General features: G+C 44.0%; 1 protein-coding gene and 1 long non-coding RNA gene across 5 annotated transcripts; one reads left to right on the top strand and one right to left on the bottom strand.

Moving 5' to 3' along the window:
- Window positions 1–5,431: 5,431 nt before the first annotated feature.
- Window positions 5,432–18,796, top strand: LOC119144965. The gene is made up of 3 exons (XR_005103260.1): window positions 5,432–5,604; window positions 15,948–16,084; window positions 18,159–18,796. It is a non-coding gene; the product is annotated as an uncharacterized LOC119144965 (long non-coding RNA).
- A 7,485-nt stretch (window positions 18,797–26,281) lies between these two features.
- RNF152 (ring finger protein 152) lies at window positions 26,282–71,754 on the bottom strand. Of its 4 annotated transcripts, XM_037381567.1 has the most exons (3): window positions 71,201–71,514; window positions 30,110–30,913; window positions 26,282–29,088 (listed from the first exon to the last, which is right to left on the bottom strand). In XM_037381567.1, the coding sequence occupies exon 2, from the start codon at window positions 30,720–30,722 to the stop codon at window positions 30,111–30,113; it is 612 nt and encodes a 203-aa protein (XP_037237464.1). In that variant the 5' UTR covers window positions 30,723–30,913; window positions 71,201–71,514; the 3' UTR covers window positions 26,282–29,088; window position 30,110. The 4 variants fall into 4 exon arrangements, with proteins under 4 accessions (XP_037237464.1, XP_037237461.1, XP_037237463.1 ...); XM_037381564.1 differs by lacking the exon at window positions 71,201–71,514 and adding an exon at window positions 71,700–71,754 and having other exon boundaries at window positions 26,282–30,913; XM_037381566.1 differs by lacking the exon at window positions 71,201–71,514 and adding an exon at window positions 39,565–39,802 and having other exon boundaries at window positions 26,282–30,913.
- Window positions 71,755–118,866: the final 47,112 nt, after the last annotated feature.

Consider the following 118,866-nt stretch of genomic DNA (forward strand, 5'->3'; position numbering starts at 1 on the left):
GCTCCTCTCTGGTGACTCACCAGCTCTGAGGTCAAGGACTCACGGAGGGCTGGTCATCTGAATCACTCCAAGCAATTTGGGCCCTAAGGTGCTGTAACAGGGATAGCACTAAGTTCAGATCTGCTGTGTCCAGTTCTGGGCTCCCCAGTCTGAGAAAAATATGAACATACTGGAGAGAGTCCAGTGAAGGTCTACTGAGATGAAGGGACTGGAGCACCTCTCCTACAAGGAAAGTCAGAGAGCTGGGGCTGCCGAGCCTGGAGAAGAGCAGGCTCAGGGGACATGTCATGAATGTGTATGGATACCTGAAGAGAGAGCACAAAGAGAATGGAGCCAGGCTCTTCTCAGTGGTGCCCTCTGACAGGCCCAGAGGCAACAGGCACAAGCTGGAACACAGGGTGCTCTCTCTGAATGTCAGGAAACACTTTTCTTCTGTGAGGGTGACAGAGCACCGGCACAGGTTGCTCAGAGGGGTTGTGGAGTCTCCATCCCTGGAGATATTCAAAAGCTGTCTGGACATAGCCCAGGACTACCTGCTGTAGATGGTTCTGCTTGAGCAGGGGTTGTTGGCCAAGATGACCTCCAGGGGTCCCTTCCAACCTCAATCATGCTGGTCTTGCCTGTCTGTACTACATAACAGGCTGCATCTGCACTGCACATTAGAGGCCATGTCTTACCTGGGGCACAAGGGACCTTGCTCCAGCTGCACCTTGCCTTCATATCTGAGTGAGAACTGGGCATAGAGGAGCTTCCCTGTGCCTGCATTTCTCTTGGATGGAAACCCCAGAGGACTTGCAACATGCTAGGCCAACCTCCAGCCAGGGTCAGTGGGAGAGAAGGTAAAATTCACTGGTTAGTGTCATTGTAGCTGGTGGTGCCATTTCACTTATGGTTTCCGAATACTATGCCGGCACTGAAAGAACTGACAACATGAGTGCTTCATGTCAGCCATGCTTAAGCCACCTAATAAATTAGCTCATTCTGCTGAGCACACAAGCCCACACAGGTGACACGTCCAATCTTCCAGCCAATATGTCATCATTACTTTTAAAATATACTTTCCAGTTCATAATAATAGATGGAATAGGCTTTCAAAATAGAAAGAGGTAGCTGAGGAAAAGAGACACTCATATATTAAATGCACACAAGTATTTGGGTGCCTCTAAGACAGAAGTAATACTTCAGGCAATATAGAAAAAACTTTGGATATTCTTTGTATCTTAGTATACTGGAAGTCTTGGTCAAAAAAGTATAGTGCTTTTCCCAGAAAATTTAACATTAAGACCTGGAAAAAAAGAAAGAATAATCTATCCTTTTGTAGGCGGGTTTTAATTTAATTTTTAATCCAGACAGAATGGAATTATACATGCTGCTTTTTTTTTTTTTTTTTTTACATTAACACAATCTAAAATGTACCAAAGGTATCAAAGGGAATATGACATTGTAAAAAGAAGGCTTCTCCAGTGGAGAAAAAAACACGGAGGAAGTTGGTGCCCACCCAGTGAAAGGTTAAAGGCTTGCCATTTGAGGAATTCATATTGTTTACACGACCATGTATTCCTTTGGTTAGGACAGTACTTTCTTCCTATCTCTGTGCTCAAGGTCTAATAATATAAATAGAATTAGAGGTAAATATCATTTTTATGCTTATTTCTCATCTCTGAGAAGTCTACAAAATGATCTCTAGATAAAGTTTCAGGGGTAAAATAGTTTCACACACTTTGCAATAAGTCTAGATGGGCTGCAGAAGTAGTTATATTAAAATGTCATTTAATTCTAGAAAATAAACACTTCCTATCCAGACCCCGTACCAATAGCCTGTGGTCCATCTTTTTACCTTAAAGAGAAAATCCCAGAGTTCAGACAATAGATATTCGCAGACTGGACCCTTCCTGCGGCAGTGGGCTTGGAAGGCGGCTTCACATCACACATCAGTATTTCTAGTGGTTGCCTTGAGCAGAGGGAGAGAGAATTACACACCATGGCTGCAAAGGATACGTCGTGTTGGCTCTTTGTACTTTGCTTTTTGCATTTACATAGGACTCTCCACAATTTCAGACAGGAATAAATTGGTGCCGTTGAGTCAATGTTTTTAAAAAGGGAATGACACCTGCTGCAGTCTCCCAGGTCACTAACAAGCAGGGCTGACACCACCATTTCATTACTACTGTCAGAATTACAGTGAGTGACAGCCAGAAAATTAAGTATTTCAGCAGGGTTGCAGTAGAGCTCCGATTAATATTTAAGCACCTATGTTTGCAGAAGCAACATTTTTATTTGCTTTAAAAGTACTTCTGATTACTGTGTAGTCTAGCGTTCAGAAGGCAAAATACAGGCATGTGGCATTTATGAATAATCCTATGCTTTGTTTTGTTGTTTGAGAGATTTTTCATAACCATATGGAAAGTATCTCAACAATTCACACTGTAATTGAACTGGAACTGCTGGATTAAGACAATTCTCCATTTTTGATGCCTACCTGCTGAACCAATTTACTTCAGGACTTATCTCTTAATGGAATACTATGGAAATTGAAAATTTTATGATTGCAGCTACTGGCTGCAGGTGCTAGAATAGCAGGAGAATGTGCTCCGTTCATGAGTTTCTTGTGTTTCTGACTGTTATTGTCACAAGGCAGACCAACCTTGGGAAAAAAAAAAAAAAAAAAGCTCCTAAAATCTTGAATTATATCTCTCTCTGTAACAACAACAAAACAATCTGACGTGCAGGTATGGAAAGGTATTGAAAACAGAGTTATTTCCTTGGTTTGGGTATGAGTTCCTGGAATTCGAACAAGCTGAAGTGAACCCTTCTCAAAATGGTAAACAGTCTGAGCCCAGATGTGGAAAATCGCAGACGTGAAGTATTGGTCTGAAAGAAAATACATGAGCTGCTGAAGGGAGATTGGAGCAGAGCTTAGAACGAGCAGGGCTCTTCCTCACCGGTACCTGTGCAGTAAATCTCTAATGCTATCAACTGTTTCAGAAACCTTGGAAGTCTTTCTGGCAAGCCGTACGAGTTACAGAAAGCAACCTTAAAGACAATGACGAATTTTCACCATCAGTGCCAAGATGGTTGCATTTCTAATCACTGACAAAACACAAAAAGCAAGGAAATGACTTCTTCAAATCAGTGCTGATATTAGCTATGTTATGGATAAAATCCTGGAAATTAAAACGTGGTGAAATCTAACGGACATTCCAGTGCCAAGTCAGGTCAATGTCAGGTAAGGTCTGTGTGCATGTAGAAATGAAACGCTTTAGGAGTGTTGCAAGCTCATATATTTATTTTGTAATTGGAAAGGACTCAGAGTTTGGTGACCCTAGATGAACTTCAGAGAGGTAACACATTAAAGCCCAATTGTTTCTGATGAGCAGTATTTTTAACCAAAATTTAGAGATGTCATTTCTGATGTGGGGCTATAAGGATCTCCATTCAAAATTAATGCAATTACATATGCATGCTCTGAAGAAAGACTTTGCAACTAATATGGGGGAATAGACTTGGTATATAACCACACATCATCTTGTGTATCAATAGGAAGATGTTCATTTACATCAGCTGAATTTTGGAATGAAGGTCTGCAAAGTATTTTCACAAAAGGGTTTGAAAGATGAACCTCCTTAATAAAAGGGTAGATTTACTTATGATGGGTTTTATCTGCTTTACTTTCCTGCTACTAGTAAATCTGTCAGATGGGTTTTCAAAGTAGTCTCTAAATTCATCCCTCCAGGAACCTAAAGATGATTTCATGTATCTTAAAGCACTGTGCATTACTACTAAAGCGGTAGATGAAGCTATAAACAAAATTCAAACAATTTTGAAAACACCATCATTTGTCTTAAAACTACCTCTAGAGCACAGGAGAGAACGTTTCTACTAAACCACACATGGCATCATGCAAAGGGTTTTTTTAATAATAAAAATATTTAAATGCTACCAGTGAGTATAAACCAGAATACTATGGATCAGCTCTTGATGGAAATACAAAGCAGAGTGAACTCTGTGCTGGGAAACATTCCATGAATGAGTCCGACATAGTAATTTCATTTGATAAAGGAGAGGTCAGTCTTTAATTCATAAGGCACTTCAGTTCTGTGAGCATTGAAACCTGGGCCAGCTCAAAAGATTGTATATATTAAGGTCCTGGTCCCTCAGTCAGGCAAAATAAAATATTTTGTCTTGGTCAAGGAAAAGCTTTGCCTTGAAGCCTTCTAGACTGGATTGTAAGGGGGAAATACTTCCCTCTCCTCAGGCAGTAAAAGCCTGTCATTCAGCGAGCCAGTATGCTTCTCAGGTATGAATATCACAGGATTTCTGCGCAAGGAGTATGCAAAGCCATTTTGGAGATGAATCTGCACACCAACTAGAGTCTGAGAAGGGGACTCTCCTCAGTGACGGTGCAAACTCCACTTTAACTGTAAGACTCCCCTTTGCCTAAGTGCCCTTTTCAAGCTTTGTTTTGAAAGGTAATTCATAAAGACTGTTCACATACGACTAACAGCGTGGGGTTGCTGCCTTCACGGACCCTTGAAATGTAATCACTTGAAACTATAAAATAGCTTCTGCTGAGGAGAATGGATTTGTCTGAGGGGAGACAGTTTGCACACCAGGGTCACTTATCAACACCTCAAGCCAGCATAAGTTTAAACCCTTCAGAAGCAGCCATGATGTCCCCTGTCGGCAGCCTACTGAGTGGCCAGAAGAGGTATCTACTGAATCTGGTCAGAGCATGTGAGCACAAAAGATTTTGCCTTTATCCTCAGAGAAGTTAGGAAGCAGCCACTCAAAGAAAAGCAACGGTGCTGTTCCACCTGACCCTTCTCCTGTCATATAAACTTGTGCAAAAAGACTTTAATTTACAGACGATGTGTGGATGTAATAGTGAAACTGTCTTTAACGAACCTACACAAAATCAGCTATGAGTACTAGTTTTCTAGAAAAAGATAGGTCTTTCTGGACTCAAAGAGAGGTTTTACATCACAGAAAGTGCTTCTTGCTCCACTACCTGCATTGATTTGCAAGGACCGACAGAGCTGGTACGGAGCCGATACAGACTGCTACTGAACTGGGAGGCACCTTCACGTGTTCAATTCAGAAAACAATCCAATGAGAAGGACCGTTCCACAGAAAAATACATTTCTGCTGCCCCCCAAAGATAGATACTTACCCAGAGCATGCTTTAATCTATGTATTGAGGGAGGCTGAGCAGCAAATAATCAAGATACAAATCCACATTTAGCCAACAGGGAGATAAAGGGCAGCCCGCTTGCCCTGGACTTTCTGGGCTGACTTTCATGCAGTATCCCAGCCTCTGTGAGTGAGAGCAGGGGACTTACAAGTTTGTTGTGAGGTCAAAACAGATCTCTTGGGGCGGGGCGGGGGGGGGAAATATGCAGTGCTTAGCTACTATGGCATGAGACCCATACAGGGAGATTAGCTGCAGTAATCTCAGTATTTCCAATGCCTGTGGGTTTTAAACAATAATTTTTGAAAAAGAAACTCATCAAGCAGTCATCCTCTCCCAAGCTGTCCTGCAAAGCTGAGGACACATGACCAAGGCTTTCATATTGTAGGAAGACTCTACTATTCCGGAATATACAGGTAGGTTTATTTTTTAACTGTATTGAACACTAACTGTAACACAACAAACATTTCTATGACTAATAGTATTTCAGGTAATAGTGTATGCTAAAAATAGAACATACTGAGAAAGACACAAGGAACTCTACCATGGAATTTCTTTCTGTGTTTCCTCTTTCAAATGTTAGAGGCAATTTCAGAGAGCTAAGATGATAATGAGGAGTGAGACTGCAGAATATCAGCCTCAAGTATGTTTAGTCTTAGTGGAGAAGGTAAAATCTGGGCTTGAAGAAAAAACAAGCTTCAGTCTTAGCTAAAGTGAAGCTACTTTCCTTCCATCACCAATTTTGAAAATACTAAAGGATTTCCTCCTCTGGTCCCCAGAGTGGCCTATTCCAGTTAATTGTGCTCATGCTGGAATTGGGTTCTAGTGGACATAATCCTACAAGTTACAAAAAGCCTCTGACATTGTGTTACTTTAAAAACTTTTTCTTCATGATTTAGCTGTGAAATACCAAGCTACTTGGTATTTCTATCTACGTGTCAGTACTGTGATATGGTTTTCCTCACAACTTTTCAGTAAATTGCTCCTGTTCCACAATAGCTACTTAGCAGGATATAAACTGAGTCAATCCCATATACAAACCCTTTTTTCTAGTGATTTTCCAAAGCCATTAAGTGCAGTATTTTTGTTATCACTAAAACTGAATGCATTGCTATCCCCAAAAGGTTTAAGTGGAAGGGATAATAAATAAGAATAATTCCCCTGATTTTATATATATATAAAGTGATGACTTAAAAGGATCACAACATGATTTGTTGTTTAGTAGGTATTACAGGCCAGATTTAAGCTGTGTTATAATCAATGGAAATTTTTCCTTTGGGCTCAAATTGGCTCTGTAACAAGACACACACACAGATTCCCTCCTCCTTCCCAGTACATCAGAAATCTCCCAGATGAAATGTATGAGCTCTGTTACACCAGTTACTGTACCTTCCTAATTTAAAGAAGGGAGATGGAAGTGGCACGACTCAAGCAATACAATGCTGTAAAGTCACAGATGCCTGCTTTCTGGGAAAAGGGCACACAGAAATGGAGAAAACATGTTATATCCCACATACACAAACTGCTTTAAAAGAGCTGCTGTCACGCTGTAAAATGAGGCAGCCAAAGCAGCCCATGACAAAACCAGGAGTGCTTGCACATCCTCAGTAGTCTTCATCAGCTCAGTGTCACCGTGTTCACAGCGCTGCTCTGCACCCTGAGTGGTGCCCACTCCATCCATGCAACTCTGAGGTCTCTGCATGCTCCTCCCTGCATTTCCAGCTCAAGGCTTCGAACCAGGCAGCTCCCACCTGCCTGCACCTCCTGGTGCTCGGGATTACTGCAAGAGCAGTGGCTGCACAGCCAGGCTACTACCTTCACGAGGCTCCTTTATATAGACACCACTTGAATTGACTTGACCACTCTTGCTTTAGTGCATGGCCAGTGCCATGTTCATCCCAGCAGACAAAAAAAAGCAGTTATATGAAATGCCCTGACCCCTCAAATCTGCGGTTCTGTGTTCTGATTTCATTCCTCGCATCTTGCTCTTCATGCTTGTATCCTCTTCCCACTCACCTCCTGTTGCCAAAATGCCTGTTTCCTCTACCTGCCTCTGGCCAAGACTTCTCCTACAGCACCCTGATCAGAAAACCCTGGTACACTAATTCCTCCACATCTTCCTCTGTGAGGATGAAATTACTGGATTTCACTTTGGAGTAGAACATGTGATAAATGGCCAAACCTGAGACCAGAACACCTTTGCCCCTGTGATTAACTTCCAGCATGCCAGGGAAAGAGCATCTCTATCCCACACCCATCTAGAAGGAAAAATTCCCAGACTCCCCTCTAAATTCCAAAACCAAAGACCAGCTAAGTAAGTGTAACACCTATTTTGTGCTCCCCTTACACTTTTAGCCACTGTTTTCATCTTTTTACATCTAGAATTTCAAATGCTGTTTCCCAGTCTTTACAGTATCGCTCCTCATAAACAGGTAAATAATAGCAATGAAGGAATACAGTTCAGAAATGAGACGTATTTTTTCCCCTCTAAGAGAAACTGTAATATAGAAATGAGTTTGTATTCTACAAAATATGACTGCTCATTTTGTGCCAGAAATGTTCACATTATATTCATTAACCACAGGACAATGATGCCTCAAGGTTAGTGCCCAGGGTCTGGAAGTTTAGAACTTCGATGACAGCAAATGCATGAGCCATGAAAAAGACCACAGTCAGTTAAGCACTGTTTAACATGCTGCCTATGTCTGCCTGGCAGAAATGATGGCATTATGTCCAAATTCTGTGATAACATCCACATCTAAAACTGAAATCCTACATTTAAATTATAAGACAGTGATTAAAGTTACAGACTGCATGACAAAGCAGCATCCGCAATCTCAGTCCTAAACTCTGAGCTGGTGGGAGAGACACCTGAATGCTAAAGGAACAAGGAGAGTATCTATCATTTTTATATCCTACATTCATGACACAGAGGGAAGATACTACATCTGAACAAATAATACAGAATGATCCTGATCTCTGAATATTTTGTGATTGAAAGGAGTGAGTGTAATACATTGACAGAGCTGAAGGCCACAAAAAGCAATAATTAATTGATCCAGTATGGTGCTCTATTTTAAAAGTGATTAACACTCACCTACCTAGTCTTGTACTGGAACCAGTGCCTTGTACTTGAAGTACACTTTCCAAAGAGGTGACACAAACATTAGGAAGATGGGGGAAAAAAATCTGTGGCGTTTTTGTTCCATTGTTATGCAGAGCTCCTAGTTCAAAACCTGTGCTTTATTTGCTGTCTCCACTAGTGTAATTTTAGCTTCCAGCTACAAGATCATGTCACACGCTTGTCTAGACCTCATTACTCTCTCTCCTTGAAGGAACTTCTGCACTGTAAACCTGTCACTTCTTGATTCTCATTGCTGATAAAATAAACTGAGATACTTAAGTTTTGTTTCAACACCAGATTCCCAAGGCCTCGAAAAACATTCGCTCTCATCTCCTCTATGTTTCCTTTTTAGTTTTTCAAAATCCTTTTGAAACAGCAGGCACCAGAAGACTCTAACAATTTCACTGTGGCTATTTGTGGCATAGGTCACAAACTGTTACCTAATCAGTAAATTAGTCACAAGTGTTCTCTATATTTCACCACTCAAAGTAAAAACAACTCCTGCTTCCTTTATATCCTCCTTCTCTCTCCTTCCTCACCCGCTCTGAAAGTGGTTCCAATTTCTGAATTCCAGTGGTTTTTCAAGACTAGTGCTCTACTCCACTAAAGCCTGCTTATACCTTTAATTGTAACTTACTAAAACCAAAAAAGTCCCAGTTTTCAACAGTATTAAGACACCACAAGTTTGACACCTGTTTCACCTATGTTTGCAGGATTTTAGTCACTTCCACTCCCATCTTTCACTTTTTTGTATAACAAACTTTGCTCTTTACCAGCCAATTGTATTACTCTGGACTTACCTTCATATCAATGAACCGTACCATGTCCCAGGAAAGCTCGTGAACTTTTCTGATCGCACTTCTGAGGACAGTTTTCTTCTAGATTCCAAACTTAAACTCCTTTTCCAGATATTACACTAAAAAAAGCACCATTTTTATGTCACAGCCTGGAATGTTCTGCATGACAACAATAACTACTGTATATAATAAAGCACTTGGTAATCTCTATTATGATATCTATTGAGATTCATTATGTCTCAAAAGTCTTAGCCTTCGCCATAGTATTTTGCAGCTCTATAAATCTTGATGTTGACTTCAGCAGTAGTCAGTGGCCTTGATTGAGGCCTTGATTGCATGGATACAGAATATGACTGAAATTAAAAGACAGCTGAGTAGATCTAGTAAAACAGATGGCACACTGGGGCAGTATTTGCACATTAATATGTGGAAGATAAAAATTAAGACTAGTCTTTGGTTATTCCTTTTTGGTGATATGTGTCAAAAGTAGTCATGTATCTGGATTTGGAATATTGGTCTGAATGAACAACAAATAATTCAGATCATAAATTGAAGTTTGTAGGTTGAATTCTACCATTGAGGAGTGAATTTTGCCATTAATTTTAATTATCTTAATAACACACATTTTGGAACTTCTTGAAATAGCAAAATTAAAGTGGCAGCATTCTCATGGTTTACAACATTTCCAGTGTCCAGCTCATCCCCCTCTTTTCATGCCTGCATACCACCTCTGCTCTGTTGCGTGGGTTTGGTGGATTTTTTTGTGAAAATTGTGTGTAGCAAACTGCCCTTTCCAAAAAACCTCCCTCACAAGCCTAAAAACTGAAACTCATACACTTCATGCAACAGAAGGAAGCAAAGACGTAAGATCAATGAGAAGAAAGACTTTGAAGAAGCAGCTGACCCCACTCAAGACCAAAAGCTCCTTGCCATTTTCTACTGACTTTGCTAAGCAGGACAAAGCAATTCAGATATAAGAGCTCATTTATAATGTCATCCTCCAGGTCAGTCCCAGACAAACAGAGCAAAGCAAAAGCACTTTTCTGTTCAATGAATCATGTTGTGGGTTTTGAATATGGAATGCGAATGAGCTTGTTGCTGAAGGAGAGCAATGGGCAGGAGCCTGAAGTGTCAACAAATGGAGAAGTAGGTATGAAAAATGAGGTTGTTTGTGAGCCTGGTGAATGGAGGATGAATGGTCAGCAGGATGAGAACAAACAAAAGTGAGAGATCACTTGGCAAAGAAGTGGAATTATTTTCTATAAAAAGCCAAGATGAATATCTGAAGAGTAATCTACTATCTCTTCTCCCCGACAGCCACAAACTAGGTGGGCTTAAATTATTAAGTTGCAGAAAGCTGCAACTAAATCCAATATCACTATGGGAAGAAGGGGCAACTGCCACCATTTTGGGCTAGGGAAGGTGAAACATTCCAATGGGCAGACATCTCAAGGGCTTGGAGGCTCAGCAGTTTCTGAAAACAGGATCCATTTAACCCATCCCAGTCAGAGCACCGAAACAACAAGGCTTTGTTCCTGCTGGCAGACAAAAACAATCAGTCAGGGATAAGGGAACAAACACAAAACAAAGCAAACCTCCCATTTCCACAAAGCTATTTTTAGGTGCAGAATTCAACATAAGTGGCATACAGCCAGTTTTCCATAGATGAGTGCATGAACAAATACACACACACAGGTAGCCACCCTGATCCTGGAGGAACTTCCCCTGAACTTCGCTAAGGGCAGAAACAGACAATAAAGGCTGATTCTGTGGCCTGAATTCTTCCAGTTCTCTGAGCAGCTGCATTGATTTGACCTGTGAAGTAGGGTGCTGCTGGAGGTGAGAAAGAATATCATCAACCAGCCCCGAGGATTTTGTGAACTCATCTGACTCTGAAAGAACAAAGATACAAACATTTTCCAAGCTCTGACCATATAACAGACCCTTGTAAAGCTGTCAGTGCAGAAGCCTGACAGACAGCAGTTGAAAGGTCATAAAATCAATACACAGAAAGTCAGCTCACAGAAAAGCTAATAGGAGAGTAACTGCCCTTTGGCTCAAAACAGGAGAGAAAGGTACACATCCCTGACAGTTTCTAGGTGGCTGCTTCTCTGCTGCTTTGAAAGGCCAGAGGAGTGTTTTTGTTTTTCTACATACAGCTTATTTTTGCAATCAGTCCGATCTGTAGACACCCTAATAAGAACAGATCTTAAGTCTGGAGGTAAACACTATCTTTCCTGGATGATTTACGAGTAAGGAACGGGAGGTGTTATCTGATCCTTGAGCTTTCTGGATGGGCTCTAAGCACAGCTCCTCTGCTCAAACTACAAAAGGAACAGAGTTCAGGTGCCTGTGGCTGAAAACAAGCTGTGCAGCTCCAGCTGGCAGGGGCAAAACCATACAGGCTGCAAGCACAGCTCAAATAAGCCCTGCACAGCACTGCTTTGGAGAAGACCAGTGTTCATTCACTCCCACCCCACAGCCATGGAATGTTTTCAGGACTCTGCCCAAACCCTCCCAAGGAACAAACACAGCTGCATAGCACTTTCCCAATTGACAATCTCTGTTCTGGAAATTGTCAGTGGAAGGAAGCCTATCCTCTAACTTACAAGCGTTTTTCAGTCTCGATCTGGACAATTTTGCTCAGTGGTCAAAACTTCATGGGCAGGTTTACCCTGGAAATGATGTATTTTCTTCTCCTGCATGAGATGGCAACCATAAGCATAGAAAAATAAACCGTTGCACTGCAGGTGAGGGGAAAAAAGCGAAAGACCCACAGAGAGGAAGACGAAAGATATGACACATAGCTTGCTATATTGGAAGAAATCCTAGCAATTCAGTTTAGATTACGTGCACATGCGTGTGATGCCAGGGGCATTTACTCCAGTGCACTTTTCCAAGGAACCTCCCTGTCTCCAAGTCCCATGGCCTAATTTCTGTCACCTGCTAACACCCCAGCATAGGGTCTCCCATAGAACGGTTTGCACATTTTCAGAACCCAGCTCAAATTTATGCGATTTATCTGGACATACAAATTATTCCTCTGCAGTGTTTCTAGTGCTTTTGATGGGTTATGGACTGTAAGTGTGAACGTGTGGTGCTCTAGCAGCAGCTGGACTTTGGAGAAGCTTGAAATAAGAAAGTCCAGGAAGTGTTGCAGCAAAACAGGAAGGTCTCATTAATCAACAGAACAACCAGAAAAGGGCAAGAGCCTCACTTGTCTTCAGCTGCCAGTGGAAACACACTGGAAACTACCCCGGTTGCTCTGTAAACTGGGTAATGAACTCAGGAGTGTCCACTTGTGTTTGCTTCCTTCAAATGCTTAAAGGAATAGCAGCAAAACCAACCATCTTAAGAGTGCAGTGACAACAAATGCATTTTTTATTTTGAATTAAAAAAAAAAAAAAAGAAAGAAAACTAATCAGCAAAAAGAAACCAGATCCATATGATCTCCATCGATCCACAGTTCACTGTACTTTTGGCTTTTACATCCCTCTAAATATTTTCCTCATGACTACTGGGCAAAAAAGTATGGTTGAGAACACACTGGCCTACTCCCAGGCAATATGTGGTCTACTATAATGTCCACCCAACTTCGCTGTGAGGCGTTTCTCCAGTTTTTCACATGCCTATATTACATCAGTGTATAATATAGATCAATTTGCATAGGAAATTCACATCACAGAGAACGCTCCTTGCAAAACTGAAAAGCTGCATGTTGAGGTACAATGTACAGAAGAGTAAAATCTCCAACCTTATTATTATTTTAGCTGAAATATTTTTGCAAGCTTTTCCTTATGAGTTTTCTATAAGCTTATAAAAACATATTCTGTGCTCCCAAGGCTTCTTAGGGAATGACATGTGAAATTTTATGATATAAATATGGTTAAACAAACACACACACACATATATATATGCACACACATACATGTGTATATATACACAAGCACAGTTAAACAATATGCTTCAGCTTGCACTATTTCTGAATTTACATATAGATCTTGGATAAATGTGAAGGAGCACCTGACTGTGCCTTTTTATTATTATTATTTCACAGAAACTTTCAAGGAATAGTTGTTAACAATCCAGTTCTGATATGATACCTCCATCATACCTGCTGTTTGACTAAAACCATACACGCATACAAGAGGAACAGTTCATTAATACCAATACCTACATTACCAAAGGACAAAACCATGTTTGTCTGAAATTTTTATTTTTGTTTGCCTTTGAACTTATCAACCATTACATAATTTCCAAACCAATGAAAGGGTTGGTTTAATTCTTAGTGTACAGTTTTGATTTTGATACATTAATATACAATTCAATTTCATATCTGTTTTCATATAAACCATATTCTAAAATGTCTTTCTGCATTAAATAATGCATGGCAATATTTTAAACAAGTTTTAAGCAGTACATTTTGAATTCAGCCATGTATTCTCAAGTGATCAAGGTCAAAGCCTTCATTTAAAAACAAGACCTGAACATATTTTTAAAAAGGTATTTTAAAATAGTTGCTGCACAAGGTCTGCAGGAGGTGTAATCTAGAGGATTGGTAGTGGGATTTTTTTTCTTTTAGGTGCACAGAAGTAGCCTATGCTACATCTCAAAAAATACAGTATTATAGAACTTAAAGGTAGCAGGGATCACTAGAGCATCTAGCCTGATTCCCAGTCTCATGCAAATATCCTAATGCTACAGGTATGCATCACTCCTCCAAAAGCCGAATCATGGGGCACTTGTAAAAAGCCAGAAGGAGGTATCATCACCTGACAGGTCTCTGGTGTCTGAGCCTGTCTGGCAGATGTGTGCAGGTGATGCCGGCAGCTGAACCTCTCTGCCCATAAAAAGATGGAACACCAACACCCATCTGACCCTGCAGGGAAATTTTCTGTCTGCCCTCAACTTTGTTGACTGCCAGGGCCTAAAGCGTGTGAGCAGAGCACGGAAATCAGGCATCTCAGAGGGTGCTCGGCACCAGCAGCGAGCTGTTCCATTCAACATTCTGCCTATAGGCACTGGAAAATGCCGTGTGTTTATCAGCGAGGTCAAAAAATAGTGCTGCTGTTAGCTTCCCTACTGTGTTCAGGTGCCTGCATATGTTAAAGAAGTCACCTCCTAATCTCCAAGCAGGCCAGCAGAGGAAGTTCAGATCTTCACCCTCCCCTCAGAACTGACTCTCAACACAGGCAAAGCAATACTTTTTTAGGGCAGAAGATTGTCAGCCACAGAAAAACACCTACAGCCCGATTTTCTGCTTTGCTTCTACCAAACTGCTGGTAAAACACACCAGCTTCTGGGGTGGAAGAGGACAAGTCAAGGGTCCTAACTGAAGTTCTCCTGCACTGGCAGTTGCCTCCACGCTCCCTTTGCTTTGGCTGTAGCACACCCAACACCCCAGCCCTGCTCCCTCCGCCCAAACACTCTGCCAAGCAGACGTAGGACTTCCCAGTTCTGGGAGAAAAGATAAGAGCCTCCCTTGCACGGCGTGGCAGGAGGCTAACAGAGAGCTGCTCACAGGAGGCCAGGGAGAAGCACAGAGATCTACTCCTAAAGGAAAGCCAGGCATCGGGAAAGGAGTTTGTTCTCAGACCCAACACTAAAATGGCCCCTGGTGAGCAGCACATCAAGGAGAGTAGCCAAAGCAGGGCTGGCAGTGGAGCTGTGAGACAGGACAAGGCTGGAGGGATCTGACCAAGGGGTAGATGTGGTTTCACCTATGGAGAGGGATGAAGCTAGAGCAGCCACATCAGCAGCTGCTGCCCCAGTAAAACCAGACACAACACGAGGGGATTTGGTCCTACTGGGGTCGCTCCACTCTGCTGCACACGCCTGCAATGCAGCCTTGGGACCGGCTGTCTGCCTGCAGGCTGCCTTCAGTAACCCATGCCAAAGGGGATCTGCCTTAATGTAATAGCACACAACTGTTTTGGTTTCAACAAGGTCCTGCTCAGTATGTCCCAGGGGAATCTGGCCTTGTTTCAGGCTACATTGTGCTTATTCTAGCTCTTCCTGGAGAGGGAACTCCTAACTAAACCACTGTAATTTTGTTTTCTTGCCTAGGTACATTTGTACTTCAAACCCAGCTGAAGACAGTAATAGGTTAAATATAGCCTTAAGCTTTAATGGCTGAACTCCACCCAAGTGCTTTTATTTTACTGTGCTACTCAGACCTTATCCATCCTTCGTTCTGTGTGTAAATTTCTCTCATCAATATTTGAATACACACAGACAAAAGAAAAAGCAAACAAAACAAACATAATTGGAGACAAGAATCTCAGGGTGTAAGCAGAGGAAAACAATTTTAGATAAGTGCTTGGCACAGTGTGCTAATCTGCTGTTCAGTAATACTTACTCATGCTGAGAGTATTTTACCCACCCTTAGCCCCTGTGCTTCAAACATCTCTCCTTACAAGCCATCTTACTCCGTGAGAATAGAGGTGGCAGAACTGGGCCTTCATGATTTATCCCCCCTTCTTGTAGAGCCACCACAAAAGGCTGCACAAGTTGCATTGTTCCCCTTATGTAGGCATGACTGGGACTGGTCAAAAGTGATACATTGGAGCAATTAATGTGCCCATCTGCACCTGTGACCGATTAATTAGGCTGAGGACATGAAGGAGCTGAACAGTAGCTTGGGAGCTGCTTGCCTGCCACAGACAATTGTCCTGCCTTTCTAACCAGGGCAGCAATGGATGAAAACATTGGTTTGTTTACTTATTTGTGTGTTTTGATTCCGCTGAATATGACCCAAGTTACAGCCCCTGTTTTATATATTTTTTAAAGTTATTTTTTTATTATCATAATTTGTTCATGTATTTCTTCCCAAATACAGGTAGGATGCAGAGGTGGCTCACTGACTCTGGAGGAGATGTCTCATTTGATGAAATCTGGGGATTCTAGTCTGTCCTGGACACATCAGAGTTGAAGACAGTACCAAGTGTTCTGGTGCCTCAGCAGTGAAAGCTATATGTAAGGATGATAAAAGGCTCAAATTAATTCATATGAGTTAGGAGACTTGATACTCGGTGGTAAAAAATAGACTCAGAGTGAAAACCACTGCATATCCATTGTCAGCTATGCCCCTGTATTTATACTACTAATACATTTTTCAGATGTGCTAGGGTATGCAACCAACAACCTTCCACTCAGTAAGGTTTCCTGAAGGATTAATTTAACCCCTTGCATTTTGCAATCAGCCCCTGCCCTGAAAGCCTTCTGCCTGTTGCTCCACAGCTCTCAGCCTGTGGCAGGTGACAGAAGCACACACACACAAAAAGATGTAACTGATAACCCCAGATCAGGATAGCACTGGCAATAATCTCTGTTGACTAAACCCAGCTCAGGGTATGTATTTGCTTAATGCTGACAGCAAAAGCAAATCAGCTAGTCAGTACTACGCCTTCCAGTTAGGCCTTGACAAGCTCATTTGCAATCACTCCTCTGACCCATTTGCTTCGTTTCACCTTCCCTAGTGCCGTAGAGAGCCTTACGTTACACCTTCACAGACCACACAGCCTACCATAGCAACAAAGCATCGCAGCCTTACTGCTCCTACCACAAGGTCAACTTCACGAGCATGCCCGTTCAAAGGCGCAGAGGGAACTCACCCTAAGGTAGCTGCAAGGGAAACTAATTAACAGGCTCTTGGCTGGGTACACTGTTACAGTATCATCATCAAGCCCAGCAAAAGAAGAAAGCAATGCAATGAACAGCATCAAGGTTAGGAAGGCTGTATTCTGGCATTAAACACACAAAGCAATATACTTACTTGGGTGAAGCTTAAAAATGCCACAGATAACAAACAGCAGGTAGCAAATCAGTCCTTTAGATAGCAGGAGAAACTTTTGAAAAGCAGTCATTAATTTGGCTACCATGATGAATTCCTCTGTGGTGAAAGCAACAACCCACTTCACTGCTTCACAGATTCATTGCCTAGGAGGCCATGAGGAACACTGTGATTATTTAACCTGTCTTCCTGCATAAGACTTGAGCTACCAGCAATCTTTTATAATGCCTTCAGCTGGCAGTAAAGGGGTGGTTTTGATGAGACAACATCTTTCATACCTTTGTGTGCTGCTGTTGCCTTACTCCACATCTTGTTGGGAGCCTCCTCCCAACTTCCTACATGGGCAACACAGAGAAATCCCAGCAGCAGAATTGCTACAGGTGGCCCCATTTTGCTGGTACTCTGAAAAGTATGGAAACATCACACCAAAAGGCATACTCAGCAGAGTATCCCACACCACATGGTCTCCCTGCGTGCCCCATACAAGGACTGTTACACAAGTAGCTGAGCAGGTTACTGCTGTCCAAATGCTCATCAGCATTTCATGGCGCCATGTATGACTCTCACATTAAAGATGCAGCCCTGGGTTGCAGCAGTGTAGCCTAAGACAGATACAAGTGCAGGATTCAGGGAAATCTGGATCTCTTAATGGTTATCTGACCCCCAGGTAAGCCTAGGTCAGTCTTTCTTTCTTTCTCCCTTCTCATTCTCCATCTGTTTGAAGCAGTAACTGCTGACACACAATTTCTGCTACACAAGTGTTTTTTCCAGCGCTTAGCACTCTTTAAGCTACTCTAGTTAGCTAGGTAACATACAGAAGGCTTTTACTCACTGAAGCAATGCATCAGATCTTTGAACAAATCTCCCTTATACGAGACTTACACAACTAAAAATATCAAATTCCTTTTTATTCAGCTTTACTCAGAAATCCTATTTGGTATTATTGAGTTTAAAGACACTGGAAATGTCCATTATGCCTGCCTGCTGGTGGCATAGGGGAAGAAAAACCATTGCTATTTGAGAATGCTTCCATCTATCCTGGGAATTAACAGCTGTACTAGATTCTGAGATTTGGTCATCTGTTAGACTGGGATCTACTGAATATCAGTTTTTCATGCCACTTTGTAAGTCTCTCTCAGGCCTTTTCTCCCTTAACCACTTGAATTTTTCACTGGTGAAATTGCCTCTTTCACTCTCTACTTGTGTTTGGTTAAGAGCTTTCCTGACTCTCAATAAAATTTCCTCTTTCCTCCACAGGTCACATCTCCCTTACTCCCTCAGTACTCCAACGAAGTGGCGTAACTAAAGCAAATTCAGGGCAATTGACATCTGCCTGTATCTAGTTTTGATGTAAGCTACTCTTATTGCAGGCTTGAAGAGGAGCCTGTGGGCACAAAAACTCACGTGTTTTTTCTCAGTTTATCACTTCAACTAAAAAAACATGTTACCTCACCTGACAAACCTAATTTACACTCTTATTTCATTCCAGCGAAAACAACCATATTTACTAAGCTATCATAAATGACAGAGCACTGCAGGTTTTGCATTGCTTTTGACATTAAAAAAAAATCAAACACACCATTACCAGGCATTTGCTTTTGATGATGCTCCTCTACGGTTCTGCCAATCGGTATTTGTCCCATCACAGTGAAAATGGGTGACCCTTGCTTAAAGTCACTAAATGCAAACCAATGTCATAAAAGTTGTATCACAGCACTGCTAATGAAAACATTCAGCCTTTGGTGGTGGCAAACTCCATTTGCCCTGGGCCATATACAGGCAACCAGTGTCACCATATTTCATCACTCAAGACAGAAATATATGTATAAAATGCTAGAAGAAGCTGCATTTCAAAAGAAAAGGAATAAGATGAAGAGAAGCAAAAATAAAACCTAATTTCCTGTGCACTGCTGTCTCATTGTTCACTGCAAGTTCCAATTTAAGTTTTTCTTCAGCTTGAGTCATTTATTGGGGAGCATTTCCCATATGGTCATTCTAATTTCTAATAAGATTCAAGTCTACACTGTAGCTTTTTCATATGTTTGGCACATACAGAATCTGTCTCTCTCTTCCCTCTACTCTTCTACCTACACATCATCAAAACAGAAATTTAATCATCTTTTAGATGGCTACCACTGTGTTAAATTTGGTTTGAAAGGTCAACAGAAAGGGACACACAGACACAGAGCATGAGTGTGCATGTCTCATTTCCATAGGAAACCAGGTTTAAAAATGAAAGATTTACAAGGAAAATGAGCTGCACTTTTGCTCACAGCAATACACTCATTTAAACACCAGACACTGCTGACTATAAAAAATTATCTGTATCTATTGGTCCTCACCTTGGGTATTGTAAATCCTCAGAGCTCCTCTGAAGTTATTGGATTTACATTCATTAATACCAGTCGCCCATTAATTTCATGTTTATAAGAAAGTGTGTCTGATAAGAAGGTAAGAGAGTATCTCTAGACCTACACGCATGAGTGTAGGCACATGTATGTGTGAGCACATGTACACTCAAGAATCACAGAACATTACAGGGAAATGTCACAACCTCTCCCATCCCAAAGGACTTGCACCCAAGTCAAGGCCAAAGCTGTACCAAACTTGTAAAGTTGCCCAGGGAAAGAAAGGGAGTGCAACCCATTCATTTTTCTCCCTCTCTTTCACAGGCTTATAAAAGTGGCTTTCTGATGGACCACTTGAAAGTCACCTCCACCCATCTAAAACTTGGCTGAGGATCTCAGTCTTCCTTTATTACTGCGCAACTCTATTAAAGCTCTCAGTGGAACCAATGAGTGAATGTCCCAGCCAATTTTACTTTTTGTATTAAAAAGAAAAGCACACGCTAGTCTATTGAAAATAATTTTTAAGAATTTTAATCATAGCAAATGTGTCTGAACAGTTCTCATAAAATCAGCGCTTCCACATATACAAAGGACAAGACTCCAGAGATCAGCCTACAAAAATACCGTGTGTTAAAACAGGGGCAGGGGAGTGGGATGTACACAGAAGGGGGCAGTTAGAAACTCAGCAATGTTTGAGATGCCTTCTAGGACAGACAAAGCGAGCAAAGAATGCTTCTCCAGTTATGCAGATTTCTCAACAGCACTTTAATTTCACCTTTAGAAAGTCAATATTTGACAAAATTTTGACATGGCAGCCTAGCAGCTCATATATCTGTAAGGGCTGGTTAGCCCTTCATAAGAAAAGAAAGGGGAAGTAATTTAAAACCAAGTTATATGTGTTCTTGCTTCTGAAACACGTCAAGAACTTCAGTTCACAGCCATTGAACAGTGCCAACCTGCTTGTTTAGCTAGAATACAATTAACGAGCGGTGGGGGAGACAGCCTAGAGAGAGCAAGGGACCATGTAAAACAAGAGTGTAAAACAAGGAGCAGAGACAGCGGCAGAGCTGTAGGAGAGCCATGTGTGCCTGAGGACAGACTCTACTTTTCAGCTTCTGGTGTAACTATTCTTAAAACAAGATCCAAATCTTCATTCAGCTCTTGTTTTAATGAATGTACTAAGTGCGCAGATACATACACACATCTTCAGGGTTGGCACTGAGATAGAAAACCAACACTCACTTCAAAGCTGTGTTGAGGACACTTCAGGTGACCTTCAAATCATTCACTGTTTTTCCTTTGTCTTTTTGTTTTAACGCCTGTCAAAGTTCATTTGCCTTCACCAAAACAAAACAAAAAAAAAATAAAACCACCAAAAAACAACCATGCAGCAATCCCCGCTCCTTCCTGTCTCTCTTAGTAATACAGAAACCCTTGCTAATAGGGATATTGCAAAGACGGACCCTGTGGAATGGGCTTTTTAGATCTGCTTTAGGTTACAGCTCACTTGCAAGGAGCAATTAGGGATACTGTAGCTGAAGTAATCCAAACTCATATCAACTGCAAGTAGCTTGAAATACATGCTGAGAAGCTGACAAGCAGCTTCCCTAGAGAATACATGCCTGTGTGCAGCTGGTCCTGCCCTCTCTGCTGCAGCCCTGTGCCACACCAGCCGGCTGGTTTCCAACCACAGGGACTGCAGCAGGGAGAATGCCTGGCTGCAAAGACTGTCGCTGCTCCCCCTTCACTTTCCAGCAATCACCGACAGCATCTGCTGCCTCACAGGACTCAAAAATATTTTTCTTCTCAGAGGTCCTCTGTTTAGCAAGGTTTAGCCTCCAAAACACAAAGCCTGTTGGGACTCATTTGGAGCACAGCTGAAATGCAGGGGCACCTCTGCCTTCCTCTGACAGTTTAAATAGGTACAGAACAGATGGTATGAATGTGGCCTGAACAAAGAACAGCTTTGCTCCTCTTTTTGTTTTTCCTAGTGCCTGTTTTTGTTTTTCCAGAACAATTATAAGCAAAATGAGGGTGGGGGAGGAGGCGGGAGGATGAGAAACACTTTTTACAGCCTACCACAAAAAAGTATCTGAGCAGCACACTGATTGTTAGTGCAGCAACAGACACAGCACCCTGCCATGGGGCAGCCTGCTTTGGGACTACCCTTCTCCCCTGAAGCTGACTAGAAGGGCAGGTTCTCCAGTTTGCAGGATACTGAGTGGCCAGGAGAGCTTGACGTGTCATGGCTTAGAAAGCTGCCAGAATCTTACAGAAAGGTTCTCAGGTTTCTTTTAAACCTTGAAAGTCATATCTATGGCAGAGGAACCATAAGACCCCACGCTCTAACCAGAGATGTTATGTTGGACCACTCCAGCAAGGAGAATATTTGTGGTGTGTCCTTACGGGGCTGTTGTTTCAACAGAGATTTTTGGTGGGTCCTGTCCACATTTCACCCGGTTCGACGCCTGCCCCAGGACACCTCCCTTCCCCTTGGGCGGACAAGCAAGCACAGCAGGGGCGGACTGTGCTAGGACAATTTAACCAGATTTCCATCTTCATTTGTCAAAAGTCAGGCCAGTGACCCAATCAAGGATTTAACAATCTCTTAAGGAGACTGATAATTTTCCCCCCAAATTGGTAAATATCTCCTTATCAAAGGCTGCCTGCTTTAGATCTATAAAATGAGGACTGCCACTGCATATAGGACATGTGACAGAGATCCTCAGAGGCCAAGTCCACTAACGGCTTTAAATGAGGCATAAGACTCAAGTTTGATCTCAGAGAACTGACAGTCACAACTAATTCCACATATAGTGCTCTGCGGGCTCAACATCCAGAAAATCCAGACTCTGCACATTTCAGCAGGCATTTTAAACTTAACAGGCAGCACGTGACATTTCATTAAGATTTTGGTGCTATTGCAGTTTTCAGCTGTTAGGAGGTTTATGAGGTATTACAAAACAGCAGCACATACATAGATTTTGAAACTCAGCAGACCTAATCTGAGCCATGAATATGGATTTTCTTCTTCCTTATATCCCTTCCTCACCAAAGGAAGATGAATCACTACATTGTCACTGATATGGAACAAAAAACCCCAAAAAAGCTGTTAATGAATGATGTTAAGAATCAGATTGTGCAAATAATTTCTAGTCTCTGAGTTTTACTCTTGTTTTGCTATTGCTTTTTTATTAAAAAAAAAAAAGCTATAGTAAAGAAATAATAATCCAAAATACTAATTTAGAGAGGACATATGATAATAACAGCAGACAAAGAGGTATTGCACATAAGACTCTGTATAGAGCCCTGGAGATGTTCCTATTTCTGTGGCAACTTGTTACTATTTTCACCACTGAAAATGCAGAAGAAATTTGCAGTTACTTATATATACAAAGGTATTTTCCTTGCAAATCTGCAGGGAAATAGCATGGCCAAACAGGCTGAAGAAGAGGAAACAGAAGATGGCATGCTGATAAGGAAACAGTACAAAGTGATTTTTAGGTTTCTTGTTATAAAGGACGAAAGAAAGAACCCAAACCCAAAGTCAGGCATCAGCAATAACAAACACAGAGAGTGTCTAGGGTATTAAAAAGTATCCTGATTTATCCACTGCTCCTGTCATTTCTCTTGATCCCAGGGGTCTGCTGGAGTTGCTGCATGCTTGTTCTGCCTGGAAGGTTGCTGAAAGACATTCGATGTTGCAATTCTTTGTTTATCACAAAACCATGCTCCTTGCTGGTAACATTTTACAACTCTTATCATGCTGCTCAATCCAGCTACAACTGTCCAAATCTTGTCTTCTATAAACCAGAGGTCAGAAAGGAAAAGAAAGAACATTCTACGTATCCATTGCAGCTAGCCAGTTTAGCGAATATAATCATTAAGCAGGGATTCAGTTTTATCAACCTGTAGATTTAGCAAATCCCTCAGCATTTGAGCACAGCAGGAAAGAAGCGATTAGAATTCAATTGATTTCGCCTGAGTTTTTTAAATCGTCATCACTCTGGATTCCTAGGGTGGGTTTTGGTGTGGGTCTGAACAGCGAGCTTTTTTGCTTTTTTGCTTTTTTTTTTTTTTCACCATAAGTTAAGAATTCTCACCTATGTACCATGAGCAATTAAAAATAGAAGAGTTATAGAAATACAGGTTTCTACACTTGGGTGCTTGAAAGTGCCTTGGGGTATTACAGAGCCTAGTCAATATGCTTTCAAATTTCAAAATAAAACCTCCCCCAAAGCAAATTATTACTTCAAATATTCTTTAAGAGTCATGCAGACTAGCCAAGTATCAAGAAATAAACACCTTAGTGTAAGTCCACCTCTATTCAAGAAAGTATTTAATCATGTGTGACTGAAGCCCTTCAGCTGTCTTAGACGTACTGCTTTAGTGCTTTCTGAGTTAGTATATTTTCCTAATAATATGTCCTAATATATGTCCCAGATATCTCAATACATTCCTTAAGCAAATCTTTAAGAAACATCTGTGACCATTATTCCAAATAATTTAAGCAAGAAATTATTCATTCTCAGTTCAATCAGCAAATTGGCTGTGCTTCAGAACTGAGCAATCTTTTATGCTCATAGTCAGCCACATGCATCTACCATATGACATACTGTTTTGAAAGTATTGTAAGATCCACCACCATTCTTAAATTCTTGAAAGTGAAATCACACGCTTTCCAATGACAACCTGAATTCAAACCATCTTGCAGGGGAAGATTTTTTTCAGATCTTGAGCCAGACTCAGATTTCTCTCAAGCAGATGCAAATCCTAATGACTCAGAACTAGTCAGTGCATGCGGCCATCCACAGGGCAATGCTTCCAAAACTGACCAGCGCGGTGACAAAACACACACCTCTTTTTATAATTCTCAAGGCAGGCAAGTAAATTACACTTGGCATGAAACTACTCAGGTTTCTCATTTATTTGTTTCTCATTTCTTTTATTTACTCCATCTTGAAAACCAAGCCAGAAAGCTACAGACCCCTAACCCAATCTTACTATTTCTTGTAGGTTGAGTGCAATAGCTGTACCAAATAGCCATCTCCTTTGCTTTCAGCTTCTCAAATCTAATAGGTTCAGTAAATCCTGTCTTTAGCTGTTTGGCATCACCAACTTGTCATCTTCATTATTAGTCCTGGGAGATGGCCACCTGCTTTTGTGCGTTCAGTCAACACACACGCAAATAAAACAAGTGTTTCTTTTAAACAATGTGACACATCTGCACACACTGAGAATTCAAGTCTTTGCTTTTTCATCCCGACTTCTTCCCCCTGAATCCCCGTTCAGCTTGTGTCTGGGCCTTGAGCTTCAGTGATGAAGCTGCCTCAGCCCCTCATCATCCCAGCACCATAAAGCACATGGCTTTCCTGAGATATGAAAGCCTGAGGCCCTTTAACTAATCCTCTTGGCCTCTCTCTGCTACAGATGGGCATGTACTGTGTGCATACCTGCCCCAAACATGGAAACACGCCCCTGTGCTCCACTGTGTAGGTGCTCCCTGCATGCCCACGAGTACCCATTTCATCCCCATGCTTAGGTGCTTCAGTGTGATATAGATGAGGAGAGTGAAACCAGTGGACTTGTGTAGATCTGAAAGGGACCACGGGATGGATAAGGGGGACAGGAAATATTTCCTTCCGGCTCTGGATCTTAACTAATCCCTGAGAATTGCCTCTGATGTTCAGGAACCATGCTTAGCACAAAATTACAGGAATTATTTAGAACTAAAATAAAAATGTACTGAAGCATAAGGAAATGCTTGAAAAATGCATTTTCTGAACATTTATTAAGCATTAAATTTCACTGAACTTGGAAGGTAATTTTTTTCATTAGAGATGCTCAGGGCAACTTAAGATATGTCTGTAAAATCGTTCCAACTTGAGGATGAAGCAAGCAGCTTTGCTTGTTAACAAGAGCATGCAGGAGGTGAAGTGACAAAGAGGAAGAACACAACAGCCCCAGCTGTCAGGCCTACGGACAGTGTACAACACCGGAAAGGTCATTAATGCGCTGTAAATCCATTGCAGCATTTCCAGACAATCTTGTCTTGCTGAAGCTCTTGCACAAAAAACTTTGCCTTCAGGGCCAGCGCATCCTTCGACAGCCTCCCAGATGATGCTGGGACTCATTTGCTGCCATTTACCTTCTTTCTTCCCTCCCTCCCTCCCTCCCTCCCTCCCTCCCTCCCTCCCCCCTCCATCCACCCACAGAAAAAGTCTGGAAAAAACACATCTCACAGTTCAGCCCCAACATTTACTCAAGATGTGTTCACTTGACATGCAAATGTCTCCTGCAGTATTCACCCAAGTGTCTCCTGCCAGCAGGCCACATTCCCTGGGGGCAGTTTAGCTGTGGATGGTGAGTACAGCCCCTTTCTATGACTGGAAGGAGGCACCATTCTCCACTACATGGCATTGCTGTGAAAAGATCCAGGGAACATAGAGGCTTGGACCAGTTTACACAGTAGACTGATGCCTGGAGCTTTTGATACCAGGACACCTACAGAAGAGCTCAACTCATGTATGAAATGTTTGGGTTTGGTTTAGCCCTGTTGTGAATGTAACAAAACCAGTGCAATGTCAGCTATCTCTACTTCAGAAAAGCATTTGCAATATTAGAAAGGTTGGCTGCCCAGGGCTCCAGCAATAACATGGCTAGGAAGGCAGGCTCAAGGGGAAGGGCAAGCAGGCATGCCAGTCTGTACAACACATGCTTAAGTCAAGGCAAATAATCCCTCACTTCCATAAGCAAAACATTTACTTAAAACTTCCAAGTAATCTAATTAAAACAGGAAAAAGAAAAAAAACATGTGCCTCTTGGTAGTCACCAGCTATAACTCTGTATTCCCAGGTAATTAAAATATTAACAACCTTTACAGTTCACCACAATCCACGCAACATTTTGCCTTAAAATGCTGAGAGTTGAATTCCAGCCACCCCCTCATAAAATCAGAGCAGTTTTGCCAAATTCCCTTCCACGCTCTTCATTTGATGGCAAAGTAACAGAGGTACCATAATTCACTTGATATCATTCTTTTCCTGCTGATGTTTTATTCAGACTGAGCTTCGTTAATAAAGATGAAACTTTGGGTTAATGATTGATCCATGTTTACAAACCATCCAGGCTCCTTTACATCTTGGTTAAGCATGAACAATCACCGAACACACAATTTCCTAAAAAAAATCTCACATACCAAAATTGCATATTTTGAATTTTTAAAATTCACTAAACAAAATTTCACAGAGTGAACCCTAAAGTCTGTTTTCCAGCAAAGCACAAGCCAAAAATGGAAGTTGGGCCTCCCCCCTGGAAAAAAAATGAAGCTGGACCCCAACACACACTTCCTTCCCATTAAACAAGCAAATAAATACACATTCATACAGAGTAATTTGCTCTAAAAATGCAGGTGCTTGAATAATTACCCACAAGTTTTAGCATAAATTTTGGTTGCTCAAACGGTACTGTGTCACAGTCTTTTTTGAGGAGGAACTGAGCAGTGATTTCTTACTGGGCAACAGAGAAGAAAAACTAGCCCAGAACCTGATGATTCTGACACAACTCCAAATGTGTTTCTCCACAGAGAAAAATTACAAAGACAAAGCTGTTTATTTTTTTTTAAAAAAAAAAAAAAAAGTAAAAAAAAAAAGTTAGAGGTGTATATAGCAGTATCACTTTTTAATGCCAGGTATTGGATCAAGGAATGGGACAGACTGCACTGCATTTTTAAAGTAGTATGACTATTGACATACTTGAGAAACACTTTAACACTGTAAATTACAACAAACAATTTAGTTCACTTCTACACAAGTCAGCAAAAAAGATAGGTGATCCAACATGATATGGCAGCTGCAAATTTAAAATTGAAGTCACAGACCGAAGCCAGAACAGAAACATCTCCAGGACTCCTATTTATAAAAAGGAATGAACATACACACTGTGCGCACACAAGCAGGCAAGAATCTTGAGGTTTTACTTATTGCTCTTACACAAGGCTGTGAGCAGGCAAATGTCTGGATCAGAAATTAGGTCAAACATGCATTTCAGCAGGCATGAAAAGTACAGGAAATTCATATTAACAAAACAATGTACTGTGTTACGTAATACAGGATGGTATTCTGCTAATAGAATACTTACGTCATTAATACCGGATAAAGTCCAGGTCTGCCTGTTGCACAATGTGTTATGCAGGGTGGTATTATAACCTAATTTCTGATTTATCTTTCATACTGCACCCTCCATGTAGGGACGAAGAGGGCGGTTTTCAAGACAGCCGTTCTTTGTAACGCCGGAGAAACTTCAGCCTCAAGAGCTTCAGTTGGCCAGGTACAGCCAGAAGGAGGTTAACGTTATCAGCACTGTATCTCCAGGACCTGCTCTTTCACTGCCTCGTGTTTTTGTGCAGTCACTGACAACTCAGGTAAACAAATGCAGAAGCTGGTGCAAAATGCAGCAGCGCTGCTCTCAGAGCATCTTCCAGCTATGCTATATGCTCCTGCAATTGCTACAGGGGATAAGGCAGTAGAAGGTCAAGTCCTGTATCTGGTCACTTCCTCAAAAGTCTTATAAAGGCAAGATTTTTTTGTGAACTGGCTTTCCTTTACAGAATAAGCAGCGTAGTGTGGATGTCAGTAGAAATCTGGCTACCTAGTGGCAACAAGAGATTAGCACATTCACAAGACACGTTTTGGAATACCTGCTGTTCCCTACTGCAACCAAATTAAACATGCTGCGGAGAGGTGTCCATGTAATTACAACACTGGTAAGCCAGGTTCAAGGCATACTGCACATGGGCCTTGCATGAAAAAGGCATTGGATGTGTTATCTGAGGATTTTTTTTTTGCTGTGCTATGCACACATATGACAGTAGATAAAAATCAGCACAATGGTTCCTCTCCATACATGACCCAACACACGCCATAACAATTAAGCACCATATGCTATTCTTCTGTTAGCAGGAATCAAGGAAGAAAATGGTGGTTTGGGAACAGGGAGAGGAAGAAATCCAGCATGAAGTTAGAGGTATGTTCCTGGCAGAAGTCCTAGCTGAGAATGTTTATTGTGAACGAGCAACTGGATTTTGTGACATAACCAGAACACCACTGGTATCTAAAGGGCCAGCTTGGGCACCACATAATCAAAATTATGTTCTCCAGTGTTGTAATATGGCATTGAGCAATCTCTAATTAATTACTAGAAAGAGCAGTAGGTGGACAACAAGAGGTCATGCTTCAGGAAGGTTAGGCTTTGTACTTGCAAAAAGCAGCAGTGCAAATCAATAGATTCTTCTGTCTTACTAAAGGTCTGTCATGTGCCCCTTGATCCAATCCCTAAATCTCACACAAATTTCAGCTTTCAGGCTTGTCAAATAGCCAAATTCACACTGAGCTCTGTTTTACTTCCAAGCAGTACTACTAAAGCTAGCGGAACTGCTTAAAGCAAGGCGCTACTGCAGTGAATGTTCAGGAATTTGGCTCTTCCAAAGAAGTGAACTGCCAATGACTGGGGATTCATGACACTCACAGGTGGAGGGAGACACTTCCTGTGGTGTTTTTTTCAAAATCTGTCCTTACAAACACCAACATTTATAAGACTGGAATGCGAGGAAAGGCTTTGTTACAGTCACCCAGAAATTTTGACACCAGGACAGCCACAGTGGTTTAGGAGGGGTAGCCCACTCCGTAGAGGGTTGGTTTGGCCTGGGTTGCCCTCACAGCAGGAGTCACTGCCTCTTACTAGATGACTGCATATAAGGGTCCTCGGTCTCAGTTGGGATGGTGAGGCCTCCTTAGAGCAACTCCTCTGTCACACCATCCATGGGTGCACGGTTTTATCTCCTAGAAAAGAGGGAAGCAAAATGGGTCTAAATTCCTTAAAAATGATTAAGAAAAAACATCCTCTAGAAAAAGAAGAAGAACAATTTGTTATCGCAGTCTTGCAGGAGGAGTCCTAGGACTTCTCATGACCCTTCACTAATGGCTATGAAGGTCAGGTTGCTGAGAAGCCCTGCTGCCAGATTGGATGTAAAACAGTATGTCCAGTGTTTACCATTCAAAGCCATCCTTTGCTTGAAGCCAGCTAGGCAGAAGTGTTTTGGCTGTATTTTTAGATATTCCTCCTAGCCCACTTTGCTTCCCTGCTTGGAAGCTCCTTCAAATTAAAGATGCTGCAAGTGCCACTTCCCTGATGTTGAAAAAGATGGGGAAAAACAGAGAGAGGCAAAAAACACACACCATGGAAAGAAATGATTGCTTGTAAAACACTTCCTTTTAAAAACTACTGTACAACTCCCTAACTTGGTATAATTAATGTGTAGTTTAAAACATATAAAATGTCTTACCAGCTAAATGATTTCTTGGTTTTACAAGTCTTCCTCCCTCTCCCCATTAAAAAATAATGCATGTGTGGACTGGTATTGAACACCTTGTACAGAGTCACGCACAAATTCTCCTTTAATTCTACATGGAGCAGCTTTGATTTTAATCTACTGTGTTTAGAGAAGAGCTCATACCGTATACTTTACAGTGTCACCAGCTACACAGATGTCTTTAATCTTGTAACACCATTAAGAAAAGAAGAAAAAAAAAATCACTCTAAGTTGCAGTCCCTTTGATAAATGATTACGGTGACGCATGCAGTCCTCCTCAGCGCCGCCGCTGCCAGACATAGGATGTGATTTCCTCTGCACGCTGCCGAGGCCCGACAATGCACTACTGGGGGCTGTGGCCAGGCCAGTGCACCACTGCCCCAGCGCACAGTGTGCTGCAGTCACTGGGCAAAGCTGCGGTGAATTGTCTCGCTTGATACCACCACCACCCCAACCCAACCCCCGGGGGAGCGCACGCACCCGCTCCCCACCTCAGCCGCAGGAGATGACCGTGAAGCGCTTGGAAATGCACGACATGTTGTGGAGGACGATGCCCAGGAGAAAGACCAAGACGCAGGCCACCAGGATCACAGTGCAAACCCCTGACCAGGTGGAGCTTTTCACAGCGCCTCTCCGGTCCGGCTCCTCCGCTCCCCCCTCAGCGGGAAGGCCGCCCTGCAGCGGCTGCTGCTCTGCCGGGATCGTCACCACTGCCAGGGACTTCTGCTGGCTGCCAGGCAGGAGGCGGCAGCCAATGTCTCCCGGCAGTAGTGCCCTCTCCTTGGAGAGGGGCAAGGGCAGCATGTAGCACCCATTACTGGGCAGTTTGATGAAGACAGGGGTGTGCTCCGAGGTGTGGGGGATTGCAATGACGGCAATCACCTCAGGGTCGTCAGGCAGCTGCGACACAGAGTACCCAGGCGGCAGCTTGGTGATCCCGCGGCACCAGGGGCAACGCAGGTCCTTCTGGCTGGTCCTCATCTGCTGCAGGCACACTGAGCAGCAGGTGTGCTTGCAGTCCAGCAGCTTGGGCCGCCGGCGGGGGCTGTAGTAGTTGAAGCAAATCTGGCACTCCAGCAGAGAGTCCTGGGACAGGGTCTCCATGGCTGGTGCAGGGAGGCACGGCAGGCCTGGCGCCAAGCCTCACGCCGGCGCCCCACAGCCGAGGGGCAGCACCCGCCTTCCTGCGCTGCTGCTGCTGCTGCTGCTGCTGCTGCTGCTGCTGCTGCTCGGGGCAGCGCCGGGTGCCGGCTACGGAGAGCGCAGGAGAACCTCTGGCCTCAACTGTTCAGCACCTGAGACAAACAGAAAAATATGAAGGAACAGGTTACTTGCAGGAACCAGTGGGAACAAAAGAGTCCAGCTAAGTGGGAACTAAAACTAGTGCTCACTCTGTAATCTAGTGGGAGAAATACATTTGCAGCCCTTAATAAGAAAGCATCTTCCCACTGGCTTCACCAAACTGCTCAGCAGCAAACTTTCAGGTCAGCTATCACTACATCTCCCTTATTACTTTTTTCCCCACAGCTGTACAATCCCTACCAACCCACCAGTCCACCACTCACGTTATATTTATACCCATAACAGGGGAGCCTGAGTTTACTAAGCAGGTCCTTCAGCATCTAATCTCCTGTCATATTTTCAGGACTTTTCAGCCCTTCCTGCACTTTAACAATTCTCTCATTTAATCCTTTAAACCTCTGAGGATTTTTAGCTATTTGGCTCAACCACTAAGTCTGCATGAAAAGTGGGGGAAAGAAAAATTAAGTTTAAACAGATGTATTTCTACAGGCTTCTGAACTTATGCCTGTGCATGAATGAGCAACCAAGTAACTGTACTGAAACACCCATATTTGCACACAACAAAAAGGAATGGCATAATTTTCGGTTAAATTAACTGTTTGCCTGGTTACACAAGCAGCTTGTTGAACATGGTCCTCTGAAACATAAACCTCACTGACAAAAACTTGACCTGAGACAAAAAGCTCTGTTTAGACCCAGGACCACCAAACACCACAGAGAACAATCTGTTAATGCACTGAATTAAAGGCAAATTATTACTAACCTTGTTCTAAACTATTCACTACAAAGGGATTCTTTGCATTTCCCCACTTATTTCTTACAGCTATGCAAAAAAAAAAGGCAGCTGTGTTCACTTTCACAGTGAGTTGTTGAACTTTGGTTGATTTTGGTCATTCCAACACATGGTATATATGAACAGAAAGCATTTTTACAACTTTTTACATTGCCTTCCTTGTTGTATTCAAAGAAGTATCAGCCTGAGTTTGCATCCAAAAATACAATAAAGAAAACCCAAAATATTTGCATGCTGACCTTTGATCTTCTCTTATTGCAATGTTATTCCCAAAATATTTTGAGTTAATACCCGAGCACCACAGCTGTCAGAGGACGACTTCTTTTCCATACAGTTATTTCTTGCTCTTCCCTCTGGATCAGAGCACCTAGGTGGCAACACGCTAATCGATGGGTGACGTCAGTAAAACAGAAATAACGTAGCTCAAGAAGAGAAGACAGGCACAGTCATGGGGTTTGCAATGCAGGACAGCCCTCTGGACCACTCTGTCCCATATCCTGCTTCTGGCAGTTACCGGTACTTGAATAGGGAAAACAAAATGCACGTCATCTCTCTTCAAACGCTAATGACTGATATCACCGACATTGGCAGAACTGGCCCTGCTGCCGATTTTGTAACAGCAGTGGATTTTGGCTCACAAGGCGCTTCAGCAAACACGCAGTGACAATCCTGACTCAGGAGGGAGCAGGGGCTGCAGTTATGAAGGCAGGAGCTTGTGAAACACAGGCAATGGCTGCCAGGGGAAATGGCATGTTGCCAGCCGCCTGAATGGCACTTTTGGGTTGCTTTGCCTGAACACGGCACAGAGACCATCTCTGGGAGGAAAGACCCCTGCCAGCATGAAGCCAGCATAGGTCCATGCAGCACCTGCTCTGCACCAGCACTGTATAATGTGGTATTAAGGGATAGTCCATGCACAGACGGAGCCCAACACTGCTGCAGAAGGGGCTAAGCATACACTGCCCATGTGCAGGCTGCACCAAGGGAAAGTGGAAGAAAAATAGCAGAGGTCTTATCTTCTTTATCCTGCCCTTCCTGTTACTATGTCCACATCCCTACAATACAGACAGGCACAAAGGAAGACCATCAGAAAGGGTCATTAAAAGACCAGCATGCAGGAGAGAGAGAAAAAAGTGGAAGAGAACTATCCACAATGCTAGGCGGTTCCCAGCTGAAAAACACTGACAAAGGCCAGATTAGAAACTAGTTATAGGAGCTTAGGAATTAATCACTGAAGCCATCAGACCAAGTTTTCAGCCAGAAGCAACCCAGCACTTTTATATTTTGCACAGAAACATCCATACAAAATTTTCTGTTACCCACTGTCCAAGCCAAACTCGAGCTCAGACATTACAAGACACAACTCTGATCTGCTGTATCTGCAAATCTACCCAAAAAAACCCGGTACAACAATAGTGCAGTATTATTATGAGTCACAATGACTGGAAATTCAGAAGGTAAGGCTTATGTTTAAAAACAGGTGGAAGTACTCCTTCTGCAGATGTAAATCCATATCTCTGCATAGAAGCTCTGGTCTCCACATTTTAGATGTCAATGGACTGACTGATGAAGTTCTCTGACCTCATTTAGCTGTCACCTACAACCATCTCTCTCCACTTACAGTGCTGCAAGTAAACCATTGTCTTATTGATGTGAATGTTATTGGGATCAAGATCATTCTTCTGATTGCATATCCTTGTCCAGAAGTCATAAACTCATCCACTATCAAGACCCTCATACCTGTCCCAGTGACATCCTTACAGTAGCTCAGGGCTAGGAGAGAATGAGATGAGTATTTGGAACTGAAGAATAAAACAAAAGTCACCTCCAGGCAAACAGTGTACTAAGGAAAAGAAAAAGAAACATCCCAACAAGATCTCAGCTAGTTTGAATGCCAAGTAATCCTGTGAAGCATTTCTCCAGGAGGTCAAAGTTTTAAAGCATTAGTGCAATCTATAGGAAGAAAAAGGAAAAGGATGGAGCCAAATTAAAAGGTTAAGATAGGGCTTACCAGCCCACCTACATTACATACATTGTTCAGATATGTGTGGATATATTTGCAGAAGCTGTAAATATAGCAACAACCCCATTTTGACCTGATGCTGAATCAAGGAAACAGTCACTTCCAACTGCGTGTCTTGAAGTTACACTTTTTTCCTTTTTTGGTTTTTTTTTTTCTGAAAGAACAACTACAAACATTATTTCAAGTAACAAGGCTGCATATACCAATGCTGAATTACATAATTTCTTACTTTCCCAGAACGTCTCAAATAATGATCAGAGGTGTATTTTGACAGGTCAGTGATAAGACCCAGTAAGCAGAGAGAGAGGTTAGTATGATTCCTTCAGAATATGTCTGAAGACAAGTTAAAGAGTAGCCACAGCCATCTAACCCCTCGGCCTTTGCTGAAACTGCCTTGTTCAAAGGTTGGACATGTAGCTTCATGGGCGCAGTGTAACTTTATTCCCAACCATACCGAAAGCCTAGCAACACTCCTGAATTCTGCCACAGCTCAGTTTGGGGATAAAAGAAAGTCAAGCCTTCATCTATAGTCAGAATCAAACTGCATAATATCTATTTGATTAATTTTGTAGTAAACAGGATGGAAAAAGCTTGCTCTCAGTACTATTCTACCACTTCACTGTCATAACTCTGCCAGAGGAGCAGAACTCCTCTTCGACAGGGGGCTCAACTCGAGTTTGTGCTCAACATACCCCCACACCAGTTGGAGGTACTGAGCTATCACAGGTGAACACCTCGCTCAAAGCTTACTCAGACTGGTCTCTTCCTGGCGCTTCACGCACAAAGACCAAGAGGCAGTTGGCTTGCACGTGAGGGCCTGGCTGATGTCAAGCATCAACCAAAACCATTATTTTGTCATTATTTGCTCACAGCACCCAGCGATGCTTAAGAAGGGCAAAGGGACTGTTGACACATAGAGGGTGGCAGAGGAATCAGAATAGGCTGTCAAGGATGTCTACGTCTCTGAAGAACGACAGCATATATGTATGTGTGGATAGGGGCAGGCGTGTGGAAGGGAGTGCTGGGGACTATGACAGTGAGGCCATACACACAGACAGAGGGAACTGCAACTGTGAGTAGTCACTCTGCCTGACACAAACCTGACAGCAACTGGAAAGTCTTCAGGGCTGAGATCTAACTAGCAACACAAATAAAAACTAACTGGGTATGAAAATCCACAAGTTCCAAAACTCAAGCGTCAGAAAGGAGCAGGAGCAAAGGAGGCGAGAAGAGACAGGCCTTGAGAAGAATGAACAGCAGACCTTTCTGCCTCCCTTGCACCCTCGTCCCCTTGCTGTGGGTCTGCCCAAGATCCACAGGGCTGCCGCTGACCAGCGAGACAATGAATCACAAGCAGCTGCAGAGACCCAGGGAGGAACCTGCAAAGCTGATTACCCCTGTGGCAGAAGATCAAAGTACAGCCAGGTGGCTGACAGCATGGCACAAAGGTCCTCCTTGCAAATTTGGGCTGACTTTTGCATGAACCAAGAGTTTTTAAGATCTGAGAAATGATTGCGTGACTCGGGCAATAAAGGTCTGGAGAATAAAACAGGTATTTCAGCTGTCTGTCAGTCATGCTATCTGTTCTGCTGGTACCTTGACAGAGGCCACAGCAGAGCACCAAGCTCTCTTTTACTGGGTGAGCAGGAGGCCAGGAATGACAAGGAATCAGCTTCATACTCCCCGAGAAGAAGGGGGAAAGGAGCTTTTGTTGCTCTCTTGCAATTCATAGCTTCCCAGCACAGAGTAGGGAGGTGCTGCAGGAGGTGAACAGATGAAGGCTGCTGCAGCTAGTATAGCACAGCTACGGAGAGCAAAAGGAAGAAGAAAGCACAGGTTTGCTGCAGAGAAAGCTCTGCACAAACCCTATTTGCTGCAGAGAAAGCTCTGCACAAACCCTAACTATAAAGTGGTCCCCAAGTGGCCAGGTCAGAAAAGACAACTGCTTTTGGAACCCATGGCAAAGACAGACATGGAACATCCATGACAGGAGTTGGGCAATGTCAGAGAACAGAGCAATGGCAAATCCTTACCTATTGACATAATGGTTTTTATTAAGCAAGGACAGCCCTGGTGATACTAAGCAATGGAAACCACAGCCTTGAAGGGGTGCTGCCTCCCCTGAAGAACTCAGAACTATCTTCACATATCTTCCTAACATATTAGGGCCCAGAATTATATCAACTTGAAAGCCCCAAAAATATAATTTAATGATGCCTGTGGAATCTAATACAATTCACAGAAGATTAAACATCATATCATATTTTTAAAGACTGGATTTGGGGCATGTTGATGTAGTTAGCTGATCACTGAAAGAAAGCCTCAAAAACTTTGCACAGACTTATACATGTATTTAGGCATGCTCTGCTTGCTGCACAGCAAGGTTAATAACAGGCTTTCAGCAAGGCAGCGCATTGACGATACTTCACCTTTCTCAAGGAAGGTTCATTACGTAAAGTCCCCAAACACATTAAGAATTCTTTGACAGTATTACTGAGTATGTATGATTTATGATGAAGAAAGAGGAAAATCCATTCATTTCAGGTGCCCTTAGGCTGGAAAGGAGGTGGGGGGTAAGGCCACAGTACTGTTCTCCATAGGAGAACTAATTGCAAGAATCATCTGCCCACAGACATGGAAGGAAACATGTGCTAGAGTCACTTCAAACCGATAGTGAGGAGGAAGGAACATATTAAATATTTGGAAGCATTTCTGCTACAAAATTCAGCATTGTTCTATTTTCAGCAAATTCATGTTTGGACAAAACACATCAGGGCTGTTGCAAATGCCCAGGATGTGCTACCTGATTTCTCCTCAATATCCTTCACTAAATGGTCCTATTTATTTTTAGGCTGTTCTGTAGCACTAATTACCATAGTAACTGAGAATAGCACAATGATCAATTAATTTATTCATCACAACACCCTTGTTAAGAGAGAAGTATTTTCACTATATCCTTTCATCATCTAAGAAAAGAAGTTCTGAGAAAAAAGAAGCGGTTGCTCCAAGGTCATACAAAGCTCCACCCAGACTGCCTCAAAGCTCCTGGACAGCTTCATCACAAGCTCCACTTTTCACCTTGTGAGCCACCAGGCAGAGGTGACAGATTCTGGATAGCTTCTTTTTTGCAGCAGAGAATCAACAAAGCTCAGAAAACCACCCACTTCTCCCAGCTCTTCCACCTGGCAGCAACTCCATGCATGGTATGCCTGAGATTTTTTGTGGCTTTCAATGTACGTATCAGCTCTTCCACAGACCGTGAATATGATGAGAGCTTGTGATCCAGAAGTTAAATGGACACAGTTCATCCACCATGTAGATTACAACTGAGAGGACTATATGCATTTTCAGGGACATAAAGCTAACAATAAGGCAACAAAGATAACCTGTTCTTCTCTCCAGAATTACCTGTTTTCCAGGCACTTCCCTTTCAGTCAGGCAGCATATAGCCACCATCCTTTCCATTTAGTTATTCACAATTGTACAGAAACATTGCAGAACAAAAGCATTTTAATTTGGCCAAATCCTTAACCAGCGCAAGCTGGCACTGTTCCTTTAGCTTTAGTCCAGCCCTTGCCAAGATGAGAATCAGGTGTACATGTTCCTGGATGCATAAAGCCACAAAGAAATAAAGCTGAGTGAAACTGTGATATATGAGTCTACAACATCCTATGAACCAGTGCCAGGGGATCCATGCTAATGGAGAGAGAATCTGCTCTGGATGATATCAATGGCACAGATCAAACAGGACAGCCGTTGTCCTGCCTCTCTGGCAGCTGAGCAATTGCAGGCGGATCACAAAAAAGGAGCCTAGTTACAAGGTATCATCCCACAGCATTTACCTTAGAAATTGTCACCAGCCAGCCCTAGAAATAGGAGACAGAGGCAAAAAGGTCACCCACAGGAATGTAACTAGATGTAGAAGTTTACAATTTTGGAGCAAAAACAGATCAGGTGAAAACACCAATCTTTGGTGTTTATAGAAAACAGAGAGAGACTCACATGCTGCTCGTTGTTCCATGTCACATAGTCAGCTGCACTGCTCCCTCTTTTTATCTACAAACTTTGACACATCCACATTCCCTGGCTCCAAAGACCTTATTTTGGTCAAATATGACTGGGATCAGCTGCACTTTGTTCCGACAGCAAACACTACTAATAACCTGCAACGTGCCAGGTCAGCAAACAACAGGTACAGTTCCTTACTGCTGAGTCAAAACAGTACAGCTATACTCATTGGACAGTTTCACACGATGTGCTTTGCCAGTGAGAAACGTTATCTGACATTAAAACCTTCCTCAGAAATGTGCCCATTTCAGACAGAGGCAGACAGCTTTCCTGCCCACCCAGCCCTCTGGCAGCCCTCTGTGTAGGTGCTCCTGAAGCCCAGACAGTGGGAGCCTGACCTGCTCCTCACCAGCCCAACGGTGACACATCTGCAGATTTTTGACAAGGTCACTTGTCAAGCTGCCCCAGAACTATGGTTCCCTAAATCTCCCAGGCTTCCTCCAGCCTGACAGAACACAGTGAACCCCCAGGTGAAGCTCTGCCCTGCTAGGCGAGTGTGAAAGTATTCCTTACTACTTCTGCTGACCTAAGTCCTAGCATTTCTCTTCCTGCATGAGGGTTGGACTGACAGGATGAGAGACCTGACTGTTGTCCTAGGCCATCCCAAATGTGAAAATATCCCAGCACCGGATATTAAAAGGTTCCTCCCAATTTGCAAATAAACAAAATTTCCAGCATTCAAAGCATCCCAAGGGATGGTACTCATTTCTACGGCCCACTCTGAGCACACCACTTTCAGAGTCATTAGCACTTCTTCAGTTTTGTTGGCTGCTCTTAATTATGCCTGACTCACTCCTAAACCCCAGGGTGAGAGGCATTAAAAGCCAGTTTTTTCCACTGCCAAGTGAGAGGCCCATTTGCCATTCAAACTGACATCAAGAGGAATGGGGGTGGGAGGGGTGGTGTGAAAAGAAATCTACCCCTCAGCCCCAGAATAAAAGCAGCATCAGTAGTTATTAATGACCAGGACATGTGGAGCAGGTGGTTGGCAAAGACGGATTTAGGCGTTGCTTCCCTAACTTAATGTGAGGCCCCACGTTCAGTCACTCAAGCCAAAATCCCACAGCCTTGCAGGAGGAGGTATAGGCATTAAACTCGCTCTCAGTAACAGCTTTTAAATGCAATGCAATATCTTCTTTCTAAGAGATTTTCATTTATGGCAACACAACAGTTCTGTGGCGTTTGAAATGCTGAGAGGCATGAAGCACCTGATCACTTAAATGACAAATTTTGCTCTCCTATTAGAGTCTTATGCTTCATCTGCCATTGATAGAATTTGCCTGATACCTGAAGAGAAACTTAATTAAAAGATTCTTCCCTCCCTCCCCTGAGGATTTGGTATTAGACTTAGAAAATACATCATCCAGAAAAAAAAAGAAAAGTAATTTGAAATAAAGCTCAAATGCAGACGTTTCTCAATGATACAGGTCAGCGGGTGATTGAGTGGGAATCAGCTTGAATTAGTGTATTAAGACACCAGTCTGTAATTACAGGAGAGTGCTACAGCTCTCTGAGGTCATTGAATAGGTTTTGATAAAACTAGGTCAAAATCTACCTGGCTCAAACAGGGGAGGAGAGAAAGGAATCGATACTCACACGTTCACACACTGACTATGCAATACAAAAACTGAAAACTCAATTTCACACTTAACTCAGCAAACAGAAGTCCTTCAAATGAGAGTTTTAACTGTTGCAACTCTGCTCTGTGCTCCCACCTCATACATCCCACCTGCTTAACATGCTGTGCACTCTGTACTCACCCCACGTGGCTTCCTGAGGATGTGATCCTGCAAGCCACATCACCGAACAGCTACCTTCACATGGCTGCTAAAAAAAGTGCAACAGACCTAAGGGAATCAAAATAATACATCCTTTTACACTGAAATAGATGTGATTAAGAAATAGGAAAATATTTTGTTAGAAGCCACAGAACAAGAAGTAAGTAAATACTTCTCTTTCATAGACTATAAAGAAGTTGAATAAGGTCTGAAGGAGATTAGATGGGGCAGGGGCAGCTTTTTTCATCTTTCTACCTTTCTCCTGAAATCTGCTAAATGGGCAGCACAAGGGAGTAAAGCCCCCTCTTTATCAAAAGAAAAGGTGTAACAGAGTCCTAACGCAGAAGAACTGCTTCCAAGAGCTTATCTTCACGACAGTAGAAGACAGCAAACTAATATGCATCCTCAAGGTCAACTGCGATGCTATTTCCTAATGCAGACAAATTGTGATCTTCATGCATTTTCGGTCTCTGATAAGCACTACAGCTACTCCAGGTCATGGCACTGGTCATTCTGGTTTGCAGACTACACCAAAAGGAACTGGAACTGATCCAAAAGCTCCTTTCTTATTGGAAACTAATCATTCACCCTGTAACTCTGTCAGCTAGTAATATTAATACCACCCTTACTTAGTGAATTTTGGGAACGGTCCAACTCTCACTGCGACCAAGCCTGAACTGCATCCATATCGATGATTTCCTATTTCATGATTTATATCTCTGTCTTCACACCAGTACAATCCTCCAGAAGAGCTTTAGCAGGCTATAGTAGATAAATAATTTCTTCCTATACTTTTCCAAACCACATGTTTCTCGCCGTAAACTATAAAGACTCCAGGAGCTCCAGTCCTGACAAGTTATGAAGTGCATGGCCTGACATTAGCCACGAAAGCTAATGGGAAGACACACGTTCAAGGTCAGTTGCACATTTACATAGTTAACACACTGTTCATCAATACAGAACGTCGTGCCAGCAGCCACAGGCAGATAAAGGGAATCGCTAAGTGCAGATGCCTTTGCTACCCTTGTACCACCCTGAAAATGTGTGACCTGAGGAAACATGATACAGCCTTCCCACAACAGCTGCAACTAAACAACTGGTGGCACATCAACTAACTCAACCAGCTACACAGCATGACTCGAAGCCCCAGTACCACCAGAGAAAATTTCTGACTAGGGGTGAGACAACGGACATCAGCAGAAGCTCTCAGCTCTCTCCTTCATGCCCATGGACATGGACATCCCCGTGAGAGAAATGAGAAGACTCCCATGGATGGACTTCTATGATGAAGTCTAGAATAGAGTTGAGGGGATTTGCACCGAGTCTTTCCCCCATACGAACCGGCACCATTTGCAGACAAAAGTAGTTTCACAGCTAAGCAATGTGGTGCTCTCAAGGGCAACCACCGTAACCGAGGTCAGCTCCGCCACACCCCTCTCCAGTGGGCTGAGATAAATTACAGCTCTGGAAGACTGAGCTCAGAGCTGCTAGCCTCTGTGCTCTGGCAGCCATGCTGGGATGGGGACAGTAACTGGCTGCTCATATGCACAGGAAAATAAATTATTCTTGTCCATATCATGTGAAATCTACTGTGACTTTTCTTCACAGAGATGGTATTCAATTCCAAAAGCCACTCACCTTCTGTAGCTGCAAGAAGTTTATCAGACCTGCCAAGCTTTGTCAGGTTGTATTTCATTCTTTCTAAAGTAAGCTTCAAAGCTTGAACTAGACATCACCCATCATATTTCTGCCATTCAAAGTCTGGCTGCTTTTGATACATCCCGGTGTGAAAATAGTTTAACTAACAGTATACAGCATTTTTGCTGTATGGAGCGCAAATGCTCAGAAAGGACTGTGTTACGCTACATCAGAGTAAAACAACCAAAATGAAGCAAACTGCTTTACCTCTTAATTTTGGGCCTAGTTCTGCAGTCCTTGCAATGTAAATCAGAACAAACTTAGAAAAGATAATGGCATAATGTTGCTAATGCTCAAGACTCCATCACAATCTTAATAGTATACAGTCATGGTGCATCCCAGGCTCACGGGATTATGGACGATCAATTCAGTACTCGGTAAAAATCAAGCTGCTAGCCTCATATTTCTGAAGAAAAGCCTGAAAACATGAACTTCAGAAGCCCCAAATCCCAGTTAGGTAGAACCCCTAAACTTCAGTCTCTGTCTTGCAAGCCAGTCTCATGATTTCTGCATGTGAGTTAGAGCTCACTAAAGAAATGTAGTTTTGAGGTGAACAAATTCATTGGCAGTTTCAGATCAAATTAAGCAAATACTTTCTCCTTAGGCAAAAATGGTCATTTCCATTAAAATGTCAGCTCATTGCAACATTCATTTCAATTCAACTGTTTTCTTTCAGAAGAAATTCATGAAAATGTAATGCAAAGGGCAAACAAAGCTTTTTGTACTGACTCTGTACCAATTTTTCTTCTGATGTGGTCAGCCACTGAGTGAGTCAGAAGTACCTCTTACTCATATCACTCTACTGCTGGATGTGGAATGCTTAAGTCTAGCAATACACCATGATTTCTTTACTTTTCCCAGTCTAGCAAAAGCAGATGAGATAAACACTCTCCAGCTATCAGCAGCAGTTTTGTAGCAGCATGTTTACAAAGCCACTTACTCAGCTTTTTTTGGTTGCTGGCTTAAAAAAAAAATGACAATATGGGGCATTTTCAACATACAAGTCACTTTTCATGATGCGATCGAACCCTGAAGAGGACTACATGTTTGAAAGGATTGCTGTTTTTTACAGGTGTTTCCTGCTAAGGATCTAAATGATCTTACTTTGAAAGGTGGTTCAGGGATTTCTAAAAAAAGTCACACTCATCCCAATGATCTCCAGAGTATATCCCAAAAGCATTAATTGCTTTTGAAGACTTACCTCAGGTACGCTTCATCACTTATTTCCAACATTTATTTCACCTTGAATGCTGTGTTCATTTTTGGGCCCCTCACTACAGGAAAGACTTTGAGGTGTTGGAGTGTGTCCAGAGAAGGGCAACGAAGCTGGTGAAGTGTCTAGAGAACAAGTCCTATGAAGAACAGCTGAGGGAACTGGGGTTGTTTAGCCTGGAGAAAAGGAGGTTCAGGGCAAGACCCTATTGCTCTTTACAACCGTCTGAAAGGAGGTTGTAGCAAGGTGGGTGTCAGTCTCTTGTCCCAAGTAACAAGTGATAGGACAAGAGGAAACAGCCTCAAGTTGTACCAGGGGAGGTTTAGATTGGATATAAGGAAAAATTTATTCACCAGAAGGGTTGTCAAGCACTGGAACAGGCTGCCCAGAGAAGTGGTTGAGTCGCCATCCCTGGAGATATTTGAAAGATGTGCAGACATGGTGCTTAATTATATGGGTTAGTGGTGGACTTGGCAGTGTTGGGTTAATGGTTGGACTCAATGATCTTGAAGGTCTTTTCCAACCTAAACGAATCTATGACTCTATTCCATGTAGCACCACACAGAACAGCAGTTAAGAACCAAAGAGATGTCTTAGGGACTGCTAAAAGAAAGGGGGAAAGGGTAAAAGTCTGTGTTGCCACTCTAGAAAGTGTTGCATTGGAAGAGATGATCTAAGAAGACACAGTGTGCATGCATACAGCTTTAAACACCTATGCAGGATTTGACCACATTCCACTCAGTTGAGGTCTTTGTTCCATTTTTGCTATAGTATTACATTTGTGTGCCTTACAGTGGTGCACTGAACACTGGAAACGTCAATGCACACAACCAAACCACTGCCAAAGGAACCACACTGAGTTGGCCCAGTGAGGATTTGGCCCATTGACAGAAAATCAGTTACAAAACAGATTCAAAAAATACCTCTTTTCTACTGCCAAAACAAGTTATCTGCTAGAATTAAGGAAAAAAGTCAACTCTGGGCCCAAATTTGCATTGAAAATTGCCATGAACTACAATATCCCTTGCTTTTCAGCCAAAAGGTTTTCAGAATTACTTTGTTTACTGACATCACTGTTACTTTTTAGAGTTGAGTGTTTTCCTAACTTTGCTTAAGTGACTTCACTGTCAGTTGTCTTTCACTTTCATGATAACTGCTTTTGGATTTTTGCCAGCCACAGAAATGATCAAAATATTTCACTAAATCAAGACATAAAGAAAAAAATACTTCATATTTTGCTGAGTAACAGCATGGATTGGAAAAATCATTTGCTATTCTTTAAACCACTCCTTCATATACTGTGCTCTGTATTTTTTAAGCAGTGAAGTCTCTGCCAGGTTCTTTCACACTGAGTTTGCAGAACACCTGCCAGAGTGAGGTCTTTGCCAATAAACAAGGTCTTTAAGTATTACGACAATTTAAAAAATAATGTAATGATCAATACAAATAATTAGCACTATTATTATTACTAACATCCATCCTCTTTGGTCTAAGCTCTCAACTTCTGGAGCAGCTGCCTCTAGAAAAGAGGGGCATGGAGAGAGCAAGTCCCAGCAGGTGGCACTCCAGAATAGAAAGCATTAAGCACCAGTTCTGCTCGGCTGTCCCACTAGCTTGGCTTTAGCACCCTTCAGGAGGTTTGGTTTAGGATGACGGTTTCCACCTTCCCGCTCCCAAACAGCAGGGCCAGATGCTGCCAGTCTCAGCTTTTAGCACCGTAAGATTATCCTGGTGCTGGATGGGATGCATCAGCAAGGTGAGATGCGCCTTGTGCAGTCATTTCTAAAAGCAAGTAGGGTACCTGCACACCCCAAGCACTGAGCTTGAGCTCATTACCTGCTCCTTGACTGAGGGCAGAGCTCCCTCAGGGCAGCTAGAGCTGCTTCCCCACATTGTGCTTGGAGAGGTGGCAGCATCTTACTGCCTCCCACCACTCTCCTACACTCCTCCAACCAAGCAGCAAGCAGGGATATAGCTGAAATAATGCTAGCTTTCATTGCTTTAAGACAGGACCAACAACAAAAAACACACCCTAATGATTAGGAAACCAGTTTCCCTTCTGTTTATTTTTAGCTATGCCCTACACATACAGCTACAGCTACAGTGTTCACCTGCACGGCTAGGAAGCGTCGCTACAGATGGTTCCTTGAGGTGTGGTGAAGACTCCCACGCTCTGAGCCTTCTGCCTTGCCCAACACTTGCACTCCTCCCACAGCAAAGTCAGCCAAACTGACACTTCTTCCAACCAAACACTGACTGTCAGGAAAGCCTCTGTCTAGTACTAGCCTTGTCCGCCAGAAGAAATAAACCCACCTCAAAGAGCTGTGGCTCATCTGACCTTTGCAACTCTCATCCAACTGTAAGAGCAATTGCTTGTTTTGCTCTGGCTAGAAACCCTCCCAATCCTTCCATCTTCAAACTGAGGCCCCCTAAAACACTGTGCAACCTAGGGGAGATAGGAGGTACCCTTAAACCTAGGAAGACGGTGCTATTCTCTTAGAAACTGAAATTTTAAAGAAAAACTGTGGAACCCAGTTGTTTTGTCCAACTCTAGGCATCAAGCATAGCAGTCAGCATTTAGAAGTAATGAATTGGCTCAGTTGACAAAGATGCAATTCCCATATCATTGTCCCCTGGAAAAGTTTAAAACACTGAAGGTCATACAACTGGGTGGAAAAAAAGCCTGCATTTTTATCAGAAGTCTTTATGAATTACCCGTTGCCCATTCAGATATGGACAATAATCAGCCCTCTTACCAAAAGTGCAAGTATTTACTTCTTAAATTCCCCTTAAAGGCAAACCTGTATCGTGGGATCCATCTGCTTATGTGGAAATAGCAGAAAAGATGTGTCAGAAAGTCATTAATTTCCTTTTCTCTCCTGTATATGTCAGTGGATCACTGGCATTCCCTGGCCCCTTGAATTAACCCCAAATATAAATAGACACTAAACTGGAAAAGTTTACAGTCATCTCTGTGGATATGAGCAACACACAAACCACATTAAAACCAAGCAATGCGCCCTTCTTGCAGCAGGAGGTCCACAATCAATGCCACATAATATCCATAGTGTTTTAGGAAATTAATTTATATCTAGAATTCCAAACTTATTTCCTCACAAGCAATAAACACCTACCTTTTTTCTTGATGGTTCACTAACATCACCCACTGAAAGAGGTATGATTCCTTTCAAGGTTTACGTACTATATGCACTGGACAAAAGTTTACACAGTATGTTTTTAGTGCAAGTATCTTTTAACACACAAAGATGGGCTGATGGCATGAAAAGAAGAATGGGGCAGCTGTTGTTGCTCACTGCCTTCCTAGCTGCTATCCCAATGTGGATTTGGTTCATAAAATATTCACCTGTGGAAAAGCAAGTCATGGAGCTTAACTGTAACCCATACCAATCTTAACGCTGAGCAGCAATGAAGCGTGTAACTGCCTGGTGGTTATCATGAGCCCTCAGAAATATCTCCAACTTACCAAGTTGCACAGTTGCTGTTAGGAACTTATTTGGATCTCCTTTTTCGATGGATCTTCCTGAACAGATGCATGGATGCTCTCCTTGATATTCCACCCACCTGACTAGGAAGCAGAACTAAGGGGTGCCCAGGCTGCAGTATTCTCCTCGCTATTAGGTACAACAAACCGCCTATCTCTAATGAGCAACCTCTCTTGATAGAGGAGACTGCAATTAGTGTGGACTCTTGGGAGCTTTAATGTTTCCAAGCAGCAAAATGTAGACAACTGCATTGTAAGTGGCTCAGAAAGGCATGCAAAATTCTCCAGCACTGACTAGTCAATAGATATGAAAAAGGTCAATCCCTTTGCAATAGCTGAACTTTAATTTAGAAGAAAATATCATATATTTAATGGAGGTGGGGGGCTAAAGAGGGAAGGAACGTTAGAACGAAAGCTTCTTGCTTTAAAGATGATCATTCTATCCACCTATATTCTTTTTTTAGCTTGATTTTCACAAATGAGCTCAGATTTTGCAAGTAGACTTTCAGGCTCCTCAAAATAAGAGTGCAGGTGCAAAACACAGGTGCTAAATGTGAGTAGTACGATATGAACACAGGCATTCAAATTTTTTTAAAGGAAAAAAGTCATTAAATATCTGATTGCATAACCTCTCTAAAGAAAGCAGTAAAAGTCACTGAAATGCACAGGCCTTTATGATGGAAAAATGTTACTGTATATTATTTAAAAATACACAACAGAAATGAGCACCAGTGCTAGAAAACGAGACCTTTAAAGGAGTGAACAGAAAAATTCCAACGCAGCATGATATCCTGATTCAAAATTGCACATCTACAGGCTACAGCCACCTCTGTGTCTCCCTTCATTTGAAAAAGCAACAGTTTTATAATCTTATTAAAGGGCAAAGTTGTAGATTCTTATCATTTCATTAAATTGCCAGTGCATGATCTTTTAATATTTTTGTTCTTGTTTCATAACCACCCATTAACATAAAAAGCTAAGAGTTTCTCCATTGGACCCCACAGAGGAGTTTCAGCCAGCAGAGAAAGCAGTAGCACAGGAATGTAACCCTATAATGTTGGAAAAAACAAGTCAGGTTCCTCAGAATATGAAGGGCTTTTTTCCTATAGCTCCTCCAAGGGCTACAACAGTAAAGTTCCTGTAGTTGTGAGGTCGTGTTTCCATTGCCCTTCACCAAACACCACGACTCATTTTTGGGTCACGCTGACCCCAAACAAGTGGACATAAGGAAGAAAGCAAACACGTCACGAAACTTTAACCTTTCTTTAAATAAATCCTCATTACTAAGGCAAGACCGTAAGCAGCCAGCTCTAGCTCGCTCACATCTTCTTGTGTTAGAGATGTGGCTCCATCAGAAGAGAGAAGACCTGGACTATAAATCAGGACCCCAAGAGGGAAGTCCGTGTGAGGGTTTTTCCTTAAACTTTTTTTGAACATGGGCATAATATCCTCTTAAAACGCACATTCCTTTACCAAAATCCTTCTCACTGGTTTACCTTGCTCTTTTGCAAGGATGCTCATGAACACCAGTATGATAGCGTGAAATTTATTTTATCTATGAAAATAATTAAAAATTTACATAGGAGTTTAAAAAAATATCACAAGGACTTTGCAGGTGGATAAAGACTTTTTTAAAAGCCTCATTTCTTTAAAGCTGTGAAAACCAGCCTGGGTCCAGTCCTGCCAGTATCTCTTTGTGCCCACAACCCCTTCACACAAAGCAGTTCCATTGAGCTGGGCAAAGCCTCTTTCACAGTAACTGTTCTCAAGAACAGAACTGGGCCAGACTTGCCCAGAAATCCTTCTGGTGGAGAACAGGTCACCCCACAAGCAGTCCTGCTTCCCCCAAATGCCAATGTATGTGACATGCTCTGTTTGAGAGGAAAGCCTCACTCTTCCCAACCTTTAGATAAAGAACAGGGAGGCTAAATCTCAAAACATGCAGGAAAAAAAAAAAAAACCTTTAAAAAAATGCAGCTGATCTGCTGGATTTTTAAGATCACCTCAAAATCATCCTGACATGCCCTAGATTTTCTGATCTCTTCTAAAATTCCCTTTCAATCGCTATTACTTGCGTCTTCTGTGGAAGTCACACAAACAGGGAGAGTGGCAGCTTGCTGTAAGTTGTAAGCTAAAAGGCAGAAGACTGTGAAATTGAGAGAAGTTTCTATACACTTGGAAGACTTTGAGGAGGGTCAGGGTTTTTTCCTGAAGGGGGGTTGCTAATTAGCCAACATAACAGCAGCAACAGTGTTCTTGTAAAAACAGCTCACTGCTCATTAAAACCAAGTTTAGGAGCAATACAACTTCACTGAATTCTCACCAGTTTTCTATGACTGACCAGCTTCTGTCTTCTAGGCATGCTCAAACTTCATACACTGATGCATCTCCTACTCCACAAACTGATGACACATCAGTCTGTTCAATCAACACAACTCCAGTATTTTTGTTGATTTCTACTTTAAGAAGGGAATCTACTCCAGAAAGTAAAATCTGAAGTCTGAAGAGTACTTTATTCCTGTTCCCGGTCTAGCTCCATTCCACAATTCAGAAATCTTTATGCTAGACCAACAAGAGAAGTCTCCTCAGGCAAATCAAATCATCATCTCCTACTTGCTGTACTTTGAACTTACAACAAATTCCAGTATCCACTTATTACTGCAGGGAAAGCCCCTAAAAAATGGTATTTTGCACTTGCAAATTAAGCCAAGATGCTAATTTAAAATAAAATTAGAGAAAAGTAAGTTTTAATGCAGGTTTCAAGTGAATGCCTTATGAATGGAATGAAATGAACAGCTATGTCACCCGTACTAAGGGAATTGCTGCCTTTCTGCTAAAACCTGGAAATTTGGCAACCCATTTTGAGAACTGTGAAATGCTGCTTATACCAGCTCGAGGTACTTGCATACAGCGACCCATGTTCCCATTCTCCAGCAGGGATTGGGTTTCCCAGCTAGATTGCATCTCCCATAACCACAGTGCAACTCAACATGAAAAGAGGAGATGGAAGCCAGCCATAAAGCCAAGCCCGGAGGGAAGAATGGGAAAACAAAGTATGCTAATTACAGTTCCCATGGGAGATGGTGCTAGCATTCCTAAACCTAACTCTTCAGTCCCGTTTTCAGCGAAAGGAGATTTCAGGGTTTTTTTCCCCTCCATAAAATAAACTAGTGAACTTTGACAAAATTAGGATGCAGAAGAAACTTCTAGAAGGCAATACAGGACGAATCTTCACACCAGCTGTAAAACCAACTGAAAAGGCAAACAGCTTCACCTTTTTACCACTTAGAGGTTAAGCAGGAGGGATTTTTCTGCTCCAGGAGCATTCTTGAGGCTTTGTAGCAACATAACCCTGACTCCATCCTTCAGCACACAATTCTTTCCATTTTTCAGTTTAAAAGAAAACTACTACACAGGGCCAGATCTCTAAACCCTTGTTCATCAAAACCATTCAAGGCTTTAGCCAGGTTGCACCAGCATGACAGAAAGACTTTGATCTACAGTCTTCACAGTAGTGCCCCAGTGCTCGACACTGAAGTGAAACGGAATTAGAGGGGCTCACAGCTTCTGGATGCTGCAAGCACCCCACTTCCTCAGATTGATAACATCTCATCCTCAAATTTGAACATAAATGGGTCTGGGCTTAGCAATGCAACAAGACAGCCAAAACACAGGACCCCATTCAATGTGAGGGGAAGCAATCCCTTTCATAACCTCCAGATCCCCACATAAGTTATTGCAATGAAAAAAACCCACGATTCAGAGAATTAGGTACAAACAATCTAGCCTGATGAAAAAACTCATTATTTCAACACAATTCAATAATCTGAAATATCAGTGGTGCTGATTACCTGCTATCTTCAATGGCCCCTTGTTCTCCTCCTTACTCTGAAAAAAAGCTATTCTGAGCTGCAATACAACTGAAGGAGCAATGAACGTGTCGAGCATGGGTCTATCACAGGGCTGGTTCACCTACATGAGGGGCTGGCTTATGAATTGCAGCAATCTCTCCAAGAGGTGGCTAGAATTTACTTTCCTCAGGGCAGAACCTCAGGCAGAAGAAATCTTCTGCAGATAGTCCCACACCACTCTCAATAGTGGCTGCCTCAAAGGGATCTGGGGAAGGTAACTAAGAAGTCTGTTGACTGCAAGCTTAAGTTCTGAACAAAGGTTACATCAGCATCAGTAAAAAATATAAGGGGTACTACCTAAGAAAAAGTTTAAAGACACCTAGTTGCAATACTGGGTCTGTGATCTGCAGTTCAGAAAGCATCTCTGTCTATTGCACTGGGGACAAACATCTGAAATATTAACACTGTCATTATTGGCCTCAGCTTTACCTGCATCAGGAAGATCTCAGCTGGGCTAAATTTACCTTCAAACAAGTCTTCTATCCAAATTAATCTGCATGCAACAGGGAAGGACTTCCCCAAGCCACATGCCAGCGGCAGGCTCAGTGAATCCACACAAGAACCTGGGTATGCTCACAGCAGAAGGAAACTTTCATTCACTAAGGGTGAATCTGATAAAATGGTAATATTCTTTTCCCTTCTCTCAGATGAAAGTTTTAAGTACCAGCAATTTCAGTAGCTCAGCAGAGCTCCACCAATGCCTCCTGCTGACCCCATTCAACTTTGAAGTGCATAATTCAATATTCAGGTCAGAAAGGAAAAGTGAGTACGAGGGGAAGGCAGAGACCTGGTTTCCTGTCCCTGCTCCAATGAATGTTTAATTATTTTATATTAAAAATTCATTTGGAGAAGGGCTAGAATCCAGGCAGTCTAATGGGTTTACCTATGGAGAGGAAAAGATCCACGATCAAATGCCGCCAGACAAAGGTGGGAGCTCAGTCTTAGCTTCCTTCAGGCTGAGCATCACACCTAACTCAGAGAGCGCAACCGCTAACTTGTTCACTGCTTACACCTCAGTAGACATTACCTGACTCCAGAAAGGAATAAAAAGGAGCAGTTCAACGTATCTTCCCAGTACAGAAAGAGGGCTACCGGCTTAAAAGACCTCCTCTTGTTTCTCCCTTGTTGTAGCCAGCTCATGTGTCTCCTTATTTGGGATGTCAGCTTTTGCAAATCCCACTCTTGGGCCAACTTTTCTCCTGGCATTGCACCAGAAGCAGTGCCTGCAAGTTTGGTACTGCAGTACTTCAGGTCTTTTGTGGATCTACTCTGTGGAAAATGTTCCTGAGTTGCTTTGGTGTTTTGAAAACTCCAAGCTGTGCAATTGACATTGCAAATGACAGCCAACCCAAATGAGCTAAATGCTGAACATCAAGTGCTACACATGCTCCCTTCCACTGCCTCCCCTCAACCAAAAAAAGTTGACACGGTGCAGGCATACAAATACGCAGATAGTCACATCTGAAGAGTCAGTCAATACCAGAGTCCCAGTGCAATGGAGCTTTCAGAGGTATTTCACAAGCAGAAGAAAAAAATCAGCAAGTAAATTATCTGTAGCAAACAGCTCGCATGCAGGTAGTTTTTGATTTAATACTTCTCAGAAACAGGGCAACCTAGCAGATTTTCTTGCCAGTGAAGGAAGCCCTCCAAATAATCACAATGCCAGACAAGGATTTAAAAGGGTGGATGGAAGGAGGCTTCTCTTTGCAGAAATCAGGAGCTGCACCTCCTGTGTGAACAGGAAGCCACCACCCTGAAGGCAAGACCCAGGCTGGTGTGAAGTGGGAGCCAGGATGGGGACTTGCTGGGCTGCCTGCCGGCCCAGGCACAGCCAAGGCAACCAGCATCACATCAGCTAGCGGGAGGGATGCCGGAAAGCTCTGGTAAAAAACCTACCCTAAGGATGGCCACCTTCTACCCGACACTGGGTATGTCTTTTAAAAGCAAAGCATGTGCGACCATGCCTCCATCTCAGCAACACGTGTCCAGCCACAGCAAATGTAACAATAATTCGTTTTCTAAACAAGGTGCTTGATTATTTTTTTTTTTACTATTTTTCATGATTCCTCATTCAGCAACTGACACCAGCATTGCCTTCAGCAAAAGCCACATGTAAAGGAAGACATCCCAAGCAGGTTTCCCTGTGTGACATGAGGTTAGACAGAAGGGGAATTTCCTTTACTTTCTAGAAGTAGATGAACTCCCACTGAATATTTAATTCAGACTCTAAGCTATTTTCACCGATCACTTGAAAGTTAAATAATTATCCCATTTAAAGAAACCTAGCAATTATATTTTGTATTCCCCCCCCAAGCAGCTATTGCACTTGTGACAATATTCATCTTGTCCATGATGACTATTATCTGCTATATAAATATTGATGATCTGAGTAATTGCTGTTCTGTACATATGCTTCTCACAGATATAAATTTCTCTGCCTGAAGTAGACTGCTGACAAAGTGCTCTCCGCCTTTTGCATGGCAATGAAACATTACTGGAGGTGCCACTGAAAGTTGTTACTCGGGGCAGGGGTGGGGGCAGGGGGGGAGAGAAAAAAGCAGCGAGAAAAAAACAACCTTTGGAGAGGGGTATGCAGTGATGTTTGCCTGGACTGGGAAGAGTGAATAGTCCCAAAGATCAACAAGTTAGCTAAGCTGGTATTCAGGCAGCTTAAGTTTAGCTTAGGCTGTGCCAACACCAGGCGCAGCTCAAAGGGAAAGAACTGCTCCGGACTCAACACTGGCCACCAGCGCTAAGCTGGGCATGCCATGCTCTTGGGACATGTCATGTACAACATGCACATTGTATCCACCCAGTGGTCCACTGGTGACGGGGGCTACTTTTTTGGATCAAAACCCAACCAGAAAGACAAGCCAGTTTTGTACTGGAGGAAGAACACCAAGCTGAACACTATGCCGGGACAGAGGCCCAGTGTCACCCCGTAACCTTTGCCAGCACACAGCCACCATGTCACACAAAAGCAAAGCTGGTCTTGAGGCATCCAATACCCATTCATAGACATCACAGGCATACAACATAGCATTGCTTCAAACTCTTTTCACCGGTTAAACGCGTTTGCCCAGCAGACTTTGTGACCAGTCAGGTAGTCCTCTGTCTTCCTGCAGCTGCCAAAATTCACTAAAAACACCCCACTGCACGTCTTGGCTAATCTGATCATATTGCCCCATGGTCGGGCAGTACAAAGACCCAGTTTTGACAGACGGAGCCCTCCCACAGGCACACCGCCTCACAATTCCAGGCTTGCACTGTGCCTCTGGACTTTAAACAGTCAACAGTATATGAGAGATGAAGGCTTTCCCTCAGTGGACACAACCTTTCTACAATATAAAACCTGAGAGTCTGAACCTCAATAAAATTGCCCCTCTACAGGTCAAGAGAGGAAGATTTTTTCAGCCAGATAAAGTAAAAGGCAAAGTTTATACTGAAAGAGTTTCCTTGTAGAAATACTCTTCTTCTAAGGTCTCTACCCATCATTTAGAGTATCTGGAAACAAACACTGGACAAAGACTTTTTTTTAATTAAAAAAAAAATATCTTTGTAACTTACATAGCTACAGAAATTAAAGGGAAACGAAAAATCTGCCTGATTTACATCTGTGTTACTGAAGATTAATTAGAGAGGGTACAGAGATGATGCAGAAAGCAGCAGGAGAAAAGACACTGGACTCCCTACGGCAGCTGGAGCCCAGGGCAGGAACAAGAGGTGGGCAGGGACAGGGACGGATAGAGCAAGGGCGAGTACAGGTAACATGTGAGCAATGTTTGAAGTGCCGGGAGGTGGAGAGGAAGGAACTGAATCTTTGTAATAAGCAAAAGAAATAACAGTCTGGAAGTCTTACTTTCTCTGTTGCCCTGTTCAAACAACTACATAAGTCATTATACATAATCACAGCAGCCACTAATTTTTATATATATATTACATGCACATGAACAGACACAGTGAAAGTAGTTACTAAGCACTGATACAACTGATCTTCTCCCTGCAACACTGAGTGTTAAGCCACCTGTCTGTTCAGCGTGGCCCTCGTCATATAAATTCCCCTCCTACTTTGTGCAGCTTCTTTACTTCCCCCATAATTTCTACAGTGCTTTGGGGTTTAATAAGTTACAATCTCTAATGACAACTGCTGTACATCTCTGAATCTTGAAGGGAAGTTGCTTCCAGCAGAAAATTAAGGGTTGAACTCTTACCAGTAACTCTGGGCATGCTTAACTAATACTAAGCCACATAACATAGTCTAATTAGTCCAACAGGTCTTTTTTTAAAAAAATCCACATGACCTCACTGTCAGTTCTTACACTGAGTCATTCTGGAGACCAGTTGAAACAGAGCCCTGCATAATTCTCTACCATCAGCAGCGCACTGCGTTAACTGATGTGCACTGGATTCCAACTACAATAACCAGGTAATCCTTACCCCTTCCACTCTGCCTTTTTTTTCCCCTTCTGTTTTTAAGACAAGACACATGTAGCAGCCTCCAGCAAGTATCCAGTCTTACCTACATGGACTCCTATGCTTCCCAGACTTACTCTGCAGATTAGTTACAACACACAATACATGCACATGGAATGCTCTATTACTAATGCAAATTATTTTGCATGGAAACACAAAATGCAGGTGGCCAAGTCACTAACTGCCCAATTCACAAGCACAGACAGTGCCCTCAAGCTTTTACATGCATATTAATTTGGATGCAGTGAAATGTACCCATAACTTTGAAAGTCCTGTTGAAACACACTTAAAGAGCATGACTCAAATCTTAAGTGCTCACATTCCTGAGTCACTAAAAAGTAAAATCGAATTTCCATCAAATAATACTCTATTTTCTAGGTAGTTATTAATTCCGTGCTTCACTCTGAAATCACAGTCACCTAACTGCTAAAGCTATGCCTGTTTGACATACCTTTTCCTCCACAGCGATGTCAATCTGGAGTGTAAAGAAATACAACCTCCACCTACCACAGCTTCGTTGCCAAATTTTCCTAGAGAGGATATAAAACTGCGGTATTACCACCTCAGTGTGTTTTCATCAAGAGAATAGTTAGTTTCACCACATCTGTGCCAAATTCACTATGTCCACAAAAAGAAATGCTTTGCTGGGTTTGTTTCCCACTAAAGTATCTCTCGTGGAGCTGTGCAAATGCAATTTCACTATAAAAATAAATTCAGTGGAGTTAATAATTTCTTGCACTGGGCACATGGCCATCTATTTTCATTGCTTCCAAACATCCCCTGCACTCTTAAGACCTAGGAAGCCAGCGTTGTGTGGACTGCAGGGCACTGCTTCTCTAGCTTTTTCTGATTTGCATCAGCTTTCCTGGACAGAGCAAGGGTTGCAAGATGGTGTTTGTGACTCCCAGATGCCAAGCACCCTTTCTTAGTAGGTAAGGGCAGGTGGATGCTACGTTTGCCCTCCTCTGCTGGTGTGAGATCTGTGAGCCATGCAGCTGCAACTGAGGCACAGCGGAAGGACTCTTAAGCTGTGATGAAGGAACGGCTAAATCGCATGCATCCTCAAAGTGCCACAGAGACCTGTACAGACTGAGGAGGTGCAGCACCCCTACTAGTCTTTCCCTTTGCTAGGACACAACTATTTTGCACCAGCTTTTCACAGGAAAGGCATTCACAGGAAGAGATTTTGCCAACACCTGGAGGTTTGTGCTCTACCAAGCTACAAAATCCAGCCAAGAGACTGACAGAAAATGTATGAACACTATTCTAATCAAATTTATTTACATTATGCACTTCTGAAACAAAATACCAGGTACCAAATATATCAAATATATAAATATATACCAAATATATCAAATATATCAAACCTAATAAGCAGTTGAGATTCCAAGCAATCTCCTGAAATTGCTACACCTACAAATTTCTTTCTTCTAGCTTTTTGGTTGCAGAAGGTAAGGTGCCAGCAATCTATCTTAGAACAAGAGCTGATTAAATGGGCACATTTACCAAAAAAAGTAATACAATACAGTTCACAAACTGGTTTGTTTACCAAGGAAACTTGTTTAGCAGTTTCCTTTTATGTAGCATTAAAGAACAGCAACTTGTATTTCTTCTGTTTATGATTTTTGCAGTGGCCCAAGACATTTTCTTCAGCTAACGCCTAGGCAACTCCTAGTTTTCACTTCAAGAATATTCCAAGAATATTAAAGCTCCAGAGAGTCTAAAAACATGTATCCTTACAAACAAGAATAACCCCAACTTCCTATATGCACTACAACCATATCACAGCTCTCTTTTCAGATGAAGCTGACCTCGAAAAACTTTAAAAATGTATTAAAATAACACCAGTAGTGAATGCAGAAGTGTTCTGAGGAGGAATAATAGTGGTGAATCCTGTTTGTAATCATCTGCAAACATTGAAGGTTTCATGTTGTTCTGGTTCTTTTTCTTCTGCAGTATAGCTCAACTGGTTTAAACAATTCCCCCCAATCTTTGCCAACATGGGAGAAAAGAGGAAGAGCTGGTGCAAAACACTGTTCCTTTTGGGCAGTTCAGTCCTTTCAGTGCTCTGGTTTGTAGGTTTCTGCCTGCCTGGAGGGGCTCCAAATGGAGAACACTGATGGGATGCACTGGAGGTCACAAAACACTGCCAGGAATTGGTTACAGACAAGAAAGATGCACTAAAGAAGTAAAAGAAACAAAACCCCAAATAAACTAGCACCTCCCTTATGTTACTTTTTTTTGGTTTTCTTTTTTGCTTCTTGCCTGCAATTGGAAAAGTGGCAAGAAAAGAAAATGAAAAGTTAATGTGATCATCAAGGTAGTTAATTAATCCATGATTCCCCAACAGCTTTGAAAAGTACTGTCAAGGATTCTCCTCTCTTGGAAAAGACACATTTATTTCACACAGAAGCTCAGAATTTCTGTCATGTGTGACATTACTGAAACACTCAAAGATGGCTTCATCCACCTAGATGACTGCATGCGTTTCTCGCATCCTCTCCACTGAATGAGCAAGCCATGCTGAAATAAAACAGGATCTGCACATTACCCCCTTTGATTTGATTTGCAAAAAGGGGAAGCTGATACATCTGAAGAGTATGCAGCATCACACCAGCGACAGCAGACCCTCTGAAAGCAGTCACTGGCTTTTGCTCAGACCTGTGTCTCATGAGTAAAATGGAGAGGCTCCCAAGCTGTGATGCAGGGACAGCCAAGCAGCAGGCAGGGCAGGCCAGTCAGAGAAGTGCACGGCACACTTCAGAGCTAGGAGTTGCCACCACCTGTGGTACTAACCAATTTTAAAAAAAAAAAAAGCTAATGAGCTAACAGAAAAATAATTGGCCATTGCTATCCAAAACCCTAGACTAGTTCTAAATCAATGCAACTCTGCTGTAGTTAGAAAAGGATAAGCAAGGGCAAGAGAGTGGAGAATGAAGCCTATGTTTATGTACCACCAGAATACAAAGTAGAATAACTTGCGAAGTTGCTGCAAGTTGCTAAATGCAACTTTTTTATAAAAATAAAATCACATAAATCACTGATTTTCACTAGCCTTTGTATTTTGATTTTGATTTTTCCCCATACACACATGTGTGAGTATCCACACAAAACTTTTTCTTCAACCTTTACTTTTCTCATTTTGCCACTAAGAGAAACACAGCAGAAAGAGGGTGAGAGAAGGAAGCAGAGAAATGGGATCTTTTTGTATTTTGCTTTATAATAAAAAAAATGGATGGAATAATTTTTTTTCATGGAAGCTTTCGGGTTTGCAAAACGCATTTCCCATTTGAACAAATTTGGTCAGCTGAGCATGCAACAAATACCGAGAATAGTTTTGGACCAAAGAGCCTGGTCCTTTGATTTCACCTATAACAACAAGGATATTTTTATACAAAGGAAGCCAAACATCAGTTTTAAACTGACATTCAGGGAATATGAAAATCAGATCCCCCTGCACTCTTCCAATAGCAGCCCTACAGTACGCTGCTGATCCACTGTGACACCAGCACCAAGAAGCATCCCAAGCCTCTGTGGAAAGCATGAAACAGCCACCTTTGCTAGCATTTTCCAGCTTCCTTTCCCCATTGCCAGTGTGGAAGGCAATGAATAAGAGTATTACTGGAGGTTTGAGCAGCAGGCTTCATAAATTACACACACACACACAAATCCTTTCTGTTTGATCCCAATCAGGTCTCTAATGAGAGCCACGGAACACAGTCTACTAATCAACTCCTCAGTAATGCAAATAACCATCTTGGCCTCTCATCAAGCATCTCTAGGGCTTAAACAATGAGCCCTTAGACTGCACAGCCCTGGGTGCAAAAGCTGCCACGTCCCTCTGACATAACTTCGGCGTGACACTACGTACTCGGCAGCAGCGGGGAGCAGCCTGCCGAGCCCAGCCACATACTGGGAGCCTAAGCAATCCCTCAGCTACCTCCCTCAGCTACCGCAATGGCCCACGAGCACTGCCGTCCCTAGCTCTGCACACACGAAGCAGCCACATACTGCAAGTGCAGGGATCTGATGGAGGAGGCGTATTTCAGCTACAGCAACATACCTTCACCTTCAGGCCTCCTAAAATTAAATGCTGACTAAGCAACACAGCAGAACGGCTACAGCACAGGATTGGCACTTAAAAAATAGAAACAGGACCTCGTTTTACCTCCCCCAGGGACATCGTTCCCTCCAGCCCTGTCCCTGGATGGACCTCAGGCTCACGCTTGCAGCCACATCCCCAGCCTCGTCTCTGGGCCCTGTCTCTGTTCCTGTCTCCTGCTGTTGGATGGACCCTGGCCCTGGCGTGTTGCTTGCCATGCCTGGGGCTGTGGATGGACCCCATTAGAGCACTTTGAAATCAAATTATGAGAAAGGCATTCTTCTGTGAAACATCATTACCACCCTGCCAGTGAAGTGTGGATTGCAAGAGCTTCCAAAATAAAAAGAAATGTATTTGCATTAGCCCCTTCCCTTACCCACACTGCCAGTTCTCATAAAAGTCCTGGGCCAACAGTTGGACTTGATGATCTTAAAGGTCTTTTCCAACCTAAATGATTCTACAATTCTGTGATTTACAGGCAAACTGACATACAGAACAGTGCGGCAAACAAAATGAAATCCTGCTAGAATCAGGTCAAAAAATGCCAAACAGGACTTGATCCCACGAAAGTGAAGACAAGCTATGCCTGGACAAGCACCTTGTAGCTGTAGTCACTGATATTAACAGATCTATGTGGTGGAAGGAAGAAAACAGACTCCCAAGCATCTGCAAAATAGCATAATTCAGGTTTACTTTTAAAGAATAATATTAAGTAATAAATGCTAGGAAGAAAAAGCTTTAATGGATTTAAATATTCCAAATAACAATGCTAGCACTTCAGCACCCCCGGTCCTGCTGCGACCGCGCACACGCACATTGCCGAGCACAGCTCTGCCGGCAGCAGTCCCTCACTGAAGAAAGAATTGCTGGGCTTCCAGTGCCAGTCTCAGCAAATTTCTACCTTCCAAGCAGCAAGTGTTTGTACAATAGAAATGCTCCTATCAGCATTACCAGCTGTGCCCAAAGCACAAAAAACGCAACCATGTACACTGCAAAATCTCAACATTTGCACGTGTGTAAACAGTGCACTTCGGGAAAGGCAGAAAGACTATTTTCAGAGTAAACACTGCAAAGATTTCGGGTCCTTTAGGATGTCAGAAGGCCATCACGATCTGCTGCTCACCTTCGTTACTTACCACTTGCTCAGCTAAGGCATGTCTGTAACTCACAGGGACTGCAACCACATTTCATGAGTCCATTTATCGCCTGCAAGGACACCAGTTTTGAGAACAGAAGAAACTTTACCTCCCACAGCAGCCGGGCTCTTTGGTGTGCTACCCTCCCTAACGTTAGCTTGAAGCCATTAAAATACCAACCCACACCAGAGCAGGAAACGCAGCAAGAGGAACTAATTTCTAAACCTCACCACTCCGATTGCAGCTGCTGCCCCAGGGAGATAAGCAGGGGAACATGGGGAAACTTCTCACAGCCCAGTCAGGCACCAGAAATCCTTCCAGAGGTATGAAAAAGGTGGAGAAAATAGGGATGCTAATGCACTCAGGCAGAAGACGATCTCCACCCCAAATTATTCACTTTAGAAATAGCAGCCCTCCAAGCCCCTGATCACACCCTGTCTTATGCAACTGCATCTGCAGCTGATGGGAGCAGAAGGCTCGTCTGCCGAAGATGCCAAGACTTCATAAGACTGGGACTTTAAGAGCCCACTCCTGAACAGGAACATCTTAAAAGGTGTCTCCTTCTCAGCTTCTGACTTGGGAGAAAGCAGGAGGCGGCAAAAGAAAAGGCTGGTGCTTTCTCCTCTTAACTAAACCACCTACACGTGTACTTTTTCAAAATATGCACAATTAGGGCAAGTTATGTTTGGGTTAAGGAGACTGTGGAGACAAGTTCTCAGTTCCAGAGTTAAGAAAGTCTAAGGAAAAATACTATAAAGAAAACTGGTTTTGTTAAAGCCTGAAGAAAAACAAAACTGGATGGAGAGTGTTTTGGTCCAATCCTGGATGAAGCATACTCAAGTGAATCATCTGTCCCTGAGAAAACCGCTTGCAGCACGCAAGTGTCTGGGCTGAATTTTAAAGATAGCACTCATTAGAAGTTAGCTGTCCACTGCCTCCAGTTCACCAACATCCCTTATGCCTAAAATCATGATCATTTTGTTCCTGTTGTCACAGCCTCCCACTTTTCTTTGCAGAAACTAATACTATATACATATAGTATATATATACTATATATACGGTAATATACTACTAATGCTTAGAGGAAAGCATTTGACCACAGTGGCTACCAGGACTGCACAAAGTATGGCACAGGCACTAGTCATGTAAACCAACCTTCCAAAATTATTGAAAGACATTTGGCAAAGGCATCAAATAAAAAAATGAACCGCTGTCTCATAAAAAGCCTACCAGAACACTTCACTGCATACTTGCTGGACCTTCTCTGCATACTGTGGGGTTCAAAAGCCAGACCCATGAGGCAAAGGGAGCTGCACCAGTGGCAACAGCCCAGCCATGGACCCAAGCAGGGCAGAAGCGGTCCCAATGGGTGCAGCATATGTGCAGCCTCCATCCCTGCTCATGAACAACGTGTGCCTGCACCTGATGTCCAGTGCAGACACTGCCCAGGACCAGGAAGGCGCTCCTCCTAGTAGTGACAAAAGTAATAACAAGGAAAATGAGGAGGAAGGATATAAACTGAAGTGCAAGAACCCTTCCATTGTAAGGCGGGTCATCCATTCAGGAGTGCTACTCAGACTGAACAGGGGAGCTTCATCAGCTGAAAAAGGATTTTCCCCAAATTAAAAGCAAGTGGGTGCCAGTGCCAGAGGGGGGCATGCAGCGTGGAGGAAACACAGACCCATGCTGCTGGTCACCACAAGCCGAACAGCTCCAGGATCCTCGTTCCTCTCCACGGGGATGAAAGGAACACAGAGGAAACTACAAGTCCAGCACCTCAGTACCCCTCACAGGCTTGGGCTCAACACCACAAGTGCTTGCAATAGACTCTTTTTTTCTCCAGCTGCATTGGGACAGTGTTTCAGGTCTGATTTACTGTCTAGACACAGCATGCTACCATGCAGTACAACTGAAGAAGACTGAGAGCACCAGAGTGTGGAAAACAGACCGACCAAAGCTTTTTCTTTTTCTTTCTTTCAAAACAATACATTGTGCAGTCTACATCAACATCCTCACAAAAATGCTCAATCTGTCCTGTACCTCAGAAGCTCGCTGCTGAAAAATATCCAGAATGCAATTAAAACATGGATTCCGTTAAGTTTCACTTCCCTCTACAATTTATAATAGTCTCATCCATCAGTTTTCAAAGAATATTAATACTGCCATCAGCTGGCTCTCCACCTCCTCTGCTGAGCCAGCTTTTTCAAAGCCCTGGCCCTGCCACTCACCATCCGACCACAGATGCTGTGAGGAAGAGGAGAAAGGGAGGCAAACCGGGTGTGAGAGAGGCCAGGGACCACCCCACAGGGGAGCTATGGCAACCTACTGTGCCTGAGTATCTGCCCAAACATGCTTACCTCAAAGGAAAAACACACACGCAAAATACAGAGAACAGGGATTAATTAACTGAAGCCTACCCAAACTCAGACCAAATCCTAGGCATGCAGGCTCACTGCCACCTTCCAGGCTGGAAATGGCTAGGCCAGTGATGTGCAATCTTCTTTTTTTATTTGCAAAACCCTTTTTTCCCCCCTCTAAAAGATGTGTGGATCTCTCCATTGATACAAGCCATTTCTCCCAGTTACCTTTCACAGACCAGACAACATCCTTGGCCCCCAAGTACCTTCAAACCAGAGCTGAAAACCAGTCCCATGCTCCTTTTAGTAGTCTCTCCTTTTCAAATACATGTAGTTCAGTACTCAAATACTAGGCGTTGGACTTACTCACACACAGTGGTAATGCAGGGAGAATTGGTTGGTGCCAGTTTGACATGGTTTATATCTACCATGTTTCATATTACAAACTCCCAAGAACAGAAGTCTGACTTTAAAATCATTCTCATCTCCACTGTTTCATTGCAGGTCAGCCTGGTCTGTTCTGAGACCAGATTTTGTTAGCAAACATACTTTCTCGGCTGGTATCATTCACTTTTCCTCATCCAGTTTCACGAAACAAAAAAGCCCAAAGTACATAAAGAAAACCAACCGTTATGCTCATTTGAACATAATCGGAAATGTCTGCTTCATCCTCTCTTACTGCAGCATGAGGTTTATACTAACCGCCCTCCCCTCCTCTCAACAAAGCTGTAGGAAGAAACCCACTGTAAATTGGTGAGAAGACTGACATGCAGGCCAAAAGCATCTAATGGCCTGCTGGGACTACAGACAGCGCTTCTCCAAGTAGCAGCTGAGTTGCACCAACTTGCATTTCATGTGGAAGCCCAGCCTCTAGAACCTGCACACTCTTGCTTGCACTATCATGTTTCTATTCATTCCCAGGAGACAAAAAAGCACGGGCAGCCAGTCTTCCCCAATCTTCTATGAATTTATGTCATTTCAGTCTCATATTCAACCCCATAAAATGGCACATCCACCTAGGCTTCACTGTAGAAAGTAGGTGGGATCAAACAAGACTGCATACAACAAATCACTAAGAAACAGAGCAGAATGCAGCATATTCTCTAGATGTAAACTGTTTTTATAGAGTTGACCTAAAGCAGCTGTTTATGCATTGCCTGATCTCAGAGGATGTCCACAGTAATGGCTCTGGACTAAAAGTAAGGAAGATGAATGCCCTAAAATCCTCCATTCGAATGTATTGGGCTGGCCTTTATCTACAGTTTGAACAAGCAAATATTACAGATCTAAACTGGAATCAAGACTGCACACAAGCCTACTAGGGTAGCTAGATCTGGGACCTCTGGAAAATTAATACGTGGCACTGCTAGTAACAAAAGATGGGCACAGGCTAGAGCGATGGTACCAGAAAGCAAGGGGAGAAGCGGGCAGCATTTGTTTGGGATGTACAGGAACAGAGGGGAAGGAGGGGGATCTGGGGAGGGTGAGTTTAAGGGGATGAGAAACTAGGCGGCCACAGAGGGATGAGCAGGACAGACACAGGTAAGCCACAGAGGACTCAGGAAGCACCACAGCTCTGCCCACCCCATCTTTAAATGGGATTGAGGGTACCCTGGCTCTGGGTCAAAATCCCCCACCACAGCAGCAGATGACCTGCTGCGCATGTCATCCCACTCTGGCAACGAACACCATCCACAGCCAAACAGTGCGCTTCAGCAGGCCGTTATCTCATGGGTCAAAATTAATGCTAATGCTACAGCCCAAAGGTCTACACCCTGTGGATGACCCAGGTCACTGCAGGTTCATATGACATGGCCAGTTTTTATTTACCTCCTCCTTTTTCCTCTGTATGGTTATAAAATTGTGTTTAAACCCAGGCATGTTCAAATTTTAATACAGAGACTACAAACTTGAGCATTCCAAAATTAAGAGGGATAATGAAGACTGCCCATACAACCTTCACCCAGCTCCTGTATACATCTGCACTGATTCTGTCTCAGATTTAATGATCACAAATCACTTGAGCCCTGGAAATCGACTGCTTCAGGGGGAAAAGATATGGTCGTGTGATAAAAGCGACAGCTGTCTCTCAAACCCTGCCTCACTCAGTGGAGGCCAGGCAGATTACTGAATGAGGCAACACAGGAAGAAAAAGAGACAATCACCTTGCTTAAGGAAGTTGGACATACCACCTGCAGGCAGGAATTGCCTCTTTCTCAGCTCCACAGTCTCTGTAACATGCTCAGCAAGCCCCTGAAACCAGTTTTTCTTCAGGTGACCCCTAACAGGGCAGTCCCCAACCCCTGCAAGGCCAAGACACCTAGGGCTAACTTGCAAGAGTGCCAAGACTTCCAGCTGAGGTCAACTGTCTTTGTGCTCCCAGCAGATGAATGCTACCATCATGCCAGATATTCTGGGGTGAGTGAAAAAGAAAATCACCCCTAAGTATCTCTTTGAGGCAGCCAAAATTAAAGGTGTTTCAATTATTTGAGCTTTATTTGCTCTTTGCCTCTGTTCCTCAGCTACAAAAATGAAGACAGTACCTGCACTTGAGATGTGGCAGTAAGAACTTCCCCACCTGTGAAGCCCCCAGGAAGGAATTAGCAGCACTGCTCAGTTCAAGGTTTTGGGTGGGATGTAAAATAAATAGATGTGGAGACACACGCAGAAAGTAAATGTAAGGAAAAGAAAATTAATTACGCTGTAATTATGGATCCACTGAAAGAGGGACCCTGTGAAAGGGAAAAAATGATGCAATTACAGAATTAAAGATTGTATCATAATGCAGATGCAAAGGGGAGCTATGCAACATTAGTCCTGGCACTTCCTTGCTTTTGTCCGCCTGATTTTGTAACCCCATTGTTCTCCTAATGTCATTATTTTGTAAGTAATTTAAACACAACATAATTATGAGCTCATATGTTTATATCTTTTCATCATTACTAATGTGTGGAACAACTGGCAGACGCTGCTCCCAGCATGATTGATGCCCCCAGCAGATGGCTGTGAGCGACTCTCTTTTCTTCCACCTTTACCCAAGGTAAAGAGCAGGGCGAAGAGAGGTAGACTTTATATTTAAACTTCTATTCCATGCACAAACATTTGGGGATTTTGGGGTTGTTTCAGAGGAGGGAACCATGACCGATATCAATCAATTGCTCTGATATGAATCATAACACCAGATTTAAAGAGCAGAGGCACTGAGAAGCTGATGCGCTTTGTCCAAGGTCAGAAGGAAAGCTCCCCAAGGCCTGGATCCCAAATGACCCCACTGACAGCCTCCTGCCGAAGCCGCTGAACCCCTCCTACCTCCCACATTAAAACTTCTTGAAGTATAATTACTGCTGTTAACTGCAGGTCAGGGAAGAAGCCAATCACCTCCAGGCTGTGTTTGCTGGTGAATGCAGCCAACAAGCAACTTCTGAGCGTGTGTCATAGAAAACACAACTGCAAGCAAACGTTACGGTCGCATGTGTTCATCCTGGATGGTAATTGTTATATATTGGGTTTTTTAAGTAAATTACCCTGCGCGCCTTGGACTTCAGGCAAATGGCTAACGTACTGCTCAGAGTCAGACGAGTCTGGCTCACCCTGCCTCATGAGGGAAAGCAGCTGCAATAGCAACAACCTAACTTGTTTTATTTGCAGATGATATTAGCTGGCAAGAGGCAGTGTGCCTGACAGTATGCTTGCTATGTAGGCTTTGTGCTTTTTAAAAAAAGTCTTTTGTTTTCATATGACCCCCATTTGTAAACACACATCCCTTTTCTTTTAAGCAGTATTTTTACCTTGTCTAACAGGTGCTGGCAGCTACTACTGCAAGCTTTGCGTACTTTTTGCTCCCAACAAAGCAAGCTTCACTTCTATCCTTCCCCGTCCCAGAGAGCAGAGCCTGCAAAACCTCGAGCTATCAAGTCCCTGAGGTGCAGCCAGTCAGAGCCTACAGTGTCCCAGGCACTCGGGCCACAGCAGCTCTATTCAGTGCACAACTTTTTGAAAAGCTCCACTATGGAAAAGTCTGCGGTGGTGGTGAAATCATTGCGATCCTTCCTTCTTGGCACGCAACCTGCTCAGTTTGGTTTAAAACCTGACAGAGAAAGTGCTACACCATCACTAAATGTATATAGTTAGCATGACACTTAACAAAAACAGGCAGAAATGTTACAGCAGCAACGTTTTACCCCATGACTGCCTGTTTCAGGATTTCCCATGCCAAAGCTTGGATGGCCAGCGCTGTCAGAGGGGGGACCTGTGTGGGATGTCAGGTCCAAGCCCAAGAGCCCATTTTTAGCTACCAGTCATCTACTGTGCCACACTGCCAGCGGTACAAGTTGGTACCTATGGAGGGGAAAGGAAAGGATGCAAAAGACATTCTCGTTCACTAAGTGTCACATCTCTAATAGTGTAGAAACTTATACACAGATGCCAGAGGTGCCCTGCCCCATCTCTGGCAGGCAGAGTTTCTGCAGGAGGAGAGGGAATAGCTTCCCCATTTGCCCTGTTGGTATGTCTTGGTGCCTCACATCCTCCACAACCCAAGGAGCCAGCTACACAGTTCCTCCCTTCATCTCACCTTGACAGATGCATCTGAGCTTAGCTGCATTACAGGCTGTCTGAAAAGGAGTGGCACACAGGTGTTTAGGATTCTGTTCAGCCCTCCAGGGTGACAATATTTTGACATAAGAGAGCAACCAGGTGATTTCTGAAAAGCCATGATCTTTGAAAAGCCAGGCTCTATGCCCCAGCACAACAGGCATGTATTGTCTGAAGACCAGCAGCAACACAGAGGGTAGCATAGCAAAACATGCACTGGCTAAGAAATCGCATATGCATCCTACACATGCTCCTTGACATCCTGACGCTCCTATTTCTTATGCCACTGCATAAGAACAGACACCTGCCTTCCTTCAGTCTGAGTCTGGAAGAAATGTGCTCACCACACCCAGCACAACTATACTGATAAGCTGACCAGCACAGGCACAGCCTGGGTGAGGGTAAGGCTGCTTTTCCTAGTATAGTTTTGCTCAGATTTCTGAGGCAGATCACCCAAGACACCCATGCCAAACCAGCTACATCTACACCAGGGTGGCCTAGCAATACAGCAGCATGTCCCTGGCATCTCACAGCACTGTATCAGCCCAAGTACACACCTGCCTAAAGTAACTGTGAGGAGAGAGCTGTGTGGGAATTGGAGACTATTCGCTCACAGAAGCTATTTTGGGAGAAACGTATGGTGCTAAATGACATCTTTTCATCAGTGCCAAATTATCACTGGTTTCGACAGGATGACACTGGTGAACGCCCAGATGATCATGCTGCCACTGCACACGGGCAAGTTTGTGCACAGACACACCTCTGCATAAGTCCTGCCCAGGCTGCACATTCCCATCTGCTCCAGTGCTCCCCTCCGTTCAGCCCAAGGTGTCCTGGAGGTCAAGGAAAGCAGGCTCCAAGCTACGGCTGTCAGCCTGCCAGCCTTCCTAAATCTCAAGCAGCAACAAACAGGCCCCGTCTGCTTAAGATCTTGTGTCCTCTGCCCTCCTGCCCCTCTGTCACAGCCCCTGTAGCTCCCTCCAATGTTACCCCACACATCACCCTGCCCCGGAGACCATGAACACCTCACGAGGTGGCCAGGGCTACAAAGGTACTGCATTTTTGACGACCACTCACGCAATGCGGCAGCTGCTACCAGGCAGAATGGAGAATAGCTGAAAATGGTCTCCTTTTCTTCAGAGAGAGCACAGTTTCAAAGATTTCCCAGCCAGCCACTCATCTTAACAAAAACAAGTGGGAAATTAATGAACTTCAAGACTGACAACCATTGGTGCTATCTAGTTGAAACTGGCCAAACACAAAGGGCAGGAGACAGGCTGCACTCATTTCCTGGGGAAATTAAATTAAAATAAAATAGAATAAAACCAGATTAAAACTATGGTGCATTTGATTACTGGCATTTCCATGTTCCGCTGTGTCCCAGGAAACTGACGCCTTGCTCAATCAAGCCTGGAGCTGCACAGCACACACTGCAGTTACGCTCTGTAACTGCCCAGGTTTTATGCATCTGAAGCAGGAAGGAACAAATTACAAACTCCTTTACATCTGAAGGGGTAATTTCTGCCGCGGGAAGACAGGGAGGGCAAGGTTATCTGCATCTGAAAGAGGTGAAATGCCTTGTCTGCGCTGAAGGACTATTACTGAGCCCTTAAGTGTGGAACCTGCTGGGGTTCCTCCCTCCTCCACAAGCCCCAGCACTGGAGGTGATCTCATCCCGGAGACATCAGCATCCCTTTCCTCACCATCCGCAGCGTCCCTCAGCCCACGCTGCTGGCGCTTGGACACCTGCACCAAGAGGGGAACTTTGAGGCAGGGGTCGACTCTGCTGCGGTGGGACCAGCAAATGCCGAGCCCTCGCCAGCCCAAGATACGGGGAGATGCTGCACTATCGGTGAGCACTGGTGGGGCTGGAAGTTTCCTCTGAAGCCGCCCAGTGTGTCAGACCGTGCTACCGAGCTACATCGATTCCAAGGGCTCCTCTGCTCCCTTCGCAGGGCTCAGCACAGCAGCAGAAAACCTATTTGCGTAGAAAATAGCACGCACAAAGCAAGCAGGCAACTCTGTCCAGACTCAGAAACAGCTGTGGAATTTCTCTGGAAGAGCTGCATACTGTAAAGGGGAGGAAAGTCCTCCCATCTCACTTCCAGCCCACCCACCCACTGGATAGAGACAAAGCATAAGAACAGCAGAGAATTTAAGGCATGCCAGGATCCCAGGATCTGGGAATTAGTTTCCCACATTCTGCACAAAAAGACAGCACTCATGCCCAATATCTACTGCCTTGAACTCAGATTGCACACCATTTACTCAGCTGAATAACCACGGTCAAGCCAGTGGAATTACTTGCCAGAAAAACTGCTACTTGATGTATGTATGGAACAGCTGCAGAACTGGCTGACAAATACATACAGGTATACAGGAGGCAATGTAAGACCACTCTTTTAAAAGGCCAGTGCCCTGGGCTAGTCCCAAGGTCAACAGCCATATGATCAAAACCACAAATCACCAGGTCTCTGGCAGAGTCATACCAACTGATCATCTAGATCAAACTGATCATCTAGATCAGTTGCATCTCTCCAGACCCGTCTCTTCCAGGCGCCATCAACTGATTGGGGTCACAGTCTGAAAAATATTTCACTGACTTAGAAAACTAAATTCTGCTCAAAAGGATGGTTTGCACATTTAAGAGTATAAGCTTCATTAGCTTTCAGCAAGACTTCATGTCTCAAGCGCAAACTAATCCTCTATAAAATTCCAGCAGAGAAGCACCATTGCTCCCGTCTGTCAGTACCAGCCCTAAGTAAGGTCAGTTCTTCCATACTGAACCCAGACACGATATGGCATTTGTTCTCAGCACCATGCAAGTAAAAAAGACGAGCAGTTCACACCCTGGAAAGCTTACGAGAGGCAGACCTGAGCTTAAATCCTTTGCATGCAAGTTTGTGAGTATCCCTCTTTAATTTCACCAGGACAACACACATGACTGAAGTTAAAACTGTGCTGAAGCCTCTGTCAGGCTGTGGCTGATGGAGCTCCTGCTCCAGTTCATCGAAGGGTCAAGGTGAGAACCCTGAACTGGAGCCAGGAACAGCTACGACCAAAACATACCCAGGGATTTTGGCAAAGCTCACCCCCAGGTGAGTCACTTGGGGAAGGGTGACCACTGCCCATTCCCTGCAAGCTCTAAGCCATAACATACCTGTGGATGAGCACCTCGCTCTGAGTTATTGCATTTGCATGTATCATTTAAACACACTATATTAAGGCTGGAATAATATTTATTGTCCTGCTGGTATTTCTAACCTGGATATTCCACAGCACTGCACAGCACTGTCCAGTAGTCCCAAAGAGACTACATAACATGCGCATAAAACTTCCATCAGCCCAACCAACTTTCCTCCCCCCAGACAAGCAGTGGAAAACAAACATCTTTTTCATTTGTCTTCACATACCTGGCAAACTGTCCAAACCCTCTGACAGACCTTACAGGTTTGAACCAGAGGTTTGGGCTTTTAAACTATACTCACAGCAAAAGTGCGTGTGTGGCAGGGATTTTCCACAAAGTCCCATCCCGACAGTCACAGACACGTCAATGCCACCAAAAGCAACAGCACGCGGCTGTCCCAGCCCCATCGCCCTCAGCCAGGGCTACTTTTACACTTTGCCTTTCATGTAATTAACCAGCTGAAACCCAGTTGCGCACCATTACATAGCCAAGAATAGTGTTTCCAGCAGAAGGTTTTTTCCTAAGTTGCTGTTATTATCATACCATGAGCTCTGCATTAGTTCAGACTCAGTGGCCATTCCAAGAAGGCCTGTGACCCCAGCCTGGGTACAGAAAGGCTAAAAATGGGACCTTCATTTATGTCAGAAGTTGGAAGGTTACAAACATTTTCCAATGGCCTCAATCAGACCCCAAGCCTAAGCAAATCTGTATCAAAAGAAAAGATCTCTGAAATGTACTATTAAAAAAAAAAAAAACCAACCAAAAGCAAAAAAGAAGCAAACCAACCATGGTTGACGGCAGTGAGGAGGAAGAAAAGAGTTTTCAGCAAGGAAACAAGAGCAGAGAAATTACTATGTTTCTCGTTCAATTAATGGGACCTTTTCAAAAGCCTGTTTGCCTTTTTTGGGTTTTTTTCCAGACACCTATTACACACACCCCCTCCATGCCTCCCCAGCTCACAGCCCGGTGCACAGATCTTTAAGCGTATCCACATTCGAGAAGGGGCAGAGAGCTGCCTCCGAAGATGTCCCTCCACCGGACGGCATGTCGGGACAAGGCGCCGGGGTGATGGATGTCGGCAGGGCTCCTGAATCACAGTTTTGCAGTTCGACCTCAGCCGGGAGGCAGCATCTACCGCCGTAACAAACTCCGAGCGCTGCCACCCTGCAGAGCGCGGACCCACCTGGGCAGGGGGCTCCACGCCTCTACTCTCCTCCGGTTAAAAAAATTAAAGCCGCTTTCTAAAAACCCAGCGAGATGTCTAGCACTTATGACGGCACCCGAGTTACCGCATATCTTCTCCGCTAACTGCCAGCATATGGAAGGGAGGAGAAATTAAAAAATAAAATAAAATAAAAAAAAAAAAACAAACAAACCCAACACCAAACCTCCAAGAGAAACAAAGGACCCCCACCAAAACCCCGTCTGTAAGTTAGCTGGGTTTACTTGCTCGCGAAGCCCAAGGATAACCCTCCTCCGCTCGGAACAAGGCTGATGCGATGCAGGCGCAACCCTGCCGGCTTGCAAAGTAACCTTCGCGCCCCGCCACCCTCCGGGACGCGGGCCGCCCCGCGCACGTCTCGGCGGATCACCTGGACCTCGCATTGCGCCCCGGCTTCGCCCCCCGCAGGGACCGGCCGCCGCGGGGGGAGCGCCGGGCGGCGGGGCCGGGGCGCGGCGGAGCCCGCAGCGAGCCCTGCGCGGCGGGGCCAGGCGGGGCAGGCGGTTACGAAACCCGCGTCTCCCCCTCGCCCGGGCGGCAGGGAGGTGTGGCGGGGGGCATCCGCGGCCGCCCCGCTCCCCGCCGCCGCGCCGGGAAGGGGAAGGGAGGAGGGAGCGGCGCCCCCGCCGCCGGATCTACCGCACGCGAGCATCGCCCGCCGCCCCCGGGGGGGGCAGGCCGGGGGGGGTGAGCCCCGCCGGCGAGGAGCGGGCGCCCACTGACCTTGCCGCCATCCGCCGCCGCCGTGCCTGCCCGCGGGGTGGCAGCCCCGCGCCCGCCGCAGCCCGCGCCCTCGCCCCGGCAGCCGGCGCCGCCCCCCGCCCCCCGCGGGTGCGGGGCCGAGGCGGGGCCGAGGCGGCGGGGAGCGCGGGAGCCGCCCCGGACCCCGGCGCGTCCCACCACCCCAGCCCGGGTCCCCGGCCGCGGTGAGCGAGTGGCCGCGGCGAGCGAGGGGTAGCGCGGCTGCCCGGCGGAGAGCGCCGGGACCGGGACCGGGACCGCCCCCCCCGGCCCGGGTGGGAGAGGCGGCAGCCCGGGCCGCGAGCGGGGCGGCCCCGCAGCGGCGAGGGCAGCGGCAGCCGCGGGCACCCCCCGTCCGGCGCGGTCCCGCCAGCGGGGAGCGGGAAACCGCAGCGCTTGGGGGGCTCCTCAGTGCCTGGGAGGGGCTCTGCGGCTTCCAGATGCGGCGTGTTGTGCCTCTGGGCACGGGCGCGGGGGCAGGGGCACCCGGGCGCGTGCTCCCTGGGGCGGCGGGCGCAGCAGCGCGTCCCGGGCGCCCACCGCAGCTGCCCCCGCCGGGGACGCGGCGCCGTGCGAGCGCCCGGTGCGAGGCAGGGTCTCCGGCTCCAGTCACTGGTGCTTTGAGCCTTGGAAGACCTTCAGTCCCAGCTGGAGACTTAGAGCTGCCTTACTGGTGCACATCCAAGTCAGCAGCGGGTACACGTGGCGGTTGTCTTACCGTGGCAGACCCCGGGCTGGGTAGGGAGTAAGGCCTGCCTCGTGTTCATTGCACCAGGGCCTACAGAGCACGGGACCGCAGGCTCGTTCCTGCGCTGCCTGCAGAGAAAACAATCCTATTTACATCAGCAGTAAAAGGAAAAAATGCATATGTACATCCTAGTGTCTCACTTGGGATCGGCAATGGCAAGCAGCAAGAGCTACAAATGGCAAGGGCAGACAAGTGTCTTTCACTCCTCACTGCCTCGTCTTTCTGCAGAGCCAGTGTTGTTTTGGGGCAAAGGGTTGCGAGTGGTGGGAGAGAAGACCTGCAGGTTAGCCAGGTGCTAGTTTTTGTTAAAACAGTCCTCCCTAGCTCCTGCAGCTCCACACTGAAAGCATTGCCTGTGGAGGAGTAAGACCTCTATAATCAACGAAATAAATAATTTTCACAAACCTACTTGGTTTCCTGCCCTTCCTTCTTCCCCTTCTCCTCTGCAATGGGGCTATTTGCAGAGCAGGGTCTCCAGCAAGTGGGGCTTACCGCTGGGGAAAGCCTATAGTGCATTCACTAGTACAACTCCAGGTTCCGCCATAAATATTTAAAACTCAATTACTACCCTCAGAATGAACATTCAAAGCAGATTTTCACATCCCACAGTGTTTCAGACCTTCCTAATCAAATAATTGAGATGAGACAGGAGAAGTCAAATAGGCCAAATTTCAGCCACCAGTATGAGGCTGGTTCCTCCTCACATCTGCCTCCAAAGTGTTAGTCACCACCATCCCTGACCTCTCACGGTGTAGTTTACACCACAGGCATCATTGTAGCACATGCAGCTTTCACTTCTCTGCTGATGGGCTAGAAGGACTGTGTGAAAGATTTTGCGGCTCCCTGCCTTCCCCCCCCCCGCTGTCCAGCTGACTCATCTGAACAGCAAGTGCCCAAGTGGCTTCTCCCGAGGCTTCCCTCAGCTGGGCAGGGTGACAGGGCCATCTGCCACCCCCCTCACCCCTCCACGCCCCCACTCCCCACCCCACTCTCAAGGTTGGGACAGGCTGTGACCCATGGCACCCGCTGCGACCTTCCCACACCCTGGCACACACCTTCCCACCCTGGCCACTCAAGGTTCTCCAGGTTTTGTTTGGAAAAAGCCTTTGAGATGTCTGGGAGAGGGGTGCACGGGGGTTTTTTACAATTCAAGGAGAATCTTTTGCCAAATTCACATCGGGTATTTGTGTAACATCCTGTTTTTGAAAAGGCACGCCAAGTTTGGAAGGCACAACTCCTTACATGTCTGTGCGCCAAGCCCCTACCATTCCCTAGATCAGTTCCCCCTTTCCTCCTTAGAAAACAAGTGGCAGCTAATACCCACAAGCAGTGTACAGTACCAGATCTCCATGGACACAAGAGAGGAAAATTCATTACAAAATGGAAACAAATGTCCCTCCAACTAAGTGCTGGCCAGTGCTGCTGCAAATTACATCCATCAGAGAGGCCAGGAACTACACAGATGCAGAGAAAGATAACCCGCTCGCTGAGACAGAACCTGCAAGGCAGTGTTGAAGAGCATTGGCACGATGACTTTGTTAATTATATTGCTATTGTTACTGCTGTGGCTTTATCATTACAGCAGAGTTTAGACAGCTCAGCTGAGATCAAGACACTCCTATACACCCCCATCCAGGTTAAGCGGACAGCAAAGAATCAAGTATTTTTGCTCCTGCATGCAAATACAAGGTCCTGATCCTGGAAAGGCTAGCACACACACTTAGATTTTAGCATCTGACTCCCTCTGCTGAATGGATTAAAGTTAACGTTTGCACACAGGTCCTGGCAGAAGCGCTACCAGATAGATGCAGCAGACAAGGGGAAGGGGAAAGGAAGTGTAATTACTCCCAGGAGGACTCATGCATTGCCACTGTCATCCCCCAGGCCGCACCTATTATGAGAAGAAGAGTCTTTAAATCTCTAGGGAAGAAATCTGGAAAAGTTCCCAGCAATAGGCTTGAAATAAAGGCAGGGAAATAGATTTCAGCTTCAGATTGCTCCACGCAGTTTATTTCAATAAAACTCTTTTCACCGGGATGCAGGTTTGTAAAAGGCAACAGTTTCACTGGCACTGCCCTTTTTGGCACCCACCTGATAAAACGGGCACAAAAGGGCTCATCCAGCACCCGGGGTGTAGAAGAACAGATGGAAGGACAGGGAAGGACAGCCCTGCACTCTGCCCTGCAAAGGCAGCTGTGCTCTGCTGCCCTTTACTATTCTCTTGCCAGTTTGGTTGGATCAAGGGACCTTTTTTTTTCCATCTGATTTTTCTAAAATTTTCATAAGCACATCATGTGTAACAGTCAATGAGAGCAAATTGCTCTTGGACCAGCTCGTACTGGGGAGGTGGTGTCCCTCATCTTTCATAGGGACAATAGCAGCAATCCCTACAAGTGCTGGGATAGCACTGGGATCCCCTAACAAAGGTAACTAACTCTTGGATTCTCTGTTATGATCACCTAAGGGACCTCTAATAGACAATATATTTGTAAGACTTCAGTGTCAGATTTTCAGCTCCAGAAGCAAGTCACCAAATAATCATAAAACCACACTGGAGCTTGCAAGCATTTTAAAAATAATCAGCACATGGGGGATTCATTCCTTTTTGTTTCTCAGCCGATAGTGGAGACTTAAATCATATTCCCAAGGCTGATTCTAAGGGGTCTAGTCTCCTAGAGAAACAAAGTTTGTACCATCATGCTGTCTGTATCTTCCTGTCTTCCTGTTTTACTTCAGCTGCTTTAGAAACCCTTGGCCACTTTGTCACAGGAGGAGAAATCAGGGATAGTAATGTCCCTGCTTCCCCCACCTCCCCCCCTTTTTAAAATTGCTAATGACACAGAGGAAAGAACTTCTCTGACCTGCACACACCCACACACACCCAAGCAAGAGGCAGAGAGAGCTCAGTGCTTCTCCATTTGGTTCAGCAGCCAGCGAGCATGTGTGCGAGAGACAGCAGTACCTAACCAAACTTCGTAATATCCCCTGCTCACGTAACATCTTCCAGTGGAAAAAAATGAAGACTTCTATGGTCTCAGACCTCTGGGACTAATGGGAAAAAATTACATTAACCATTAAAATTGCTGCTGAATCAGGGCCTGTCAAACCTCCCACCTTGCACAAAAGCTTTGCAGAAGGCTGTTGTTTAAAACTGCCAGGCAAAAGTACAGCTCATGGAGATTAAAAAGGCATCTGTTGGTGGAAACAGATTCAAGCCCCACTGATCACAGGTGATTGTCACTCCTCATATTGATACCCTGTGATAAAACGATGAACATTTTGGCTCATCAAAGTCTGACAAGGCTCGTACATGTTCCCTTGTTCTCTTCCATAAAACACTTTTATTGTGTGCTTTAAAATATTCGACAGAGTGAGTATTTTTACAGATTGCTAACATGAAAATGGGCATGTAAAAAGGCTGCATATTTGTGGTAACTCAGTTTTATGAATTGCCTTGAACCCACAATTTCTCTCTCAAAAAAACCCCCTCTAGTTAGGAGAGCCTTTGCCCCTGTGCTAACATTAAAGACTTCAAGCAGAAGGTGGTCAATGTGCTTACCATAGAAGAGCAACAAATTCCATATTCACCTGTATGCCATTCAACCCACTTTTCCTCCTTGGGTTGGGTACAGAAATTTGACCAATAATTTTCTCCTGTGATAGTTTGTAAATGCTCATCTAGTAACTAATAACCTTAAAAATGAAGGTACATTGGCATCTTGAGGTACAAAATTTAGGGAAGTTCTTCAGTATCATCTGGCTGCCTTTACAACCAAAGGGGAGAAGTCCCAGGAGGTAATTCAGAGCAGGAATCCGGTTTGGATGCTCAGAGTCACCTTCTGCCTGGGCTAATTTCCCTTCACAGACAAGATAAGGGAAAAAGCTTCCTGCATTAAAGTTTAGTGCCCAAAGATAGGCAGCACAAATAGCCCCCCTGAGGCTCCCAATCCAGGATAGCACTTGGGTGTGCTGATAAATCCTTTTGCCTCCCTCAAAGTGGTGGCCCAGCCTAAATCAGTCTCCGAGAGCCACCTTGGAGAAGCCACAAACACTGTCCCACCAACTGGGATACCACCTACGGCACTGCCTCGCCGCTGGCCTCTTAGCAGCCTGTGTAGAAGTGCCTGAGATGTGCAAACCTGGCACCTTGGCCACCAGCCTATCCCAGCACAGCATGGCTGAGGTGGGAAGGAACCTCTGGAGATCCTCCTGTCCAAAACCCTGCTCAAAGCAAGGCCAGCAACAACAGGGTGCTCAGGGTTGTCTCCTGCTGGCTTTTGAATGTTTATTGCCAGTGCAAAGTGCTCGATAAACACACCAGGGGTGCTACCACAGTGGTTATTCTCTGTACAGTTCTGGGTATTGTCTCTGCTGCTGCAGTTGTCAAGAAATGAAAGAGGGAAAAAGAAGTGTTTATGAGCTCTGGCAATTATCTGCAGAGCTGCAATTTTATCTCCCCTTACCCCATCAGAAAGCAATGTTTAGAAAAATACACTGATGTGAATCAAATCTTGATCCTTTGTTTTTTACCATACATCAGGACAAAGTCATACCTGTATCTTTTCATTAATTAATAGTTCACTGTATATTAAACAAAAGACTAAACATCTATGTAAAAAATATTCTCACATCAGTGAATTTCAATTACCAAAACTTGATTATGTAAAAAACCCAATTCTTCTGTTATCCAAGGCAACATTGAATTTGTTGCTGGGCATTAACTATATTGAAAGCCCATTAGTTAGACAGCCCCTCATTCATCCATGTTAATTCACTCTCCTCCTCTGAAGTAGCCATGGTTTAAGAGAATTACAGTCCTCATATACAAACACAACACAAATAAATGACGTGGAGATATTTCATCATAATTTACCAAGTGCAATGACTACTTCACTGTTCAGGACTTGCATACTAGAGCATCATGATGGCCCTTTGGCATAAGCTTACTACAGAACAACTACAGATAGTCCTATCACTGACAAAAAGCTCCATTAAAAGGAAAGCTGAGGTTGCAAACACAAGGGTTCAAAATTAGAAAACACCCAAATTAAGGCTGACTGTGCAAGTCCCTCCAGACATAATCATACACTTCAACTACATGACCGCATGCTGCTGTTCACAGCATCCTGGGCTCCCCTTCGGGTGTGTGGGATCTCAATAGCACAACCCCATCATCCCACCCCTCACCACCAACCTCCCCTCTCACTTTCCCCTGTGCCATCACCCCAGTTCCATGTCCCAGGCTCCCTGTGCCCCCACCCCTGGTCTCCACCCCTGGTAGGTCACTTTCTGCTCTTCAGCACAATCTCTCCAGTTTTCCTTGCCAGGCTGTTGCTCACATTTCACCCCAGCAGTTTCCAGCCCCAATTCCCATATCAGGTTTCTTACAGCAGGACCCAAGTATCTTCTCCACTCCAAGTCCCCAGCCTCCATCTTTCTCTCTAGACTGCTTTAGTCCACCTATTTATGCCACCTCCACAAAAAAATGCCAGGACCCTTCCTCCTCACCACTTGGGGCCCAGGAGGTGAATGATGCAGAGCACAAGCCTCCGTGGCTGTGCCAGGAGGCACCAAGGACAACATCGCCAGAAACCCCCCACTCGGTCTCAGCAGCCATAGACCAGAGCACAGTCTCCACTGCCAGAAGCATCAAAGAGATCAGCAGCCAAACTTAAAAGCCTCTACCAGATGTATGCAAGCTGCAGTTTTCCAAGGGTTTGTAACTTGGCTGAATGTGGGTATTTTTCACAGGAGCCACAAAAGACACATGCATAAAACTAGATTTTCCACATAACATTATCTCTTTCTGATCATGGTTTCCTTTTCCAAAGTGCAATGACACTACATCTTCCACAAGAAGCTGTTTGGGAAAATATTTCCTAGAAAGAGCTGAACAGCCAGAAACATCCCTCCAGAATCCAGAATGAGGTAGTCATCTGGCACAGAAAATTTTAGCCCAAAAGGTTAAGGTTTCAACAAGCTACAGAATATGCAAAAAAAGTGGTGCAACTCAACTCTGACATTAATTAAAGCAAACTGAGTAGGAGAAAGGTTATTTTCTCTAGCCTAGCACAAGTACCACATATATTACCCTTAGGGTAGTAGGAGTCCACAGTTCACATTACAGGCCTTGAGAAGATGAAATCACGCTGTGTAAACACTCTAAACATAGTTCATTAGGACCAAACAACCCAGCCAGTTCAGGGTGTTTTACACCCCTTGATTGGTGTTATGAAACCTATGGTTACCATAGGCAGAACACGTGGCTCATGTCCAACAATGAAAGTCCAGCGATCACCACGACGAGTCCTGTTGTCCTGCTGTATACTTCAGCAGAGAAAATAAAGCGAGGTGTGGAAGTCTCTGTGTTTATGTAGACTTGTTTATACTACACATTTGCAAACCACTGGCTGATCTTGCCAGCCCTTACCTGCACAACAAGCTGCACTGAAGCATGCCCAGCTGAGTAACTTTACTCACATAGTTAAGTGTTAGCAGGATTAGGACTGAAGGCTGGAATTTAAGTGTCAAATCCAAAGCAGGCATGGAAAAACAAGCACACTGGGATGTTTACATGCTCAGCACTAGCATGGCAGCAAATGTGTTTCATCCTGACACTTCCTGAAAATGACATCATTTATAATTAACACTACAGCTGCAGATTCACCACCACTGAAAATGAATTAAGTAACAAAGTTCTTCAGGAAATCCAATGGATTTCCTGCAATAGACAGCGTAACTAGTTAAGTACATGAATATATACGAAATAAATATGTTCTTTTATTTGGGCTTCTGAAAACGAGAGCAGCCTGTCTATGCCTCAGCAGAGGGGATGGCATTGCTGGTGGCTGGGAAGTACACCAAACCCAATGCTGTCCCTGCAAGAGGTGCCCAGTTGGCCTGCCCTGGTTGAGGCTATCCTGGCACAGCAGTCTTTCATTCAGGGCCTCATCCTGCAGTCCTTGCAGCCCTGGAAGAAGCTTAGGGGATTTCAGTCATGTCTACTTTGAAGACTATTCATGCAAACAAATGTCTTCAGGACAGATCCACCAAGGCAGGGGTGTTCAAACCTATGTCAATGTGTACAGTGTCTGGTGGACTGCAGTTGCTGCTCTGTCCTTATAGGCCTTCCACCTCCTGCCCTGCTGGAAACAAGATGATGCTGAGAGCATTTTGGACCTCATCAGCAAGAAAGCCACTGCAGCCACAGTGGTGCAGACACCCTTGGTGATAGGGGCCGTACCGCTGGGGCCCCCAGCAGCACAGCAGAGCCATAGCTGTTCTACCGCAGCGAAGGGAGAGCTCTCTAAAACACTCTGGCTTTTCCCAGCCTCGCTCAGTTAGTATGTGCTTTTCCAAATGACCTGCTTACGGTCCAAGAGGGAATAAGCTTCTTATTAAGCTCATAGATCCATCTCATTAATACTCACTCTCCTAGAGCTCCAGTCAAGTGTGTTCATGTTTTCTAAAACAACACCATTTATATCACATTTAAGATTGCTGCAGAAAATATGTATGGAGGTTCCTAGTTCAGACCTCTGGGCTGTGAGACTTGCCTGATCCATGTGTCTAATGTCAGTCCTGTGACATGTCAGCTCTGATACATGCCTCTGATTTAAAAGGAGTTGTGTAAACCCCCATATCCACATCTCCCTTAAAGGAGCGCAGACCTCCTTAGAGATCTGGCTGAAGAGCAGGAAGATGTGGCTGAAGGGCAAAAAATTGCCCAAGCCTCGTTTCTGAAGTCAGATGGCATTTACGCTCTTAAATCACTAGGAAGCTTTTGAAGAATTTGCTGTGTCACCGTCTGGACTGACAAAAATTACCAGTGAGCAAGGCCTTTCTTTCAAACACCTTTTTGGACTTGGAAAAGGCCTCCCCTTACTCAGGGGAAGAAATAAAAGGATTAAAGGATTTATCTTGCCTTTCTCAGCTTCTCAACTTTCCCACAGACTAAATTGCTCAGCAAATCATATTCTCTGAAGAGGCCAAAGGGTACGGGTTGGTGTGAGTCTTGCAGGACCACACAAAGTCCCATTAAAACGAGTGGAGGAGTTTCCATTGACCACAGCAGGATTTGGAGGGTCCCATAAAGAAGTTGGTAAATATCTGTTACAGCTGACACCCCAGCCCATCTGTCTGCAAGGACCATGCACAGCGGATGCAAGAAGAGATGCAGAGGAGGGAACAGATTCAGCCTCTCCTCTTTGGAGGTGAGGTTAGCCTGATTCTCACTTATTCATCCCAGCATTCATAATGGATCAACTTGCAAAAGAAGCTCCTGGGAGCCTGCACACGGGTTGTAACAAAGCTGCCACGTTTCGCCAGGGAGGCTGGGGGGAAGCTGCCCAAGGCAGAAGGGAGCTTTGGAGAGCGCTTTGTTTAAAGTTGAAGCGCTCAAGACTCTTTTGCGCATTCATCATCCTCAAAGAGAAGGGCTTGGCTGCCCTCCACGGAGGGAGGGGAGTGCGCAGCAATTGGACCCTCAGCAGTTGCCAGGGAAAAATAATCCAGAAGGAACATGGATAAATAAAATACACTTTGCTAGTCCTAATATTACACGGCTTTCTTCATGCTCTTCCTCTAACGTTTTAATTCCCTTCCAACCATTTTCTGTTTCTCTTCCAGCCTCTGTCTACCATTTTCCATGTTTATTATTTTTTTCTTCTTCATATTTCTTTCTTCATTTTTTTTCTTTGAAAAGCAGCATCCGCTGCCCTCTCTCTCTTTCCCATGGTGTCTTCTGTATTCTCCCCATATTCCCTATCATCTTGACCATTTTTTAGTTTTTCTCATATATTTTTCACTCCCTGTCTCTCTTCCTTTAAACCCTACACTGCTATTTTCACTTTATCTGCATGTCTTTCCCCTCCATTGCTTAATTTTCTACTAATTTCTCTCTTTCAGCCTTCTTTTAAAACTGTTCTGACATAGGTCCACACTACTGTGCAGAACTCTGAGCCTCTTTTACCTTATCCTTTTCCCCACAAATTATTTTTTTTATTGTCATCTTCCCAACTTTTAACAAAGAAAAGCCTTTGACGCCAAACCATTGCTTATGCTGAAATGGCAGGGGTGCAACTACCCTTTTCTGGAAGCCCCTCCTCAGCTGCTTGCCACTGACCCAAAGGCAGGAACCCAGCTAAGGAGACATGGATCCATATAGGGGAAAGTCCTTTATGGGACAAGTGACAGCAGCATGGTTAGATCATGTGAATAAGGACATTACTGGATAAATTACAACTATAGCAGTCAACACAAACTAGGAAATTAATTGCTAAAGGACCGTAAGTTTGGCTGAAAGCTGTGGACTCTGGCTTTTTCAAATGACACGATGATGTTGGTGCCTAAAGAAAAATCTGGCAAAGGAACACGAAGAAAATATTTATAGGCAGATCTTTCCAAAGCCGGATCCACCTGTGTGTGGCAGAGCTCAATTGCATCTTAAAGTCAGAAGGGTTTTCCTTTCTGAATGTGTTTTTACACTGATTTTTGCGTTGCTAGTGACAGAAGACAGGTTTTCTACTTCACGTGACAGATTACAGCAGGAGTGGAGAAATCCAGCTGTCTACAGCCTCTGAACTCAGGATCAGGATCTTTTAGGCAACTGCCCAAACATAATCACAAGAGAGAGACCAGCTTCACAGAACCCTTCCTCTGCTTGGGATTTCACCTTTCCTACCATCATTGCTGTCTTAAGCAAATTGGGCTGCTCTCCACAGGAGACTTACTGGCCCAGGTAGTTTCAATCTCATTCCCTGTGGCTTTATCAAAGTGAGATCAAGCAGCATCACTCCTGATGCTAGCTTTTTTTTTTTTCTTTTCACCTCATACCCCATAATTCCTTCCTTGCTGCTATGAAGTATATTACTTGGCTTGAACTTCTGTAACCACCTTCCTCATCTTTAACGTGTTATAAATACAGCACCCTGTGCCAGCCACCGCTGGTTTGGTCTACCCTTTATTTTAAGAGGAAAACTCTGCCATGCGACAGTGGCTCCAGGAAATTGCCAGGTGGCTTTGGGGGAAAAGCTCAAATGAATGAGGAGGACCAAGCTTTAAATCTGAGGTGAGGAGGAAGCCTGTCTCTGGTCCCTTATTCCTGCTGCTCTCAGTGCAGCAAATCCTTGCCTTGCATTGGCTTATTTTTGAGCTGTGAAAACAGCTGCAGTTGCAAGTTGCTGCTTGCCAGAGCCTAATATTTCTCCTACCTGTCCAGACATCCCATATAACAAGAAAGTGCTGATGGCAGCATGACAAACCTCTCTGGAGCTGATGCTATGTAGTCATGTCTGCAGCTGAAGCACCATCGCAGCCTCACCAGCGGGTTGGTTCTTGTTGACGCTATGTTTTAAGGCATGGGGGGTGGGGGCGTGGTGGTGCAATGAAGTTGCCACAGCATGGAAGATTAAAATAAAAATAGTGAATATTTAAAGAGTGAGGTTATTCTGGCTGTCCACGAGGTGTGGTCTTTTTCTGCTGAGTACATGTAGTGCACCATCTCATTTCATTCAGCCACCTGTAGCTTATTAGGTAAGAGAAGTGTGCTATGGCATAGGGCCCTCCCTATGGACACACCAGTATTTTCTAGGGGTCTCTCACACACTTCTAACCACTTCTGGGATGTAGGGTTTTTTTTTATTGAGTGGTATCAGAGGGAGAGTCTAAGTTTATGGTCCTGGTGATAAAAGCCATGGCTGCTATTTATCCACAAAGGTTTCTGTATACTTATCAAGACTGATAAAACAGTGGCAGTCACTCCCCGGTGATGCACCCACGCCTGCAGAGATTGCTTAGGATGTGAAAGCTGACAAATCCCCATTTATCTGCTGATGGCTTAACTACCCTTACCCTGAGTGTGCCTCTTTTGGAAACATCCAGCAGTGCAGTCACACCAGCCAGAGATTTAATTGCTTCTAAACCTTCATCTTTAATGTTGCAATACTGTAGCAGCTGCAGATTATTTTATTAAAAAAAAAAAAGAAAAAAAAAGAAAAAATACGTCATTTGCTCTTATCATCGTCTTCTCCAGGTAATGTCCCAGCAGTTTGGCCAGGTTTCCCTGTGACCACAAGGAAGATATGTTTTGCTTACTAACCAGTCCTCAGCATCTCTCCTAGCTTCTTCCCTCAGGGCAGCTATGTGATAGCCTGGGATGTGGCTGGAATGTTCCCTCTAGGAGCTGATAGCAATCATGGTCTTTGTCTCTCCATCCTCTCCCTCCTCTGTGAGTCATTAGGCTTCACTCCCGATCCTTTGTCTCCTTACTTGGGTGTCATTTGACTGTAAACCTGTTCCTTGTCTTTCTGCTCTCAACTCTTAGTGGCCTAGGTCTTTGCTGGTCTCTTGTTCCAGCTTGTCCCTTCCTTGCCCAGACTTCATCCCTGAAGAGCTGCATGCAGATGCGCTGTGATGGTGATGACCTTAGCTCAACTAAGGATTTTCTCTGGCCTTAAAAGGGGGGAGAAATGCAGCAAAGACAAACACTCCCCATTGCCATACTCTGCTTTGCCCTATTTCTCACCTTCCCTCTACATGGGAGCTTCCCAGCCACAGCAGCTGACTGTGGGGCCAGAATGGGTGATTTTCTCCACAGCTGAGGCCAAGCCTGCCTGCCTTGGAGGGTGACCATCATAACAGACACGTCAGTAGTTAACACTCCCTTTTCCACCAAAATAGAAGAATTTGGATGGAAAGTAACAAAAAAAAGAAACAAAACACCAACCCACAAGCGTTGTATTCTGCGCATAAACAAAGGGCACAGTAAACAATTGCCTCCCTACAAAGCAAGTTTAAATGCCCACATTTTTGACAGAACAGTTTGGTACCCACATTGGCTTGCACTAGTAGAACTGCAGGCCAATGCACATTCATCACTCTGATTTTATACAGCTGCATTATTTTCACAGTTTACGATGGCACCATCTCATTTATGAAGTACACACAGCAGTTACACATATGGCTATATTATTTTCAGCACTTCAACTGCAATTAGTAATTTCACCGAGCTAGCACTGTCAAAACTACAGCAGCAGTACACACCATATTGCAGTTGTCCAAAATTTAGAGAGACCTGTGTATGTTTATGCAACTCAAACACAGCAGTTTGAGTGCTTGAATTTGGGTCACTGGTTCTAAAACATTACCAGACGCATCAGGTGAAATTCCCTGTCACCAGATCCTTTTCAGTGATTGTGGATCCAGCTCTTCATTTATACCTGGGATGATACTCACATGATCATGGGTCAAAGAAACAGTGCTTCCTCCCTGGCTAGAGCTACCACAAGACAAAACACCGATCTGAGCAACCAGGTCTCCCATTCACAGACCAGGGGATGAAACTGGCCTTTTGAGATGTCTCTGCCCATAATGCTTCTTTTGAGTCATTTGCTGGTGCCATAAATGACCCTCCCAATTAAGGATCATTTTCCCAAGGAAAGAGAGATGCTGCTAAGTGGGCAGGCTGGGCAGAAAGAGAAAAATTATACAAATTTCATGGGTGATCGTGTTTGCCAAAAAACATACAGGCTTGCATGTCACTGATTTATTCCTAGTGCAGTAGTCATTAGGAAGGATAAAACCACAGTGGTAATGAGAGGCATTATCTAGCATGGAGAGAATGGATTCAAAACTCTGCTGTAGTCAGCTTCAGTGCTGACTTTCACCAGCATTTTGCATGCTAGCAAATTTAGCAAAGAAGTGTCATAACATTCAAAGTCATGAGAAAGAGCAGTTGCCCTCGGTTCCTCTCAAGAACCTGAAGTGCTTCTGAAACCCCGACATTTCATGCAGGTGTCAAGCGGTAGGAAACTGTGAATATCAACTTTTCAGTGCTCCAGTTCCACAATATGCAAACCAGAGAGAATAAAAGCTACCTCCTGGTGCATTTGAAAACTTGTTTATAGTCTTCTAAGCTTTCTTCAGCCCCTGCGTGGAAGGTACCGCCAGGGTGTGAAGCACAGTGTTTCCCTCAGCCCCCCAGCTGGTTCTGGGACCATGAAAAGATGAATTGGCCTCCAGGCCCCAAATCCAAATTAACAGATATTTCTAACAGTCCTGTCTTCCTCTTTGCTTCATGAAAGAGTGAATCTACCCTTATCACTGTCCCCCTCTGTGTGGCTAAATATAAATGCAGTAAAACACTAAGAGCAGGAAACAAAGGCCTTTGGGAACATGTGCCTCCATGTCCTCACAGAACCTGGCACGGAGCTCACAGCCTCTGACATGTGGGGAAAGTACACCTTTTTTACTGTACTTTTTGGTGTTGTCATTAGTTTGGCTCACGTCCCCCTGCAATGTTGACAAACATGTTGCTCACACTACTCCGGCAGTAGCATTTCAAGCAGCCCATTTGGGCAATTTGTGTTTCAATATTTACAGGTAGCACTGCACCACTTGGGTAACGGGCTGAGCAGGACTTTGTATTTTAAATCTTTCAGGACACACTATCCCCTTTTTTACAACTTCAGGTGGAAATTTCCTATTGATTTAGCCCTAGCCATGCAGGGCTAAACCCTTTCCACCTTCTCCGTGTTCCTTCAGCCACATGATCTCTGCGTGGGGTTGGCATTTCACTCTCAGTCCTGATTTCATCTTCCCTTTGCCTGTCTTCTCTGGCCTTTCAGGACAGTTTTCACCAGGCTTTCCTTTAGCAGTGTGTTAACATTTGTCTTACCTCATCAAGAGCAATTAGCTTCTGCCAATTTGATTTTTTTGTAATTAACATGTTTTGACTTGAGACAGAGTAGGAACATTACCCCTCACAGACACTGCACCTGAAAGTTCTTGACCCCAGTTTCACAGTAAAAAGAAAGGTATTAAACCCCCACACTACACAATGGTATGTGGTTTTCTAGGCTTAAATCGGTGTGTTTCCTTCCTGTTCTGCTTATTGACTCATTTCCTTAAATCTAATTTGAGCTTGTTATTGAGTTTTAGCCTCAAACAATACATCAGTAGTGTCCATAATACCCATCAATCTAGCAGGAAAAGAGGTAGCAGCAAAAGAGGAAAGATTTTCATTACTTTCACAAGAGGGTACAAATTATTATTTTCTGATGGGAGACAAGGAAGAACAGCGGGTAGCATAGCCATAGAGCAGACCACATATTTCTTCCAGGGGGAATCTTACCTGTCTCTCCAGTCCAAGCATGTCTTACAAACCCCATAGAAATAATGACCTGGATTCATGAAGTTTTCATCAATACTCTCTTGTCATCAGGCGTGTTTAAAGATCCCTTATAAAAGAAGAACAGAAGCTGAGAGTCCTTTTTTCAGAAGTTGGGGAAATTAGAGAACAGCTACTTCTCTACCTTAGCAAACATTTTAGGAGGTTTCTGGTATTCATCATGTCTGGATCTCACTGGACATGCTACTTAAATGAAGTTCCTCTACATTTTTTTTTTTTTTTTTTTTTTTTTTTTTAGGATTGGATTAAATACTTCTGTTTCTAATCCACCGGAGCACCGATTTCAAAGGCAAATGTGATCTTGCTTTTCCATGCTCAGGCAGATATTTGCTCTGAGAGAAGCTTTTAAGTGTAAATACCAAGGATACTGCAAATGTTCTTGATTCAAAACCACTTTAAAGCCAGCAACTGTCTGGCTCCCTTATATCTGGTCCATGATTAAAGACTTTTTTTTTTTTTTGTTGCTGAATGCTTGCCCCTGGCTCCCTTTTAGCAAGTTAAGAGACTTATGTCCAATGACAAACACTGTTATAGGAGTGGCTGGCTATTCAGTGTTAGCTGGGCTTTGCCCAAGCCTCCAATGAGCACAATTTTCTGTCTGCAAGTGCGCCCATTTAGATATCTAACTATGTGATCTGCAAGAAGGTGCTGCAGCTCTCGTTTTATGCCCACACTTGAGCATAGATTTAATATTAAACTGCAGGCACCCTACTTGATACTCACATTTAATTGCACCTGAACTGTCAAAATGCAGCCTTTGATCACGGGCAAGTTTCAAGCCCTTGCTTGCAATTAGGGAAGATGTTACAGGAAGCATCAGGCTGCATTTGGAGTGGGAGTAAAGGAAGTCAAAGAACACAGGTGCTCTAGCAGCAAAAAACATCTGGGCTCCACCCTTCCAACTTCAATAAACTGGATATGCACTGCCATGAAATAATGCTGGTTCAGTGTAGCCTACATTCAGATGCGGTGTGTTATGGGATATCACCTCAGTCAGTACCAGACTCATCCAAACGCCAGTCAGATGTGACCCCTCCCCAAGACATGATTTATTAGAAGCATTTCACAATCCAAATGCCAACGTAGCATAGAGCAAGCTTTTCCTCTCTTTAGCTCTTGCGGTCTTTCACTACAATCAAAATACCCCAGAAGCAGAGGTGGGGCCTGGCTGCGTGCTGCTGGTGGGTCCCTGCAGAAGGAGCCAGCTGGCTGGGGCAAGTGCCTCCTTCCCCGCATCTGAGCCAGTGCCACCCTCCCCAAAACCAGACAGAGGAGAGCCTCAAAAATCAAACTTCCTCACCCTGCTGGCAGAGAGCATCCCATTTTTTTATCTCCCTTGTGGGGATGGCCCTGCCTATCATGCCCTGCCTACATGCACCTCAGTTCACACAGTGGACCATTACCTGATGGTTACTGCAGCAACCAGCCCAGGTAGCCCAAGCCTTATAGGGCTTCTCTGGGGACTTGTTTCTACATGCTGGTGCTGGTTTATCCAAGAGGTTGGGTTAGGCACAGGTGGCTCCCAGCCACTTTTGCATCGCCTGCCCCAAGGTGATGCCTGCTGCATGGCAGAACCTAGAGAATCGCCTCTGCCTCTAAATCACCCTGCCGACCCAAGCCAAAGCCCGCCAGCTTCAGCAAGAGAGGTACTGAGTCCTTGGTAGCCAATTTAAAAAAGAAGCAGCAACAAAATAAAATAAGCATGGGACTTCTGTGCTAGCAGAGGCCAGACAGCTTGCCAGAGGAGCCGCCCCAAGGAGCTCTGCACAGACAGATCAATCACAGCACTTTACACCTACAGCCAAATCTTCCTCCGGGTTTCCCTGGCCCAGCCTCAATTCGCTTTAACAGTGGCTGGCTGGTATAAATGAGAAGAGAATCTGGCCTTTTCTGTCAATTGCATTTCTCATCTACAAGGTATTTTAAAGACACTAAGTAATGAGCTCACACTAAGGTCTGTAAGGGAAGTGAGGTGCTATCATGCTGTCTCTTTAGAGGAGCCAAAAAGGCTAAATGACTTGCCCAAGGCCAAAGACTGTCGAGGCCTGAGAATTTATGAGTCCTGCTTCGTCCCAGTGACAGGTCTCAGCTTATTCTCACAGTGACTCTACCCATAAATTCTGCATGAAGAGGCAGCATTTCCACTGTTATTTGGCCCTGTTTTCTGTGCATGGTTCCTTCTGGAATGCTCTGAACCCAGGGCTCTGGGTCCAAATAACTGGTAGCAGAAAGCTTTAAAAAAAGCCAAAAAACTACTATTGTGTCTTTAAAAGCCAGAGCTCATTGAAGAGATTGATAAAATGCCCAGAAACAATAAAACTATTTATTATTATTCTTGCCAGAAGGGACAGCGTTATCTCATGGCCTTGGTATCAGAAAAAAAACACATAGCAGGTTTGTCTAACCTAGACTGTACTACAAAAAGATACAACTTACTGTCCCTTCTGCCTCTTTAGCAAAAAAGGACTGTCCTTCTGCTTTTTTGGGGGTGGGGATAATTCTTTATACTTTCCACTATTACTGTTTGGCCTGGCTCGCTCATACCTCAGGAAATCAAGGGAGACACTGCTAAGGAATGTGAGCTTGTCACACACCTGACTGTGAATTTACTAGTGGGGTAAAGGACTGTTTCCCCCCTCCCCCAACCCTACAGTCCCCATCTGTCTGGTCCCTGCCTCATGCTGGCAATAAACATGTTACCAGACCCAAGGGACACGATGGGGTTTATCAGCTCCCCCAAAATGGGCATGATGTGCACAAAATGCACATACAAGCAAAGGCATAGTACATATCAGACTAAAACATGTCCAGACTTGGGTATCTTCTTGAGTCACATGGATGCACATGACTTTTGGGGTCCACAGGCCCCATCCTTGGCATGTGCCTCCTGGGTCATGCAGCTGCGGTTATGCAAGTCACATAGCAGGCAAGGAGCAAAGCGCCAGAAGCAACCAACAACATCATCATTAGCTTATAAACCTTGATAAATGGAGATGCACAGGTTTTTATGGCAGGTAAAGTACATAATAGTAGCCATCTCATGTTTTGTGGTGATAAATGGTTTCTCTGATACCAGCATTATGGCTTTCCAGGGGTAACCTCAATCATTCGAGAATAAACATGCCTTTCTGCTGCAGCAGGGTCAGTCCTCTGGGAAGCGAGCCTGCTCAGCTGTGCCAGCTGGGCTGCCCTCAGTGCCCCCCTCCCTCCTGCCAGCCCTTCGAACGCTGGCAATCAGGATGATAGCAGTAATTCACCTCCAGCCTGAGATCCAAGAGCAGAAAGTCATGAGTAGCATCGTCATCACCTAGTGCGTTGCTAACAGCAGTAGTGCCTCAGAGGAGGGGAGCAGCGGTGAGGTAGCACTGAGAAGAGCAGGGAGGAATGTCTGGGGAGAGGTGCAGTTGCAGGGTGGTATCCATGGGCAGCACTCAGCCACTCTCAGGGAGAAATAGCATTCCAAATGCCTTGGTTTCTGGGAAGCTGGCACATGAGGAAAACCCTCCTGGGTGTGGTAGTGGGATGAAGATTTCCTTTCTCTAGTGATGCCGAGAAACTCTTCTTCAGGGAGCTGGGGTAAAGTGCTCTCAGGAGCCACTGCATGCTAGCAAAACACCCTGGTGAAGCAGCTTTTCCCATAGTGGATTTGGTTAAAAGCCTTCACACTCTTTTGTTGCCCTAAGGGAGAAACATTACCTAAAAGTCTGGTGCTTTATACATCAAAGTATATCAGGGGATTGTTTTCTTAAATTGCTCTGAGTAAAATTAAGCTAGACATTTTCATAAAAGCGTATCAATTTAAAACCCTCTTTGGAGTTGTTGAGTGAAGAAGCTACGATGCAAAGAAAGGCTTAAATAAAAGCTCCACTGGAAAAAAAAAAAAAAAGAAAGAAGAAAAAAAGACAACATATACAGAATATTTGTTCCTCTGGCATTTGTTTTCCCTTTTGAGATCCTTCATGAGCTACTCTGATGTTCAGCTTCCAACTCATGTGGTCGCTCTCAGGAAATCAAAACACCATACCCCCAAATTTTTCTTTACATGAACATAAGGCATGCTTGTAAATCTAAGCAGTCTTCACATTTCTTAGTAAGCATATTGCATCTTCTGTAATTATCTAAACAAAATGAACATATCTGTAAGCTAAATTGGCTCTTACACCATTAACTCAGTTTTTATCTGCCTGTTTGTTAGAGATGATCACGTCACATATGGAAAGCCAGGGGGTTTGAAATGTAAGTGCAAGGGATTAATTAGTTCCCAAGCATCTGATCTGACCCATCTTTAAATAAAAGGATGGCTTTCCGCACTTCCTAAAATTACTCAAGCCTTGTTTACAGTGTCTTAGACCAAGCCCATCACTGCAGGACTACCCATGGCTGTGTGAAATCGTAGTACACATGGCCAGCTAAAGGACTCATTTTTTCCAATATCAGACCACACACACTTGTACAAAACAAGAATCACCCAGAAAAAAAGATCAGATTTGACTGAATAGGATGAAAGAGACACCAAAGGGACAAACTTGGTTGACAATACAAGTATTATACAAACAACAAATGCATTCACAAATATACAGAAAAGAAAAAATACCCCTAATGCTTGTGGTTCTTTTCTCAAACTCAAAAAACACTGTAAAGGAAAATATTTTAAATTTTGCCTTTTTGTCCTAGGGCCTGAGGGGAAAACTAATGGGTAGAAAAGGAAGCCAAATTTCATTGAATAACCCTCAAATTAATTAAACCAAACATGCAAACAGATGAGTAAATACATACATGCTGCATTCAACTTTTTCACATTTTCTTAATTCGTAATAAGTCATGTCACTACTATAAACACCGGAAAAAGATGTTTAAAACATATCTTTTCAGCCAGTGGTGCCTGCTCAAAAATAACATGTATTGTGCTGCCTACGTAGTGGCTGCACAAGGCTGTTTCCTGAGAGAATGGCTTTGAGTTGCCTCCGGTCCCCAGCAGAACAGGATATAGCATATTACTATCAGGATGCACTAGGATATGTACAACTAGTCAAAACTGTTCCCAGTTCTCTGGGTCAGCTCAGGCAGAAAACAAAAGCTAGTTTAAAGTGGCCTTAAACTAGTTGCTCCCAGGTGCCACTGCAGTAGTCATCAGTCTGCTGGGACCTCCTCAATCCCATAAGCAAGCAGGTCGCCCACCTCTGATAAGTAATCACAGAGGATCACCTTGTTCCAGTCACCCGGGAGGGAAGTCTGGAGGGCAGAGCTTTGAAAAGTAAATGGGTTTGCATAAAGCAAAAGTGCCCATCAGACTTTATGAAAGGACATTATGTATACATGCATCATACATGTTAAATTACTGCAAGTTTAAGTCCTAAATTTGTATCTATACAAAGGAACTAATGTGGACTGAAGAAACAGACTGCAGAGGCATGCGAAAAAATGCATCTGCATCCATGCAATATTTCACACTCCTTTCTATACAGCCTTTACGTTCATCTCTACCCTGAAAAAAACCCTCCTTCTATAGCACACCCAAAACTCCAGCAGTTTTGAAGAAGCAGGTTCAGCTCAGTGGAGAAATGTGAGGGTGAGAATCAAGATCTGAACTCAAAGCTTCCCTGAGCTCAGGCTGTAGCAGGGCTTTGAGCTAGAAACACCTCTGGTAAATACCCGAGTAGCAATTCTCTCAATTCACAGGTTTGGGGGCCAAGGAGGTGCACTGTTTTCTGTCAGGAAATCAATCCATGGAGCCCTCTTTCAGGACAGGATTTCTTCTATCCTGCATAGCGATAAATAGCCAGTGTAGCTGCCTTACCTCTTTCTCTGCCTAAGCTTTCTGAAATTGAAATTCTTAGTTTAGGATGACATTGGGGCTGATTCTATAAGATGTCAAACCAAAGAACCAACTCCTTCTTTATGCAGGGAAGGCAAGTTTTCTGGTACTTGGATGTTACCTAATTCAGCTCAGTTAGTGATGGGCATGTACTTGAACACAATTTACTTCTTCAAAGCATAGTTGAATAATGCAGCATGTACTCCTTGGGGGTCCTAGATACTTCTGGAAGTCCTTTGTGGCCTAGAATTGGCTTGAGAGAGACATCAGACATAATCTGGAAAGCCAGATTTAGTGCAACATCCTAAATACAACTACTTTGTCCTAAACAGTGGCTTTAGTTGACTTGAAACACATTATTACAGAAGACAACAGTGACAAACTAAACAGCCATTTCCTCCTCACACTCGAGCAAAAATCAACCTTAAGCTGAACCCTGCCAATCACTGCACACTATTAAGACAGGCAATTATAGATAATCACAGGGATTCCTAATAAAACATTATCAAGGGTAATGGAAGCAGTAATTGCTACCTTTCATTTAAGAAGGTCCAAGATCATGGCAAGATACAATCAAGGACTGCATTGCAATGATTCCCAGCTCCCCTTCTTATGTGACAGTGCCCCTTAGGAGACCCCACAACTACAGCTCAGGAAGAGAAACAACAGAGGTGTGTCAACCCTCTTCCCTGCAAGTTGCTTTCAGGGTGAGACTGTGAACACAGCTGCAGTAAAAAAGGACCAGCACTGTGAACCTGAGCAGGACTGAAACGCCTAAAAAATTCCAGCTTGGGTGCTTTGCAGGGAAGCCCATGCACCATCAGAGCACTGTGACCCTGTGGCACAGCAGATATCAAAGCTTTCTGCGGACCCGACCTGACCCTGGAGCCTGCAGGGTAGAGCGGCAGCTGGGGGTGATGCCTGAGGGCTCTCAGCAAGCCTCTGGCTCAGCAGAGGGATGCAGCAGTCTGTGGCTGGCCTTGACCCTTACGGCTGATCTTTGGTCTCTCTTAAGCAGGAGACCACACAGCCTTCATTAGTCCCCCAAAACCACCAGGCTGCTTGGCCACGGGGACTGAGTACAGAATGCTGTGGGAATCGAGTGAATCCTTACCTCCAACCTATGCACGTTTGCAAAGGCAAAAGGTTAGTGCAGTGAAGTTTTTAGGCCACCCGCCTTCCCAGCTGTGGGTCACCTCTTTACATGGCCATTGGGGAACGTGGGAGAAAGGCTTTTTTTCAGCTGACTCGCTGCCTTCAGAGGTTTGCATTTTACCTCATTCTCAGACTGATTTCCCACATTCCACATTAAAATATATATGAGCAAGTGGTGGCTTGTGTGTGTGGTGACACAGATCATCAGCAGCAGTAGTTTCCATGCTGAGGAACAGCTCATACACATGCTTGCTTCTTCTGCCAGAGGAGCTATATTGAGATGGATGTTTCTCTCTTGTGCAAAGAAAACAAGCCTTCTGTAACCTGGTGTACAGGCTCTTGGTTAACTGACATGCATCTAAAGTACTGGCTTCCATTGCCTTGGGGATTATTCGGTGAGGAGCCCCTCTGAAGCCATTTATGATGGCTCAAAAGGAGGCAAAGAGCATGCAGCATGGCCCCATTTTGTGGTAATGGTGTTTGCATAGGGTGCAGCAGTGGCGGCTAGCGTGAACAGAGAAACTCAGCTTGTTTGGCTCGTTTTAATAAATACAAGTAAAAGAAGTTTCAGCAATGCACAGGAAAGAAAGAGGTTCAGTCTTGGTCCAAATGTGAAGCAGAAAGTAAAATTACTGCTCTTCTACACGTCTTCTAATGATTCTGACTGATCCTCAGATCTGGACACTGACTCAGTTCCCAGCACATGTAGCTTTTTTTTCCTGCCAGTCCCACCAAAATATTTGCAGTCACAGGTTAAAGTACCTTTTATTGGTTTTATAGTGCCCTGTGTATTGCTGTAGAAGAAACAGGATTCGAGTCAGTAGCAACTACGTGTTGCTGAGCACAGAGCAAATTCCCAGGGTTTTTTATTGGATTTCTCTACCTGGTACTAGGCAAATAACCCAGGGGGATGAAAATTGCTGTAAAGTCCAAGAGGAGCAAAAGTTTCACAATATATAGCTGGCCCAGATCCAGCAGGCAGACTGGAGGGCTGCCAGGCTGCCATTCCTCAAGTAAAGACGGCTGGAATCTGTAAGTCGGGTCCCAGCAGTGTGAACAAGTTCAGGGCGATTAGCTGGCAGGTTGCTGCAGTGGGCTCCAGAGTGGGGAGGAAGGGTCACATAGGTCTGCTGAGTAGGTAGCAGAAGGGCAGGGAGGAAGAGCACACCGAAGAGAAGTGAAGAGAGAATCTCCATCTGATCAATGCACAGAAAAAACACCTTGCTTTGACAGAAAGAGGCATGAAGGGATATGCAAGTACTCAACTAAATGGTCCTATCTGCCACATGTGTAAGTGGTCACAACAGTACCTGGCTTAAAACAAGGGCTGGAAAACTATTAAAACAACAAGAGCCCCAACTTAAAATTTTATCCTATGCTGACATTTGGCTCTGTAGTTACAGAGGAAACACAGAAGAAGGATTTTGGTGGAAACTTTCTGCAACATATCTTGTGACTTGCATATTACCTGATTTTCTTTTGAAGGATGCTTTGTGGGGGAAGTGGGGGCAATCATCCTACAAAGCCTCATCAAGGGTAAGAAAGACCATGAAACTTGAGCAGCAACATACTCTGAGACAAAGTCATACAGAGATTTGAGAGCAGCCATAGATTCATTACCCTGAACAACTGAGGCATCCTGTCCACGCCGCAAAATATCACTGTTAAGAACTACACTGCCAGCAAGGACAGCCTACAATGGCTGTGGTGGAAGCTGCTTCCCCAACGTGCTACCTTTTCATAATGCTGCTTTGGGGTTGACCCAGAAATCATAGAATGGTTTTGGTTAGAACCAAAGAACTTAAAGATCATCTCGTTCCAATCCCCCTGCCATGGGCAGGGACACCTTCCACTAGACCAGGTTGCTCCAAGCTCCATCCAGCCTGGCCTTGAGCACTTCCAGGGATGGGGCAGCCACAACTTCTCTGGGAAACCTGCTCCAGTGCCTCAGTACTTTCACGGTAAAGAATTTCTTCCTAATACCTAATCTAAATCTACCTTATTTTAGTTTAAATCCATTACCCCTAGTCTTACTGCTACAGGCCTTACTAAATAGCCTGTCCCCATCTTTCTTATAAGCCCCCTTAAAGTATTGAAAGGTCTGTATAATGTCTCCCCAGAGCTTTCTCCAGGCTGAAAAACCCCAACTCTCTCAGTCTGTCTTCAGAGCACATCTTACCTTCACCTGCAGGCCACTCTAGGAACTACTATGAAATATAAGTTTATCAATTCTAGAGATATGGATGTCAAGCATGAGCATCTGGAATAAAGAAATTTGAGAGTGGACCCCTATAAACTGCATTATAAGATATAAACCACTTTGGCATTTCCTGAACAGGATGAAGAATCACAGCTGAACTCCTATGATGAGCAGTTCTGGGGAACGTGAAAGAAACATCTCAGGCCTGGGCAAGAAGGGAAGTGCTGTTTTTCTTCTGAGGTTTTTCTACAAACATTGCTGAGCGTCAACAGCATGGTAGGTGTAACTGAAAACAGGCTGGTTAAGTAGACCAGCTATTTACACTGGGATAACAGCAAGTTTATGCTTTCAATCTGTATAATGTTGCTGTGGATTTAAATCTCAGCAAACAGCACTCTCCCTGTGGACGGCCTCCCAGAGGTTGACTGAGCCACCTGTGGGGAAGCAGCCCCTCCCTTCACCACAGCATCTCTGGCTGTGAAAATGAGGCTAATAAGACTTGTAAAATATTCTGTGATCTCCAGAGGAAGCGTATAGTGTAACTCTGCACCGAAGAATTGTCAGCGAATAAAACATGGCTTTTCTGTCTCACTCGCACAAAGCCTCAGGCCTGTATATCAAGTTTGTATGTTCAGTACAAAGGGTAGCAAAATCAGGCACACCAGGCTCAATTGCTTTTTTATCCTTCAGCCCAAGGAGCCCCCAGGGTACGCATGATCCAGGGTTTTATAGCTCGGGGGTGTGGTGGCTGGGAAGAAGAGTACAGAGTGTGCTCTCATGCTCCACTTGGATCTGCTGGAAATCACCACTGCCTAAATCAGGCAGAGCTTGAGCCTCATCTGTGGCTCACGTTGCCCTCTCCAGAAGCCACCAGGTCTCCAGACAGCTGCCATCACACTGGAGACCAGCTGCCCGAAGGGCCAACCAGGGCTGCAGCACAGCAGCCTCCCCCCGGGGCTCCTGCCCTCCATCCTCACACCTCCTCTCTCTTGCTGCAGCCAGGAAAAGGGGCAGCAGCAAACAGAGGAGGTACAACCTTCCCCAAACACCATGTGGGGGAAACTCCACACTAGCTGTTTGGAGAGGAACACTTTTAGCCACCCTGTGTAGCAGACACCCAGAACAAGGAGACAGGAGCTTCTACCTACTGCCAATGCAGTGCAAATTGTAATGAGAGGTAACTGTAAACTGTGGAGTTTCCTACCACCTACAGGGAACTTCTAGTAGTAGAGAAGTGTGTGCGTGTTTCTGCATGAGTATGTGCATGCATATGCACGTGTGCATATGTAGTCTAGTGATGTTATTTACATATTCCCAGGAACATGTACAGTGACAGACTCCATTGGCCCTGCATGATTTATAACAAAGGAACAAATTAATCCCTACTTTGACATCACACAAGAGAGCAAGACAGAGTAACAAGGCAGCTCTGCCTAGCCGAGCTCCTAGAACAAGTTCATAAAACCCCAGCAAGTCAAAGCCTTGCTGATCAAACCAGAAGGTGGGAATTCCTTTGAAAGGTCTGAGCTCAGTGCCTGCAGCGCCGAGCTGCCCACAGAGACCAGGAATTGCTTTTCACTGATGAATTTCACAGAACCTATTCCTTGATAACAAGGGATACCAGCAGAGCACGAAAGGAACCATATTTTTTCTAATTTGTTAGCATCTTTGGAGAGGTTTGGGGAAGAGCATGTTAATGGTCTCATATAAGCACAGTTCCAGCCAAGGAGACCGTAAGACTCACAGCCTGCTTGGTGTGAGGAAAACTAGGTCTAAACCTAACCTGGATGTTCACTAATTCAAGTCACATTCTCACCAGTGATGCTGAAGTTCAAGTGTACCTCTTCCAAGTGCAATTGGATCAAGTTAGCATGGCACTTTATTATGCTGTCATGTTTTCACACCACTTGCTAAGAAGCAGATGCAATGGGGTGATGGTAAGCTTTGGTTAGGTTGAAACAAAGTAAATTCTAACTTGGAGACTTTAAAAGGCAAGAAGATATAAAAGAGAAGCAAGACTTCCTTGAGAAAGGGATGATGTATGGATATTGCAGTGTCAGGCTATGTAAACACAGCTGCAAATCTCCATGTAGAGTCAAGCTGCTTTATGGGGTGTTTATTATACATCTAGATGGATATCTCTTTATATGCTTATAGAAAACAAATATCCACATAAAACACCCTTCTGCAAATGCTACACAGGCTTCTTCATCGCAAAGAAATTGTAACAAGTGGGGTAAGGGAAATGTCTAATGTAATATTATGAAGCACTGAGATCTGAGTGATGACTACAGACTAGCCATCTCGATGAAATCAATGGCACTTACGTTTACATGCATTACAGTCTAACGTTAACACAGCACTCCACATTAGCAACAGCAAAATATCTGCTACAGTTCTGCAAGCATTGCCACTGTTGGGTCCTTTACGCAGCAGCCTGGGGCCATCAATCATCTGCCAACATGCCAGTCAATGCACAGGAAAGACAATTACTAAAGCGGGTTTCATTAGACATACAATAGATTTTGGCTATAAAAGAAATGTGGAGATAAAACTAAATAAAATCAGATGGTTTGGCAAGGGATCAGTCTGGTTTATCAAAACATTTATGGACACAATACCTCGGCTTGCTTTCTTGCATGTGGTCACCAGGGAAAGAAATGTGGCTGGGGGGATAGCGATAGGTAACAACTGCTATTCATGACAAGATCTGATACCAGACTTTCCAGCTTTTTACCAAGCTCTGTACAGATTGCTCCCAACTTGTAGCCAGCAACTTAGCAGACTATTGGTTCTCATGTTTATTTTCAGCCAGACCAGCACCTGCATCTCCAGCTACATCATCTTTTGTGCCAAAACAATGAGGAGGGCAGGAACAAGTAGCCAAGGAAGAAAGGCATATCTCCTTTACAGTGACTCTTCACAAAACTATGGCATGAGCTTTTCAACCAAGCTTGCTGTTCACTTTCCCCTGTACCTTGCATCACACCTATGAATTCCAGTATTGCCTGTACGTACCTTTCCTCTCCAGCTTCCATTTGGTTTGGGTTGGTTTCTTTCACAAGGGCTATATATCAGCCAGCAAAGGCTAAGCTAGAATGAAAAAAAGGAATTGGGCTGTCAAGAACTGCAGGTAGGGACTCACCTGCTGACAAAGATCCAACTGAGAAAAATGTTAACATCCAAAAGAGCCACTGAGGACCTCTCTACTCTAGGACCAGCACATTCTAAGTAAAGGGGATGCTTTTAGCAGATCTCTTGCTACCCCCTGGGCCCCATGGAATAGGAACAGTAGGACATGGAGGACTGAAGATGCAGTCGTGTCTGGCTCACTGGTGGACAACCTCATGTAGGTGGCCAACTATTGGTGCTAACCCAGCAACACATAGGTGTTTCACTGACCAGCTTCTTATCGTGCTACAAACTGCAGACACCAATCTATCACAGCATGTTTCTCCAGTATAGAGATAGTTGAAGAATTTGGAAAACAAAAGGGAAATTAGGGCACGCTGCCAAAATAGAAAGCTGAGGCGATTATCCATAACCATCTATTGGAGGAAACCGAAACAGCAGAGTATTTATGTAGGTATCTAGCATCTTTTGCATAACTATCAGAGACGATGGCATTTGTGGGTAACTGTTACTCTTTCTGCATTTGTTTTCTGTATTAAAAAAATCTAACTTGCTAATCACGTGGCTCTTCCTCACAGTCGACTTCTCACTGTGATGACTAACAAGACATGCCAACCACCACGACAGAGTTTCCCTTGAACTAATCCAGGCCCACACTTGACGTTTTCAGCATAGCTGCAGCAAGCAGCTCCATTTACAATTTCTAAACAGAAGTTGTGAGATGTAGTAACACAATTTTGCACTCATTATATATTTTGTTTAGGGGACTCATATAAACTGCCTCTATGTCAGCGGCACTTCACCAGCAGAGTGCTTCTCATGGAGACACCTTGCTCTAGCAAATGTATTCCACTCCTCCTAGCTCCAACAGACTTTATCAGATGAGATAGGAGTTACCTTACTTATTTATTTTTCCTCTGGGCAGGCTTAGTATCCAACAACCCAGAAACTCCTTCAAGGACAGTACAAGGCAGTTTGCATCGTGGACATCTCAGACATTCTCATACCATTCCAAGTGGGGAACGGCAACCAATTCCTCCCCCAGCAAAAATGAATGATGTAAGCTGTTTCCTGCTTTTCTCTCCCTCCGTGTTCTCCCTGTGTGGGCAGCTCTGGGGAGTATGTCAGAAGGTGCAAGTTGTCATGGGAGGAGGAGAAGTGGCATTTCTCACAGCTGAATTTTTGCCAACATGAGCTGAGGTTCGTGAACTCACTCAGCCTCTGGCCCAAGGCTAAGTTCAATTGTGTCTGAGGTCTGATGAAATGCTTTGCATTGCTCTAATATCAATTTTTATTTCAGCTGAGGTTTTTTTCCAAGGCAGGAAACAGTTCCTCTGCCTGACTGAAGAACAGGCTTTGAGCTGTGTTTGCCAATGTATCAGAGAAGGGATTTGCTTTGTTAATTTCCACAAATACCACGTCTGTTCTTCAGGCATAATAAATGTACAGAAAAAAAGCTTGATCCACCTAAGGAACACAGAAGTTCTCTTCATTGTGTCCATTTGAAGTGATCAATATCCTGAACTTTAGGATTTTGTAATTCATAGCTAAAATTTTAGTTTAAAAGATACTTCTGATAGTAGATGACTATTCTAGGAGACAAAAGTATAAGGAGATCTAAGGGCTAGAAACTTGGCTTAGAAACAAGATACAATTTATTTCATTAATCACAAACCATTGAGAGCAATTAGCTGCTAGACCAAACTACCACTGAATAATAAGAAAAAAGTCTTAATTTCTGGATTCATTTAATTAAAACTACATGTTCCTCTCTAAGGCACACTGTAGCTCAAATAGAAGTTACAGGACAGAAGAAGAAATTACTCAACAAAATGCTATGACCTGCATTATATAGGTCAGGCTGGATGATCTAATAGTCCCTTCTGGCCTTAAATCCTATGAATTATGAATCTAGGGTGCTCTCCTTAAAGAGTTTCAAAAAGCTTTGCCAACACCAGGGTGCAATCCACTGTCATATTGTGAGCCAGCTACAGCATCACTTCAGCATCCCAAAAGTCGTGTTATCTGGGTTTTATGGCCATCTCTAAAGGGATGAGCTCTACCCATTAGGGAATTAAATATTTCAGAGGAACAGCTACCAGACTTTACATGTGCAAGATTTCCCTTTTACAAAGCGAGAGCGAGGCAGAGAGGTGTTATAAGCTTCCCTGGTCCAAGGGCCTGCAGTCTTGCAGGACCTCTGCCTTCCATGCTGAAGCACCATGCTAACTTGAGACAAATGTCTTGATGTGACCATAGCAGAGGCAAGGTGACCTCAGCTAATAATATGGTGGTGAAATCGCCTCCAGTTTTTTTCCCCTAACTGAAAAACAAGCTGACCATCTGCCCCACCTTTCTGTATTGCAGGCAAAAGACAGGGAGCAAAGGTCTGAACACTCCCAGCTTAGATACTGCTAAAACAGCAATGTGGCAAGGCAGCACATGCTCATGTGAACACACTGACACCAGTATTAAAACATATATTGCTGTAGTGGAGGAATAAATTATGAAGAGGCAACTTTCAGCTATGCAGGAATGGCTTGTCTTAGTTGTAGACCAGTGCAGCTGTGGGTTGAACTTTGTTTTATGAAAACTCAGCTCAAGTTTTGGGAGACTTATCTGCCTTCACACAGTAACATGCCAAAGGCTGGCTCCAAAGCAGCCTGCCTCCAGGAGGAGATGGACACTTTTGTGAGGCAGGGAGCCTGAGCTAGCCAGCCAACCTGGCAGAGAAAGCCTTGTTGTTCCCTCAGCACCCTCCTACCACCAGCACAGCAAGATCCCCCCGGTACCCAGGCCCAGCCCATGCTCTGCAGCTTGACAGGTCTGGCTGGACCCAGGGTAACTTCAGCAGAGGAAAGGGAGTGCCTGCACACCACACTCCCTGGCACAGCAGATGTTCCAGGAGTGCAGCATGGTGTGCTGAGCCATGATCAGCAGCCCTGTCTAAAGCATCCAGCTCCCACCTGAACCACGCGATGCTACTGCAGGGCTCTGGGGAGAAGGATTCACCTCTGACAGTCAGTCAGGCCCAGGAAGCCCAAAGACCTCCAGTGAGGTAGTGTTAACATGCCTGAACCCAAATGGTTTCCAACATGGAAGCAAGAATAGTTACAGAGGCCTTTTCTGCCGGGCATACCTTTCAGATAAAGGAGGGCTGACTGCTCACATTTAAACTTTAATAGTGAAACAAGCGTGTCAACATCAAGGCTTGGAACAATTGTAACCATGCACATTTCTAAGGGAATCTAATCGCTGCAGTTATCAGAACTGCTGAGGCAAGGTTTGAGAGAGGAGAGCAGGGAATGATCCCAGGTCCCTGCTCTAACAGAGAGTGACCAGGCTGCTGCTCATGCCTAAGTGATTTGTGCAAAGCCCCTCAAGGCATCTCTCTCCATTGCAATCATCAAACCACAGATCACTTATATATAAAAGCAACCACAGAACGGGCCCAAGTGCTTTTCTGTCAAAGCCTGATCCAAACCTGCTGAAGAAGACATCACCATTAACTTCAACAGTTTTCCAATCAAGCCTATAAGAAGTGTTTTCTAATACACTACTGCATTGTCCTTCATGCCCTTTCTCTGCCTTAGCAATCACATGGCTTTACTATGCAGTTTTATTTTGACCTAAGGTAGCATTTTCAGTGGGCACTCCTCATGTGAGCAAATGAACAATTTAACAGGCTGTTGATTTGCTGTTGCTCTTGTTAAATAGAACAGAGAGAGCACCCTTGTTTTTGTAAAGCACCACTATAAAAACCACAGCCAACAAGAAAAAGTTAGGAACCTTTTGCTCCGATCGAAAAATTTAGCCTTAGGTCTGCTATGAACCTTTCTGTAATCAAGTGAAAAAGTGGGCGCAAAGACCTTTGCTTCCTTGCTAAGCCTTTTTATCTGTTTTTGCTGAGGACTCCTTGGTTCTGGAAAGGACTTCGTCCCATTTCTTACCCGTGGCAGACTGCGCTAAGGCTATGTTACAGGATGTATGCAGGTATGAGGCAGGCAGGAGCTATAAGCACTAGAACATCGGCTGCATCTTCTGGGACAGGGTTTAATGGTTCCAAATCATTGTGCTGAGATTCTTCAAGACTTGGGAAAATAGATTAAACATGATAATAAAACATATACTGAAACAACTGTGCTTCTTTAAATGAGGAAGAAAACCACTCCCAGTTCAAAGGCATATCTTTGTCTTGGTTCCCCATGGTTCCCTGTGCAAAGAGGGGGGGTCATGACCAATATTCGTTCAGAGCAATGCGCTGAACTATGGATTCTGAAAGGCACAGCTACCACAATACTGGAGCTCTATAAATATCTTAAAATAAAAACACATGGACAGACACATATAGCTGAAGGACTTCATACTTCAGTGGGTATAACCACAAAATACCAAAATAATTAAATTCGTCCCTCAGAAGTCTTGAAAACAACTGGGTCAAGTTTCTCTATTTCATCCCCTCCTATTTTATAAAATAATTACAATCAATGAATACACCCAGTCTGTGGAAGCAGAATTCTGCAGCTCCCTCTCTTTTCTTTCTGCATCCAAAAAAGCGTGCGAAAGAAACAACAGCTAAGTCTGAGCACAGTTATGTCTGCAATACGCCACTGGCTTTCCTCCATACAGCTCCCTTTAAGTCAAACCAGCTGATTAGCTCCAAGATGCCCATCTCTGTAGAATCTTTTCCCACAGCCAACAAAAAAGGGGAATTGCTTTTGCGGTTGTCTGAACCAGAACAGTGCTTCTGGGATTGTTTCATGCTCTTTTCTGTGTAGAAGAGTCAACATAATAGTGCAACATGACAAGATGTTGATCCACAGTGCCAAGACAACTTGCACACTTTGCATTTTTCCTATTAGAGATGCATCAGTGATTCTGGAAGGGAAGAGGGGGAGAGGAAGAGAGAGAGAAATAGTACAGAACAGTGAAGTCCAGCCCCAAACGCCTTTGTGTCTTCACGTTTGCATAAAGATAGAGCATTACAAGATGATTTGTAGCATTCAAGTGTTGTAATAAATGTGGTCCTTTAATAAAAATATTTTACCAGGAAACAAACAAACAAACAAACAAACAAAACCAAAAAAGCCAACAGACCAGAAGATTACAAACTGCATAGCTTCCTCAACTGCAGACCTTATGCTAAGATGAGCAACAGGTAAACAATAAAAACAAAACCTTCTTTGAGATGCTTTCTCCGAGCTTGTCTGGGAAATATTCCCCCTAGATTGCAGTACCAAAAATCGTGAGTTCCATTTTTTTCTCAATACCAGGAATCAAGAAATGTTGAATTATGAAAGTTTTGAATGCATTTTCCAAACTTCATTGTTATTCTGAACTTAAGAGTTGATTTTAGACTAGTTTGTCCAGGCTGTTTTGATTTTTAAAATATTTAAAACCTCAAATAAATGGATATCCATGGAGTTGACGTTTCTGAAAACACATTAAGAACTACTACACTAAACACATGCTTCCCTACCAGGTAAGCCATTTGAGTTAGATTTTAAAAGACTGACCCATGAGCATGAAAGGGGCAACAACCTACTACCAATGCTGTCATCCAGCAAGTGGATCAAGAAAGAAAACTCTGTTCAAGAGAAAGGACAAGAAAATGCCCTGTCTGAACGTTGTGCAGGATGAACCTTTTCATCTTCTATACCAGGCTTTCACAAGGGAAAGAGGTTTTGTACTTTTTCTCTGTACCCTTCCAAATCAGGGCTCTCCCCAGAGCCAACGCAGGGAGCTGCAGCAACTGCAAATGGGCCTCATTTGCTGTGGTTCCCCTCCCACAACAGCCTTCTGGTTGGGTCCTCAGTCAGGACTCCCAGCCCTGCTCTAGCTCCCCCCTCCAACCCCAGGGTGCTGTAACAAAGGTCTTTGAGCCAACCTGAGCATCCGGGGTGACTATTCTGGACCCAAGCAACCAAGCAGCAAACCCATACTCGGGTTATCACCCACCATCCCAGGCTTCCTCCCTTGCAGCAGAGCATAAGGGCCACCACTGCCCTCCATCCCGTTTGCACCCCACAGGGGAGCAGGGACTCTAGAGAGGCTTTGCAGCCCATCCTATAGCATGACCCCAACCTCATAGAGAGCCCCCATGCCTTCTCACAACTCTTGAACCCTTTTAAACTGCAGTGACTGAGAAAGGGATTGCCCATTGCGGAGGAACCCCCTGCCCAGGACAGGCCTGTCTCCATGCTCCAGCATGCACAGATCCGTTCAGTCATAAGGAGAAAATCAGTTTGTTTTCAGCATCATTGTAAATGCATTGTGAGATTATGGGGAAGGAGGGCAATATGATTTCTAATGGAAATTAGCTTAATTTTAAGTTAGAAACATTAAAATAGGGTTACCCTCACAAAGTATTGGCATGTAACTGTTAGAAAAACTACTGCTCTGCTGTTTTAAACAGTCAGCTTAAAACCTCAAGGCTGATAAAAGAGTTTGCTCTCCATGCTCTTGTTTTCAAGTAGATAATAAAAAGAAGATATTTGGATTGACTTTCCTCCCCACCCCCCCATGCATCAAAAATGTTGCTAAATTGCATCATAGTATTACTAACCCATGAGCTGTACTGTAGATGTCTGCTCATAAAGGTCCACAAAACCCAACTGTTAGGTGACAACCTATGCCTAGGGCCCTGGCAAAGATTATTAGCTTTACCATTTAGTTGGCTTTCTGACAGAGAATTTTAATCCTGTGAATTATTTTTAGAAGGGTTACATCAAGCAAACATGCACATTTCAGAGCTTCTTTATCATCTATGAATCGAGCCTTGGCTGTAAATTATGTTCATCCCTACCTGAGAAGGGCAAACATATGTATCTATAGGGATATGCCAAATGAGTCCTTCAGACCCATCTTGACAATTAATCTCATGGATTTACATCCATTATAAAGATGCAGTAGAAAAAGAGCAGAAGGTCACAAGTTGCTTTCCAATATAAAGTCCTATTTTGGCCCCAGCCCAGCTTTACCAAACGGGACTGTTAGCCTGAAATCTGCCAGGCATGCTGAGCAAGTGACAGAAAGCATTTTTCAGCAAAAAGAAAATTAATCGGAGGCTTGTTTTTTGGAATACATCTCAGTGAAAAGTTACCCTCTGTTGTGGACTCTGACTTATGCACTGAACCAATCAACATTTTTGCACAGAAACTTTCCTACAAAAATAGGGTTTTTTCTGATAAAAACTTAAATATAGAAACTAAGCTAAGGAGAGCTACTTTTTCAGATAGAAATAACCTGTCAGCAAAGCATTTCCTCTTCAGCTTTGCCTTTCAGTTAAAAGTGTTTTTCCCAGCTACTTTATTGAAGATCATAAAATGAACTCTGAAAAGGCTGGGCTTTGGGGAAGGGCAAGGCTTTTTGTTATAATCTATCTGTCTATCTATCTATCTATCTATCTATCTATCTATCTATCTATGTAAGAACAAAGTCAATAAGATAATTTCTCAGAGAAAAATTGTTTACACTTTTTACCAGCTTTTTTTCAGCAGAATTTCTGTGACTTTCTGGTTTTGCTGATGGTAATTAGCATTTTTATCACTTGGTTTCACTGGGGGCAGGGCTGGGAATAAGGGAGATGTACTTTAGGCATTTCCCATCTAATGCAAGGGCTTAATCGAAGTAACAAAGTTAGGAGCATCAGCTCTCTGCAGCCTCAGTAGAGGGCAGCCAGCTGTCCAGCCACCTCTCCATAGGGTTGCATCCATAGGACCACTAGGCAAGTCCTGCGGACACCTTTTGGGGGTGGAGAGACAGGGAAGTAAAGACTGTGTGTGCACACTCACACCCATCTTTATGTAAGGATGAAATAGGCTTCGCAAATACGGCAACTCCTTCCTCCTTGGGACAGCACATTAGCCCATGCCTTCTCTTTCAAGGCAGCAAAACACCATCATCTTAGCAGGGGACCACTGAGCCCTGAACACTGCAGGGCTGGAGAAGCAGCTCCTCAAGGCCACCAGCCAGGTGCTAGAGGTCCCTCACTTCTGTGGGCTTGCATCTGCCAAAGATAGTGATGTAGAAAAATTGCTGCAAAAGGTGGCAACATGCTGCCAAAAGAAGCATGGCAATGGGCACTGGATTTGCCCTTCATCGGCTACGGGAATCCCACCATCTCTTTCATCTCTTCTGTGGCTGGTTGAGGTGGAGTCCAAAAAAATCTAATAAAATGGGAGCCAAGCATCACACTGTGTTGGGAACTACATCCTCTGATCACCCTTTGGTCATGTTTATGCATTTAGGCTGTATGCAAAGTTTGTGGCAAGCTATCAATTATAAATCATAAAAGGAACTTGTATTGTTAACATTTCTCATAATATATTATTTATAGAGTCACACCACAGTGTTTTCCTAAGTAAAAGCATGCAGCCTGAAGCCAGGAATGAGGTAATTACTTGTAAAATAGAAATGTAAACTTAGTAACCTGAAAGGGGGTTGGGGGAAGAGAGAAGTATATGCTTTCTAACAGAGCCAGGTCCCAGGGGTAAGTCATAGGCCCCAATAGGCAATCAAACAGGAAGAAGAGAAAGTTTTCCTATGAAGGAACACGGCAACCAGAATAGTTTCTCTAGTGGCCACCTTTAAAATCAGAAGAAGAGGTAGCAGAATATGCCAGCCCCAGGGCCAGCAGCTAATGAACCGCCCCCAAAAGCTAGGTGGGTTGCAGAAATAGCCAAAAATATATTAAAAGCTAAGTACAATATTAATAATTCTTTTCTTTTGTTAACTTTATTCTCACATCACACACCCACAGCCCTAAGTAAACATCCTTTATCCTTCAATCTCGTCTAGTGAAAATGCTGACTGTTGAGTAACGTAAAATAAGCAGGGCTTCCATTCCTACCAGGGTGGAATCAGAGGATTAGTGTGCTTTTGCAACAAACAATAGCTGAAAAAAATATTCCTGGAGTATCACAAAAGCAGGAGCACAGACCTCCGCTTAGCTGCTAGGGTAGAGAGGAAATCCCCTTCAACAGCAGCTGGACATGGGAGCCCCTCTGACACGCAGCAAGAGAGCAGGAAGGACCCTGAGCCCAAAGGGTATCCAGCAGATACACTAGCGGCTTTGAAAACCTTTCTGGCTCATGATAAAAGCCACATACCAAGCCCTCTGTACAGTAAGAGCCCACAACATGTACCTGAAGGAGCCCAGGCAGGAGAATGAACACTGGAACCTTCAGGAAGAGACTAACTAGCAGGGCCCCCAGCAATCCCACCTCCTGGGCTCAGGAGGCAGACCCTCATCCCCCAGCTGCTTCCCCTCATTCTCCATCTCCTCTGTCTAAACAGGCCACCTGAAACCCACAGTCCAGGGGCACCCCATTTGAGTGCCTCACAACCCAGGAGGGGTACAACAGACCTATTTTGGCCAGACTTGATTGAAAACCTACATGCAGCAAAGCACTGGCAGTGGGCACCAAGTGTTGCGTGCATGTAGGAGGGCTGCTTTGGCAGAGCGCTGAGAGCAGGGCTGTGGTTCCCATTCCCACATGCAAGTTGCCCCAAAGCAGTGACTTCCCCTCCCCGTTAAAGCTCATCAACTGATGAAATTCAGCTCAGCATGCCCACTGTAGGTACCACTGTAGGAACTGACATCTAGTGAGGCCCTGGTCTGTAGAATGAATCCTGGTTTCCTTTACAGCTCCAAAGACAAATCTGCTGAGGTTTGGGATGGGGGTAGGGACATGACATCAACATCCTGAAATGTTTAAATAAATGGAGGCAGCAGGGTTTTGAAGCACTGCTTGTTCATCTAGAGGCTTTGCCAAAAACCCAAAACAAATCAAAACAAAACAAAAAATTCCCTAAAACCTACACACACACACAAAAGTGTGACCTTGCGACTTTTTTATAAAACTCTGCTACATCAGAAAGTTTGAACTATGAACAGCTGCTTTTACTGCCTACATCAGTGGAGCCGGGCCGGGCTGCCTAATCCTTGGGTAGCAGTGTTTATAAATACTGTTCAGACAGGCAGGTTGGATCAGATTTTCTCATGAGCTCATTCAGAGCGTTTGGCTTTCATGGGCAGGCACGTTGTTATCTCTTTTAACTGCCAGCTTTGAGAGCCAGCCACAGTTTTCAGAGTCAGTCCTGGGGAGGAGGAGGTTGCAAAGAAGAATAACTTTCATCACAAACCTGACATGGGTGAAGCTGTGACTGGATTGATGCCACTGGAGAACAGATCACTCGCTGTCAGGCAGAGGCCGGGCCATTTCCAACAGGTAGCAACAAACCTGCTGCAGAGCCCTGGGCTCTTCCCGGCAGGCGCAGGCCCCTTGGGACCGAACTGCCCCCGGGACACCCTGTTTTCACCCTGGGAGGGGGGGTGTAGCAGCAAAGGATATGGAGCTAACCACCTCCCACTGCACACCGGGGAGCATCCCAGCACCCTGGCAGCCAAGGAACGGGGTCTTCCTATTGCAACACTTTACTCTAGAAACACCAGTGGGGGAGGACAGTCAGGATGTGCGTATTTGAATGTGGGCTGCTCACCTTGCCATAGAAGCTGGGGTTGTTAGCACTGACGGACAGCAGTGCTTCCAGCTGGACCTCCTGGCACAGTGGTTCCTGGCCCTCGGGAGTTTTTATCCCAGCAGCACAGTCGGTCACCTCCATAGAGGGCTACATACCCTTAGGTAGACAGAAGCATCCTGCAAAGAAAGGATTTACCTGCCATAGAAACAATAAAATGAAGATGCAGTATCAGCAGAGCTTAAATATAGGAGGATGACTAATTAGAGCATAGTTGTAGATGGCCTGTGCCTGGCAAGAAAGTGTTAACCCAAACCTTCTCTGCCAGGACACACAGAAAATTTCTTTCAGTTTTGCTGCCTTTCTGTTGATTGTTACAGAGGTGTTCACTGCAAAGAGATAACAGCAAACACAAGGCGGCAGCCCTGGGGAGAAATTAATCCATCATAAGCAAAGCAGGAGAAGTCCTGCAAGAAGAGCAGATTAAAGAGTGTTTTGAACAACATGGCGCAAAGCCCGATGCCTGACACTACCTCAGTGCTTCCCCCTGTGCTGTCCTCACGCCGATTGTCATAACAGCCGTCATAGCCGTGGGCCACGAGCTGCCGTTCCTGTCAAAACACATTTCGTGGCAAACTTGCTGTGGGCATTTGACTGATGTGTCAGAAGAGCCCAGAGGAGCAGGAGGGAGGTGACATTATTGCTGCAGCGGAAGAAAAAGTGCAGATAACGAAAATTGCAACTGTGTCAACAGTGCTGCTGAAGAAAGACTTTTTCCTTCCCACGTTTCTATTCCTTTAAAAAGAAAAGCAAACCCCAAAGCACTGGCAGAAAGTGGGTTTTATGGGAGCCTACTGAAACGCGCATCCAGCGTGAAGCCATTTGAGCTCTGCTGCTGTTAAACCCAAGACACCCCTCAGCGAAGGATGCTGGGCAAAAGGGACTTTTCAGGCATTTTCTTGTGTGTCTTTCCCTAGGGTGATCTCACTTCATGGGTGGTGTCAGCCCAGCTGAGAAAAAAAGATAGAAAAAACCAGGAATTACAGCTGGGCATGTGCTGAGGAAGGGCCGGTACGTGGCAGCTGCCCAGCAAGGGGCCGAGCAGCAGGCCCAGCCTTGTCGGGAGCCTCTCGCAGCCACCAGGCCCACAGGGGACAGAAGCTCCTTTTCTTTCTCAGACTCCCTCAATCCTGAAAACAAACCAAAGCTCAGGTCTTCAGGGCACCCTGCTGACTTCAAGGGAGTTGGGAGTGAACAGTGGGGTGGGCTTAGTTTTGACCCATTTGGATTGCCAGGCGCAGAGGACTGCCTCCCCGGTGGCGGTATTTGCCAAAAGAGTGGTGATTTCTACCAGGGGGCACAGGCTGTCTTCAATCTGAAACCGCCAAGGGCTGTGATAAGGGAGGGGAAGGGTGGGCAGAGAGAGGCGACGGTTATTAGCTGGTGTCCTCAGGAGAGAAGCCTTGCTCCATCCCTCTCTGCCTCTTTCTTGAAGCCAATTTCAGCTGAATTCAAAGGCATTTCAGAGCTATAAATCTCAAAAATAACTGAATTTCTACAAGGCTGATGAGACATAGCAGTATGGAAGAATAAAAAATCCCAGGGAAAAGCAGGCGTCCAAGACTGGGTGCAACTGGCCGGTGGGTCAGCAAATGCCACTTGTCCAGCTGTCTCCTGCCCGGGCACCCAGGGGACAGGGGCACAGGCACAGCCTTGCCCAGGCTCCGCCAGGTCTTCTGCTAAGGGGATGTAACCTCAAACAATACAGGATGTTCCTGGGGAGGGGAAACAATTTCTAGAATTATTTTCTGTGACTGATTTCCTTGATGGGGGATTTCTGTACTATAGATACAGACTCAGCATCCAATTCTGCAGCTGCAGTTTGAAGGTGCGTAATCTAAGCTGAAAACAAGCTCCCTGTTTTCAGGGGTGATGGGGATCTGTCATCTACATTACACAATCACAAAGTTTTCTGCTCAGGGTTGCATACGGTTCTTCAGTGACTTCCAGCTACAGCTGCAGGCTTGATGCAGTAATATCTGGTAGCTGACCACACTGGTCCTTTGACCCTTAAAATTAATTCATCAAAAAATGACAGTAAGGTAATCACTTTCAGTTATAACTCAATAGATTTCAAACGATATCAGACAGAATGAATACTCATCAGTTCTCTTAGTCTATTGATGAGATTACAAGCAAAAAGTGGGGAAGAGAACAAAAATTCCTTCACCTTTGCTTGTGTATCACAAAGGAAAAAAGAAAATGAAGCAAAGCAAACAAACAGATGGAAGCCCTTCTTTCCAGAGCCCGTTTTACAGATTCCTGAAAAAAAACCCCAGCCTCACAGGGATCTCCATTAAAAGACAGATTCAGTTCCTGTCACTTCTGACATGACTTACAGAAGTAACGCAAATTTGGTTTGCTTGAGGTTCTCTAAGCGTAGCTGGTGTCAACAGTTCTTACTGAGCAGTAGGGCATTCTTCTTTGTGAAAAAATCAATAAATATTTAATTCATAAATGTAAGAGAGTTGATGAGCAAAATACAGAACTAATAAAGATAAATGGCTTTCATACTTATGAAGACTTCTTATTAAAGAGTCAGTGGCAAAAGTGTCCCTGCTGGGCAAAAAGAACAAAATAAATTGTGGACTTTATACTGCAAACACAGCATTTAAAAAAAAAAAAAAAAAAGAAAACAACGTAACAACGTTAATGCATCATTAAGGTTGAGCATTGAAATCTACAGAAGCCAGCACAAACATGAAGGAAAATTCCTGCAGCAATGTTAATTGGGACTTATTGCGGACTGTATTATTGATGATTGCATACATTCAGTTGCATAAACAAATTGCCAAAGCTGTACACAGCTGGAATGCAAATGAGGGATATGCAGCCATGTGGCTTCTCCTACACTGAAACCCTCCAGGTAATAAGTGCAGCAGCAGGTATAGCTTAAGGGTCACCTGCAGATAGACACACACACATGCATATATATCATGTGTAGAGACATAAAGCAAAAAAACTCCCCCAATCTACCAAATCTTCAAGATACATCTCTAGTTGTTTGTGTTTATTTATTTGCAGGCAAGTGAATGAAGACTGTGGCTAAAAATGTATTCCTTTAGTGCATGCATAATTTAATTTGCTTCATCTGTTGTATCTGCAAATGCTGAACCATGACAAGAATGTAACACTCCTGAAGTTGTAAAGTACTTCTGTTTAGTCATTTCTATGGGCAGATGAAAACTTTCTGTTATTTCATGTCCCGTATTGCCAATAAACCCGCAGCTGAGCTAACACGCCCCAATCCCTATGCCTGTTTTCCAAAGCACAATGTCCTTGGGACATATTCTCTAAATTGCCTACAAAGGCTTCTGAACGACACAAAACCAGCCCGCAAAAAGACTGCATCCACCGTGGCAAGCACATACTAGTGCTATGTTGGAAAGGCGAGCATCCATCTTTGCTCCAGCAAGTATCATCGGACTGTACCAGCACCAGATGATCAAAACCTGGGGAAAGGCATTTAACTGATGCTGGTGTGTGTGTGTGCAGGTGTATTATTTGCATTACTGCAGTTCCCAGACCCCAATGGAGATTAGATTCCTGCTGCACACAGTACAAAGGTAGCCGTAGGAAATTGCCCCTCGTGTCCAGGTAGGCTATTAACCTTTCAGAGAAGGGGTAAAGTGTGGGTCGTCTTCTCGATGATTCCCATTTCATGTGGAAAGTACTGGTGTGGACTGTACTTCCTATTGAACGCTGTGGATTGCCATGGGAATTCTGGTGTCATGATGTTTTGTTCAACCCAAAATCAAGTGCAAAAAAGTGATCACAGACACTTCATCACATTGCACAACGCGACAGAACCCAGAGCTGCCAATTTCCCCAGTAGTGCTTTCCACAACTAGGCAGTCTCTTCCCACTTTTTGTGCCTCCTCTTTTATCAGAAAAAAATAATGGAATTGCTCATACAGTGTTGCATCTTCATTGCTACTTTTGCTTCCAACTTCCCCAGCATCTGAGCATAGGGTGAAACAGACAGGGGAGACATTCTGCTTAGATGATTTAACTAATCTTATGCAAATGTACTTGGCAGTCTTGGTGCCCAACGTGCTTTCACCTACATAATGGCTAAGCCAGTGAAATGTTGCTTTTCCCAATATAATAGCATTTTTATGCATTATTCCTTAAAACTTTTTGTGCTCACACGCTGAAAAAACAGCTCCAGCTGAGGAATAACTGAAGTCAATGTACTTAGACTCTGTCCAGGTAATTATGCATCCTCCTCCCATGCTAGCTGAATAGAGTATGACAATAATAGGACACCATTAACATGTCTACTCCCCACCCCCCTTCTTACTTTTGGCATAGGGAATGGAAAACTGCAGTTAAACATTTATCATTACATCTATTCTGGCTTATATTAGACATACTGCTTGCCTGCATTATCTTGCATTTGAGAAGCAGGAAGGATTTTGCAGGCAAACCAAAACATAGAACAACTGGTTTAAAACAGAAAACAATAAACTTTCCTCTCCTGCTATTAATTTCTGTGATTGACTGATTTCTGAATTGCCTGAATCAAGAGGAAAAGAACAAAAAAGAAGACTATATATATAGCTTCTGTCAGTAACAGAAGCAAACCGAAACCAGTCCGTAATGGTAATGGAAGAGTTGTGAGCTCCTCTTCTACACCCCTCACCCATTCTCATGTTAATTTGCCGGTGATAAAATCCACCCCAGTGTACCTTTTCCTCAAGGAATTAGGATTGATTATGAAAATTAATGCTAGCTATTTTTCCCCTTTTCACAGCCAACCAGGTGTTGCTCCTGCCCACGCTTGTATGAGTTGACCAATATACAAGGAATTTTGTGTCAAGGTTGGGATTTCAAATCTGACACCACGGGAGCTGGAGGATTTAGCTGGAGGCAGGGCTATGGGTTGCATATGAGAAGACAGTCAGCTCATCACCTCAACCAGAATCATTAACTGGAAAAGCTGCAGCAATGTGGCACCCGTAATAGCATACCAGAAAGCTACAGCTCGCATATAGGTCCAGTATAACAAACTTGGCTTTAAAAAAGGAATGATAATAGACTTTAAAAAAATGTAAGCACTTAACTTTTGTAACAGCCAGTCTTTTAAATTACACTCTTGAGAGAGCATTTTGACTGTTGATCTATCTACAATTGACCTTCTGATCCATTGGCTTCCACAGGCTTTAGGAAATTCCTGGTGATTTCGGTGGTTGTTGGCTTATATCCAAGATTGATGCATTACAGAAGCATGAAATCTATTTTGATGCTTTAAACAGATACGGAGAAAGCTCCAGGCTCCCCTCCCCTCTGACTACAAAAATATGGCTACTTTCATAGTAGTTATATGTCATTCTGTTTGATCATAGCTCAGTGTCTTTAAAGTTATTTCCATTAGGAGGAGAAATTGCTGAGGGATTCAGGTATTTTTATGCAATCTTGTTGATTTTGCAAAGAAGCAAAGACGAAACAAAAACCTTGAAGATAGTTTGAACCAAATCAGAGATAATTTCTTTATAGTTTTCTAGTCTACACTCAAACCTGTAAAGAGACTTTACATTTCCAATTTACATTTACCTGTAAAGAGATCACATTTCCAATTTCTTTCTGTCTCCAGGACTTGCCAGATCTTTTTTTTTTTTTCCTGCTTGTTTCCTGGCTACTCTGGAAAATACACACTCCAGTAAAAGTATCTTATTCTTTAGATCTAAATTTGGGCCCTAGAAGAATCTTTTCATCATTGTTTTCTGTTTTTTTGTTAATTATCCAGAGTCTATACTTTCGGGAACCGATCCAATTTGTTTTTATTCCAAAAAAGATTATCATCTTCCTGCATGTCTCTTGAATGAAAGACACCATCACACAGACACGCTTTAATTAAGCTTCACCCAACCACCATGAACTTTAGACACATTTAAGAGAGATGGTATCAGCAAAGGTAAAATAAAGAAGAAAAAAAATATTATGGAGTGCTTGAATGAATGCCTCCTGAACAGAGTAGCCATTGATTTCAGGCATCTGCTGGAGATGGAAGTGGTAACCTGAGGAGCATGTGTTTCTGACAGTGATGTAAGCCCAAATATTCTCCTTTAGAAGGGACAAAAGGAGAAAGCAGTGGAGTTCACTTCTAGCTCTAGTTTCCTAAATTTCACTCAGGCACACAAAAACATCCCCATGCTGTTACATGGAGTCCAAAACCAACTTCACCAGAACGACCCTGATTTGGACCTTCAGCTTTTTCTTAACACTTGTGGTTCAGAGCAGTTTTTTCCACCTCCAGCTACAGGAACTTCCAAATAGACTAAGAAAGTGGCTTATGGAGAAGCAAAGTTACTAACAGGATTCCTGGTGGGTACTGTGAGGCCAGCGTAAAATGAATGCTGGAGAAGAGTTGCAAGTTACTAGGAAATGAAAACACCGTTTCTTGGGATGTTGGGGTTTTTGGCTTTTTTTGGCCTAATTCCATTTCCAATTAAGCCATTTAGTGAAAGCAATATTTGGCCAAAACAGAATGAGATTTTCATGAAACAACAATAAAATATTTAGTATGTTTATGTTCCCCAAAATTAAAAACAGAACAATATGTTCTGAAATGGGCAGACTAGATTAGTCTTTTGCTGGACTACCTCTATTTTTGCCCTAAGTCTGAGGAATGCTAGAGCAACTGACAGCTGCCACTTCATCAACAGGAGCGGGGCATGCTCCATCCGTGACGAGCTCTTACCTGTTTACAGTCCTACTTACTGCTGCCATTCTGATTTAAGTGTTATACAAGAAAGTTTTTCCCTTTTATAAGCTCTTTTAGCCAGACTCTTGTCCTCCAGGTCACTTAAGCACATATTTAACTGAAGTGCATGAGCAGTTTTTTGAACTTAAGAGAGGACCTGACACTGCCCCACCACAATCGGCAGAACCACATTGTTTGAAGTTAAGCACATGCTTAAGCGCCCTGCTGGATTTTTGCCCAAACTGTCAAACTTTTACAGTTAATCATTTATCACCCTGCTTATGTGCTAGTAGTTATGCTTCAGTGTGCAAATATGTAAATTACTTTCATAAAGCTCCATACACCAAGCACAAATAATGCTTTCTCAGCCCTTTAAAGGAGTTCTCTGGCTGTGACATCTCAGATAGATCAAACAGCACTTAAAACTGCAAGAAAGTTACTTCTCCGTTAATTGAACAGAATCATTGCTGTGTTCCTCTTCTTAATAGCAAGGCGCATTCACAGACTTGCAAAATAAACAGATAAATAACACCATTTAGCTCTAACCTGACAAGTATCACACATTCTGCCTTTAGGAGCATGTACATCGATCTATCTTACACATACTGCCACTCCAAAACTGAGAAAGGGAGCAAGTGTCAAATGAATGATAAGAATATTTGCAGATTAAGTTCAATAACTGCCTACAACGAGGGTACTTGCAATGTATCACAAGGTAATTCTTCCAAACACAAGTGACCATTTTTCTTCCCCTCGCTATGCTTAATTGCTGTGAGCTATAGGGGAGTAACCTGCACTTACCTGTGCCCTGTTGCTTTGTATTCAGAAAGCTCACAGCTCCTGTGATTTTTCACAAAGAATTAAAATTGCCATGAGGAAAGATATAGTTACTGCTATTCAGTTCCAATACATTGTATTGAAACGGCAGACGGCAATGGTGCCTTGCTGAAATAGAGCCTTAAAACACAATTAGTTGCAGTTCTGTAGATTGGAGAGCCAGTTACTCTGCGCTCCTGCCCGCGGGGCCTTCCATGCATCCACTAATGAAAAGGCTGCTTTTCCCCAAATGTCAGGTAGTTTTGCAAGAAATGTGTACCAGGAAGAGAAAATGACAGAGCTCGTTCCCTTGCTCTGTAGAGCAATTTCTGTAGAAATTTATTCTCTGTCAAGGAAACTGCCTGAAAAAAAAAAATGCAGTCAGCCACTTTTTCTAAGAGGAAGCTTGAACACTTCTCAGATTGAGTCGTATTAAAATGAATTAATGTCGACAGCTGGTCTCCCAATCATTAACTGGAAAAACCCAACCCCCAAGTTTTAAGTATCATTAAAAAAAAAAAAAAAAAAGTCCTAAACAAACAAAAGCAGCAAACTAAGCAGACAGGCTCCCCCAAATACACCAGCTGCCATCATGACCCACTGAACAGGACAAAACTCGTCCCCTGAACCATCTTGGGCTCAGGTGCTGACTCTGCAAATGCTCCCAAGCTTCTGCTGCAGAGCCAGGCTGGCAGGTCTGGTCCTGGGCCACCCAGGACACAGGCGGAGGAGCAAGGCTAGGAGGGACCCTCCAGGGGAACTGCCAAAAGCCACGCTCATGGAAAAAATCTTAGGCAGGGTTCACTGCATGACTGTTTTGGGACTGGCAGGGAAATAAAGCCCCAGGAAATGGAGGAGCTTGGAACGTTTTGGAAGGCTTGTGTTTGATTCAGGTCCTGGATAAAATTTGGCTGTCATCCCAAATGCTAGGAGATTTTCTTCACTATGTGACTCTTTAAAGATGACATGCACGTTTCCTTTCTACTTTTAGCCATAAATACCAATCAACTGCCAAGTTACATCAAAGGAAGTAAGTTTATAGTATTTTAAAGGAAATATAATGTGTTAATGTAGGTTAGAAGAGATACAGGAAGATACTACTTGTATGAAAAAATGCATGGCTGGGAAATGGATATTTTCCTTTCACAGCAGGTCAGATATAACAAGCTTCCTACCAAAAGGCCATGAGGGAATATACTCACTCATTTCTGGAGATCTAGCAAGATGGAGACACAAACATCCACGCAGCTAAATATAGCTCTGGATAGCAGTGCTTTGTACAGTAAGTTCTAATGTCTCTTAACTTAATATGGAAATTGATATAAAAATAAAATAACAGTATTTTCAGAGTGTGTCTCTACTTGTGTGCTCACCAGGACTCACGCCACCAAATTTGAGCCCCCGCTGAAATAACTCTGCAGTTTTTGTCTTGCACTGTCTCACAGGCCAAGAAGACAGAATAATCACGTCCAGCACAAAAGGCCACACATATTGAAATATATAACGGTTACCCCACGGAAAGTCAACATGAGAACTGAGAACTACACTTGTCCTTTAGCATTTCTATAAGAGTGATGAGCTAAGTTTAATTAGAGGAGTTCAGGTCTCGGTCAGAGATTTCCCCTGCCCTAAATGCCAGTGGTTCAATTTTGCAGTATTTGTTACTGGACATGTGCACTTTGGATCAGCTTGTGGTTGCTGAAGCTTGGGGTCAGGCTTGGGCAGGTACTGCTGGAGCAACACTGCAAATGGTCCCTGAGGAGGAAGAGGAGGCAGCAGAAACAGCAGAGAGCCATGCTACTGACACATGGCTTTCTTGTATTTCTCCTCCTATCTTGCTTCAAGGC

The sequence above is a fragment of the Falco rusticolus genome, chromosome 3 (assembly GCF_015220075.1).
Source record: "Falco rusticolus isolate bFalRus1 chromosome 3, bFalRus1.pri, whole genome shotgun sequence".
Taxonomy (NCBI): domain Eukaryota; kingdom Metazoa; phylum Chordata; class Aves; order Falconiformes; family Falconidae; genus Falco; species Falco rusticolus.

What these genes read in the sequence shown, in the direction of transcription:
- RNF152 (XM_037381564.1), bottom strand. Translation starts at nt 30,722, where the DNA reads ATGGAGACCCTGTCCCAGGACTCTCTGCTGGAGTGCCAGATTTGCTTC.